The sequence below is a fragment of the Oncorhynchus nerka genome, linkage group LG8, assembly GCF_034236695.1.
Source record: "Oncorhynchus nerka isolate Pitt River linkage group LG8, Oner_Uvic_2.0, whole genome shotgun sequence".
Lineage (NCBI taxonomy): Eukaryota > Metazoa > Chordata > Actinopteri > Salmoniformes > Salmonidae > Oncorhynchus > Oncorhynchus nerka.
The window spans coordinates 45,127,574-45,265,109 of record NC_088403.1 but is presented as its reverse complement, the minus strand read 5'-3'; the positions used below and the strand labels follow the sequence as shown (position 1 = coordinate 45,265,109).

Genomic DNA, 137,536 nt, shown 5'->3' with positions numbered 1-137,536 from the left:
ATCCAACTGAACATGGAGTTTACGAAACAACAACACTTTGTTCCAATGGTTGTGTTAACGTGCATCAAAAGTGCAGCAACATTTTCAAGGAAGTAGACCTGTAGTTTTCTAATGTTTGTTAGCTTTTGAATGGCCTTAAAAGGGCAAAATGTAGTGCAATGTTCGTCAGCGCAACATTATATTAAAAGGCATCTGTCAGGAGTAAATTCAGCCGCAATCACAAATATATTCTGATAAATATATATTTTAAACAACTGCATTTTCACAAACGTAATATATAATCGCCAAGCCCATTCAAAATAATTAGGGGACTGACTCCGGAAGAATGATGAAGTGGCTAGTCACTTTCATGGCGTATAGGCATACATATACACACAAACACACTGGACCAACATTGTCCTTCTCACGAGATAAATATAAATGCTAAGGTTTTTCATGCCAGATTGACGCCATTTCCATTGTCATACCAGCCAGATTAATAAGAATAAATTATATGTTCCTTGGAGAACACAGAACGATCAAGCTATTGAGTAACAGAAGATCAAAGACCATTGACAGCCATTTTACCAGTAGGTATAGTAACTTGTCATCTTTCATGTTCAACAAACACCAATCACATGTGACAACAGGAAACACAGCAGGTCAAAAGCAAGCTTACTGTAAGGCCAGGAAGGTCTTCCATATCACTAGAAACAGAAAGACAGCATCCCTGGGTGGGCTCAAATCACCAACTTTTTAATGAACAGTCTAACGCGCCAACCAATTGCAGCACAGAGACTTGTTGTTATACTGACCCTCAGCAGGCCAAAGTCTCATGGAAGCTCACGCCAAGTCAGGAAGGGTCACTTCACATCTCCACAATCTGAAAAATGGCATCCATGGGTGGTGTCGAAGCACCAACCTTTAGATTAACAGACTAACGCGCTAACCAATTGCGCCACAGAGACACCGGTACAGTGTGTCTGCCTTAGCGTTCTGGGAACCTGGTCTGTGTAGGACAGGGTGAAAACAAAACAGGTAAAGAACATTGCCCACCTTTCCTGGTGAAGGTTCAGTCTCCTCGCCACCCGGATGTACTCCAGATTGTGGTGGTCAGTCCAGATGAGAAAAGGGTGTTTAGCCCCCTCATGTATCCACACCTGCAGAGCCTTGACAACAGCCAACAGCTCCCGATCCCCCCATCATAGTTTCGCTCCGCAGGGCTGAGCTTCCTCGAAAAGAAAGCACAGGGGCGGAGCTTTGGTGGCGTACCCGAGCGCTGAGAGAGCACGGCTCCTATCCCAGTCTCGGACGCATCCACCTCCACTATGAGTGCCAAAGAGGGATCCGGATTAGCCAGGTCGGGATCCGAGGTAAACAGACAGAGCCCTCAGGTGACCAACAGCCCTGTCCGCCTCAGCCGACCACTGCAGTCTTACTGGTCCCCCATTCAGCAATGAGGTAATGCCCCTGCCCCAGGGATTCTGAGACATATGTTTCCATAGCTGCCGTCTCCTCCTGTGACAGGGGATACACGTGACTCCTGGGAAGTCCTGTGTCTACCAGGAGATTTATCGCACAATCCCCCTCTCGACGGGGTGGTAATTGAGTCGCCCTCTTCTTACAGAAGGCGAGAGCCAAATCGACATATTCAGAGGGGATGCGCACGGTGAAGACCTCGTCTGGACTTTCCACCGTAGTAGAATTGACGGAAACCCCTAAACACCTCGTGACAAGGGGTGGTCCACCCCTTGAGAGCCCTCCGTTGCCACGAAATAGTGGGGTCATGACAGGCCAACCAGGGTAGGCCCAGCACTACGGGAAACATAGGAGAATAAATAAGGGAAAAACTAATTCCCTATTTGTGACCCTCATGCACAATCATAACCAGTGGAGCGGTGGCCTCCCAAATTAGCCCTGACCCTAATGGTCGACTATCTAGGGCGGGCATGTCCCGTTATACCGAGCCCACAATAACGGACCGAACATACATAAAACAGAGGGGGAAAACAGAGGGTTAAATAATGAACATGTAATTGGGGGATTGAAACCAGGTGTGTAAAACAAAGACAAAACAAATGGAAAATGAAAAGTGGATCAGCGATGGCTAGAAGGCCGGTGACGTCGACCGCCGAACTCCGAACGCCATCCGAACAAGGAGAGGGACCGACTTCGGCGGAAGTCGTGACAGACAGTTTCATGCTTTACTTTTGTTTTTGGTGTTTTATCCTTTATTGACAAAACAGCGCAAAAGCTTAGAAAATGGCACTAAAAGGAAATTGGAGCACATATGGTCTGCAGATAGAATGTGGCCACACTACATTGATGTTGAATCTCTGTGAGAACCTGGGCTTGTATAGCCGATGCCATGCAGACCTGGTTCGTGTGGTGGTGTGCACTTAACCAGGTCATCACTCAGGAACTAAAGATTGATTCTAACTCAGTGGTTGGATGAGTTGGATGTGTTGTATTATCAAGTTGTGATTATTGTAAATGGTTGAGGGTTCCTTCGCTACAGTTATAGTAAACTGTATTAAGAGATTAATGACGGGTGTTTTAGTGTTTTTGGTCTCTGTACTCTCTCTGTGTGCAGAACATGGGAAGTCAGTGGCCTTTTAAAGCTGCAGTCATCTCTTCAAACAACCACAAAAATGACACCCTTCCACTTGTTGTGGTATAAAAGGCTGAGGGACGGGGCTAAGGATATTCATTCATCTACATTATTTACAATTTAATTTCTATGATTCATTTAAAAGTGAAGAAATCAATGTAGAAATCTCACCTGTAAAATAAAGTACAGGGTGGATTTAGTAATCAGAAACATGAATATGGCATGTTGTTATTTATTTCAAGCTTATTTACATTTACATTACATTTAAGTCATTTAGCAGACGCTCTTATCCAGAGCGACTTACAAATTGGTGCTTTCACCTTATGACATCCAGTGGAACAGCCACTTTACAATAGTGCATCTAGGTCTTTTAAGGGGGGGTGAGAAGGATTACTTTATCCTATCCTAGGTATTCCTTAAAGAGGTGGGGTTTCAGGTGTCTCCGGAAGGTGGTGATTGACTCCGCTGTCCTGGCGTTGTGAGGGAGTTTGTTCCACCATTGGGGGGCCAGAGCAGCGAACAGTTTTGACTGGGCTGAGCGGAACTGTACTTCCTCAGTGGTAGGGAGGCGAGCAGGCCAGAGGTGGATGAACGCAGTGCCCTTGTTTGGGTGTAGGGCCTGATCAGAGCCTGGAGGTACTGAGGTGCCGTTCCCTCACAGCTCCGTAGGCAAGCACCATGGTCTTGTAGCGGATGCGAGCTTCAACTGGAAGCCAGTGGAGAGAGCGGAGGAGCGGGGTGACGTGAGAGAACTTGGGAAGGTTGAACACCAGACGGGCTGCGGCGTTCTGGATGAGTTGTAGGGTTTAATGGCACAGGCAGGGAGCCCAGCCAACAGCGAGTTGCAGTAATCCAGACGGGAGATGACAAGTGCCTGGATTAGGACCTGCGCCGCTTCCTGTGTGAGGCAGGGTCGTACTCTGCGGATGTTGTAGAGCATGAACCTACAGGAACGGGCCACCGCCTTGATGTTATTTGAGAACGACAGGGTGTTGTCCAGGATCACGCCAAGTTTCTTAGCGCTCTGGGACGAGGACACAATGGAGTTGTCAACCGTGATGGCGAGATCATGGAACGGGCAGTCCTTCCCCGGGAGGAAGAGCAGCTCCGTCTTGCCGAGGTTCAGCTTGAGGTGATGATCCGTCATCCACACTGATATGTCTGCCAGACATGCAGAGATGCGATTCGCCACCTGGTCGTCAGAAGGGGGAAAGGAGAAGATTAATTGTGTGTCGTCTGCATAGCAATGATAGGAGAGACCATGTGAGGTTATGACAGAGCCAAGTGACTTGGTGTATAGCGAGAATAGGAGAGGGCCTAGAACAGAGCCCTGGGGACACCAGTGGTGAGAGCACGTGGTGAGGAGACGGATTCTCTCCACGCCACCTGGTAGGAGCGACCTGTCAGGTAGGACGCAATCCAAGCGTGGGCCGCGCCGGGAGATGCCCAACTCGGAGAGGGTGGAGAGGAGGATCTGATGGTTCACAGTATCGAAGGCAGCCGATAGGTCTAGAAGGATGAGAGCAGAGGAGAGAGAGTTAGCTTTAGCAGTGCGGAGCGCCTCCGTGATACAGAGAAGAGCAGTCTCAGTTGAATGACTAGTCTTGAAACCTGACTGATTTGGATCAAGAAGGTCATTCTGAGAGAGATAGCGGGAGAGCTGGCCAAGGACGGCACGTTCAAGAGTTTTGGAGAGAAAAGAAAGAAGGGATACTGGTCTGTAGTTGTTGACATCGGAGGGATCGAGTGTAGGTTTTTTCAGAAGGGGTGCAACTCTCGCTCTCTTGAAGACGGGAGGGACGTAGCCAGCGGTCAGGGATGAGTTGATGAGCGAGGTGAGGTAAGGGAGAAGGTCACCGGAGATGGTCTGGAGAAGAGAGGAGGGGATAGGGTCAAGCGGGCAGGTTGTTGGGCGGCCGGCCTTCACAAGACGCGAGATGTCATCTGGAGAGAGAGGGGAGAAAGAGGTCAGAGCACAGGGTAGGGCAGTGTGAGCAGAACCAGCGGTGTCGTTTGACTTAGCAAACGAGGATCGGATGTCGTCGACCTTCTTTTCAAAATGGTTGACGAAGTCATCTGCAGAGAGGGAGGAGGGGGGGGAGGGGGAGGAGGATTCAAGAGGGAGGAGAAGGTGGCAAAGAGCTTCCTAGGGTTAGAGGCAGATGCTTGGAATTTAGAGTGGTAGAAAGTGGCTTTAGCAGCAGAGACAGAGGAGGAAAATGTAGAGAGGAGGGAGTGAAAGGATGCCAGGTCCGCAGGGAGGCGAGTTTTCCTCCATTTCCGCTCGGCTGCCCGGAGCCCTGTTCTTATATTGGTGCAATGTGACTTTCTGTGTTGTAGTGCTTAGTACACACATCTACTCTGGACACTCTGAAGACGATGGTGGTAGATATTTGTACACTTGATCAAGCCTTGATCTCATAATGCTTCATCAAATGTTTTATTTGTCATTTTTAAATCTGTTTTTGGATAGGCAATTTTTGTGTTTTGATTGTCTCAAAATAACATGTGTTAAGCAATTGTATCATGCTGGTTTTATTTGTTGCAGGACAGGCAATGGCTGTTCTGACCAAACACCCCAAATCCTCCCAGATATTCAGTGAAGAATCTGTCACTCTCAGATGTAACATACAGAGGGGAGAAGTCACTGACTGGAAATACACATGGAGCAAGGATGATGTGGACTCAATCAGTAGGAAGCATGAATATGAGATCAGTGAGATTAAGACTTCAGACAATGGTGAAGCATTCTGAGTGGAGTGATGCAGTCAGACATACAGTGACATCATGTATTATTACTTATTCAAGCGCATTTATTATTGAGTAGGCTTTTCAGGACTTACAGTTGGTCTTTGATGTTATTCAAAGGCAGCTTTTCCAATTGAAACGTGTGCTTTATGAAAGGAAAACAAAGATGAAGGTTTTCTCTTGCCTGAAAGTAAGGACGTGGAGTCACTTGCAGATTTGAACTTCAACAGTCCAGAAAATTGATAGGGTCACCTCCTATAAGTATCTTGGGGTTTGGCTAGATGAAAAGTTGAATTTTAAACAGCACATTGATAACTTGACCAAGGAACTGAAGTTGAAATTGGGTTTCTATTTCAGGAACAAATCTTGCTCTTCAATGTTAGTCAGAAAATATCTTGTTCAAAATACTTTTTTAATCAATGCTGGATTATGGTGATATTGTCTATATGCAGGCCTCTGGCCACAGTGTATCATGGTGCTTTAAGATTCATTACAAATGCTCGACCACTTACCCATCACTGTGATTTGTATGCCATGGTGCAATGGACCTCTCTCTCCACCAGGAGGCTAAAGCATTGGTACACTTTAGTGTACACAGCATTGATGGGACAACTCCCTTTGTTCTTTACTGACTAGATCAGTCACTCAATATTGTCTTCATTCAAAGTCGCTGCTGTCCTTGTCCGTTCCTAAGGCCAGAACTGAAAAAATATTTTTCCCATAATGCCCCTTCTTGGAACATGCTTCAGAAGATTTTAAAGTTAGGGGAGTTAGTGTCCTTGTCTGTTTTAAAGACTCTGATCGACAACACTGTTTGTGACAACTGCAGTTGTTTCTAATCTTCAATTGTATCTTCAACTTGTGACGTTTTGTCTTATGTGTTTATTCTGTTTTTATTTGTAATGTTTTATGGACTCGCTGCTATTTCCCTGTTTTGCCTTCTTGACAGGTCGCCCTCGCAAAATAGGTTTTTAACCTCGACGGATTTTACTGGATTAAATAAAGGTAATTAATTGTTTTATTTTTTTTATCATCTTATCTCCTCCATGCCCATAACAACTTGACATTGGGCCCCATTTTAAGAAGGCTGCCTACCATTGCTGTTCAGATTCCTCCATTCATTAAATCTCATTTCATGTAATAATTGAAGAAATATGGTGCACGGTACTAAGATCATACTTTTAACTGATTGGTGCGCTAACTGCATTTGTCTTCATTGAACTGTTTCCACAGCTCTGCCTACAGCCTCTGTGAAGATAGTCACTACTCAGGAGACACTGAACTCCGGAGACACTGTCAAGCTGCAGTGTGAACTATGGACGTACCGCTGGTTAATAAATAAAGAACGGCTTTCCAGTCAGACCAGTAAAACCGCCACCATCTCTCTCTCTGACCAGGCTGGTCAGTACCAGTGTGAGGGGACAAGGACAGGACGGACCCAAAATTCATAACTCAGCTCATCTCTCCACGTCAACGTCATGGGTGAGCTCACTATTTATCTTCAATCACTTCTGAACTTTCTAAATGTCTAAATATAAATATATATATATATATATATATATATATATATATATATATATATATATATATACAGGATATATACACACTGTACACACTGTAAATTGTAACAGAATGGAGTCAACATACCCCTATATAAAATCAACTTCAATCAAAAAAAGAGTGCAGATGTTTTCATATTCTGCTCTCTGTTTTCTTAGCTCTTACCAAAACTACACTGACCTTAAATCCAAACCCTGCATACACTGGAGAGACAGTAACTCTGACGTGTTCAGTGGGGTCTGACAGTGGCTGGAGCTACACATGGTACAAAGACAACACTAAGAAGGTAGTGACCTTGTCTGGCAGACACACTACAACAGGAGCCACCTTCACCACCAGTAGAGCTGCTGAGTCTGACCAGGGTCTCTACTGGTGTCAGGGATAGATCCAGTTCAGATCAATATCATCAATCATCCTGTCACTATCACTGTGAAAGGTGTGTGTGTGTAGACCTCACTGTATATGTATTGTGATGACTAGATCTTGGTAAGTCAGACAGTTCAGAATGTATACTGTATGTTCAGAAATGACAACTTATGATATGGTCATGACGTGATAAATTCTGATCAACAATATTTTACATTTTAAGGTGGGGGAAAGGGTTGTCCAACTGAATGTATTCAACTGAAATGTGTCTACCACATTTAACCCAACACCCAACAGATATGAATATTGGAATAACTGCCTTGCTCAGAATGACAGATTTATACTTTTTCACCTCTGGGATTCAATCCAGCAACCTCAGAGTTACTGGCCCAATGCTCTAACCACTAGGCTACCTGCTTTGATAATATTTATTTTCTATGGTGTGTCTGTGCAGAGAGACCTGTGGCTGTTCTGACCCTCCAACCCAACTGGCCCCAGATATTCAGTGGAGAGACTGTCACTCTGAAATGTGACATAAAGGGGGAGAAGAGATTGAGTATGCTTTTTATAACACTCCAAAACAGAGCCTGAGTACAGAATCGGTCCTACAAAGAGGTCTTCAGAAAAGAAATGGCTCAAAACCCTCCCAGACAAGTAATGCTCTACAATTGACCTTGTTGGGTAAGTCTGTTTTTATGGGATTGCAAGAGAAAGAGACATAATAGTGAGAGAAAAAAACTAAAGGGATGAGGTCATAGCAGACAGTGAGATCAATGATGGATCAAAACTATAGTTGGATTTTGTGGTAAGGTACAATACCATCATAACAAAATGGGTAAAAATGTTCAACTAAAATGATTTAACTAAAGACTGAACATGTTAATAGAGTCATCTCCTTCATAACAGATTGTCCCCAAGCTGTCCTGGGTGTCTCTCCTCAGTCACTGAACCCTGGAGGCTCAGTTACTCTGAGCTGTGGGGTTAAAGAGTCATCTACAGGCTGGAGGTTCTGCTGGTACCGAACTGTTCCCTACACAGCTGGGTTACTCTCCCAATCGGACAGGTCCTGTTCTGTAGAGCCTCTATCTGACAATGGGACTACTGAAGACTCCTACACGCTGATCCCTTCTGGTCCTAGACACACAAAAGGATGTGTGTGTAGAGCTGGGAGAGGAGACCCAGTCTATGACACAGTGAACCTCAGTTTTTCTGCTCAGGAGGTAACTAACTGCATTGAAACTGCATTCAATCATATTTAAGTCACCCTCGTGTGTATATGTAAGTATACATTTGACATTTGATACTGTTTCAGATCTGCAACCTTCAGTGTCTCTCTAAACAAGACCTAACAGAACTCAACACTTTACAACAAAGTCTCTCTCACTAAGCTGTGGGGAGAAGGGGAACTCTACTGGATGGAGACTGAAGAGATTCAGAGAGAAAGCAGTGGAGTCAGAGTGTGGCTCTAACTGGGGATCAATAGCAGGGTCCACATGTACCATCAGATCCACACGTAAAAAGGACTGTTGCACAACATTCACCAACCTTTTTTACATTTCAATGTATGATAATTTCAATTCTGAAATTGAATGAATGTACAGTATCTTATATAAAACGTAAGCTCATAAGAGGTTAATATATTGTGAGCGATTACTCCAGATTTACAGTTTTATTGATACAGTGGGGCAAAAAAGTATTTAGTCAGCCACTAATTGTGCAAGTTCCCCCACTGAAAAATATGAGAGAGGCCTGTCATTTTCATCATAGGTACACTTCAACTATGACAGACAAAATGAGAAGAAAAAGAATCCAAAAAATCACATTGTAAGATTTTCAATGAATTTATTTGCAAATTATGGTGGAAAATAAGTATTTGGTCACCTACAAACAAGCAAGATTTCTGGCTCTCACAGACCTGTAACTTCTTCTTTAAGAGGCTCCTCTGTCCTCCACTCGTTACCTATATTAATGGCACTTGTTTGAACTTGTTATCAGTATAAAAGACACCTGTACACAACCTCAAACAGTCACACTCCAAACTCCACTATGGCCAAGACCAAAGAGATGTCAAAGAATCAAAATTGTAGACCTGCACCAGGCTGGGAAGACTGAATCTGCAATAGGTAAGCAGCTTGGTTTGAAGAAATCAACTGTGGGAGCAATTATTAGAAAATGGAAGACATACAAGCCCACTGATAATCTCCCTCGATCTGGGGTTCCACGCAGGATCTCACCCCGTGGGGTCAAAATGATCACAAGAACGGTGAGCAAAAATCCCAGAACCACATGGGGGGACCTAGTGAATGACCTGCAGAGAGCTGGGACCAAATTAACAAAGCCTACCATCAGTAACACACTATGCCGCCAGGGACTCAAATCCTGCAGTGCCAGACATGTCCCCCTGCTTAAGCCAGTACATGTCCAGGCCCGTCTAAAGTTTGCTAGAGAGCATTTGGATGATCCAGAAGAAGATTGGGAGAATGTCAAATGGTCAGATGAAACCAAAATATAACTTTTTGGTAAAAACTCAACTCGTCATGCTTGGAGGACAAAGAATGCTGAGTTGCATCCAAAGAACACCATACCTACTGTGAAGCATTGGGGTGAAAACATCATGCTTTGGGGCTGTTTTTCTGCAAAGGGACCAGGACGACTGATCCGTGTTAAGGATAGAATGAATGGGGCCATGTATCGTGAGATTTTGAGTGAAAACCTCCTTCCATCAGCAAATCAAATCAAATCAAATTTATTTATATAGCCCTTCGTACATCAGCTGATATCTCAAAGTGCTGTACAGAAACTCAGCCTAAAACCCCAAACAGCAAGCAATGCAGGTATAGAAGCACGGTGGCTAGGAAAAACTCCCTAGAAAGGCCAAAACCTAGGAAGAAACCTAGAGAGGAACCAGGCTATGTGGGGTGGCCAGTCCTCTTCTGGCTGTGCCGGGTGGAGATTATAACAGAACATGACCAAGATGTTCAAATGTTCATAAATGACCAGCATGGTCGAATAATAATAAGGCAGAACAGTTGAAACTGGAGCAGCAGCACGGCCAGGTGGACTGGGGACAGCAAGGAGTCATCGTGTCAGGTAGTCCTGGGGCATGGTCCTAGGGCTCAGGTCCTCCGAGAGAGAGAAAGAAAGAGAGAATTAGAGAGAGCACATGTAGGGTGGCCAGTCCTCTTCTGGCTGTGCTGGGTGGAGATTATAACAGAACATGGCCAAGAAGTTCAAATGTTCAAATCAGCAAGGGCATTGTAGATGAAACGTGGCTGGGTCTTTCAGCATGACAATGATCCCAAACACACCGCCCGGGCAACGAAGGAGTGGCTTCATAAGAAGCATTTCAAGGTCCCGGAGTGGCCTAGCCAGTCTCCACTCAGTTGCAGCTAGCTAGCTGCGATGATCCAGTGTAATGGTCCAGAGCTTGCGGCCGGAATCTGGTGATGTGGCGGAGAAAAGCGGTCCAATATGTTCTTGGTTGATAGCGCGCTTTGCAGACTGGCAGGTAATTGTCCGAGCTAAAGCTGGCTGGTGTCCGATCTAAAGGTGAAGACCGCTAGCAGTGGCTAAGAAAGACTAGTAGCTAGTTTGCTGGCTAGCTGCTGATGGAGGTTCCAGTGATAAAGGCATAAAAAAGGGCAGATCCGTACCACATTGGGTGAGGCGGGTTGCAGGAATTTCATTCGTAGATGGAAAGTGAGATTAAAATATACATGAAAAAAAAAACAAAAAAAAGACTATTTACAGACTATTCATTTCTTATGGGTCCCTTCGCGCACCAATCCCTTTAGCGGGATAGATTTGACGACACCCAGTGAAATTGCAGCGCGCCAAATTCAGAAACAGAAATACCCATAATAAGAATTCACAAAACATAGAAGTGTTATAAATCAGTTAAAAGATCAATTTCTTGTTAATCCAGCTGCAGTGTTAGATTTCAAAAAGGCTTTACGGCAAAAGCAGACCATGCGATAATCTGAGGACAGCGCCCAGCATACCAACACATGAAAATCAGATTTCAACCAGGCAGGTGCTACACAAAAGTCAGAAATAACGATATAATTCATGCCTTACCTTTGAAGATCTTCTTCTGTTGGCACTCCAAAATGTCCCATAAACATCACAAATGGTCCTTCATTATATCCGCAAAATGTCCATTTATTTGGTGCGTTTGATTCAGAAATACACCGGTTCCAGCTCGCCCAACATGCCTACAAAGTATCTAATAAGTTACCTGTAAACTTAGTCCAAACATTTCAAACAACTTTCCTAATCCAAATTTATGTATCCTAAAACATAAATAATCTATCAAATTTAAGACGGGAAATACTGTGCTCAATACCAGACGAAAACAAAGTGAAGAACATTCCAGGTTGCGCGCACAAAAACATTAGAGTGCACCTGGAGTGACACATGTAAATAACAGGGCTACTTCTTCATTTCTCAAAGGAAAAACATCAACTAATTTCTAAAGACTGTAGGAACTGCAAGCATATTTCTATTAATAAGGGATTGCCATAGAAACCTAATGGAAAACAGATTGAGCTCAAAAATGGTTTTCCCTGGATGGATTGTGCTCGGGGTTTTGCATGCCAAATCAATTCTATTATACTCACAGACATTGTTCAAACAGTCAGTTTTAGAAATTTCAGAGTGTTTTCTATCCAAATCTACAAATAAAATATGCATATCCTAGCTTTTGGGCCTGAGTAGCAGGCAGTTTACTTTTGGGCACGCTTTTCATCTGGACGTGAAAATACTGCCCCCTAGCCCAAAGGGGTTTTAACACGGGACAAGACAAACACACGTCTGACTGCTATACCATCTTGGAATAAGCCATCTCCATGTCTCTCTCCCAGGTGTAGGTAAGGTTGGGGTAGCAGGACACATTGCACACCAGCCGTACCGTGCAGGAGTGGTTGGCCAATAGCTTGATGTCTTTGAGATATCAGCTGATGTAAGAAGGGCATTATAAAAAATAATATTTGATTTGATCAAGCCTACATCCTGCCTGATGTTACTGCTGTTCCTAAAACCATTGACATACGTTAGCCTACTGTAACCACACACATAGAGTGTGTGTGTGTGTTAAGGTTGGGCGATTGTGTACAAGCCTACATAGCCCGATTGCGCCCCATTGCGATCCTCGATAGTCGATCACTATTGGAAGGGGGGGTCTATCTCATGGCTACCCATGTATTTTGTTTATTTGGACGTTTATTTGGAATAAATAAATATATAGATATGTAAATGTAATATACTAACTATTACTGTTGTTAAAAATATGAAATGGTATTACATTTGGTGAAGAGCACATTATGACTTGTTTAGCACTCAAAAATCAAAGTTTAGGACTTGAGACTTGACTTGATACTTCTCGGTCTTGACTTGAGACTTGACTTGGACTTGCCTGTCTTGACTTGGGACTTGAGTGCTAAGACTTGATACTTAGTTGTGACTTCTAAAACAATGACTTGGTCCCACCTCTGCATAACACCACAGCCAGTGTTGTCAATATGAGACCAATGCTCTATAGGTGTCACGCCTGCTCCCGCTTCCCCTCCCTGGAACTCGAATGCGCCAGGCTCCCCAGCATTACGCACTCCCGCCACCATCATTACACAACCTGCCTTTCCCCCAGATACAGGGGAGGTAATGACGGAGGTGATTGAGTCCAGCTGAGTCCAATAATTGCTGATGCGCTTGATGGTCTGGTTCCCCGCTCTATTCCCTGCTGCAGCATTGATTGTCATGTCCTTGTTTTCCCGTGTGCTGGCGCTGTGCCTGTCTTGTTTCTTGTTCTTTGTTAAATGTTGAACTCCCCGTACCTGCTTCTCGACTCCAGCGTCAGTTGTTACAGAATGCTGCAGCCACCACACGAAGCATCGGGGAGTGCTGGCTTTCCGGTTGGTGGCGACGTCGGGTCCAGGGGCTGCCACCAATGGAACCGGGGATGCCTACGCCTTGTGTATATTTTTGTTTTCAAGATGACCACAATGGCGATACATTTTTTAACTTGTCTGTATCATCCTCGTTGATGGTTGTATTACAGTTTTATTGTGTTTAAAATGTTCAAATAAATAAAAATAGTTACACAACTTACCATAGTGGAGGTTGGAGAGTAGGATAAGTAGTATTCCCTGTTTTGAGAAGCAGGAAAAGGGACCACCAGACATCTCCTTAAGGCTTTGGCTGTTTCCTCTGGCTGTATGTCATTATCTATCACTGTCACTGGTAGCTAGCAGTTGACTATCCATAACACACAGAAAATAAAGTGTAGAGAAGCAATAGAGCAGAGACTTCCTTTTGATGAGGGCTGCTGTTCTATAAAATAATTCCTGTATGTTAGTTGAAAATAAGTCACTTTCTATAGTTGCTCTCTGAAAATACCCCTTCACTCAGCTTGAGAGTTAGACGATGAGACGTGGGTGTGTTTGGGGTCTGTCACTGTGTTGATCAGTCTGATGGTGGTGGTTTTGGAGCATGTGTTTCCTAGCTGCTGCTGGTTGTGTGGTTAATGGTCATGGTGTTTCACAGATACCGGTAGCTTTGTTACTTTATGAGCAGACGACTCAAAGTTGCAGAGAAAGATAGAGGGAGATAGAGGGCTCGGGGAAAGAGAGCGAGAGAGTGAGACAGAGACAGAGCGAGAAAGAGAGAAAGTCATAGAGAAATAGAAAGCGAGAGAGAACAAAATAGAACAAAAGAGAGGGGGGGTTAGAGAGAACGAGAGAGAGAGAGCAAAAATATCAGAACAGTGTGTGTGTGTTTTCCTCTAGCCTTCATATACCTGCAGACGTGTTTGCATGACTTCTACTTCATGCTCATAAGTCAGTGGGGCTGAGGGACATGAAAAAACCTGTCAACTTTTTCGGAAGGTAGTAGGTCCCAGGTTACTGACAAAGGCCCCCCTTCTATGTTTCAGGTAACATCTTGTGGTGATGTCACTTCCTGTGACTTGTGGTCTCCCTGGCGACCTGTCTTATTTTATCAGGAGCAGTGACAATGACCTGGCTGCCGGTTGTCTGTCTGACCACATAAACATAAACACATAGACACAGAAACCCTCTAACTGGAACAGTGACCTTCCAGACCATGCAGGAACACTGGAAATAGCAGTAAGAGTCACACACCACTAATGTCATTAATCATCATGATCTGTCTGTAGGATGAGGAGGCAATATGGGAGAACTGGTTGCCATTCATACGTAGGTTACTAGATCCTCAGAACTCCTGCAGAGTATATGACATAATAAAACTGAGAAGAACTGTTATTTTCAGGCACACTCTTCCCCAAAAAGTCCATCTGAAAAATCTCAATGAGTCTTAGGCTGATGGGGTACGGCATTTGAACTTTGCTCATGGGGCATTTATGTTATCAAATTCAAATGAAAGTTTATTTGTCACGTGCGCTGAATACAACAGGTGTAAACCTTACAGTGAAATGCTTACTTACAGGCTCTAACCAATAGTGCAAAAAAGGTATTTGGTGAACAATAGGTAGGTAAAGAAATAAAACAACAGTAAAAAGACAGGCTATATACATTAGCGATGCTATAAAAGTAGCGAGGCTACATACAGACACCGGTTAGTCAGGCTGATTGAGGTAGCATGTACATGTAGATATGGTTAAAGTGACTGTGCATATATGATGAACAGAGAGTAGCAGTAGCAGTAGCATAAAAGAGGGGTTGGTGGGTGGTGGGTTGGACACAATGCAGATAGCCCGGTTAGCGAATGCGCGGGAGCACTGGTTGGTCGGCCCAATTGAGGTAGTATGTACATGAATGTATAGTTAAAGTGACTATGCATATATGATGAACAGAGAGCAGCAGCAGCAGCGTCAAAAGATGGGTTGGGGGGAGGCACACAATGCAAATAGTCCAGGAAGCCATTTGATGACCTGTTCAGGAGTCTTATTGCTTGGAGGTAGCAACTGTTGAGAAGCCTTTTTGTCCTAGACTTGGCACTCCGGTTCACATGCAAATCACATACAGAATCTATTAACATAATAAGGCACTTACTTTAATATAAACACAGCCTGGATTTGAACCAGCGTGTCTGTAGTGACGCCTCTAGCACTGAGATGCTCTACGTTAGACCGCTGCACCACTTGAGAGTCGTAAGGCCAGTGTAGCTTCAAAATACAACACAAGCTAATACTTCCTCTGGCGCAATTAGCATTGTTTCACAGAGCTAATAGAAGAATGTTGCTAGCAACATAAGCACCATTGAATATAACACTATAAAGGATATGAAATAAGTAATGTTACCTCGCATGTCCACGGTTACAAGGAATATTTTTTTATTTTTTTTATTTCACCTTTATTTAACCAGGTAGGCTAGTTGAGAACAGGTCCTCATTTACAACTGTGACCTGGCCAAGATAAAGCATAGCAGTGTGAACAGACAACAACACAGAGTTACACATGGAGTAAACAATAAACAAGTCAATAACACAGTAGAAAAAAAAGAGTCTATATACAATGTGTGCAAAAGGCATGAGGAGGTAGGCGAATAATTACAAATATATACACAAATATATTATGCTACAGTATAAACGACATAACACAACAAACAGAAACTATTATAATGTAATAAGGCACTTACTTTGATAGAAACGCACACTTTTCCAAAGTTATTATTGGTAACGAAAACACCAATGACTGGGATGCAGGCAACAGACGGGACATGTGGAACACCTGTGTGCAGGACGGGAGATGCGCAAATGTCTGCAGACTTGAACTGCGCAAACAATTGGGGAGTTCTTGGGCAATTTTGGTCCGGATCAGTAATGTAAAAAAAAAGAAGGGTCCTCAAAAGTAAAAATGACTTTTATGTGAATGAACAAGGAGGCGGAACACACCTCAATTCAAACTGTTGTTAGAAAATACAAAAAATACAGAAATACAAATCATTTGAAATTGCCAAGTTGAAAACAGCCTATAAATAAGAACAGGCTGCATGCCTTGGTTTGAGGGCAGCGTGGATTAAATGTACTGTTGCAATCAATCAATCCATTCACATTCTGGAATGGAGAGAACGTTCTAACATCATGTGCATTAAAAAAAACTGACACTGGGGAGACCGTTGGAGATGTTTGGAACTCAGGCATGAAAAGGTTAATCAACCAATCAAACTAATCCAATCGGTTAGTAGTTCGACTTATTTCACACATGACTGTTTTGGCTGATCCGGTTTATATGATTTAGGCAGTCTCAGTAATCAATCTTCCCTACACCAACAGTCATTCTGAATGCAGGTTGCGTGTGATAAAAAGTTCCAATTGTTGGATATCCTAACTCTGGCTGGATTCCAATAGGAATTAAACATCACTTTGCAAGCCAACATAATGTGACTTGTAGGCTTGATGTGGCCTGTAAACCAGGAGTTTCAGACCAGTGTGTTAGGGTGTAACTAGACCCTCAGGGGCTTTATGATATATGTAATGCGTTGTCATAATGAGTTTAATTTTTAAGATAACATATTCACTTAGACACTCACTTGGTGAAGGCTACAGTACTGAAAACCATTCAATACAACAATCATGTCTCTTTCGCTAACAAATACAGTCATGAGAGTTAATTACAATTCACTCTAAATGCAAGGCACTCAACGTATTCAAAAAGGTAAAAAACATTTTTTATTCTGTGAACGGCATATTTTGGGAAATTAATTGAATTCCATCTGGTTACCCAATAACAGACATGAATGCCATTTTGGACATGCGGACGAAAAAAATAAAAACAACTACAATCCACATGTAACAAAGGCTCTCCATCATATACTCTCTGATTACAACCTCATCAATGCCTGGCGAGCCCATAATCCTGATGCAACAAAGTACACTTTCTATTCACAGGCATAAATCAACCTCACTAATCAATGTCATGCTATTATCTACATATATTTTCTTTAATCTAGAAAATTGAAATCCGACATATGAGCTTGTGTGATCACAACACCTACTACTGCCTATGACAGATTTCAGAATCTCCTAATTGTAACTAGGCCTTCAAAGAAAGGCATAAGGCCTTATGACATACTGTATATATGAGAATCATCAAAGGGAGAAAGAAGTTAAAGTAAGCAAATAGACAGTAACGTCTAGGCCTATCTACAGAAAGTACACGTGTAAGATGCAGAGCATGCAGAGGGTTCCATATCTATGGGAGGCCCAACCTATGACCACATCCTGTTCAGCTCACAGTACATTCTGGTAGGGAGACTGGGGGCCTTCTGGGCTTCCAAACGCGATCTTATCATACAGAGTCTGCGGCTACATGTGACAGATAATCAAGAAGAAACTGTTTCAGCATCAAGAAAGGTAGTGACTTTTCTCAAAGTAGACTTCATAGTCTTCCATTCAATCACAGACATTTTACCATTATGACCATTTATATCTTACCTTGTTCAATCTTGGGATAACCAGATCATTGACAGTTTCATGGATGGATATTGGGTTTACATGACTGATTGATCTTGTCTGGAATCAAAACACAGCCCATTACAATACAGTGCATACAGCTTTAACACATTCAGATACATAATAACGGCAATGTATACTTACATCTCTACTTCTTGTGTTGATCATAACATCAGCATATATTGTGTTGTCAGGTAGATCTGCTGTGTTTCAGAAGAACAAAATGTTAACCAATCAGACACATTTTATACAGGATATCAACAAACATACCCAGGAATTAATGAGGGGTCTCACTCTTTTTCTAGCAAATCCCCCCAAAAATCTTATCAGCTGAAGAATACTTCTAGAACCACCTGAAATGTCACTTTAAGTATAGCTGTACATACCTGTGTTACTTCGTCCCCTGCAATACCACACCGCCACAGCTACAGTGAGGATCAGCACCACAGTGCCTCCTACTGATTTTCCGATGTAGATGGTATACCATGTCAGTCCTGCCACATATTGTACAACACACATGATAAGACGATACAATTGGATAAAGACTAAATGTCTCTATATCATATACATCCAATGTAATGACATGCATTACATAATGTATTTGACAACATAAGCGTATAAGCACACTGAACGTGTATGGAAGGGATTATTATGATATCTAGGCACCTGGGGTGGTTGTGTCATTTCTACACTTCACTGTTGCAAAGGCAGTTTTCCAACTGACTAGGTTGGAGGCGTTGCAATTTACACTGATGTCTCTCTCTGCTGGTGAGAGAGAGAAGTGAATCTGCTGGGCGTCCCCGTAGATCTCATTGTCTCTCTCCCAGGTGTAGGTAATGTTGGAGTAGCAGGACACGTTGCACACCAGCCGTACCGTACAGGAGTGGTTGGCCAATAGCTTGATGTCTGTCTGGATCACCACCTTGGATATAGGCTCTGACCAACCAGGAGAGAGATATAGACTCATAATGAGTGGACTAAATTAACCCTACCATAGCCATACCACCAGGAGATAGACGACAGGATAACACTTTAAAATATGATGGATTATTAACAAAGCACTGTGAGTAAGGTCAGTATAAAACCACAAAATCTGTGTTATAGTTTAAAGATCATAAATAAGAATTATATCAAAATTGGATGCAATAATAGATTTAACAGCCTACCATGGACCTTCAGAGTGATGGTCTTACTGCCAATCTGACCTTTGTCCTCTTCACCTGTACGTAGAAAATCCCCTGAGTCTTGCAGTGTCAGTTCTCTGACTGTTAAACTGTAGTTGTTGGTGTTCATCTTTAGTCTCCCCTCAAACTGGGATCCAGGTGAATATACAACTTCTGTGTTGAATTCTGCAATATCCTTTCTCATATACTTCCACAACAAGGATTTTATATATTTTGTCTCTAAGCCTGCCTGCAGCTCCACGGAGTCCCCCACTCTCTTGTTGATGATCAGAGGAACACCTACACCTGCAACACACAAATACACACGTTATTCTGACATCAATCACTGGTTGCACACTATATTACAACGATCTTATTACTGTGTAATTATTCATGTAGTACAATGTAGCAAGTGTTCTAATTACTCATTGTTACACTCTAATACTTGTTACAGTGTGCCTACATGAATAATTACACAATAATACACTGCAATGCAACGTCCTACCGAATCAATAATAGATAATAATGGATTAGATTTATATAGGCCATTTCCAGGTTTCATTTATACGTATCTGAGTGCTTGGGTCCTATTTTACTTCATTAAAGTGAACTCCTCCCCCAAATTCAGTAGAACAGGATGAAATTACAGGAAACGAGAAGTGGGGGGTGGATCTGATAACCCCTCCTCAGCACACAAGTACAACTCTCACTCTGTTAAATGTTTAATAATTCACCTGAAATGTGTCATATACAACGCTGGCGGCATTATAAATACATGTCAGTCTGAAGTTATGAAATATAAACCCTTACACGAAAAAACATCTGTCATGAATAGAGGCAAAATAAAGTTCCAACTCAATGAGGTGGGATATTTAGGGCATTACTGCAGTTATCCTAGTCTGGCAATGTCTCATATTATATAATAGAAACAATCATTTGATACAGTCCCATATCGCTTTAATTTGAATGAATGGCAGCCATTAGGCACAGGGTCTTAAGATCTGTTGCGATCTAGAAGCACTTGTTAGGTTCTTAGACACGGGAGAAGCTTAAACAAGTTGAATTCTTCCCAAAGGGTCAACACAGTTGTAGTCAGACAAAGACATGTTCCCACCATCACAAGTACATATACTCCATCACAAGTATATATACTCCATCACAAGTATATATACTCCACAAGTATATATATAGTCCTCCTTCTCTCCAATCCTTACATCTTATGGTTCGACAGGAAGAGGGTAATGGGATAATAAACCATTATTTCTCCCTTCAGGGGATCTGACCTGACCTCCTGACCTCAACCCCTCCTTCGCCTAATGCACAAATGTCCATCCCCTTCCCCTATAGCAATCCTGTGACCTCCTCCTGTCCACCCAACACATTCCAAAGCTATCTGTCCTTCTACAGAGACCCATTACCTTCTGACATAAAACCCAGTCTCTTTCACTCCTCTATACACTATGCGTGTCTTTCGTATCTCAATTTTCAAAGTTTACCCTGAAACCAACACAATGCAACAGCTACTGACCCAACCACACCATTGGCACTCATTCAAAACTGCAGAATCACTTGTCAGGAAAATAACCTCACACTCAATGTCAACAAAACTAAGGAGATGATTGTGGACTTCAGGAAACAGCAGAGGGAGCACCCCCTATCCACATCGATGGGACAGTAGTGGAGAGGGTAGTAAGTTTTAAGTTGCTCGGCGTACACATCACAGACAAACTGAATTGGTCCACCCACACAGACAGCGTTGTGAAGAAGGCACAGCAGTGCCTCTTCAACCTCAGGAGGCTGAAGAAATTCGGCTTGTCACCAAAAGCACTCACAAACTTCTACAGATGCACAATCGAGAGCATCCTGTCGGGCTGTATCACCACCTGGTATGGCAACTGCTCCGCTCACAACCATAAGGCTCTCCAGAGGGTAGTGAGGTCTGCACAACGCATCACCGGGGGCAAACTACCTGCCCTCCAGGACACCTACACCACCCGATGTCACAGGAAGGCCATAAAGATCATCAAGGACAACAACCACCCGAGCCACTGTCTGTTCACCCCGTTATCATCCAGAAGGCGAGGTCAGTACAGGTGCATCAAAGCAGGGACCGAGAGACTGAAAAACTGCTTCTATCTCAAGGCCATCAGACTGTTAAACAGCCACCATTAACATTGAGTGGCTGCTGCCAACACACTGACTCAACTCCAGCCACTTTAATAATGGGAATTGATGGAAACTGATGTAAAATATATCACTAGCCACTTTAAACAATGCTACTTAATATAATGTTTGCATACCCTACATTACTCATCTCATATGTATATGTATATACTGTACTCTATATCATCTACTGCATCTTTATGTAATACATGTATCACTAGCCACTTTAAACTATGCCACTTTGTTTACATACCCTACATTACTCATTTCATACGTATATACTGTACTCGATACCATCTACTGCATCTTGCCTATGCCGTTCTGTACCATCACTCATTCATATATCTTTATGTACATATTCTTTATCCCTTTACACTTGTGTGTATAAGGTACTAGTTTTGGAATTGTTAGGTTAGATTACTTGTTGGTTATTACTGCATTGTCGGAACTAGAAGCACACGCATTTCGCTACACTCACATTAACATCTGCTGACCATGTGTATGTGACAAATACATTTGATTTGATTTGATCCTGATATGTTCCTGAATATAGGTATTATGTAGGTGTTATCAAACAGTAATAAAGCAAAAGATTCTAAATACCCAACCAATCACTGATGGCAAGGCATTCTACAGTCAATACACACTGTTGCAAAGACCAACAAGGTAGTTAGAGAAAGCTAACGGTTTTACTAACTTCATAATTCAAGAAAGCACATGCAATAGATACAAAGCATGAACAGGATCATTTTTTTTTTTACAGAACTTACCATAGTGGAGGTTGAAGAGTAGGAGAAGCAGTATTCCCTGTTTCGAGAAGCAGAAGAAGGGATCACCAGACATCTCTTTAAGGCTTTGACTGTTTCCTCTGGCTGTATGTACTTATCTATCACTGTCACTGGTAGCTAGCGGTTGACTAACCGATACACACAGAGAAGGAATAGTAGTGTAGAGAAAGAGCAGAGACGTCCTTTTGATGAAGGCTGCTGTTCTATAAAATTATGATTGTATGTTAGCTGAAAAGGATGTCACATTCTATAGTTGCTCTCTGAAAATAACCTTTCACTCAGCTTGAGAGTTAGACGATGAGACGTGGGTGTGTTTGGGGTCTGTCACTGTGTTGATCAGTCTGATGGTGGTGGTTTTGAAGCATGTGTTTCCTAGCTGCTGCTGGTTGTGTGGTTAATGGTCGTGGTCGTGGTGTTTCACAGATACCGGTAACTTGTTACTTTATGAGCAAACCACTCAAAGTTGCAGAGAAAGATAGGGGGCTCGGGGGAAGAGAGAGAGAGTGAGACAGAGACAGAGACAGAGACAGAGAGAGAAAGAGAGAAAATTATAGAGAAATAGATACAGAGAAAGAGAGAGAGAGAGAGAGAAAGAGAGAGAGAGAGAGAGAGAGAGAGAGAGAGACAGAGAACAAAAGAGAACGAAAGAGAGAGAATGGGGGGGTTAGAGAGAGTGAGTGAAAGAGAACGAAAGAGAGAGAATGGGGGGGGTTAGAGAGAGTGAGTGAGAGAGAGCAAAAATATCAAAGCAGTTTGTGTGCATTTTCATCTAGGCTTCGTATGCCTGCAGACGTGTTTGCATGACTTCTTCTGCATGCTCATAGGTCAGTGTGACTGGGAGACATGAAACATCCCACAAACTTTTCTGAAGGTACTGGGTCCCAGGTTACTGACAAAGGCCACCCTTCTATGTTTCAGGCAACATCTTGTGGTGATGTCACTTCCTGTGACTTGTGGTCTCCGTGGCGACCTGTTTTATTTTATCAGTAGCAGTGACAATGACCTGGCTGCCGGCTGTCTGTCTGATCACATAGACATAAACACATAGACACAGAAACCCCCTAACTGGAACAGTGACCTTCCAGACCATGCAGGGACACTGGAAATAGCAGTCAGATTCATACACCACCAATGTCATCATTCGTCGGGACCTGTCTGTAGGATGAGGAGGCAATATGGGAGAACAGGTAGTCATTCATACGTAGGTTACTAGCTCCTCAGAACTCCTGCAGAGTAAATTACATCATAAAACTGAGAAGAATTGTTCTCTTCAGACACAATCTTCCCCAAAAAGTAATTCTGAAAATCTCAATGGGTCTTCAGCTGATGGGGTTCGGCATTTGAAGTTTGCTCAAGGGGTATTTATGTTATAGTCTTCAAGATTCATTGGGTAGATGTAATTAAGTCCAAAAATCAATGTAGAAATAACAGATTGTCCCTTCAATTAACTCACACATTGTGGAGCATGAGATCTCTACTAGGCTGAAAGGAGTTTTGACCAAATTAGGTTTTATGGAAAAGTTGGTGACGATGACAATATCCATTTACTGTAAGAAAGCACTCATACCATCTGGTGGATAAAAAAATTGCTTATTAAAAAAGCACAGTTCAAAGATAATGTAAAAGTACAGACCATTAGAAGAAAACGTGAATAATTATTCTAATATTTAGGAAAATCATATACAAATATGTTATTCTATTATCTGAATTACAGATATAATAAATTAAAGACAGTAGGTTTTAATAAAGTTACTCAAAAAAAACATTACAATGCAATACACAATACATGTAAGGGGTGCGTACTGGTGGCAGAGAAGTAAGGCGCAGGAGAGCAAAAACTGTGTTTACAACGGCACAGTTTAAAAATAAAAACCACCGGAAACAGAACAATATATCAATGGGTAAAAAAGCCGTCGCACACCAGAATAACATGCACAAGCACTTACAATAAACAATTCCGGACAAGGACATGGGGGGGAACAGAGGGTTAAATGCACAACATGTACAGTGCCTTGCGAAAGTATTCGGCCCCCTTGAAGTTTGCGACCTTTTGCCACATTTCAGGCTTCAAACATAAAGATATAAAACTGTATTTTTTTGTGAAGAATCAACAACAAGTGGGACACAATCATGAAGTGGAACGACATTTATTGGATATTTCAAACTTTTTTAACAAATCAAAAACTGAAAAATTGGGCGTGCAAAATTATTCAGCCCCCTTAAGTTAATACTTTGTAGCGTCACCTTTTGCTGCGATTACAGCTGTAAGTCGCTTGGGGTATGTCTCTATCAGTTTTGCACATCGAGAGACTGAATTTTTTCCCCATTCCTCCTTGCAAAACAGCTCGAGCTCAGTGAGGTTGGATGGAGAGCATTTGGGAACAGCAGTTTCAGTTCTTATCACAGATTCTCGATTGGATTCAGGTCTGGACTTTGACTTGGCCATTCTAACACCTGGATATGTTTATTTTTGAACCATTCCATTGTAGATTTTGCTTTATGTTTTGGATCATTGTCTTGTTGGAAGACAATTCTCCGTCCCAGTCTCAGGTCTTTTGTAGACTCCATCAGGTTTTCTTCCAGAATGGTCCTGTATTTGGCTCCATCCATCTTCCCATCAATTTTAACCATCTTCCCTGTCCCTGCTGAAGAAAAGCAGGCCCAAACCATGATGCTGCCACCACCATGTTTGACAGTGGGGATGGTGTGTTCAGGGTGATGAGCTGTGTTGCTTTTACGCCAAACATAACGTTTTGCATTGTTGCCAAAAAGTTCAATTTTGGTTTCATCTGACCAGAGCACCTTCTTCCACATGTTTGGTGTGTCTCCCAGGTGGCTTGTGGCAAACTTTAAACGACACTTTTTATGGATATCTTTATGAAATGGCTTTCTTCTTGCCACTCTTCCATAAAGGCCAGATTTGTGCAATATACAACTGATTGTTGTCCTATGGACAGAGTCTCCCACCTCAGCTGTAGATCTCTGCAGTTCATCCAGAGTGATCATGGGCCTCTTGGCTGCATCTCTGATCAGTCTTCTCCTTGTATGAGCTGAAAGTTTAGAGGGACGGCCAGGTCTTGGTAGATTTGCAGTGGTCTGTTACTCCTTCCATTTCAATATTATCGCTTGCACAGTGCTCCTTGGGATGTTTAAAGCTTGGGAAATCTTTTTGTTTCCAAATCAGGCTTTAAACTTCTTCACAACAGTATCTCGGACCTGCCTGGTGTGTTCCTTGTTCTTCATGATGCTCTCTGCGCTTTTAACGGACCTCTGAGACTATCACAGTGCAGGTGCATTTATACGGAGACTTGATTACACACAGGTGGATTGTATTTATCATCATTAGTCATTTAGGTCAACATTGGATCATTCAGAGATCCTCACTGAACTTTTGGAGAGAGTTTGCTGCACTGAAAGTAAAGGGGCTGAATAATTTTGCACGCCCAATTTTTCAGTTTTTGATTTGTTAAAAAAGTTTGAAATATCCAATAAATGTCGTTCCACTTCATGATTGTGTCCCACTTGTTGTTGATTCTTCTCAAAAAAATACAGTTTTATATCTTTATGTTTGAAGCCTGAAATGTGGCAAAAGGTCGCAAAGTTCAAGGGGGGCGAATACTTTCGCAAGGCACTGTAAATGATGGAATTGAAAACAGGTGTGTGGGAAGACAATATAAGACAAATGGAAAATGAAAAGTGGATCGATGATGGCTAGAAGACCAACGACGCCGACCGCCGAACGTCGCCCGAACTAGGAGAGGAACCAACTTCGGTGGAATTCATGACAATACAAAGCCGATACAATTGCTGTAGCTGCAGATAAGATCCATCATCATTACACCTTATAATAAAAAAATATGTTACAGTGAAACACAATTAAACCATGCTTAAGGATAATATACAGTGGGGCAAAAAAGTATTTAGTCAGCCACCAATTGTGCAAGTTCTCCCACTTAAAAAGATGAGAGAGGCCTGTAATTTTCATCATAGGTACACTTCAACTATGACAGACAAAATGAGAAAAAAAATCCAGAAAATCACATTGTAGGATTTTTAATGAATTTATTTGCAAATTATGGTGGAAAATAAGTATTCGGTCACCTACAAACAAGCAAGATTTCTGGCTCTCACAGACCTGTAACTTCTTCTTTAAGAGGCTCCTCTGTCCTCCACTCGTTACCTGTATTAATGGCACCTGTTTGAACTTGTTATCAGTATAAAAGACAACTGTCCACAACCTCAAACAGTCACACTCCAAACTCCACTATGGCCAAGACCAAAGAGCTGTCAAGGCTGTCACATCATTACATGTCGAATACATAAATCAATTTTAAAAAATGATTTACCTCTAAACATATCCAAGTGGTTTGTTGTAGAGTTTGAGACACTGTGTGATGAAACAAAGTAAACATCTGGGGTTTGTTATCGACCCCTTCAGGACAGACCTGTAACAACACCACATTCTTATGGATCACAATATAGAAACTAAGATGGTGATTGGTCCATAGCAACAACATAACCTCTCAGTCTACTGGGTTTGCCCTCTTATTCCTTCCTCTCTCTATGTCATCATATTAGTACAAACATGGACCACTTCTGTATGGGTTCATATCAATAGAAGTCAAATCTGGATGTGGTTTACAGAAGACTGACAGCAATATTTTCCAAGCAATACAATGATGTTGGGAATCAGGACTTTTGTTAGACGTATGAGATTTAATACACCATTTAAAATCCAAAATACAACACACCCTATGTTGTCTTAGGTCAGTTGGCGTCACTGCTATGCGATCACTGTGCGAAATCATTGCGCTATCTGACGTAAGACAATAAACACCCTCTTCGTTCAAGTTCCATAGTGGAATACTAATCTGGCTCCTATAACTACTGTAAAAATACAATTTTACAAATAACATAGAGACATAGAAGTGAAAATTATGGAAAATGTATATAAAAATAAGCCTTAATTTAATTAAAAACAAACAATAAATGTGCCAATTTAGCTGTTAAAGTGGTATTAGCAGGTCGGCCAACCAAGTATAAACCCAGTAAACCACACAGCAGCCTGGGCAGCACAGAGATGGAGACAATGGAACCTGGAGGGACTATTGTAACAAATGTTTTACCATCAAGACACACACACACACACACACACACACACACACACACACACACACACACACACACACACACACACACACACACACACACACACACACACACACACAGCTCTTCTCACCTCTCACTGTCACCCAGCTCTCTGGTGATTCTCCTTCACTATATTTACACTTGTAGGAGCCTTCATCTGACTTGGATACTACAGGGATGGTCATCTCTCCATTGGTCTCATTCCCGATGAGTACTCCATCTTTGTAGAAATCAGCCGTGCGGTTCGGGTTTGTTTCCTGATATCTATTTGTACAGCGCAGAGTCACAGAGTCTCCCTTAGTCATGGGATAGGCAGGGCTCTCCAGGATCACAACACCAGCTGTGTAACATAATACATCATTCTGTAAATCTGAAGTAATCCTACACAATATATGAACATTTTATTAGCTTGTATTTTCTGAGATGCAAACATTCAGTTACATAATTAAACATCATTGTCATACATTGAAATATAAAAATGTTAGTGAGTGTTCTAAAATAGACTTATACCCTGACTACACCGCTCGTGTGCGCGAGCGTTGCAAAAGAAATGTAGAAATCTATATTATTCAATTAATTGCACCCACACTGCTCGCGCGCGTCAATTAGCATCTGCGTTGCCAAGGGCTAAAATAGAAGTCAGTTTTATGTGTGACGCAGATCACGCTGCAAGTCCTGCCTCTCCCATCTCCTCATTGGTTTATAGAAGCAGATATCCACGTGCCATCTCCTCATTGGTTATACCCACGTGTATGATTGAAAGATGAACTGTGTTGTCGGTCGTCGTGGTAATACTATGAAAGTGTAGATGCCAATCACCATATAAGTTTAAAGAAGAAAAAGCCTGGAAGGAGGAGAGATGACTAGAAATGATTCGGTTGACCATTTTGTGTGTGGATTCATTATTGGAGTAGAGCACCTTGTGCATTTCAGGTCAAATAATAACGCAATGTTTATATCCCAGGACAAGTTATCTAGCAACAGCAAGCTAGCTAAATAGGACAAATTAGCTAGCAAGTGCAAGCTATATAGCTAAATAGCCATAAATGTCTAATGCTTTTCAACCTGTCCCAAAATTCATGTAATTGCTTTGGTGTGGGGGGACAAAATAAATGTATGCACGATGGGGCACGTGCGCACGTTCTGGTGTGAACAGCCGGTGTCTTCCACCATGGCCTGGTCATCGCTCAGTTCTGCAGAACATCCACAAATATGATATGATTGGTTACAGTAAGCTAAAATAATCTATTTTCTTTCCATATGAAATGACATTACTGTAACATTGACCAACAATCACTGAGTAACATAGGCCAACTGATGTCAGACTGCAGTATACTACAGTATACTTACATAAAGAGCATAGTGTAGATGGTATGTAATTTACCGGTTCTCATTGCTGAATGTAAGATGATAAAGTATTGATGAACTGTCTTTTCTCTTTGCTTATTTGAGTTGTTGTTCTTGCCATAATATGGACTTGGTCTTTTACCAAATAGGGCTATCTTCTGTATACCACCCCTACCTTGTCACAACACAACAGATTGGCTCAAACACATTAAGAAGGAAAGTAATTCTACAAGATAACTTTTAACAATGCTCGCCTGTTACTTGAAATGCATTCCAAGTGACTACTTAATGAAGCTGGTTGAGAGAATGCCAAGAGTGTGCAATGCTTTCATCTCAAATATAAAATATATTTAGATTTGTTTAACACATTTTGGGTTACTACATGATTCCATATGTGTTATTTCATAGATTTGAAGGCTTAACTGGTATTCTACATTGTAGAATATAGCAAAAGTAAAGAAAAACCCTTGAATGAGTAAGTGTGTCCTAACTTTTGACTGGTGCTGTGTATAAAACATAGCAAAATCAGGTTTTTACCGTACAAGAGTGGTTGGCCAATAGTTTGATGTCTGTCTGGATCACTACCGTGGATTTAGGCTCTGACCAACCAGGGGAGAGATAGAGACTCATAATCAGTCTTCTAAATGAACCCTACCATAGCCATACCACCAGGAGATAGACAACTTGAAAATGGGATGGATATTTAACAACGCTTGGTGAGTAAGGTCAGTATGAAACCACAAAATCTGTGTTATAGTTTAACTTCTTGCGTCGAGCCATCCCGGATCCGGTATCGTGACTACAGCCTCAAGCTCATTACCATAACGCAACGTTAACTATTCATGAAAATCGCAAATGAAATGAAATTAATCTATTTGCTCTCAAGCTTAGCCTTTTGTTAACAACACTGTCATCTCAGATTTTCAAAATATGCTTCTCAACCATTGCAAAACAAGCATTTGTGTAACAGTATTGATAGCTAACGTAGCATTTAGCGTTAGCATTCAGCAGGCAACATTTTCACAGAAAACAGAAAAAGCATTCAAATAAAATCATTTACCTTTGAAGAACTTCGGATGTTTTCAATGAGGAGACTCTCAGATAGCAAATGTTCAGTTTTTCCTGAAAGATTATTTGTTTAGGACAAATCTCTCCGTTTTCTGCGTCAGGTTTAGCTACGAAAAAAAACCTGTATCCAAGATTGTATAAATCTATCCGCAAGCTCATTAGCATAACACAACGTTAACTATTCATGAAAATCGCAAATGAAATGAAATGAATCTATTTGCTCTCAAGCTTAGCCTTTTGTTAACAACACTGTCATCTCAGATTTTCAAAATATGCTTTAGAACCATAGCTAAACAAGCATTTGTGTAACAGTATTAGTATTAGCCTAGCATAGGGTTATGCCTCTATTTCAGCATGCAACATTTTCCACAAAAAACAGAAAATAATTCAAATAAAATCATTTACCTTTGAAGAACTTCAGATGTTTTCAATGAGGAGACTGTTAGATCGCAAATGTTCCGTTTTTACAAAAAATATTATTTGTGTCGACTAATCGCTCTGTTTTGTTCATCACGTTTGGGTAAGAAAAAAAAAAGAAAAAGTCATTAAAACGCTAACTTTTTTCCAAATTAACTCCATAATATCGACAGAAACATGGCAAACCGATGTTTAGAATCAATCCTCAAGGTGTTTTTCACATATCTATCGACGATAAAATCCATCGTGGCAGTTTACTTTCTCTTCTGAAGAAATGGAACGCGCATGGACCTACAGATTACGCACACAGGACACCGGGCGCTACACTAGGTAAATGTAGTCTCTTATGGTCAATCTTCCAATGATATGCCTACAAACACATCACAATGCTGCAGACACCTCGGGGAATAGACAGAAAGCGCAGGCTCATTCCTGGCGCATTCACAGCCATATAAGGAGACATTGGAACACAGCGCCTTCAGAATCTGGGGCATTTCCTGTATGAAACTTCATCTTGGTTTCGCCTGTTGCATTAGTTCTGGGGCACTCACAGATAATATCTTTGCAGTTTTGGAGACGTCAGAGTTTTGTCTTTCCAAGGCTGTCAATTCCATGCATAGTCGAGCATCTTTTCGTGACAAAATATTGCGCTTAAAACGGGCACGTCTTTTTTTCCAATAATGACACAGCGCCCCCATAGGTTGAAGAGGTTAAAGATCATCAGCCATGGTTATGGATATACATAACAATGACATGAAAATAGGATACAAAAATGGTGATAACAGCCTGCCGTGGACCTTCAGAGTGATGGTCTTACTGCCAATCTGACCGTTGTCCCCTTCACCTGGCATAGTTTAGATCCCCTGAATCTTGTCAGTTCTCTGACTGTTAAACTGAAGTTTTGGTGTTCATCTTTAGTCTCCCCTAAAACTGGGATCCAGGTGAATATACAACTTCTGTGTTGAATTCTGCAATATCATTTCACACATTATAAAGGGTAAATATACATATTTTAAATAATTCTGACATCAATCGATGGTTGCACACTATATTACAATGATCTTATTACTGTGTAATTATTCATGTAGTACAATGTAGCAAGTGTTGTAATTACTTATTGTTACACTCCAATAATTGTTACAGTGTGCCTGTAATACTTGTTACAGTGTGCCTGTAATACTTGTTACAGTGTGCCTGTAATACTTGTTACAGTGTGCCTGTAATACTAGTTACAGTGTGCCTGTAATACTTGTTACAGTGTGCCTGTAATACTTGTTACAGTGTGCCTGTAATACTTGTTACAGTGTGCCTGTAATACTTGTTACAAATACTTGTTACAAAATAATACTTGTTACAGTGTGCCTACATGAAAATTACACAATAATAAACTGTAATGCAAAGTTATCTATTCAATAATAGATTATAATAGATTGGATTTATATAGCGCATTTCCAGGTTTCATTTATGCTGTTCGTGGCACTTTGCATATTTTCACTTTATATCTTTACGTATCTGAGTGTGTGGGTCCTTTTTAAGTTCATTAAAGTCCACTCCTCCCCCACATTCAGTAGAACAGGATGAGATGACAGGAAAAGAGAAGTGGGGGTGGATCTGATAACCCCTCCTCAGCTCACAAGTACAAATACCACTGTGTTTATTGTGTAATTATTCACCAGAAATGCATCATATACTGCATGGGCAACATTATAATTGCATATCAGTCTGAAGTAATGTGTTATAAACCCTTACAACAAAAAATGTCAATGTATTAAGAAAGAAATACTGTTACAGTTCATCGAAGTATTAAAGACATAACTGCGGTTATCCTAGTCTGGCAATGTATCATATTATGTAATAGAAACAATAATTTTAATGAATGACAGCCATTAGGCACAGGGTTTTAAGATCTGTTGTGTTCTAGAAGCACTGCAACAGCTGCTGACACAACCACACCATTGGCACTCATTCATAACTGCAGAATAGATACATTTTGATATGTTCCTGAATATAGGTATTATGTAGTTGTTCAAACAGTAGTAAAGCAAATGTTTTGAGATATCCAACCAATCACTGATGACTAGGCATTCTACATTCAACACACACCATGCAAATACCAACAATGAAGTTAGAGAAAGTTGACGGTTTTCCTTACTTCATCATGCAAGCAAGCTCATGCAATAGATCCTGTTTGGGGATGATTCTAACCTCTTGGTTTCACATTAGAATAAAGAGACCGTTGAAAAGACCCTAAGCAGCCAACTGACTAAAGTCAGTAAGTGGTTATCCATTTAGGCAAGACAGAATGTATCCTGTTTGGTTCCAAACACTAAGTGAGAAACTCTTCCAACTTCTCGGTCAAGTTTAATGGTGTAGTGGTGAATTAAAAATGCTCTGTTACATACATTGGGATGTGAACTGGACCAAGACATGACATGCAAACTTGAGGCTCTGAAGGCCATTGGGAATGTTCACTCCAGGACAAAGATCCTGGCAAGGGTAGCCAAGTTCCTGGATAGAGACTATGAGGACCCAGGCAACATCTCTGATACAGGTCCACCATGACTATGCTTGTATCTCATGGTTCAGTGGCATAACAACAAATCTGAAGGACAAACTTCAAACGGCCCGAAACAAACTAATGTGAATTATGCTAAAACTAAGCCATATTTTCAACTACCTGATGGTGATTTGTTGTTCTCTCTCCAGGCGTAAGTCCTGGACCCTCTACATCAGTCCTAGTAGGAGTGGTTGTGGGCCTGGTTGTTGCTGGTGTTCTACTGGCCATTCTCCTGGTACTGCTGTGTCCATATAAAAAAGCCAAAGGTGAGACTTTTATAAATACTCATTTCACTTTTTGGTTCATGTTTGGGAGAAAAATGTCTAATTACAAAAGTTTAAAACAGTAATGACTTGATACAGTATAATAGTATGCTATTCTCATTACAGATTCCTGTTGCAACATAATGTTCTCGTGAGTACACCTTTCAACTACGTTCCTTTTCATACAGTAAAATATAATCTGTGTGTTTCATGAGTATCTCTCTCCCTGTAGGCCCCCAGCCCCAGAGCACCAACCTGGACCCCCAACAGGACCAAGGATCTACCCAGGGCCAGGCTCCTGATGCTGGGTATAATAATCTGCAGCATGGTCAGTCTCTCATCCCAGACCACTGTCACTCTCCTCTCTGTTACTTCACATACTGACTTTACACCATTCACTTTATATACATGTTACCGTAGTCTATGTCCCTAGGCAAGCTGATGGAAAACCAACCTATTAATCTCTCTCTATTCTTTGACCAACAGGTGGCGCTAACATCTATGATACAATCACACCCTCAGACAGTAATGACAATGGTACTGGGAAAGATAAAGGGGGATACCTAGTCAGTTGTACATAACTGAATGCCTTCAAATGAAATATGTCTTCCGCATTTAACTCTGAATCAGAGAGGTGCAGGGGAGAGGTGCAGGGGGCTGCCTTAATCGACATCCACGTCTTCGGCGCCTGGTTAAGAGTGGGTTGTTCAGGGGCAGAACCTTGTCTACTCAGGGATTCGATCCAGCAACCTTTCGGTTATTAACCACTAGGCTACCTGTATGTTAAATTTAGCATGAATACAGTATAGAGTTGTTGTTGCTGTTCTTCATACGTTTAATATTTCTAGCATACTAACAGTAAGTAGAGATATTAGTGTATTACCTGTATATTTCAGATGCTGGTGCTGCTACTGCTGGACCAAGTGATGTGATGTACGCCCAGATACAACTCAAAAAGTTGGACAAGAAAAAGAAAAGTAATTCTCAACTGTCACATAAATTCATACAAAATGTAGTAGTGTTTTCTACTCATCAAATTTGATAAAAACATACAAATTCTCACCTCCTTCTCCTCCTCAGAAATGCCAGCTGATCCAAAAGAAAATCCAGTCTATTCTGAGATCAAGGTATGGAAGACCACAGGTGAGACCCATTCTATAGGTGGGCAGTCAGTCAAATCAAAATGTGTGATTTTGGAGATTTGAAAAAGATGCAGAGTTTTCAATAAGCAAATTCCTTCATTTGTTGACTGGAAATTTCCATTTTCAGCAGCAACTGGACCTGTTGATGTGACCTATGCTGAGGTTGACCTTAAACAGAAGGCCAAAGCCAAGAAGAAGAAAGGTAAGACTGGACATCCCTCCTTCCATATTCCCTCTATTATAACCTCACACCTCTGACCCCATATTGACTAGCTGCATAATATTCTGTATATAACTGTTATGTTATTCTGATGTTTTATCCTCACTCCTTACAGAAACAGCAACCCCACCTGAGGCAGATTCAGTCTATTCTCAATTGAAGCCAGGTACAGCCCCAGGTAAGACTAATAGCCATAAGCTATTGATACTTTATATGATACTAATATGGAACTAATGCTCAGATATCAAAGTATAATGTAGCTATTTAAAGTATGTATTTTGTTTGATTATTAAGATTTTGTTTGACTGCATGTCCTAAACAACTTTGTGCGGTGATATGCTGCAGGTACTTGAGGGGGTCAGGGATGGAGGGATGGAGAGATGAAAGGATGGCGGGTTGGAGGGATGGATGGATGGATGGATGGATGGAAGGACACACCATCAGAGGAGGAGCAGAAGCAGAAGGAAACCGGAACATGGATTTCAATGCACACAAGCAAACAAACACATGCACAATAACACCTTGTACATTAAGGAGTTCTTACTTATTTTATTTACCAACAGATATATTATTTAACCTCTCTGGGATATGTGGGGCGGTAGCGTCCCACTTGGCCAAAAGCCAGAGAAAATTCAGATCAATTCCTATAAAAATCAAGCTTTCATGACATCACACATGTAAGATACCAAATTAAAGCTACACGTGTTGTGAATTCAGCCAACATGTCAGATTTCAAAAAGGCTTTTCAGGAAAAGCAAACGATGCTATTATCTGTGCACTGATAGTAAACAAAAGAGAGAGAACATTTCAACCCTGCAGGCGCGACACAAAACACAGAAATAAAAATATAAATCATGCCTTACCTTTGACGAGCTTCTTCTGTTGGCACTCCAATATGTGCCATAAAAATCACAAAAACCTCAAAAAATAATTTGTATTTGGTTTGTCCTCGGGGTTTCGCCTGCTACATAAGTTCTATTATACTCACAGACATGATTCAAACCGTTTTAGAAACGTCAGAGTGTTTTCTATCCAAATCTACTAATATATTGCATATCTTATCTTCTGGGGATGAGTAGCAGGCAGTTGAAATTGGGCATGCTTTTCATCCAAAATTCCAAATGCTGCCCCCTATCCTAGAGAAGTTTAAGCATGGTTTAATTGTGTTTCACTGTAACAGCTTCTTTAAAAAAATATATATACATGGAGTAATGATGATGGATCTTATCTGCAGCTACAGCAATTGAATCTGCTTTTTATTGTGTATTGAATTGTATTGTTTTGTTTTAAATTTATTCAAATGTATTATCTTGGATTTGTTATGTCTGTCATTCAGATGATAGAATAACATATTTGTATATGAATTTCCAAAAACTGTTATTCACGTTTTCTTCCAATTTGCCTGTTGTCAGGTTTTGTGCTACTGGTAAGAAGTCAGGTGCAGGAGAGCAGAGAGTTGTGATCAGGCTGTAATGGCTGTCTTGGGTGGAAGAAGGAGAGGACCAAAGTGCAGCGTGGTTAGTGTACATCTTTTTAATAAACAACTGAACACTTCAAAAATACAAAACAACATAGTGACAACCGAAACAGTTCTATCTGGTGCAGACACACAAGGACTGGAAATAACCACCCACAAAACACTAAGGAAAACAGGCTACCTAAATATGGTTCTCAATCAGGGACAATGATAGACAGCTGCCTCTGATTGAGAACCATATCAGGCCAAACACAGGAATAGAAAATATAGAAAAACTAACAGACTGCCCACTCCAACAAGACAAAACAAAGGAATAAAAGTCAGAACGTGACACAGGCGTACATTTGAATAGGCAGAAGTAACAACAGACGGACGCAACTGCATCAAACAACCTCAGGCCAAATGGCAAATAGTGCAAAGCGCGACAGTCACAATAATGCAATAGTTAAACAATCAACACGGAACCCGGGGAAAAACCAGCCTGGCGCGTAACAGGGTAGCCTAGTGGTTAAAGTGTTGGACTAGTAACCGAAAGGTTGCAAGTTCAAACCCCCAAGCTGACAAGGTACAAATCTGTCGTTCTGCCCCTGAACAGGCAGTTAACCCACTGTTCCTAGGCCGTCATTGAAAATAAGAATTTGTTCTTAACTGACTTGCCTAGTAAAATAAAGGTAAAAAAACATGAAACATGTAACGAAACAATTCCACACAAAGACATGGGAGAAACAGAGGGAATATATATGTAGTGTGATTAGGGAATGTAAACCAGGTGTGTGGGGAAACAAGACAAAACAAATGGAAGAATGACAAGTGGAGCGACGATGGCTAGAAGGCCGGTGACGTCGACCGCCAAATGTCGCCCGAACAAGGAGAGGAGCCGACTTTGGAAGAAGTCATGACACCTGTACTTTTACAATATCTTTGCATTGTGCTTTTTTAATAAACTATATTTTATCCACCAGATGGTATGAGTGCTTTCTTACAGTAAATGGATATTGTCATCTTCAACTTTTTCATAAAACATAATTTGGTCAAACCTCCTTTCAGCCTAGTATAGATCTCAGGCTCCACAATGTGTGAGTTAAAGGGCAATCTGCTATTTCTGCATCAATTTTTGGACTTAATTATATCTACCCATTGAATCTTGAAGAATATAACATAAATGCCCCAAGAGCAAAGTTCAAAAGCTGCACCCCATCAGCTGAAGACACATTGAGATTTTTCAGAATGACTTTTTGGGGAAGAGTGTGCCTGAAAATAACAGTTCTTCTCGGTTTTATTATGTCATATACTCTGCAGGAGTTCTGAGAATCTAGTAACCTACGTATAAATGACTACCTGTTCTCCCATATTGCCTCTTCATCCTACAGACTGGTCATGACCATTAATGACATTAGTGGTGTGTGACTCTTACTGCTATTTCCAGTGTCCCTGCTTGGTCTGGAAGGTCACTGTTCCAGTTAGGGGGTTTCTGTGTGTTTATGTCTATGTGGTGAGATAGGTCTATGCCGGCAGCCAGGTCATTGTCACTGTTCTTCAGAAACAGTCACAGAAAGTGGCATCACCGCAAGATGTTACCTGAAACGTAGAACGGGGGCTTCTATCAGTAACCTGGGACCCACTACCTTCCAAAAAAGTTGGCAGGTGTTTCATGTCCCTCACTGACCTATGAGCATGCAGAAGAAGTCATGCAAACACTTCTGCAGGAATATCTTTATTTTATTTAACCTTTATTTAACCAGGAAGGGCTCATTGAGATTGAAAATCTCTTTTTCAAGAGCGTCCTGGCCAAGATAGGCACCACCAAGTCATTACAAAAATTCCAGACAAACAACATGAAAAACTACAAGTAATATCCCCATAGTCTAGTAAAGGCATAAATGTAGCTGATACTAGCCTCCTTCTGGCTTCAAAAGAAAAACAGACCTTATTCCTAAAATGAAATCCCAATTTCAATGTGTAAATTGTTGAATATGCAATTTAAAAGAGAGGCCGTCATTAATAAAAATTCCCAAGATGTTTATATGAGGTGAAAGACCTACACTCGATAATCTCTGCCTTAGCATGACCCACTTCCGGCGCCGACAGAGATGGCCACCTCGCTTCATGTTCCCAGGAAACTATGCAGTATTTTGTTTTTTACGTGTTATTTCTTACATTTGTACCCCAGGTAATCTTAGGTTTCATTACATACAGTCGGGAGGAACTACTGAATATAAGAGCAACGTCAACTCACCATCATTACGACCAGGAATATGACTCTCCCGAAGCGCATCCTGTGTTTTGCCTTCCACCCAGGACAATGGATCGGATCCCAGCCGGCAACCCTAAACAAGGATGCCATAAATGGGGCAAACGAGGCGGTCTTCTGGTCAGGCTCCGGAGACGGGCACATCGCGCACCACTCCCTAGCATACTACTCTCCAATGTCCAGTCTCTTGACAACAAGGTTGATGAAATAAGAGCAAGGGTAGCATTCCAGAGAGACATCAGAGACTGTAATGTTCTTTGCTTCACGGAAACATGGCTGACTCGAGAGACGCTAACGGAGTCGGTGCAGCCAGCTGGTTTCTTCACGCATCGCGCTGACAGAAACAAGCATCTTTCTGGTAAAAAGAGGGGCGGGGGGGTATGCCTTATGATTAACAAGACGTGGTGTGATCATAACAACATACAGGAACTCAAGTCCTTCTGTTCACCTGACTTAGAATTCCTCACAATCAAATGTCGACCGCATTATCTACCAAGGGAAATCTCTTCGATTATAATCACAGCCGTATATATTCCCCCCCAAGCAGACACATCGATGGCCCTGAACAAACTTTATTTGACTCTATGCAAACTGGAAACCACATATCCCGAGGCTGCATTCATTGTAACAAGGCTAATCTGAAAACAAGACTCCCTAAATTCTATCAGCATATCGTTTGCGCAACCAGGGCTGGTAAAACCCTGGAGCATTGTTATTCTAACTTCTGCGAAGCATATAAGGCCCTCCCCCGCCCTCCTTTCGGAAAAGCTGACCACGACTCCATTTTGTTGCATCCAGCCTACAGACAGAGACTAAAACAAGAAGCTCCCGCGCTCAGGTCTGTTCAACGCTGGTCCGACCAATCTGATTCCACGCTTCAAGACTGCTTCGATCACGTGGATTGGGATATGTTCCGCATTGCGTCCAACAACAACATTGACGAATACGCTGAATCGGTGAGCGAATTCATTAGAAAGTGCATTGACGATGTTATACCCACAGCAACGATTAAAACATTCCCAAACCAGAAACCGTGGATTGATGGCAGCATTCGCGCGAAACTGAAAGCGCAAACCACTGCTTTTAACCAGAGCAAGGTGACCGGAAACATAACCGAATGCAAACAGTGTAGCTATTCCCTCCGCAAGGCAATCAAACAAGCTAAGCTGTCAGTATAGAGACAAAGTAGAGTCGCAATTCAACGGCTCAGACACAAGAGGTGTTTGGCAGGGTCTACAGTCAATCACGGATTACAAAAAGAAAACCAGCCCCGTCGCGGACCAGGATGTCTTGCTCCCAGACAGACTAAATAATGTTTTTGCCCGCTTTGAGGACAACACAGTGCCACTGGCATGGCCCGCTACCAAAATCTGCAGAATCTCCTTCACTGCAGCCGACGTGAGTAAAACATTTAAAAGTGTTAACCCTCACAAGGCTGCAGGCCCAGACAGCATCCCCAGCCGCGTCCTCAGAGCATGCACAGACCAACTGGCTGGTGTGTTTACGGACATATTCAATCAATCCTTATCCCAGTCTGCTGTTCCCACATGCTTCAAGAGGGCCACCATTGTTCCTGTTCCCAAGAAAGCAAAGGTAACTGAGCTAAATGACTACAGTCATCATGAAGTGCTTTGAGAGACTAGTCATGGACCATATCACCTCCACCCTACCTGACACCCTAGACCCACTCCAATTTGCTTACCGCCCCAATAGGTCCACAGACGATGCAACCACACTGCTCACTGCCCTAACCCATCTGGACAAGAGGAAAACCTATGTGAGAATGCTGTTCATCGACTACAGCTCCGCATTTAACACCATAGTACCCTCCAAACTCGTCATCAAGCTCGAGACCCTGGGTCTCAACCCCGCCTTGTGCAACTGGGTACTGGACTTCCTGACGGGCCGCCCCCAGGTGGTGAGGGTAGGTAACAACATCTCCACCCCGCTTATCCCCACAAGGGTGCGTTCTGAGCCCTCTCCTGTACTCCCTGTTCACCCACGACTGCGTGGACATGCACGCCTCCAACTCAATCATCAAGTTTGCGGACGACATCACAGTGGTAGGCTTGATTACCAACAACGACGAGACGGCCTACAGGGAGCAGGTCAGGGCCCTCGGAGTGTGGTGTCAGGAAAATAACCTCACACTCAACGTCAACAAAACAAAGGAGATGATTGTGGACTTCAGGAAACAGCAGAGGGAGCACCACCCTATCCACATCGACGGGACAGTGGTGGAGAGGGTAGTAAGTTTTAAGTGCCTCGGCTTACACATCACGGACAAACTGAATTGGTCCACCCACACAAACAGCGTTGTGAAGAAGGCGCAGCAGCCTTAGGAGGTTGAAGAAATTCGTCTTGTCACCAAAAGCACTCACAAACTTCTACAGATGCACGATCGAGATCATCCTGTCGGGCTGTATCACCGCCTGGTATGGCAACTGCTCCACCCACAACCGTAAGGCTCTCCAGAGGGTAGTGAGGTCTGCACAACGCATCACTGGGGGCAAACTACCTGCCCTCCAGGACACCTACACCATCTGATATCACAGGAATGTCATAAAGATCAAGGACAACAACCACCCAAGCCACTGCCTGTTCACCCCGCTATCATCCAGAAGGCGAGGTCAGTACAGGTGCATCAAAGCAGGGACAGAGAGACTGAAAAACAGCTTCTATCTCAAGGTCATCAGACTGTTAAAACTTCTTTGGGATAGGTGAGACAGTAGCGTCCCACCTAGCTGCTGTTGGTTGTGTGGTTAATGGTCATGGTGTTTCACAGATACCGGTAGCTTTGATACTTTATGAACAGACCACTCACTGTTGCAGAGAAAGAGAAATGAGCTAGACAGAGGGCTCAGGAGAAGAGCGAGTGAAACAAAGAGCAAGATTGAAAGAGCGGCGGAGTGAAAGAAAGACAAAGAGCGAGGGGGGAGAGAGAGTGTGAGGGGGGTGTTAGAAAGAGCGAGAGGGAGCAAAAATGTCATAACAGTGTCTGTGCAGTTTCTTCTTTGCTTCATATCTGGAAATCGAAAATCTTCCAAATCTGGAAATCGCTATTTGTCCTATCACTTTTAAAAGGGGGAGATCCAACTCTTTTAAATAATTATAGGCCAATCTCAAAGCTGTCACCCCTGGTGAAAATACTTGAAACCCTTGTGAGTGAACAGCTAAAAGTGTTTTTATTTACAAACTCTATTTTATCAATGTCCCCAATTGGGCTTCAGGAAGAAGCATAGCACAGTTACAGCAGCCATGAAGGTTTTAAATGATATCACTGAAGCCCTTGACAAAAAAAGCACTGTGTCTCACTTTTTATGAATATCTGTAAGGCTTTTGATACAGTTGATCAAATCAAATTGTATTTGTGACATACACATGGTTAGCAGATGTTAATGCGAGTGTAGCGAAATGCTTGTGCTTCTAGTTCCGACAATGCAGTAATAACCAACGAGTAATCTAACCTAACAATTCCACAACTACTACCTTATACTGTGGTCCCACCTCCATGCTTCACGGTTGGGATGGTGCTCTTGGGGTTGTACTCATCCTTCTTCTTCCTCCAAACACGGCGAGTGGAGTTTAGACCAAAAAGCTCTATTTTTGTCTCATCAGACCACATGACCTTCTTCCATTCCTCCTCTGGATCATCCAGATGGTCATTGGCAAACTTCAGACGGGCCTGGACATGCTCTGGCTTGAGCAGGGGGACCTTGCGTGCGCTTTTAAATTAACAGTCTAACGCGCCAAACAATTGCACCACAGAGACTTGTGGTTATACTGACCCTCAGCAGGCCAAAGTCTCATGGAAGCTCACGCCAAGTCAGGAAGGGTCAGTTCACATCTCCACAATCTGAAAAATGTCATCCCTGGGTGGTGTAGAAGCAGCAACCTTTAGATTGACAGTCAAACACACTAACTGATTGCACTAGAGAGGCTTGTGTTGGCATTGACCATCAGCAGGGCAAAATAACAGGAATCTCATTACAGGTCCAGGATGTCACATCCACATCATGGAGCACAACACACTAAGAACTTTCATCCCTGGGTGGGCTCGAACCACCAACCTTCAGATTAACAGTCTAACGCGCTAACCAATTGCACCACAGAGACTTGTGTTCTATTTGACCCTGACGCTTGATTGCTGTCCATTTGTGCTCTCATCCAACTGAACATGGAGTTTACGAAACAACAACACTTTGTTCCAATGGTTGTGTTAACGTGCATCAAAAGTGCAGCAACATTTTCAAGGAAGTAGACCTGTAGTTTTCTAGTGTTTGTTAGCTTTTTGAATGGCCTTAAAAGGGCAAAAATGTGGCGCAATGTTCGTCAGCGCAACATTATATTAAAAGGCATCTGGCAGGAGTAAATTCAGCCACAATCACAAATATATTCTGATAAATATCTATTTTAAACAACTGCATTTTCACAAATGTAATATATAATCGCCAAGCCCATTCAAAATAATAAGGGGACTGACTCTGGAAGAATGATGAAGTGGCTAGTCACTTTCATGGCGTATAGGCGAACATATACACACAAACACACTGGACCAACATTGTCCTTCTCGCGAGATAAATATAAATGCTAAGGTTATTCATGCCAGATTGACATCATTTACGTTGTCATACTAGCCAGATTAATAAGAATAAATGATATGTTCCTTGGAGAACACAGAATGATCAAGCTATAATTATCAGCACTATTATGGCTTCTGGGTAGAAGCTGTTAAGGAGCCCTTTGGTCCTAGACTTTGCGCTCCGGTACCGCTCTCCATGCGGGAGCAGAGAAGACAGTCTATGACTTGGATGACTGGAGTCTCTGACAATTTTATGGGCTTTCCTCTGACACCGCCTATTATATAGGTCCTGGGTGCCAGGAAGCTTGGTCCCAGTGATGTACGCACTACCCTCTGTAACACCTTACTTTCAGATGCCGAGCAGTTGCCATACTAGGCGGTTATGTAACCGGTCAGGATGCTCTCGATGGTGCAGCTGTAGAACCTTTTGAGGTTCTGGGGACCCATGCCAAATCTTTTCAGTCTCCTGAGGAGGAAATGGTTTTGTCGTGCCTTCTTCACAACTGTCTTAGTGTGTTTGGACCATGATAGTTCGTTGGTGATGTGGACACCAAGGAACTTGAAACTCTCAACCCACTCCACTACAGCCCTGTCAATGTGAATGGGGTCCTGTTCAGCCCGCCTTTGTCTGTAGTCCATGATCAGCTCCTTTGTCTTGCTCCCATCAAGGGAGAGGTTGTTGTTCTGGCACCACACTGCCAGTTCTCTGATCTCCTCCCTATAGGCTGTCTCATCGTTGTTGGTGATCAGGTCTACCACAGTTGTGTCGTCAGCAAACATAATGATGGAGTGGGAGTCGTGTTTGGGCACGCAGTCGTGGCCAAACAAGAAGTGCTTAAGTTGATTAACAAAAACTACACAAGTGAACTTAACTACATGACCAATTGCTAAAAAACAGCAAGCAATAAATAATGACAACAGCAATTACTTACAGTACTAACAAGATACCCACCCTACATGATGACAAGACTACTGAGCTCCATAAGTATTGGGACAGTGGCCCATTTTTGTACATTTTTTGGTTCTACGCTCCAGCACTTTGGATTTGAAATGATGCAATGCTACCATGATCACGGATAGCCTTGAATGAATCGTGAATAACAATGAATGAGAGTTACAGACGCACTAATACCATTCCCCCAAGACATGCTAACCTTACAATAACAGGGGAGGGTAGCTTTTTTGTGGGGTATGATATTGATGCCTATAACTTTCTCACTCATCATAATTCATTCAGGATGATCCGTAATCATGGTAGCATCCATATTAATGCAGTGTTTAGAAACATATTCTATACTCATTTACAATAAAAGTGACAAATGCATCCAGCAAGTTTGTAGACTCACAAGCTTGATGTAATCATTGCGTGCTAGGACTACGGGAGCAAATACTAAACTTTTGACTACTTTAAATACATACGTGAATTTGTCCCAGTACATTGGGCCCCTAAAATGGGGAGACAATGTACAAAAAGTACTGTACTTTCTAAACAGTTCACCCGATATGGATGAAAATACCCTCAAATTAAAGTTAAGTCTGCACGTCAGTCCATTGTAATCATTTCAAATCACAAATGCTGGAGTAGAGCCAAAGCAACAACACAAATGGTCACTGTCCGAATACTTTTGGAGCTCACTGAAGTTTGTCATTTAGCATAAACACTCAAGGAATAAAATGATATAAAACAGAGTTTATTTATAGAAGAAATACAGTTACATTGCACATTAGCATAGCACTTCAACCAGATACTCTGGCTCTCCGACAGGCGGATCAGGTCACAGATATGTTGGTTCAAACATTTATTTTCAAAATGCCTGTGCTGTTGCAACATTCCATTGCTACTGTGACAAACTCTTCTGCAGGGTGATGCCAAGCATCAAGTTTGTTTGCAATCAATCATCTAACAATAACCCATATAATGAAATTCATCTGTAACATTTGTGAAATATGCCCCTGGTGGTGCAGTTCTAGCCACATTGTATCATTTTTTTGGTTTGTACCTGTTTTGTATCAGCCCAACTGAAGCCCATGTGATACAATAAAGACAAAGAATGGTCTTTTCATTTGCTTTTTAAAATTTTATTTCACCTTTATTTAACCAGTAAAGCTAGCTGAGAACAAGTTCTCATTTACAACTGCGACCTGGCCAAGATAAAGCAAAGCGACACAAACACAGAGTTACACATGGGATAAACAAGCGTATAGTCAATTACACAATAGAAAATGAAAAGTCTATATACAGTGTGTGCAAATGGCGTGAGGTGGTAAAGCAAAGGCCATAGTAGCGTAATAAATACAATTTAGCAAATAAACACTGGAGTGATAGATGAGCAGATGATGATGTGCATGTAGAAATACTGGTGTGCAAAAGAGCAGAAAGGTAAATAAAACCAATAAGGGGATGAGGTAGGTAGTTGGTTGGGCTATTTACAGATGGGCTATGTACAGGTACAGCGATCGGTTAGCTGCTCAGATAGCTGATGTTTAAAGTTAGTGAGGGAAACATAAGTCTCCAGCTTCAGCGATTTTTGCAATTCGTTCCAGTCATTGGTAGCAGAGAACTGGAAGGAAAGGAGGCCAAAGTAGGTGTTGGCTTTGGGGATGACCATTGAGATATACCTGCTGGAGCGCGTGCTACGGGTGGGTGTTGTTATCGTGACCAGTGAGCTGAGATAAGCTGGAGCTTTACCTAGCATAGGCGTATAGATGACCTGGAGCCAGTGGGTCTGGCAACAAATATGTAGCGAGGGCCAGCCACCTAGAGCATACAGGTCGCAGTGGTGGGTGGTATAAGGGGCTTTGGTGACAAAACGGATGGCACTATGATAGCAAACTGGATGCAGTCTGAGTAGAGTGTTGGAAGCTATTTTGTAAAGGACATCGCCGAAGTCGAGGCAGCATGAGTGAACGAGGCTTTGTTGCGAATAGGAAGCCGATTCTATATTCAATATTGGATTGGAGATGTTTAATATGAGTCTGGAAAGAGAGTTTACAGTCTAGCCAGACTGTAGTTTGTAGTTGTCCAAATATTCTAAGTCAGAACCGTCCAGAGTAGTGATGCTAGTCGGGTGGGCGGGTGCGGCAGCGAACGGTTGAAAAGCATGCATTTGATTTTACTAGCGTTTAAGAGCAGTTGGAGGCTACGGAAGGCGTGTTGTATGGCATTGAAGCTCGTTTGGAGGTTAGTTAACACAGTGTCCAAAGAAGGGGCAGATGTATACAGAATGGTGTCGTCTGCGTAGAGGTGGATCAGGGAATCACCCGCAGCAAGAGCGACATCGTTGATGTATACAGAGAAAATAGTCAGCCCGAGAATTGAACCCTGTGGTACCCCCATAGAGACTGCCAGAGGTCCGGACAACAGGCTCTCCGATTTGACACACTGAACTTGGTCTGAGAAGTAGTTGGTGAACCAGGCGAGGCAGTCATTTGAGAAACCAAGGATGTTGAGTCTGCCGATAAGAATGTGGTGATTGTGATTGACAGAGTCAAAATCCTTGGCCAGATCGATGAAGACGGCTGCACAGTACTGTCTTTTATCAATGGCGGTTATGATATCGCTTAGTACCTTGAGCGTGGCTGAGGTGCACCTGTGACCAGCTCGGAAACCAGATTGCACAGCGGAGAAGGTATGGTGGGATTCGAAATGGTCAGTGATCTGTTTATTAACTTGGCTTTCGAAGACTTTAGAAAGGCAGGGCAGGATGGATATAGGTCTATAACAGTTTGGGTCTAGAGTGTCACCCCCTTTGAAGAGATGCTTGTTGAAGATAAAGGCAACGCATAAATACTTTCACAACTGAATGAATTATACACAGTAGTTTTTGTCCCACCTCCCTCTCCTTCCCTTCCAATCTCTCCCCCTCCTCCCTCACACACTGACAAAAACCAGGCGTGCAGAGTAAGCCAGATCTGCCAGGTAGAGCAGGAAGTTGAGAGCGGTGAGAACTGCAACCATCAACAGTGTTGGCTGCTGCCGGGTTTGGATGTGGCTGTAACTCTTGTCAAACTGGAACACGGGCCAGATGATGGTGGCGGTCAGGTACATGACAACAGCCAGCAGGCCATAGGCTGACAGGAAGCGTGCGAAGGGGAACGGGAGAAAGCCGGTACACTCCCCGACACACAGCACCACCACGGCTGCCGACAGGATGAAACAGACACAGTAGACCGCCATGCACCACTTGAGCGCTGCGTGATGATCGTACGACACCGGGTCGCTGACCAGCATGAAGATGATGCAGGCCACGAAGGTCTGGCACACCTTGAGCAGGCCTGGAGACGTGGCCATGTAGCCCACCACCTCGCCCGGCTGCGCCCGCGTCAGGGTCACCTCCCACAGGTAGGCCACGGTGGCCAGGCAGGAGAAGACGGTGGAGGCGATGCGTCTGTCCCGGGCCTCCCCGTGGTTCTGCTGGCCCTTGAGGAAGTAGACAGGGAAGATGACAGAGGCGGATAAGCAGAGCAGGGTGGCGTAGCAGGCCATGGTGATGGGAAAGTTTTTCCAGGAGACAGGGGCTCGGGCCTGGAGGCCAAAGTGCTCCACCAGCAGTACCAGCAGGGTCATGGAGAAGCTGAAGGCCCAACAGAACACACACCAGTCTGCTAACCCATGGGAGAGAGAGGCCTCACGGGCCACCACACTGAAGGCCACGCAGGTGAACAACAGTGCAGCCACACGCACCCACAGCAGCTGGGAGGTGGGCAGCACAATCAATGGCATGGTGGGAGGTGTTATACTGTCAAGTTATACAGGGGAGTGGGGAATATGTACTGTAATATAGCTGAACACCGTAATAGTTCTTGTTCTGGCCCTTCCTCAGATACAATTAACAGACTCTGAACTTGTCCTGTTCTCATCCAGGGTTCTGCAAGGAGATAAAGAAACAAAGCAAGATTTAGGGGCCAGGCAAATCACAGAACATCCCAATTTAGAAATACAGTATAACACAAAAGTGAGTACACCCTTCACATTTTTGTAAATATTTGAGTATATCTTTTCATGTGACAACACTGAAGAAATGACACTTTGCTACAATGTAAAGTAGTGAGTGTACAGCTTGTATAAACAGTTTAAATTTGCTGTCCCCTCAAAATAACAACACGCAGCCATTAATGCCTAAACCGCTGGCAACAAAAGTGAGTACACCCCTAAGTGAAAATGTCCAAATTGGGCCCAAAAAGCCATTTTCCCTCCCCGGGGTCATGTGACTCGTTAGTGTTACAAGGTCTCAGGTGTGAATGGGGAGCAGGTGTGTTAAATTTGGTGTCATCGCTCTCACACTCCCTCATACTGACTGGTCACTCGAAGTTCAACATGGCACCTCATGGCAAAGAACTCTCTGAGGATCTGAAAAAAAGAATTGTTGTTCTACATAAAGATGGCCTGGGCAATAAGAAGATTGCCAAGACCCTGAAACTGAGCTGCAGCACGGTGGCCAAGACCATACAGCGGTTTAACTAGACAGGTTCCACTCAGAACAGGCCTCGCCATGGTCGAACAAAGAAGTTGAGTGCACGTGCTCAGCGTCATATCCAGAGGTTATCTTTGGGAAATAGATGTAAGAGTGCTGCCAGCATTGCTGCAGAGGTTGAAGGGGTGGGAGGTCAGCCTGTCCGTGCTCAGATCATACGCCGTACACTGCATCAAATTGGTCTGCGTGGCTGTCGTCCCAGAAGGAAGCGTCTTCTAAAGATGATGCACAAGAAAGCCCGCAAACAGTTTGCTGAAGACAAGCAGACTAAGGACATGGATTACTGGAACAGAGCATGATTACCTCCCTTCGGAGACTGGGCCGCAGGGCAGTAAATTCCAACATAATAACGACCCCAAACACACCTCGAAGACGACCACTGCCTTGCTAAAGAAGCTGAGGGTAAAGGTGATGGACTGGCCAAGCATGTCTCCAGACCTAAACCCTATTGAGCATCTGTGGGGCATCCTCAAACGGAAGGTGGAGGGGTGCAAGGTCTCTAACATCCACCAGCTCCGTGATGTCGTCATGGAGGAGTGGAAGAGGACTCCAGTGGCAACCTGTGAAGCTCTGGTGAACTCCATGCCCAAGACGGTTAAGGCAGTGCTGGAAAATGATGGTGGCCACACAAAATATTGACACTTTGGGCCCAATTCTGACATTTTCACTTAGGGGTGTACTCACTTTTGTTGCCAGCAGTTTAGACATTAATGGTTGTGTGTTGAGTTATTTTGAGGGGACGGCCAATGTACACTGTTATACTTTACATTGTAGCAAAGTGTCATTTCTTCAGTGTTGTCACATGAAAAGACATACTCAAATATTTACAAAAATGTGAGGGGTGTACTCACTTTTGTGATATGCTGTAAATAAAAATGAAACCATTGTGAGATTGTGAAACTGAAACCGTTAACATGACTCTCAGTTCTACATACATGAGAGCAGTTCTTGAAAATGGTTCCCAGTCACTTCTTCCCTGCATGTCCCTCCCTCCCCAGAGAGATGCCTGATTACATGCTCTCCTAGTTTAAGTACACACATTACATCAACATGGCTTGACTCGCAGTTCTAAGTTTAAATGCATGAGAGAATTGTATTTACATGTGACAATACGTGCTAACAAATTGAAAGAAATACGTTTTTTTGTACGTATGGGAAATTTCAGGGACTTTTTATTTCAGGTCATGAAACATGGGAACCAACACTTTACATGTAGTGATTATATTTTTATTCAGTATAATTTAAAGATCCATATTAAGTATTGGATCTTTAAAATACAGCTTTTTCATGACCCTGCAGTTTACCTATACAATGTCTGATGGTGAAGTAAACAAAATATATAAATCAGCTCTCCACAATGAATTTCAATATTAAACTAATACATATAGTCAAGCTCCTGCAACCATGGAAAAGTAAATATAAGATATGTCTATTTACAGAAAAAAATGACACTGATTAACTCCTTAGTCATATCTTAGTTTACTTTACTTACTTCTGGCCTTGCCTACCCCTGATGATTTGTATTTCAAATCATATGAGCAAAAAATATTTTGCTTTATCTGGGATGCTAAACCAGACAAGATAAAGCGTGCCCATCTATATAATGAATATAAACTGGGTGGGCTGAGAATAAATATAAAAGCTCTAAACCTCTAAAAGCTTTACTTATACAAATGTTTTACTTGAACCCAAAATGGTTCTCAAGTAGATTACTAAGAAAAACTCATCCCTTGTTTAAAAATTGCCTTTGTGCAGATTGCCACGTCTCATTTTCGATTATTTGAAAATTAAACCTTGTTCAAAGTATCTCTTGTTGAAACAAGCATTGCAGAGCCTGGCATGCTGGGAGCTTTGGGCCAATAGGTTGCTGGTTCGGGTTCCCGATTTAACTTGGTGGGAGATCTGTCGACGTGCCCTTTGGCGGGGTGCTTCGACCCTGATTACTCCTGCGGGTTGCTCTGGATGGGAGTGTCTGCTAGATGACTGAATGTAACGTAAATGTTGAGCGGCTTCACTGCAGGTAGATTGTATGTTTTAATATCCAATACATTTTAACAAAAACTAGAGTTTCTATTAGACAAATTCAGGTAAGTCCCTCCCTGTTTAGTTTGCTTCCGTTTAAGAAACATTTCGCATCAGAATCGGCGGAATGAATACACCCCTAACCAGTGCAAAACCTTTCGCTATGGTGTCAAATGTTTTCGCTACGGTGTGCACAAATTCATTTTGTTCAACCCAGCTCTTTAGGGTTGTTAGGCCTACTAATTGATTACCCCCCCCTCCTCCTCCTCCTGGTCACATGTTATACTCCTCCAGTAGGTTACACTTATCGGTAACACTTTATTTGGATAGTCCATCTGTAGATCCTCTACAGACTATATATAGTCTATCAGAAAGATTTCAACTAACTATCTACTAACCCTAACCTCAACACCAACCCTTATCAACAGATATTGATGATGGTCATACTGTACTATCTGTAAAACATCTACAGATGGATTACCCGGACTGTCCAAATAAAATGTGACCCACTTCTCCTCACACTAAGAAAGATATAGCAGTCAGAGAGAAAAAATATATTCTAGCTGTGACTTGTACTAGGCTAGGGAGTATGCACACAGTAATGAGGAAATAAAAAAAACAGACTGAATTGAGAAGGCATTTCCTCCTTGACGTCGTCGCTCTCTATTGGCATTGGCATCATCCCTTTTCATTGGGCCAAAGCTAAGATCCTAAGACTTCGAGACACGTCTGCATCCCAAATGGTACCCTATTCCCTACACAGTGCACTACTTTTGACCAGAGCCCTATGGACGTGGCCTTTGACTCATATGTAATATACTCGTGAACTGAATGCAAGGTACACTGATACTTCAGTCATCCTCATCATATGCTTGTCAGTAACACATTGACTTCCTCTTCAGTGTGTCAAGCTCTAAACCTGGCTTCTTTAAGGCTGTGTTGCTTTAAGTACTTCTTTACTGAGTCTATTAGTCAGAGGAGAGCTTTAAAAGAGCCTCCCTTCCTCTCTGGCCGCAGAAGAAAAACAGGAAGCTGAACTAATGTCTCCATCTCACGTCTACAGGGGCCCAGATACTACTAGCCTACTGTACCGTAGACCTAGTCCACATGGAAATGACAAGTTTGTGATTTAAAACTGGGTTACACAAACCTTGGGCTTGTTTACTGGACCCAGAATAGACCAAAGCTACTCCTAGACGAGTCCAGAACTAGGATGAATCTGTGTCTGGGAAGCTGGCCCACGTTGTCAATACCATATTCCATTTCTCTTTTAGATGGGGTCCGAGTTACTCACATCTGGAGGCTGGGGAACAAAACTAAACTGAGGTGAAATGGGGGTTAGGAGGATGTGATGGGTGCAGTTATGGTATGTGCCCAAGCCTCCCTCTCTCTCTCTCTCTCTCTCTCTCTTGAAAAGGAAGTATTGCAATATTCTTAGCAGGAGAGTGCTGGTTTTATTGTTTATTTTCATGCCAGTGAGAAATTCCCTATGAATGTTTTATTTAGAATTTAAATTATTCTAATATTGGCAGGATGTTCAAACTGAAACACATGGGGAGAAAAGTTCATCAAAGCATGACCAGACTTGTTCAGACTTGTTGATGGTATTTCCAACACATACGGATCATCAATGATGAGTGAGTGAGTGAGTGCACAAGCGTAAGGGCTGTGGCCGACGCGACGCACTGCACCTAAGTAGATTAATGCTATGGTATCTGAGGCATTCTCATTGGACTAAAAATAGAAAGTAACGGTATTTTCTGTACCTTCTTTCTCGTCTAGACTTCACTGGAATAGAAATAGCATTTTAAAGAAGAACGGTTATTCTTACCTCTGATCTCGCATGGTCTTCTTCCTTCCTGTTACCGTTTTGGAGCCGGGGCGCGCACTTTTACGCTCGCGACCACACCGTCTACAGGTAACTGCCAAAATAATGGAAACACTTGAGTAAATTAGGGATACAACCAGTGGTGGAAAAAGTACCCAATTGTCATACTTGAGTAAAAGTAAAGATACCTTAATAGAAAATAGCTCAAGTAAAGTCACCCAGTAAACTCCTACTGGAGTAAAAGTAAAAAAGCATTTGGTTTTAAATATACTTAAGTACCAAAAGTAAATGTAATTGCTAAAATATAATTAAGTATCAAAAGTAAAAGTATAAATAATTTCTAATTCCTTATATTAAGCAAACCAGACGGCACAATTTTCTTGTTTAAAAAAAATGTACGGATAGCCAGGGGCATAATTTACAAACAACACATGTGTTTAATGAGTCCGCCAGATCAGATGCAGTAGGTATGACCAGGGACGTGTGAATTATAAAATTTTCCTGTCCTGCCAAGCATTCAAAATGTAATGAGTACTTTTGGGTGTCAGGGAAAATGTATGGAGTAAAAAGTACATTCTTTTTTTCAGGAATGTAGTGAGGTAAAAGTAAAAGTCATCAAATATATAAATAGTAAAGTCGGGTACAGATACCCCAAAAACAACTTTAAAGTATTTTTACTGAAGTACTTTACACCACTGGATACAATGCATATTGAACGCAAGTGCTTCCACACAAGTGTGTGGTTCCTCATTTAAATAAGAATTTTATATCCCATTATGCTTAGGGTCATGTATAGAATGCTGGGAAGGACATTATTTGGACTACCATGGCTATGCCCCCATTGGGAAGATAATGCCTCCATCCACAGGACACGAGTTGTCACTGAATGGTTTGATATGCAGGAAAATGATGTAAACCATATGACATGGCTGTGTCCGTCACCAGATCTCAACCCAATTGAACACTTATGGGAGATTCTGGAGTGGTGATTGAGACAGCATTTTCTACCACCATCAACAAAACACCAAATTATAGAATTTCACGTGGAAGAATGGTGTCGCATCCTTGCAATAGAGTTCCAGACACTTGTAGAATATATGCTCAGGTGCATTGAAGCTGTTCTGGCTTGTGGTGGCCCAATGCCTCATTGTGACACTTTATGTGGATGTTTCCTTTATTTTGGCAGTTACCAGTAGCTCAGAGAAGAACTGGGCAAATTCGATTATGCTGAACCGCGGGGCAACGGTCTATGGCTGGCGCCCTTCTCAAATCGAACAGTCAGCATGGTGCATCGTCCACGAAGATACATCTCTTTCCCATAATATATATATATATACAGTATATACACACACACGTATATATTTGAATTTTCAAAATAGTTTTTATTGGGAAGGCAAATCATGCGTTTTTATCAAACACAATCACTTTTGCATGTGAAAACACAGAAAATCATACTCATTCTCCACGTGCTTAATTATGTCACTTTTGTTTTGAGCTGATTTCATCATGGGCTTTAAACGGGGCACCTGGCTCACGCCCGGGTGGCAGCCCGGTTCCTAAACGAAGGCAATCAACATTCACTGTGTGCAAAACACGCCCATCCAGGCGCCCGGGACAGATTAATCGAATCCCCTCACTTTCTCACAAACTTCACGCCAAATTTGGTCATATGTCTCAGTTCCAGGTCATGCCTGGAACTGGAATTGGGGGCTTAACCAGGGGCACGTTCAGTAGGACAATGTTTTGGAACTGTTATAAGTAATGTTAGGCTATCTATAACAAATGTGCTTCTTGGACATGGAGAACAAGGAATCATGTTGGCTCTACTGATGGCATTTCCTATCTGCAACGTTCGACAACGTTTGGCTAATGATCTTGGCCCAGATGTGTGTGGATAAGTGGTGGAAGCTGTTTGAAGGTATGGGGAGGCATCGTCTGCTGAAACAGTTTCCATCAGGTCCAGAGTTTCAGCAATAGTTGCTCAAATTAGTCTACACTAAAGCCAAAACTATCACCATCTACTGGCAGTGGTTAATCCCTACCACAGACATGTGAACTCCTTTTCTTTCCTAGATTCCTTTTCTCATTTCCTAGCTGCCTTTCCTTCCCTCTCTACTGGCCATGGTTAATCCCTACCACAGACATGTGAACTCCTTTTCTTTCCTAGATTCCTTTTCTCATTTCCTAGCTGCCTTTCCTTCCCTCTCTACTGGCCATGGTTAATCCCTACCATATTCATGTGAATGCCTCCTTTTCTTTCCTATATTCCTTTCCTTGCCTAGCTCCATTTATTTCCCTCCTTTCCTCACCCCCACCCTGATTTCTTCATTATTATTGTTTATTAAGATAACCTATATTAAATACAACACCAGCATGATTTTGTTTAATTTGAAAGATTTAGGAAAATGTTGTTTTGAAGCTAATTTCATGCAATTCTATGTAGTTTACAAGTCTCATGACATCTTAGGTAGGCTATTTAATGATGATGATAATAAGGAAAATAAAGTCTTGACCCAATATCCCCCGCCAAAAATGTTGATGCATGCCAGCAAAGCCACAACACTAAACAATACATTAATTGCACTATAACGGTGACAAGCAGTGCCCACAAACTGTTGGCACAACTTTATGTAGGCCCTAACAGCAGAGCTTTCTTTTCAGCACCATGGAGTGAATCCTTACCACCACTACACCTGGCTATCAGCGGAGCCTTGTCTGGCAGCGAAACAGATTATTCAGCCTCATTTCCTGCCTTTTTAAAAATGGTTGACTTCCTTAAACAAATCTGGTTTCTACTGACAATTGAGATGAACAAACTGTGGCAGAAGGGGACGATGAGCGAATAAGAGGCGATCCGTAATTTCGAATAAGACAATGAGCGAGCAAAGACGGACGTAGTCACTATAACTATTTACTCAGCACTTTTGAAATGTACAGCGTCAAAATTCAGAACATGGGCCATTCTTACAGTATTCTACCCGTACACCAAGTCAGAACCGTAGGATAAATAAAGGGATCAGATAAGCAGACAATGAAATTTCTCTAAAACAGGCTATAGGCTTCATGTACACCACCAAGTCGGAACAATAGGCTAAGTTATGAAGGGGGAAGGGACCAAATTATTAGGGTGAGGCACATGGGCTACGAACAGCTTACTACACAACATACACTTAGTATTACTTTCTTAGCTACAGTATACATATCTCCCTGGTGTATTAAATAATGTATGCAGCAGCATACAATACATTTTTGGACTCACCTTGTTGTGCTGAGCTCACTTGAACAGGAAGGTGGCGCAGTGGTCCTTCTTGTGGGCACATTTTGTCAAACTTTGTCATCTTTTACTGAATTTATGGTGCTGTCAAAACAAGTGGGAACTCTGAAAAAAAACAAAGTCAAATCATGACGTCAGTGATGTTCAGGTCGATGCTCTAGAAAGAGGCCGAGGTCCCAACTTGGAATTCCGAGTTGGATGACCGTTCAAAACGTATTTTCCCGGTCGGTGCTAATATTTTTCAGTTTCCAGTTGTCTTGAACTCACTGAAGTCTGAGATTTCCCAGTTCTGAGTTTCCAGTTTTGAATGCGGCAGAAATCATGCTGGATTGACAGCATGGCCAATGTATTCAACCTTTTCTGGCCCTTGGTGTTGCATGTGAATGTTTATCCTTTTAAGCTTGGAAAAGAGACCCTTAAACCCAGACTTAGATCACACACTCTCTCCACTGAATAGCAGGCTAGTGATTGCTTTGCAACGCTTGCAGTTAGCCACTGATTCCTTCCAAATCCTTCATTGTTGAATTGGCATTTTACAATTTGTTGTCTAATAGCTTGCTACCTAAGATTGTGAAAGTATGACGTTGACATGATCAGTCCACTCAAAGTTACGGTAGATTCAGTGCCTTCGAAAAGTATTCAGACCCCTTGACTTTTTCCAAATATTCTTAGGTCACAGCCTTATTCTAAAATAGTTCCCCCCCCTCATCAATCTACACACAACACCATATAATGACAAAGCAAAAACAGGTTAAGAATTTTTGCTAATTTATATATTTTTAAAAATGGCAATATCACATGTAGACAAGTAATCAGACTCTTTACTCAGTACTTTGTTGAAGCACCTTTGGCAGCGATTACAGACTTGAGTCGTCTTGTGTATGATGCACTACTGTTCCACTGTATGTCATAAGGTGAATGCACCAATTTGTAAGTCGCTCTGGATAAGAGCGTCTGCTAAATGACTTAAATGTAATGTAAATGACGCTACAAGCTTGGCACACATGTATTTGGGGAGTTTCTCCCATTCTTCTCTGCAGATCCTCTCAAGCTCTGTCAGGTTGGATGGGGGATGGGCTTGGGAGAGATGGGAGATGAAGGTTGAAAGTCATGCGATACACAACCCAACCAAGCCGCACTGCTTCTTAACACAGCGCGCATCCAACCCAGAAGCCAGCCGCACCAATGTGTTCGGAGGAAACACTATGCACCTGGCGCCCGGCCCGCCACAGGAGTCGCTGGTGCGAAATGAGACAAGGATGTCCCTACCGGCCAAACCCTCCCTAACCCAGACGACGCTAGGCCAATTGTGCGTCGCCCCACGGACCTCCCAATCGCGGCCGGTTGCGACAGAGCCTGGGCGCGAACCCAGAGTCTCTGGTGGCACATTAAGATATTTTTACTTTTGCTGAAGTATGAATTGAGTATTGGGTACTTTTTCCACCACAGCCGATAGCAGCACTTGATTTTTTGAGCTCTCCCTGTAAATTTGGCAGTGATGTATAGTGTCCCAATGACTGACAGAACACTGAGCCAGTCACGGTACAACTAGATAATATTACCAACCCCTACGCTCTGTTTTTCCGCTGGCTGCCCCAGCACCCCAGAAAGCACTGAGCTAGGCTGAAACACCTGCCTTACTCAAGAAAGCAAAAAAGTGACCATATTTGTATCCGGCTTAATTTACTCAACTTCTTTTAAAAACTAATATGTGACACGTATTAATGCCAAAGTAATATACACAAAAACACGAAGGTTCGCCACTGAACTAATTAGACATATTCTATTCATGCAGATGCTGGAATACCTACATGCAGGAACGCCCCTAATTGCTAGCCACAATCACACACAATTGGTAATTCAGGGGATTTGTGTATGGACTGCTGCAATACTGGAATCCGACCAGTTGGTGGCGTCTCTTTTGTTTGTCTTGCTCTTTGGAAATGGTGTGATTTCCATACACAACCACCACTTTATGGGAGAGGAGGACTTGCTACTGGATTTAGGTGGGTGGAAAACAACATAATATGGATCATCGGCCTGAAGGCTACAGCTAAATACATGAACATATTCATGCACTCAGAAATGTGGATTAATCGAGGAATGCGAGGGAGTATGGGACAATGGAATCTCACCCTATGGAATTCAGCAGTTTGATCACATGAAGCGAGTTGTTTGGGAAGGAGAGACGTCGCCTGCATCTACCTATTAAACTAAGCCGAATCGAATGGACTGTATTTTGAGAGCAAGACATCCAAGTTGATTGTACAAGTAATAGGATACTGGATATATCTTTACATTCCAGAGGGGTAACTGGCCATTTGATGCTAGCTAGCCAATGCATTTGAGTGGCAGACTAGTTTAGCTAGTTCTCCATTGCTGCTCGCCATTGCTCCCTGTCGCGTCGGCGTCATAGCCGATGAGAACGCTCTTGTGTCCAATCACAGTTTTCACGTGATGTCGCGGATGGCTTTTGGCCTCTATCAGAATTAGCTTGTTAGTAGCCTGCCAGCCATTATTTGCTTATCACAACAAAATATTCTCTACAACAGTGAGTGTTGCAGAAAGAGACTCCACTTGTTGGCAAAAGCAAGTGTTTAATTTGCATCAAAACAATATTTAGTTAGCTATATAGCAATAATATCCATCGTTATGGCTAACGTTAACTAGTTAGCAAGCTAGCCAACTTGATGTAAAGGGCAAGCTAGCGCGCTGTTAGCTGGGTAGGTTCTTAACGTTATGTAATGCTGGATATAAATAACATTAGCCAACTAGTCGCTTGTGGTGGATATATTTGTTCTTTCACTATTGGGAAAGTTTATCGGGAGCATTTACCTGCAACGTTCACTGACCAGTCAACGTTAGCTAGCTTGTTAGGGAGCTAGCCCTTACATCGTAGTTCACTTTGCATTACTAGATATTGTAGCATTAAACAGGCTCCAGTGTACAGCTACAGTTAGTGTTGCAGTGGAAAGTCCAGTCAGGTCAGAAGGTATCCTGTTTACAGCGGATATCCACATCTTAGTCAATTTAGGAACACTTAGGTAATCATGCTGCACCAATGCATGCCATTCGAATATACTTTTTTGTGCATTTTAAATGTTGCACGAACTCGCATTTTAGAACAGTTCACAGCACCACATCGAACATTGGCCAAGTTTTAACACAAGATAAAGGGACGTCTAGTCGAACATCATCACGTGCACGGAGATCATGTACTGTTCTTCCAAGAGCCACACCAGTAAACTAGCCTCAATGACTCTGTAACTAAATTTAGTTCGCAAGGGATGGAAACCAATTTACTGAGCATAATGCGAGTACAGTTGTCTACCTGACTTTACTTGGATTGGAAGTATCAACATAATAATCTGGAGGGAATCTTTATCTATATAAATATTACTTAGATTTGAATGAGTTTAAGCTAATGTTGGGATACTAGTGGAAATGCATATGCATTGTAATTAATTCGAATGTTTATTAGCTATTATCTCAGAAAACAAATACAATAGGACAGGAGCTGTTGACAAACAGGCATTACTCTTGTCACTAAGACATTTGATGACAACGTTATTGTGCAAGCTATCACTTCCTGGTAGGACTGGAAACACAGTCAAACAAGATACTCTTTACTTTTGTATTGATTTGCTTGTTGTTGGTATCGCTATGTAGTTACACTTTGTCTTAAGACTAAATGAAAATAACACTGTAGATATTGCACAGTCAGTGGTGCCTGAATTTAATGTATTTTGCTTTGAGATATCACACAATTTAAAGTCCCCCACCAGCTATTTCTTTTTTACTTTTGCTGTCACGCTAGCTTGTTCTAACACTGTTTCAATTCGCCGGGAGCGCTGTTTCAAAGGTCTACTGTAAGATACTTGAAGATTGCCTATGACAAAATGAGGAATATGCACCGAGTGCTCTCTGAAAGGAATAAGCTCCCCACTAGCTGACGTGAGGAGTTGTAACTTTTGGACATAACTGGCAGGCAGCAGCAGCACTGTGGAACTCTGTACAAAGAAACTTGAAGAGAAAAGGAGATGGTCACCCTGCTGTGACATCATTGGACTGGAGGAGAGGACACGGACACGCTCGAGCCGTCTGCAGCCATGAGTCTCCGCCCCCCCACCTCAACACTGGACAGGTAGGACTGACTGCTGATGATGGTGCTACTGACAGATGGGTCAATCTGTTTTATTTCCTTGTTTTCTCTGGTCCTCTCTCCTTGTCTCTTTCTCAAAACGCAATTGGATGAGAAGATCAGAGGGGAGGGAGCTCCAATGCGCTTTGAGAAGGAGACAAGTGGGGAGGATGTAAGTAATCATGGAAGTACTGTGTCAAGAAAAGTATGTGAACCCTTGCATAAATTGGTCATCAAATTTGATCTGATCTTCATTGAAGTCACAACAATAGACAAACAGTGTGCTTACAATAATTTGTGTGTTATTAGTTTATTTTTCTTGTCTATATTGAAGACATAATTTAAACATTCACAGTGTAGGTTGGAAAAAGTATGTGAACCCCTAGGCTAATGACTTCTCCAAAAGTTAATTGGAGTCAGGAGTCCGCTAACCTGGAGTCCAATCAATGAGACGAGATTGGAGATGTTGGTTAGAGCTGTCTTGCCCTGTAAACACTCACAAAATGAGAGTTGGCTATTCACAAGAAGCATTGCCTGATGTGAACCATGCCTCGAATAAACGTGATCTCAGTAGACCTAATATGAAGAATTGTTGACTTGCATGAAGCTGGAAAGGGTTACAAAAGCATCTCTAAAAGCCTTGATGTTCATCAGTCCACGGTAAGACAAATTGCCATCAAATGGAGAAAGTTCAGCAGTGTTGCTACTCTCCCTAGGAGTGGCCGTTCCTGCAAAGATGACTGCAAGAGCACAGCGCAGAATGCTCAATGAGGTTAAGAAGAATCCTGGAGTGTCAGCTGACACTAAAGACTTACAGAAATCTCTGGAACATGCTACCATCTCTGACAAGTCTACGATACGTAAAACACTAAACAACAATGGTGTTCGTGGGAGGACACCACAGTTCACTGCTCTCCAGTCACTGCTGCACGTCTGAAGTTTGCAAAAGAGCGCCTGGATGTTCCACAGCGCTACTGGCAAATTATTCTGTGGACAGATGGAACTACAGATGAGTTGTTTTGGAAGGAACACACAAAACTATGCACAGAGAAAAAAAAAGGCACAGCACACCAATATCAAAACCTCATCCCAACTGTAAAGTATGGTGAAGGGAGCGTCATGGAGGGCCTGGACAGCCTGCTATCATCGATGGAAAAATGAACTCCGAAGTTTATCAAGACATTTGCAGGAGAATGTTAGCCTATCTGTCTGCCAATTGAAGCTCAACAGAAGCTGGGTGACGCAACAGACAACGACTCAAAACACAGAAGTAAATCAACAACAGAATGGCTTCAACCCGATTTGAGATGCTATGGTATGACCTCAAGACAGCAGTTCACATCAGACTTCCCAAGAATATTGCATAACTGAAACAGTTTTGTAAAGAGGAATGGTCCAAAAATCCTCCTGACCGTTGGGCGGGTCTGATCTGCAACTATTGCTGCCAAAGGAGGGCCAACCAGTTTTTAAATCCAAGGGTGCACATACTTTTCCCACCTTCCACTGTGAATGTTTACACGGTGTGTTCAATCAAGACATGAAAATGTATTATTAGTTTAAGCAGACTGTTTGTCTATTGTTGTGACCTAGATGAAGATCCGATCAAAGTTTATGACCAATTGGTTCACATACTTATTCTTGCCACTGTACAATTGATTCTCCTGATGTCTTCTTGCTAGACATGCAGTCAGTGACTTATGTTCAAAGATCTACTAGCTTTAGCCTATTGCTTCTACCAGGCCGCATTACCGCATGTTGGATGTTGTACTAAGTTGTGATCCCCTGAGCGTACCTTTCCGTACAGGGCTATTCTCAACTATGGAGGAGCTGTAATCACATTTGATTCACTGGTTACATTTGATGTGGTATCCTTTGACTCACTGTCCTATTGTATTTGTATACTGTATGTGTTTGCATGCATGCATGCATGTCTGTCTGTCTGTTCATGTGTACCTCTCTTTTTTTCCCCTTTTCCTCCTTTCACTTTTGCTATCTCTGTGTCCACTTCCTGTGTCATGTGACAGTGGCGCAGCCATTAAGAAACACTCTCATCTGCCCAGGTAGGCTGGCTGTCTAATAAGAGCCCATGTTGGTGGTTAATGTAGATCTGCAGTTGGAACGCTGCTAATCTCGTCCACCTGCCGGCTCTCTCGCTGTCTAACCGTCTGGTTTCACAGCGCCTCAGAATGGAACTTGAATGAAAGCCTATGGCTGAGCTCTCAGTCCAACATCTAGCATAACCCTTAGATCAGGGTTCCCCCAACAAGCAACCTGTGTGCCGAATTTGGCCCGCGGGTGATTTTTATTTGGCCCATAAGTTTTCTGGGCAAAAGAAACTTAACTATTTTACAATTGTTGGACCTAATAGACTGTGTTAATAAAAAGAGAAAAAAAAACAGCAAATCATCTCCAAGTGATTTTAATTTTGGAAGTCTGTTCCAAAGTATTCCAACGCATAATAGAAATATATGTGATCGTATACAAATATTATCAAGGTTTGAAATGATTGTTTTAGTCAAATATTATATCTGTTTTGGCTTCTTGCGGTCAATTTGCAGCCTACAAATTATTTGTCATCATGTTCTGCCCCCCCGACCACCCACTCAAGTACAAAATTGGCCCTTCGCTGAATCTAGTTGATGATCCCTGCCTTAGATGAAACTTCCCTCTACATTGTGGACATCAGAGCACGAGCAGCGCAAGTGATTTAAACAAAGAATTGAGTTCGTAAAAGTCCCGTCTAATACAACTTTAGCAAGCTCGCTTCCGATTTTTCTTTTTTTACCCACACCACTTTCAAGTTCCACTTTGAAGCACAGTTTTACCAGCCTGGGGAGGAGGTTCAGAACGCTGCTACAGCAGGCTTCCTTTCTTGGTGTCATCAAACTTTACGTACTCTTTAACTCTCCTTGTTTTTCTGTCAGTGCTCGTCTACTTTTTACTCTCCTACTTTTATTCTTAACAACCTTTCCTTTTCTCTCTTGGTCCCTTCTTCTCTGGCTTCTCGCTTTCAGCCCTTTTGCTGCTTGGTGAGTTTTCTGCTCAGTTTATGCTTGAGCTGTAAGAAATGCTGAAAGGCAAACTAAGCACAGATTCCAGCTCGCCCACGTTCCACCCCCCCTTCCACAGGATCTCTCCTCCTACCTCTGGCACTCTCTCCATCTAACTACACCTGGTCTCCTCTGCCTGTATCTCTGGCTCTTTTACAGTACATTTTTCCTCAATACCTCACATCCTCTCTCTTCGCCTCCTTTTCAAAATGCGTTGGAGAAGAAGGTCTGAGCGACACAGCATTTTGGACATTCTCCAAAACGCTTGAGAAGGAGTCAAGGAGATGGGATCCAGGGAAAGGCGACTTGAGATGCAGCCGCTGTGTCCCATACACTCCTCTTTACTCTCTCCTCGTTCCTTCTTCACCACCTGCCAGAATTCCTCCCTCCCTCTCCTTCTCCCCAGCCATCCCAGTGTGATCCTGATTGATTAATCCTTCCATCGTGTAGCACCCTATTTGTGTCTCACGTTTCTCTTGTCCTGCCTTTCCCTCCAGGCTCAGCAGCCTGACGATAGGAGACTCGGAGCGCAAGACCTCCAGCGGCCAGCAGAGGGAGCCTCTGGCCGACTTCCCCACTGAGAGCACAGGTACATGGGTTTTATAGCACAGATAGATCTTCCCCTCCCTCCTTCACTCCATCTCACCTCCCCCCTCCCTCCTCTCTCTCCTTCTCTCAGGTCAAGGTCTGGTTCAGAGATGTGTGGTTGTACAGAAGGACCAGCTAGGGTTCGGCTTCACTGTGTGTGGCGAGAGGATCAAGCTGGTGCAGAATGTTCGACCAGGTCAGAACCGTCTAGAACCAACACGTACATTTCTACACGTCTTTTCTAATGCTTCCTGGACAGTCTGTCATATGTCACTCATATCTCTCCATGCAGGTGGCGCAGCGGTCAAGGCAGGGGTCCACGAGGGAGACAGAATCATAAAGGTTACTCCTCGTTTCAAACTTTTACCGCGGAGTGAGTGCTCCTCTCTCTTTCTTATCCTCTCTCCATCCCTCCATCTCAGGTCAATGGCTCGCTGGTGTCGTCCATGTCTCATCAGGAAGTGGTGAAGCTCATCAAGTGTGAGTGTCACTGGTCACTATAACGTTGGTGGCGACGCCTCTGCTTAGGATGACTTCATTTGTGAAATGTGTTCAGGAGTAGTAATATGTCTTGTCACTTCCTGTCTTCTCTCTGTTGCGCTTTCACGCTCTATCGCTCTCGTGTACTCTTTCCTTCCAGCTGGGACATATGTTGCTCTAACTCTTCAAGGACCGCCCCTTCAGCAGCTGCCCTCCCCCTACATCCCCTCCCCACTGACCTCTTACCCAATCAGCGGACGTCACTGGGAGGAGAAGCCCCGCCTCCACCACCTCCACCCCTCTCCCCCGGACTGACCAGCAACCCCTCCCAAAGGGTCACCAAACCACTGCAGGTGAGTTCCCTCACCATACCTTAACCGTCACCATAATACTTAAACACTGGCTGGTAGGCTAAACCTGACGATTTCTGTGACCGTATGATCAAGCGATGTTGCGTAACATGGGTCAAATGACAATGAGTTGAATAACACTGCATTTTCTCTCTTCCTCCTCTGTCATTTTGTGTGTGTGTGTTAGAACCTAGACGTACAGAAACACGCCACTCAGATCCTCAGGAACATGCTGGAACAGGGAGAGGCTGAGCTTCAGGTAACGGCTACGTACAGGGTTGCAAAATTCCGGTAACTTTCCCCAAACTTCCGGGTTTTCCAGAAATCTTGGGTTGGAAGATTCCCGGAATCAGTAGGTAATAAGCAGGATCCGGAATCCTTTGGGGAAATGTTGCTACTCCAAACAGTCAAACACACTTAGAATGGATACTTTTCGGTCATCTGGAATATAGAAATGCAATATATAGAACGGATATGTCTATCTCAAAATGTTGTGCCCCACTGAATATGCAATGGAAAGGACACACTGCTTATGAAAGTAGCCCTTTTATTCAGACCAATAATCATTGGGGGGGGGTTCTCATCACTGACCAATCAGTGCCTCTGATAATGTCACTTTGACCAATTCCGCAGGACTTGATGGAGGAACTGTTACTGAACCCCTCCCCATCCCTGGAGGAGCGAATCGAAAGTGCCAAGCGGCGGGCCCAACAAGTCAGGGTTAAAATCCAGCAAGATCTGGTGAGATACCTGTGTGCATGACAACAGACTCTTAACACCAGTCCTCTAAACCTGTCAGTACCTAATAATACCTATCTATTACGTTGTCATTACCGCAGTTTAACATCTTTGTTGTTTCTCTGTCTCTCAAGGATGGAACTCGATTGGAATCTGTGACCAGCTATGTGGTAGCAGGAGAAGGTTTCTATGGGATTTTGTTTGTCCATAATTCTTGTGGGTTTTTTTTGTGTGAGAAAAATTGATGTACTGTCTTGATGTTTCTGCAGGTCGGTTGTCGGGGGATTCAAGTGAAGGAGACTTTGAGGTAAGTAATGTAGGCGCTCATCCTTTTCTTTATGACTGATTTAGCGAGAGAGAATCCCAGAGAGAGAGAAAGTGAATGAGGAAGAGAGATATGGTCCTTTTCACTCCTCCTCCCTCAGGCCTGTGAGAGCCCCCACTCCTCCCCCTCCACCTCCTCCTTCAGGACCCCCCTCTACCGGAGACAGGGCTCCGACACACACACCTTCTCCGACTCGGTGAGACCAAGCAACACGCGTTGCGCGCACACACCGATTCCGTGAGAACACACACACTTGCAGATACCTGTAGTCTACCCTTTGTTGAGGTGAACAATGTCTCCTACACACAAAAACACATGCCAGTACTATTTGCCTCGTATCATCATGTGTCTCTTGTCAGGCTGGGAAGGCTCAGATCATTGGCCCAGAGGAAGAGGAGGAAGAGGACGACAGCTATCCGCTCAATGAGGTGAGATGGTCCTCATCAGAAAACATCACTCACCTCATCTAACTACCCTGCGTCTCACGTAGCTATGTTTAACTGTGTTCATCTCCTTCTCCCCCCAGATGGACGGCCCATTTCAAGACATAGAACTTCTCAAGTCGCGACCAGCCCACATGACCGTGTTCATGAGATACCTCTTCAGCCAGCTACTGGATCCCAACCCGCTGGTCAGTGCTTTGACCTTGAATACTGTTATTTACTGTAGTTTGATATATTTTACATGGGAATTAATCTAGTGTGTGTGTCTTTACAACAGCTGTTCTACCTGTCGGTGGAGGTCTACCTGGGCTCCAGCCCTAAAGACGCCCGTGCCCTCGCCCCACAGATCTGCTCCCACTTCCTGGACCCTGATGCTGTATGTTTCTCATTGGTTCAATTAATGAATCTCATTCAGTTCGACCAGGGCCTGTAGGTATCAAGCATCTCAAAGTGGGAGTGCTAATTTAGGATCAGTTTGGACTTTTGGATCATAATTAATTAAATGCCATGGATCGGGGGGGGATTGTAAAGAAAGCTTGAACTCGTCTATGTAATGGCTCCTTAAATGTTTGTTTTTTTCTTTTGCAGCCGTTGAAAATCAGAGTACGAGAAGAATACCTGTCCGATATAGGTAAGTTACTCTCAACATAGGTCAACAGTTGTTACACTGTTTGGGCAATCTGTGCTATGAATGCACTGTGTTGTGTTATTCGGTTAGTCTTACTGTCTAGTGTTGTTGCCCTGTCCCAGAGAGTCGACTCCATGCCCAGGAGGACATCAGGGGACCTCTTTCTGAGCTCCAACAGCAGGTGCTGCCTGACATTCAGGACCAAATACAGGATTACAGGTACTGCCTAGTTGAGTAGTGTGTGTGTGTATATGAAACCGTAGGTGAGGCTTGTGGTAAAATGCAGAAAATGGCTGTGTGTGTTAATTGCGTGTGTGTTGTGTTTGTGTAACCTATGTTGTGTGTGCAGGAGTAAGCAGATGATGGGTCTGGGTTCTCTGTTTGGAGAGGGAGACCTGCAGCAGCTGGATGGAGACCCAGCCAAGGAGAGGCTAGTGGTGGACAGACAGGTCACTGCTCTCTGGGAAATACTGTGAGTTGGAACGTCTACCGATTTTTTTTATATGATACGTAAAGTATATCTTATAAGGGCCAGGTACTGTGAGTTGGAGTTTGAAGTACTGGATATTCAGTATATACATACAGTGTGGTCTGACATTATTGCCACCATTGATGAAGATGAGCAAAAATGACTGTGTAAAAGAAGTCGGCTACTATTGTCTGCTCAAAAGGAGGTTATTTTCTGCTTGCGCGTTCTCATTTCGACGCCAAACCCACCGCTGATGTGAGTGGCCAAACAGCTCTATTTTCATGTCATCCAACACTTGTAAGTGGACGTGGATTGGAACCAGTGCTTTGGTCAGATGACATGAAAATGAAGCTCTTTGGCCACACACACCAGCAATGGGTTCGGTGAGAACGCGCGAGCAGAAAATAACCTCGCGTCTACTGTAAAAAAAAAATGGTGGTGGATCTTGTTTTGACCTGTGGTTTGAATTGAAGAGGGCTGTCCATGAGCGCAGACGAAGGATATCAAAGATCTGGAAGGTTTCTCTATGAAGGAATGGTGTAAGATCCCTCTCATTGTGTTCTCCAGCGCATAAAACATTTTCTAAAAAGTCTGTGTCCTTGCACGGGGAGGTATGAAAGGTATTGAAAACAGGGATGTCAATCATTTTAGACCCCACTGTATATTAAGTGTATGTCAGGGCCACAAGCTTTTCAGGGCCACTTTTTAAATAGCAATATGACTACTGTCACGGTAGGGGATTTTGCTATTGGACCGTTGAGAGTGATGCAAGTCGTCTCACTCAAGTTCTCGTGCCACCCGGCTAACAGGTGACTCACAGGTCCGCCGTACTGACCTGGTTATGTATCCTGCCCTTTTATTCTGAGATTAGCCCTGTGTGATGCCGTTAGGCTTGTTTCAGGATCTTAGATCATATCAATCAGACTTAGAGTACCTCTTGTTTTACTTTCACTTTCCTTTTGTATGCTCTTATATCTAGACTCACACAAGCTATACCTTGGTTACGATTTACAGTCTATGTCCGTCGACTAATACTACTTGAATATTAATATAGAGGATACCTGTTACAATAAAATGATTATTCTGCCCAAACCGTTATATTGTCTTTAGTGTAGAAACTAGTCTTTGTTTCCCTAGATTGGGAGTGTCAGAGGTGTTCTCTCCCCTAGGGTTTTGGGGCTAGTTTATACTTTTTATTCAATGTTTTGCAATTCACACAGTTGTACACGTTATTCCAGTTTCTTTTTGGTCCTTAATCTATAACATGAACAATCATCAAAACACTTGAACTCTTAATGCCTCGTACATATATTACAACAAGCGGTTAATTACCTTAGCGTAGGCTGACCTGGTTGGTTCCCAAAGAGTATGTTCTTCAACTCACAATATCTCTGTAGGTTTTATCCAATCACTCAGTATCTGTTCCTCCTACTAGAAGTTTGTACTATGATTGGCTGAATCTTGTTAAAAGGCTGTGTCGAGATCAAGACCCTTGGTAACACCACTGATGCTGTGTATCTACTCCAGTTACGGGGTGGATTTATTAAGGAGTGTACGGGGTGGTTGTCTCTATTCGTCTCTTTACAAAATCCAGGAGTCAAAAGTTACAATTGTTCTAGAGTATGAAAGTCAGATATTATCTTTTGGGATGATGATGAGGATAGGTTGAACTATCACACGCTGCCTGTCAGTGATAAGTTGAGTAGATCTATCATGCCTTTCCATTGTGAGGTGGCAGTGCTACTAGTTTCAGTGCTTCGGGTGGCTGTGTCGTGAGGTGGCAGTGCTACTAGTTTCAGTGCTTCGGGTGGCTGTGTCGTGAGGTGGCAGTGCTACTTGTTTCAGTGCTTCGGGTGGCTGTGTCGTGAGGTGGCAGTGCTACTAGTTTCAGTGCTTCTGGTGGCTGTGTCATGAGGTGGCAGTGATACTAGTTTCAGTACTTCTGGTGGCTGTGTCTATGCATCATCTAAACCCAAATCTTCCATCAAGTTCACCCAGGGTGAGGTGTCCTCAAAGCTCTTTTTTTTTTGTGCTCTTGCGTCACTACTATGATAACTTCAAACAATACGAAGGATGATACGGTGTTGCGCTTACCTTTTTTTCTTGATTATTCAATGTCAGCAAAGCACAACAGCAACTACAGTGGGACACACTGTTTGTAACCATCAGAGCACTGAACCCGGCGGTTGCCAAGCAACGGGTCAGCAGTTGTAGCCGCCCGGTGGCCAATAAAACGGTATTGGAGCGCATGACTGTGAGTCCGCCAGCTCAACCTCTCACTGCACCGTACCAAAGGGCAGTGTGTGATCACTGGGCGCTTCAGCAGGCTAGCCATGGCCGCCTAGCCACATGATGCTTTAAAACACACCCGCCCACTCCCATCACATGACTCACTGCTAGCAGGTAGACACTCAACGGGACGCCTTGATTTTTCTCAGGGAGGATTTATTTTTGATCACCTTGTTTTACTGGGCCGAGACTCTTTGGAAATAATCCCCAGATCTAATAAAAATCCATTTTTTCTATTTTTATTTTGTGTGGAAGGCCAAAAGGGCGTGCGATTTAGAATAAGCTAATGGTTCTTTTTCTGTGTGTTGCAGCTCGAAGCACGAAGAGGAGAGCAGGTAATTAAAGCCGGCGCGCGTGTGTTTGCTGGAGCATGACCGACTCTCAATACTACTCTTTTCGGCATGGAGATGCCTCTACTCAATTCTGTCGTTCTCGCTTTTTTCGCTCTCCCTTCTTCTCTTCCCATCCCTCTTTCTCACTCTCTCTTGCTCTCTCTCTACTCCCCTTTCTTTGTATCTTTCTTCTCCCCCTTTCTCCCCCTCCCCTTCTACCTTTTTTCTTTCCTTTTTCCTTTTCTCTCTACCCCTTCTACCTTTGCCCCTCTTTTTCCTTCCCTCTCCCTCCCCTCTTCAGTTCTCGTCTAGCCTCTGCGGTGCTGCTGTACCTCCGTCACTCAGGCATAAAGCTGAGGGACTCCAGGGTGTTCCCAGGCCTCAGCACTGAGAAGGAGAAGTGGCTCTCCTTCTTTCCCAAGACCAAGAAGGTAAGGAGGGGAGGAGGCAGGACTCTTGTCCTACCACCGACGCATGGATTTGTAATTCTCTTATCAGTCGTATTTATTGAAACATCAAAGCTATTTGGGCTATTTTGAATTGGCAGAGCATGTAGTCCATAAGCTACAAACTTGAGGTAATGATCAACCGAGAGGTCTCACGTGTTCGGTCTAATTCCTCTGTCTTACCGTTCATCGTTATAGGGTATGAAACGTTGTGTTGGAGTTTTGCTTCGACGCCAGTTTATCCAATTTTCCAGTGGTGTTCTTTTGTTCATGTTTACTACAGCTGAGCAGTTCAAAGAAAGAGAAGGATGGAGAGGACAGGAAGAGAAACCCCATCCTGAAGTATATCGGCAAGCCCAGGAGCACCTCTCAGTCCAGTAAATATATATACACACACACACTTCTTGTTCTCATCTAACAGTATAATTGAATTCCATTGACTTCATCCTTTGTTTTCAGTCTTATTGATTTGTTGTAGAGGATTTAAAATGATTGTTCTGATTTCATTGTTTTTTTTTTTTGGTTTCACTTTGATTTTTCAGCCTTCCATGTCCCCTTGTCTCCCACTGAAGGTATATAATTTATGTATTTTTATTTATAATTTTAGGTCTTTCCTTTTTAATGCATTTTTTTCTTCAGTGTTTTCTAAGCTCTTTTTTAAAGCGTTAATATAAAGTGCCTCCAGAAAGTATTCACGCTCCTTGACTTTTTCCAAATGTTGTGGGATTCAAATGGTTCAATTGCCATTTTTTTGGGAGGGGGGGGGGTCAACATTCTACAAAAAAAATACTCTGTCAAAGTGGAAGAAAAAATTCTAGCATTTGTAAAAAAAAATAGCATTATCTTGATTACATAAGTGTTCAACCCCCCGAGTCAATACGTGTCAGACTCACATTTGGCAGCGATTACAGCTGTGAGTCTTTCTGGGTAAGTCAACATTTGCCCTTTGTTTTAATTCATTTCAAATTTCTTCAAGTTCTGTCAAATTGCTTGTTGATCATTGCTAGACAACCATTTTCAGGTCTTGACAGATTTTCAAGCGGATTCAATAATATACTTCATATTTTCTGAAGGCACTGCATAATAACAAATGCCATTTAGCAGACGCTTTTATCCAAAGCGACTTAGTCATGCGTTCATACATCATTTACTGTTATCGCTTTGCTCTCTGTAGTCTAAGCTGGGTATCTGTAAAGCACAACTGCCGAGTTACACTGAGTGTACAAAACATTAACACCTGCTCTTTCCCTAACATAGACCTCCCAGATAAAAGCAATGATCCCTTATTGGTGTCGCTTGTTAAATCCACCTTGATCAGTGTCGATGAAGGAGAGGAGACGGGTTAAAGAAGAATTTTTAAGCCTCGAGACAATTGAGACATGGATTGTGTGTGTGTGTGTGTGTCCTATTCACAGGGTGACTGGGCCAAACAAAATATTGAAGTGCCACTTTGAACGGGTTATGGTAATAGGTGCACCGGTTTGTGTGAATAACCATATAACATTGCTGGGTTTCCCGTGTGTATCAAGAAAGGTCCACCACCCAAAGGACATCCAGCCAACTTCACACAACTGTGGGAGGCAATGGAGTCATCGTGGGCCAGCATCCCTTTGGAATGCTTTCGACAGCTTGTAGAGTCCATGCACTGACCAATTAAGGCTGTTAGGAAGGTGTTCTTAATGTTTTGTACACTCGGTGTATGTCGTTTTTATACATTTACGTTTGATTGATTGATGTTCTATTTGCCTGTTCTCTGTGCGTCTCCTCTCCTCAGTGCGCCCGGGCAGTGTGAGGAACATCATCCAGCAGTTTGAGAACCACACAGAGATCCCCGGGGAAGAGGGGGCCGAGGGAGACCCTCCGAGGCTGTCCTCCAGCAGCCTGGGAGAGGACAGCATGGACAGGTAACAGAGGGAGGGAGAGAGAGAGTGTGTGTGTGTGTGTCTCGACCCTTGTGCAAAATTCTTAGTGTGTTCAAACCCGTGCATGTGTTTGATTCGTGTCTCTCCCTCTCTCAGCCCCACGGTGTCGATGCGTCTGGCTCGTAGTGAGTCTCTGAAGGCGCAGGGGGAGGGGCGTCGGCGGGGCGGGTCCTCGGGGGCGGAGACAGTCCCTCGGTCCCGTAGCGACGTGGACATGGAGGACTGTGGAGAGGAGAGTGAAGGGCCGGGCCTGAGACCCTTACACCACAGCACCTCCTCTGCCTCCAGTAGCTCAGCACGGTGAGACTACAACACACACCCAATCCAAGATCTGGAGCATGCACACTGCTCAAACACACACACCCTTAGAACTATGAATCCCACACTCCTTTGGAACTATGAATCCCACACTCCTTTGGAACTATGAATCCCACACTCCTTTGGAACTATGAATCCCACACTCCTTTGGAACTATGAATCCCACACTCCTTTGGAACTATGAATCCCACACTCCTTTGGAACTATGAATCCCACACTCCTTTGGAACTATGAATCCCACACTCCTTTGGAACTATGAATCCCACACTCCTTTGGAACTATGAATCCCACACTCCTTTGGAACTATGAATCCCACACTCCTTTGGAACTATGAATCCCACACTCCTAGAGACTGGTTGAGCAGCAGCATTGAATATATAGAAAATCTGTGTGTTGTTCTCCTCAGATCCTGCGAGAACCCCACCCCTCCGTACACCCCTCGGTCTTCCAGAAGAAAGTAAGTTAACCTTACTACTCTAATGTGTTAAGCTTTGCTGAGGGACTTGCAAGTGTATTCAATATCTGTGCGCGTGCGTATTTGTGTGTAGGAGTGTGGAGTTCCCGGTGGCCTTGCTCCCTGACGCCCCAGCCCTAGAGGAGGACGTGGTGGACAGTCACAACTGGCAGGAGACTGTGGCCCCGCAGGTCCTGGCTACTCTCTGTCCCCGAGAGGTGGACAGCAGGCTGTCATCTATGGTAAAATATATATATTTTTTAAACACTGATTGACCAGGCTTTGTCTAGAAACAGAGGAATGTGCAAGGCTGAGAGTAACACGTGACATTGCTATACATCTATAACTGGGCCTGTAACCTCTAAAGACCACTGTCTATCAGATTAGTTAACACGTGAAATCACCCCATATCTATATATATATATATATATATATATATATATATATATATACACACACAACACGTAAGCCTTGTCCTCTCTAAAGATGGCTGCGAAAAGCCCAAAGGGATTCTATCAGACACCCGCCTCTATGGGACTGTTATTTCAGAAGGAAATTAGAGGAGAGGGTTATATTTACACCCCTTTTTAGTCTGGTCTTTCTACCCCCCTTCCTTTATCAGAGTTGCTGACGACGGAGGCGTCTCACCTGCGTACACTCAGGGTGTTGGATCAGGTGTTCTTCCAGAAGATGAGGTGTGTTCTGAGCTCTGACGAGCTGGCCTGCATCTTCCCCAACCTGCCTCAGGTCTACGAGCTCCACGGTCAGTCACTGTGTATGTCTGTGCGTGTTTCTCAATCCTGCCGATATGTATCCAAGCAATGTGGATTTGAAGTTCTGATAAGGCCACGTCGCATGAAAGGGGTCCTCCCTTTGAGTGGCTTTGCTGTGTAAATGTCACGTTTAAATGGTTTTAGTTGGTGCAATGTTGCAGCATTGCCTTTGAGTGTCATTCTGTCTCATTGATACTTATGCTCAATGTTGATTCAATGTAGTTATTGTTTTTTGGTCAATGTTGCTCCAATGTTGTTTTTGTTGTGTTACAGCGAGTCTGTGCGAAGCCATGAAGAAGAGACGAGAATCTCCCATCGTTCAGGGCATCGGCGACATCATGCTGGCCAGGGTGAGTTTAACTAACCATGTCATCCCATCTCGCTCTCTTAAATATATATATATATCCCCCCCAATCTTCGTCAGTGAGATGGATTGTGTTCATCGAATATCCAGTTCTTACACAAAGTGATTTTTCTCATAGGTTATAGGTAGGATTGCTGGAAGCATTCAACTTTTACCAGTCAACTACAAAGCATTTTGGTATCTTCGTTTTTTAAATGTCATTTATCACAAGACCCCTAGTGGCCCCTTTGGGAACCTCATATTATCACCGGTGTCTAACTCTGGCCCTCTGTGTGGTCTTATTACATGTAAAATAGAATAAAATGAATGACAACGCTGTAGATCATTATCCTAAATATAAACCAACTTAGTGAATACCGTTGGTGTTTAATATGAGGGTTTCGGCATGAAATATCCTTTTTTATTTTACTATGTGAATATGTATTTGTTGTCAGTGTTTTTTTGCGACAAACTGGTGGCAGTTGTGGAGAAAGTCAGTAGTTGGAGGAGTTTGAAAATAATGCCATTGTTGATGAGATGCTTTTTTTCATGAGTCTTTTTTCCCCCTCTGGAACCATTTGGTCCATCTACTAGAAACTCATGGACAATATGGACACAGATATAAGAAATGAATACTATATATGAATGTGTTTTAATTTATTCCATTATAAATGACCATAGATTGACATAACGTTTCTATTCATTAGCAAAATCACAGAAGATGCCGGCAACTTACCGGTAGCTTTGCAACCCTAATTATGGGGTCGGGTTTTAAATGCAAAGGCGTTTTTACTATCATATCGCATTTAGCCCTCCCGTCAGCCCTGACAATGGTATGCTATTTCCCCCCACTTCCAACAGCGATTAGCCTACAGGTGCGCACCAATGGAAGGTCCACAAAACCTGGCATAGATCAATGCAAAACTCACTGGAATTTTATTTATTTATATATATATATATATTTATTTTTTTTACCTAATCAGTTCTATGATGACGAACATCAGACTTCTCTTTCACTGTTGCTTTTAGCCTAGGCTACTGTTAAGCCAAATACTGTCGGAATAGCACCCTGAAATGGCGCGCTGTCTGCGGTTGTGGCACCTAGCATCATTCTGATTGGTATATAAAGTAGAGCTTTTTTGTTTTTCCTAAATGTATTTACTGTATGAATATCTGAGGGAGAAAAAATGGCTGATAACTTCAAATGCCCATTCCTAGATTTGAAGACTTTGCTATTGCTAATACCTGCCAGATAGATTTAAATCAGAGAAAGAAAAAAAAAATGTCTAGGGATGATTGTGGTGTATTTTGAATGGGGCGTCGGTGTGTACCTTTCTGGTAGTTTGAGGGCGTGGCGGGGGAGGAGTTTCAGGAGCAGGCGTCCCACCTGTGCAGTCAGCAGTCTCAGGCCCTGGAGCTCATCAAGAACAAACAGCGCAAAGACCCCCGTTTCGCACACATCATCCAGGTAACACGCGCGCACACAGTTGCAATGGCTTCTCGGCTCATGGATTGATTTGATTGATGTATTGGGTGATGGATGTGTTAACAGGAGTGTGAGGCCAGTCCTCACTGTAGGAGGCTGCAGCTGAAGGACCTGCTGGTGTCTGAGACGCAGAGACTCACCAAGTACCCTCTGCTACTGGACAACATCCTCAAACACACAGAGGGTAAGTAGGATAGGTTTCTACCACACAGACAGACGTCCCAGTGGAGAGTGTATGGTGATTTGGAAACCTTGTTTGTTTTGATGAAAGGCTTTCAGTAACTGCTCACTCACGTAATAGCTAACTAGAAGTAGACCGGTAGCTACTAGCTATTGACTCAAACTTTGGCTATGGTGTTTTAGCTTATTTGATGTCACTTGGAATAACGTCCTTCTCTTCCCCTAGCCGGTTCCACAGACCTCCCTCCTCTCCAACAGGCTCAAGCCTGTTGCCGGGGGATATTGCAGGCCGTCAACGAGGTTGTCAGGGAGACGGAACACCGGCAGCGGCTCAACCAATACCAGCGCAGGTTGGACCCCACGCCACAGTTCAAGGTACTGCCCAATTTGATCTTGTTAATTTTTCCTTATCCTACATTCCTCTCAAAGTTGAGATTTTTCCTCCAACACATAAGGTGTACCCAAACGTGCTTCAGTCCAGCTTAAACAAAAAAGGGAATCAGGTGCTCGACTGAGGGACTTGAAAATCCCCAAAACATCCCTTACCCCAGGACAATTCAACGGGCGACCCTCCAGGAGGATAAAGATAAATAGAATAAAGACTTCCGCGAAGATCTGAAATATTTAGTCGAGTAATTTAACCTGGGTTAAGGAATGTTTTTTTTTTTTTTGACATACCCAACGATATTGTTATGGTGATGCTGATGTCTACCATTTTGTCTTCTGTCTCTCCTCTCAGAGTCTGGACCTGACCAGTAAGAGAATGATCCATGAGGGTCCTCTCACCTGGAAAGTCAGTAAAGACAAAACCTTGGGTAAGAAAAGCCCACCACACCCCACAATGAGTCACATTTACATTACATTTACATTTAAGTCATTTAGCAGACGCTCTTATCCAGAGCGACTTACAAATTGGTGCATTCACCTTATGACCTCCAGTGGAACAAACCTCATACAGTCTCTAGTCAAAGCCCCTTGTTATTGTAGTCGACACTTTAAAAATGTTTTTGTTTTTTTATCACTCTAATAAGCCCCACTGGTCTCTTTTGGGTTGCAAACGTTCTACAAACCTTGCATCCAATTCCCACCAGGTTTTTGTTAGCATTGTTCCCGGAAGGTTCTAACCACGTGGTTCTGTTTCTCCCTGCCGCTCCCAGAGATCCAGGCGCTGCTGTTGTCAGACCTTCTGGTGTTGCTCCAGAGAGGTCCAGACGACCGGCTGCTGCTGCGCTGCCCGTCCCGCTTTCTGGGGGGGGGAGGTGGGGGTAGCGGGGATACCAAGGCCTCCTTCAGCCCCGTGGTCCAGCTAGACTCACTGCTGGTGCGCTCTGTGGCCACAGGTAAGAGGTCAGGGGTTATGGGAGGCCGTGTGGAGTAGTCAGTGGTTGGGCTTAGATGTAACCACCAGTTTTCCGTTAATGGTGTAACAACACTGTAATAGACATCTGTAATAGCAGAACGTACGATCTCAATGCTTTTGTTTAATGATGAAATAATGATCATTACATAGTATTCATGGTTGAGTGATGCCTCTTTGATAATGCAGACCTTTAATGAGATGCCAAAAAAAACTGTGATTGCTTTTTGAATGATTTGACAGCTGTCACTCATCATGTGCCATTCCTTCCTCAGATAACAAGGCCCTGTACGTCATTAGCACAACAGAGCAACAGATATACGAGCTGGTAGCAGGGACGTCCTCAGAGAAAAACATGTGAGCACATCTAGACCAGCTATATCTATACTAGGACTATTATAGTCCACCAGTTTTATAGACAAGAGTTGTCATCATTAGCATTTTAACTAATGCATTTTGCTTATCACATGGAAAAGCTTTGTTTCTTAAGTCTTATTTATTTTCACAGCTGGAAGGACCAACTTGAAAAGACCATCTCATTGGCTGCTGGCTCCTCACCTTCGACCAATAACAGATCCACACCTATTTTGTGAGTATCCCTAAGCTGATCTGTTTCTATCAATTACCATTGAAAAGATGGCATTGTAGTCTATTCACTATGTTGGTCCTAAACAAAACTGCCCAGACTAAATTCACTCTCTCACTCAGCTCCCCAAGTCTTGGTAATGCTTCCCCTGTCTCAACTGGCAGCCATGTCTACCAATCAGGTAAGAGAGATTGTGTCTGACAGGGAACATACATATGTTTTGGAGTAGATCATATTTATATTGAGTACATTCCTATACAGTAATATTCTATCATTCTCTGTCATTCACCATATTGATTATCTTTAATATCCCTAGACGACTCGATGACGGAGCAGGCAGTTTCAATGGGGACAAACTCTCCTAACGATGAGGACAATGAGCTCACGCCCACCACACCAACAGCGCAATCAGGGGCTTTCCTCCACATTGAGGGACGGGACTATGTCAAGAAGCAGATTGGAGTGGCTGAGGCAGCTCTTGAAGACGGTGAGACTGAAAGAGAGACCTTTTGACTTGAACATATACTTTTGCGTCACTAGAATATGTTTGTTTGATAATCAACTGTCGACTTATTAATTTCCTCTTTCTGTCTCAGTGGAGATACTAAAGCGGCTGATTTTCCACAACTTTGAGGAAGTTGGGTGGAGTCACGACTCGGACGGAACGCCCACAAACGAGACAGACAATGAGAGGAGCCCGCTCAATGACAGACAGAGACTGGCGTCCTCTGATACTCTTCTCAGTGCCAGTCCCAGCCAATTGGAGGCTGAGCATTCCGAAGCCCCGCCCTCGGAGGTGGGGTCCCCCAGTGTACATGTTGTGAGGAAAGGTAATGGGGACAGAAGGTGTAGACAACAACCTAATAACTTTGGCTGTTTTGGTTAAATGACTGCTTGTTTGTTGGTGCCTACTGTGGTCAAATCAAGTCTGACTCCACTACGGCTGTCCCCGACCCCAAAAAAATCTTGGTCAACCTAGTTGTCTGTTCTTTCGACCAATTAATTGGTTGAAATTTTAAAACGTGTATTTTTACATATAGACACAACCTGTGTTTTTTAATCAAATCAACTATATGTACTGAGCTTGTCGGATGCTTTAAGGACACTTTGATTTAAATAATTAAGACACACAAATGACTGGAGGGAGCCAGAGATAAATTTAGCCTAACCAGAAGAAGACAAAAAAACAGTCCGACTTTGTTTACTTGCTGTTTTGAGGTAAAGAAAAAAATACTTTGAGAAGTTCTACAGTGGTGGTCAGTTAAGACAATCAGAAATACTATCAGATCCCCAATAGGGCACAATTATAGACCTACATTTGTGCGCAGGCCAGGTAGCCTATGCCTTTTTCTGTGTATAATCAGGTGCGTGTCCAAAATGGAACGAAATAAACCAAAACTCACAAGTATAGACTAGGTAGTGCGGTCCGCAAACAACGTGCCCAGCAACGTGTCCACTCCGACAATGAAAACGGTAAAAGACTGTAGTAATAATGTATTGAATTTATGAACAGAAATTACCATAACCAAACAAACATTGATGGTAATTAACAGTAAATGTACTACTGGTGATACTGGTTCTCTATCCCCGCGGCCTCCAATGGATTAGTCCACTGAGACAGGCGTGAATCAGACGGGTGTCTCATGCCAGAAAACATAAATATTTTTTTAAATATTCGAACTAAATGGGGTCAGCCCTAGACTCCACTGAATGACCACTGAATGCCTCTAATTGTTTGATAATACACACTCCTTTCTCTTGGCATGTTCCCGAAGCTCTGTGTGATTCAACTGGTCGGGTGCACTTCTGATCTTTCTTTCTGCCTCTTTCCACAACTCTGTTTTGCTTTTCGCCTCCTTCTTCTCACGCCCTCGTACAATATCACATCTCCCTCACTTGCACTCAAACTCTCACCCCCATAACACTACCATGCTCCCCTACACATAAATGTATACTGTCTGACACACACACACACACACACTCTTTCACGCCATCTGTCCTCTTATGCACAGCTGTGGTTGCGGGCTCTCCTTCTATCCCTGATGACATCACTGATGTCAACCTCCACTCCGACCAATCACCTGAGCCGAGAGGCGGGGCCAGTGTACGGGGTAATGCTCCAGTAGACAGTCCAGTTGTCCTTTTCAAACCTATCTTCCATTTAGGTCCCTGGCTCTCTGAGAATGTTTGTGATTACTACACCAGGCTCGTGTCCAGAGAACAGTTTAGAAACACAGATTGTTTGGTTCTACCTAAATTTAGTTTTTCTATTTTGAAGCGTTTTCCAATTCATACCAACTGACCAAGCACACCGGCCAGATACTATAACATTTCACAGCTCTACTGTCAATTCACCATGAAGATTGACGATCGCCTTTAATTCCACTGTGCTGTAGGAAACGTGTTCTACCTGGTGATGCCTACAGAGCAGGGAGACGGACTGCTGGATGAGAGTCACACAGATGAGGTCATTGATCCCCCCACCCTGACCTCCACCGAACTTCCTGATCTGGACCAGGAAGTGATGTCATCAAACATTAAGCATCATGAGGAAGAAGGGCAGGTCTCTTCCACCCTGTCTGCTGGCAAACAATTGGAGCCAGGAAATCTGAGGCGGGAGGGAGGGCTTGGCCAATCACAAAAGGTCCTCCAGAGCTATGTGATCAAACACGTGGATGAGATTTTCCACACAATCGAGGAGCTGATGAGCAAGCTGCACCAGCTGAGGGTAAGGTGTTTAAACACACACAGATGTGACATGCTATTACGTGAGAAACAGGAGAATCCACTCACTCACCCACTCACAATTTAGAACCCAGAGTTGAATATACATTTTGACATTATTTCCATGCTAACTATTACTTGTTATTTTCTCCCCCCATAACCCCAACAGGACATCGAGACAGCTCATCACCAGCTGCTGAAAACACTAAGAGAGCCGCCTGTCAATCAGGAGTCAGATGATCTCCCTCGCAACCAGGTAACCGTCGTCAGGACGCCGTCTCTGGACCGGAACCCAGGGGATGGTGAGTTCAGCGGTCAAGGATCATTCCCACCATGTGTTGAAAGATATGGTCTGGATACAACCTTTTCACAAAGGCATTTCTCAAACCTTGAAATTCAATGGGGGCAGTTCTTGTTGTTTTTGTTTGGGTTTAAATCAATTCTCTGAGTTCTGTTATTGATAATCCTCTCACTCTCTCTGTTTCTATTTGTCCGTCCAGCAGAGCCAGCTAAGCCTGAGATCCTCTCCACTGGATTCTAAAGATGTTATCTCAATGAGGAATTCTTAAGACTCATTCACCCCTGCTCTGCCGTAGACATACGCACATACACACTGATGGACTGGGACCCCAGCCTTTACCCCCTACCCCACGTCTCACACCCCTAACCCTCAGCCCAATCCTAGCATACACTGCTCGTAGGAGCAGGATCCAGGAAGTACTGTGATGTCTTTGGTGTTGCCCTGGGCGACCAGGAAGTGATGCAGGACTGATGGCCCCGGCCCCCTGACATCGAAGGATCTGCCCCCAACACGGGTTCAAGGTGAACTCTGACCTCTGTGGAGCCAGAGGGAGTCCAGGGATGAGAGGATGGACAGATGAAGGACAATAAAAGGAAGAGACTGAAAAGTAGAGAACAAGTGATGGAAATGTGTGAAGAAGCAAATAGATCATAATGAAAGTGGAGAGTGGGCAGAATCTAAATTGCCAAGGAATAATGCCATGGATGAGATGTTGGGTGGAAGTAAGGTTGGTTACATTTGAAGGAGAAGTTAGTATACTTTGAACAAAGTAGTGATGGTTCAAGGGAGAGAGTTGAGAAGTGACAGATGAACAGGACAACGTAAGGACCCTAGCACTTTACCCACAATACATCATCTGTCGCGTATCCATACTCCACAACGGATTGGATTAGTGAGGGACTGGAAACTGGACAGATCACCGGCTCCATTGTGAGTCAAAGCTGCACCTTGTTTGAGCCAAGATGGTAGTTCATTACTACTGGTTGCTTTACAGTATGCCTGCCATGGAGGCCAATCGAAGAACGGTGTGTGTGTATGCGTGCACACACACACTGAACCAAAATATAAACGCAACATGCAACAATTTCAAAGATTTTAGTGAGTTACAGTTAGAATATCAGTCAATTGAAATAAATTCATTAGGCACTAATCTATGGATTTCACATGACTGGGAATAGAGATATGCATCTGTTGGTCAAAAAAAACAATCAGTATCTGGTGTGACCACCATTTGCCTCATGCAGCTCAACACATCTCCTTCGCATTGAGTTGATCAGGCTGTTGGTTGTGGCCTGTGGAATGTTATCCAACTCCTCTTCGATGGCTGTGCGAAGTTGCTGGGTATTGGCGGGAACTGGAACAAGCTGTCATACACGCTGATCCAGACCATCCCAAACATGCTCATTGGGTGATATGTCTGGTGAGTATGCAGGACATGGAAGAACAGAGACATTTTCAGCTTCCAGGAATTGTATACAGATCCTTGCGTCATGGGGCCATGCATTATAATGCTGAAACATGAGGTGATGGCAGATGATGAATGGGCACGACAATGGGCCTCAGGATCTCGTCACGGTATCTCTGTGCATTCAAATTGCCATCGATTAAAATGCAATTGTGTTCGTTGTCCGTAGCGTATGCCTGCCCATACCAAAAAACCCACCGCCACCATGGGGCACTCTGTTCACAATGTTGGCATCAGCAAACCGCTCGCCCACATGTCTGCCATCTGCCCGGTACAGTTGAAACTGGGATTCATCCGGGGAGAGCATACTTCTTCAGCTTGCCAGTGGCCATCGAAGGTGAGCATTTGCCCGCTGAAGTCGGTTACGACGCCGAACTGCAGTCAGGTCAAGACCCTGTTGAGGACCACGAGCATGCAGATGAGCTTCCCTGAGACGGTGATTACACATGATGATCTGCGGTTGGATGTACTGCCAAATTCTCTAAAATGACATTTGAGGCGGCTTATGGTAGAACAATTAACATTAAATTATCTGGCAGCATTTCTGGCGGACATTCCTACAGTGAGCATGCCAATTGCGCGCTCCTTCAACTTGAGACATTTGTGGCATTTGTGTTGTCAAAACTGAACATTTTAGAGTGGCCTTTTATTGTCTCCAGCACAAGGTGCACCTGTGTAATGATCATGCTGTTTAATCAGCTTCTTGATCTGTGACACCTGTCAGGTGAATGGATTATCTTGGCAAAGGAGAAATGCTCACTAACATGGATGTAAACCCATTTTGTGCCCCAAATTTGAGAGAAATAAGATTTTTGTGCATTTGGAACATTTCTGGGATTTTTTATTTCAGCTCATGAAACATGGGACCAACACTTCACATGTTGCGTTTTATATTTTTGTTTATATATGTTCAGGTTTATTGCCCTGGGCCCAGAGGAAGGAATGGGTCATAAAGAGTAAAGATATCAACATACACAAGCATCATTCATCCACAATATTCTTAATGTTATGAGAAATGTACGTTTTGTAATCACACATGAAGAAAGAGGTGTGTTTTGTTTTGGGAAAACCAAGATGGTGGCCGGTCGGGTCAGTCAGTCCTGTGTCTCTACAGCTGCTATGCTACAGGATGGGTTGTCTGTAGCGGCGACATATTAAGGGTTACAACACTAGTACTGCACTGTTCTCTACTGAATGGCTGTCGTCTTTTGCACCACTACTCCTAGACATACAGGGATCACTACTACGAAAAAGGAAACTTGTTCAATGAATACCCAGATGTCTAACATGTCGTCATTTTTTTTCCCTAAAGAATGCTCTACTGTATTGGGTGTGTACAATACTGTAAATTCCCCTCTTCCCTACTATACCGTGAGTAGTATTTACCGTATTGTCACACCAAAACATGAAGGGATGGTTGTTTATACCAAGTAGCATACGTTTGAACTGAGAGACCCTCGGCACAGACATGTATTTATTGGGAGAGGAAGTCTGTTAACCCTATGTAATCCCTTGTTCAAGTGTGTAATCAGCAGCATACAATGTGTGTGTGTGTGTGTGACACCACAGTGTGTAATGGGATTTCTGAGGGGATGCAGTGTTTTCAGTTTAACTTGGCATGGTGGACAATTCCAGACTATTTTCTCATACATTTTCTTACTTTCTAACTTTTCTATTCGTCCATCTCTCCATTCACTTACCCTCTTGAGAAGCATTTTTTTCAGTCTACATCTTTGTACTTTCTACCTCTTCTTTTTAGTGTCTTTTAAGGTTTTTCATACTGGGGTTCGTCTGTCAGAAGTCTGAGTTTGTGTACGCACCTCGCTCATACAGAGGTTAGAACTGATGTTTCTTCCCTTTGTCAAACGTTGCACAGCAAACTTGCTGCACAGTGCAAACTACTGTATGCATACAGAGGTCTTTAACGATCCTTTCTCTTGTTTAAATCTTGTTCACTCATGTAATATAGAAATCACAACCTTGTTTTATATGGGAATCTTTTTTTTCTGTAAAGCCTTAGTCCTTTCTTTTGATTTGATTTTTGTAGATTCGATCAAAACAAGATGTAAGTTATTTTCTCTCCCCTGTTTTTTAGAAAAAGGTGAGATTGTTAGCTGCACAGAAGGAAAATGAACATGTGTTTTGTGACATTAAAAAGAACTTGTTTTGAAAGTCCTAGACCGGAACTTGAGTCCTAACTCTCCCTGGCTGATGTGAAAAATAAACTTATTCTGCCTTGAACATATATATATAGATCCTGACCAAATGCAGCTACCCCAAAGCATATTTATTCATACATTTTATATCCAATATTGAGTCTACAGATATATCGGGCCTATTTCGCTCGAGCTCAATGCCCGTATTGAAGTCGACCACTTTGAGGAGAAACGTCCAGGTAGAGATAGATCACAGTGAGCGGCAGCCCTAGTAACTAACTGGTGTGACCTGGAAAAACCTGCCCCCGAACCGAGTGAGGCAGAGGACATTCGTTTAGTGGCCTACACTCATTTTTATAGGAATCAGTAAGCCAAGTATTAAACTTTGGGGCTAGGAAAGATTATATTCAATATGAGAAATCCTAACTGATCTGTCTCCAAGGGCCATGACATGATTGGTGCATCTCAATTGTATTTCCTTGACTCTTGTGTCCTTTCTCCTCGCTTCTTTCTAAAAATTGGAGGAAATGACCCAAGGGAAGGAACCTCTGACTTTGACCTCCAATGTGCTTTGAGAAGGAGGTGAGAAGAGTACACAAGGAAACAATTGAGATTCACCTGTAAATTCCACACACTGCTACGCATGCTCTGGGCCACGTTCACTGGGGCAGTTAACAAGCCCGTCACCGTCTGGCCAAATATCCCAAATCCGTTACATTGAAGAGCCTGGAAGTTGAATTAATTCAGAGTTGTAGCTAGTATTTGGGTCTTAGACCTGATTTTGGGGCACAGCCTACATGGAATAGGCTTGTATCTGTTAGGTTTGTTAAATTCGGGGAGCATCTACCGGTCAGAGTTAGCTTTGTATGAAACAGACGGTTTAGGGAGGATTATGCATTTGTAGTAGATCTGTTCTGGGACAAACTGCTGTTCTGTGATCGTCCTTCGTAAAGACGAGAACGGGGCAGGATTACACCATGGTCCTGCCCTCGTCGACGAGAGAAAGTAGAGGTGAGTGTCTGGGAACAGGGGGAGGGGAGCGGGTGGAGTGGAGGCGGAGCACCGTTGGGGACTTTGGCGAGTGGAGGGAGGCCATTGATTTTTAGGGTTGGAAAGCAAAGAGTACTTTTGAATGGAGGAAAGACGAATCTGGATCTTAGTTATCCAGAAAGACTGACTGTGTAACCGTTTCCATACGCGGAAACAGAAACCAATCGGGAAACTGGCTGAATATTCCAAACCACGAGGGACCGTGTAACGCAGTTTAGCCCTTTTGGCGAACAATTGTCCCAAACCCGGCGACGTGTTCTGTCGTTACAAGGGACCACAGAACAGGAGTGCAAGAAATTTGATCTCCTAAGAACTGAACATTTTGAATTTATATCAGTTGCCCGATAAAGCCTACACTTTGATTATCTTTATGGATTGTATTCTGTGATTTAACGGGATACAAAAGCATTGCGTCTCTGTGGAGAGCTGCCTCGCGCACCCCTCTCGGTGATGAATGACTGTATTCACACGCGCAGCGGGGCTTCCACCAAAGAACAGATGCAGAAACCGAGAATGGATGCGGCTCATGGCTTTTGTATAGCCTGGATGATTTTCAGTTGAATACATTATATTGTATATGAAGAGGAATCAAGTTACAAACCTTTCCTACCTGAATGATGTATTTGGAAAAGAAACTGAATTAGGATACATCGCCGCCGCCTGATTTGAGTCACTGTTTAGGGTTTTCTTTGTGTCGAGATTTTTAGGCTACGATTCACGTTCACCCATTTGGGTATCACATTTTGAAAAGAAAGGTAAGCTTTCTGAACAGCTTGGAGTCTTTTTATTTATTTATTCTAAAATAGTTTTCCTTTCTCCGTGGCAGGTTTGTCATTCACAGCCTCTCTATTCAAAGCACTCTGGGACCGTTCATTTCCCCATTCATTTCCTTCGATTGCTGGCCGATTGTTTATCATTAATGAATAGGTGGCATTGATGGTTAGGATATTTGGTCAATTTATTAGAAAATGTCATTAGAACATTATCCGTTGACATTGCCGCAGTATCTGTTAACCATTATGGCTTGATGATAGCCACTTGCAGTTTAGTCCGATAAATTAAACTCCGATTTGAATCCATTGAGTTTGAGTTTGCATGTCTCTAGGCAACAACATGATGAAGTATCTTACTTGTCACCCAAATTGCACTTTTACTCATGTGTGCCACATATAGCACAGGTATAAAACTGGCTAATAACAGTTTATGTTGATGAATGTGAGCATGCTGACGGTTTTTCGTCCAGACTATTAACAAATCCCCTAAAAATCTGTATTGGCAACCCACATATCCGTGCTGCTGCATGGGCGTGAGACGTTTTACATTGTTTCAAGTCTGCTCGCACAAACACACCTTCACCGACAAACGTAGCAAATATTTTGCGGGAAAAAGGCTATTCTGACCCATTTTTAAACATATCTGCGCGTTTGAGTTGCATGCGTCTCATTGTTGGAATGAGACCGGTTCGTAATGGATAGGCCCCATGAAGCCTGTGGCTCGATTAGTTGAGTTACACTGGGCTAAGGCGCCGCCACGCTCTAGCGCTTTGCTGCGCCTCCGAGGCTTTCATCGAGGCCTGTGGAAGGGAGGAGAGCCCCCGGCATTTCGACAGCAGTGCCACTAGGGGCTATAACTTTTACAGCCTATTATGAAGTCGCAGGTGCCTTTTGAGTTTCCAGATGGAATACCCAGAACATTTGTGTGTTGCCTAAATTGGAGTCCTACAGTTAAATGGTTGCAGTGGACTGCAATGGAATTAAAGGAACACACATTTATTCTACCACACACACTAGTCACACAAACTAGGGGTTTACAGTGCCTTCCACAGTATTCACTCCCCTTGACTTACTCTACATTTTGTTGTGATGCAGCCTGAATTCAACAATTTACTACATCTTTTTTTCTCACCCATCTAAACACAATGACTAAGTGAAAACATATTTTTAGAATTTTTTGCAAATGTATCGCAAAATAAATATGTAATTTACATAAGCATTCAAAGCATTCATAAGCATTCAAACCCCTGAGTCAATAATGTTAGAATCACATTTGCCAGCTTTTGCAGTGGTGAGAATTTTTGGGTAAGTCTCCAAGAGCTTTCCACACCTGGATTTTGCAACATTTGTACAGTCTGAAAAAATGATTCAAGCTCTGTCAAATTGGTTGTTGATCATTGCCAAACAGCCATTTTAAAGTCTTGCCATACTTTTTCAAGCCAATTTAAGTCAAAACTATAAACAGGCCACTCGAACATTCAATGTCGGCTAGGTAAGCAACTCCAATGGATATTTGGCCATGTGTTTTAGGTTATTGTCCTGCTGAAAGGGGGATTTGTCTCCGAAAGTCTGTTGGAAAGTAGACTGATCCAGGTTTTCCTCTAGGATTTTGCTACGGTCTATTCCGTTTCTTTTTATCCTGAAAACACTCCCAGGTTCTTGCAGATGACAAACACGCCCATAACATGATGCAGCCATCACCATGCTTGAAAATATGAAGAGTGGTACTCATTGATGTGTTGTGTTGGATTTGCACAAACATAACACTTTGTTGTGAGGACAAAAAATGTATGGAGTAAAAAGTACATTTTCTTTAGGAATGTAGTAAAAGTTGTCAAAAATATAAATGGTAAAGTACAGATATCCCAAAAAACTAAAGTACTACTTAAGTAAAGTATTTTTACTTAAGTACTTTACACCACTGCCTGGTTCAGTTTATCAACCAGCTAATTATTAGAATCAGGTGTGCTAGATTAGGGTTGGAGAGAGAATCTACAGGACTGTTGCTCTCCAGTAACAGGGTTGAGCCCTGCTCTACAGGCTTCCTTCTTTTCACTCTGTCATTTAGGTTAGTATTGTGGAGTATCTACAATATTGTTGATCCACCCTCAGTTTTCTCCTATTACGGCCATTAAATTCTCTGTTTTTAAAGTCATCATTGACCTCATGGTGAAATCCCTGAGCGGTTTCCTTCCTCTGCGACAACTGAGTTAGGAAGGACGCCTGTATTTCTGTACTGACTGGGTGTATTGCTAAATCATCCAAAGGGTAATTAATAACTTCACCATGCGTAATGGGATATTGATCTACCAATATCCCTTTTTTTGTGTGGTATTGGAAAACATCCCTGGTCTTTGTGGTTGAATCTGTGTTTGAAATGTACTCATTTACATTTTACATTTAAGTCATTTAGCAGACGCTCTTATCCAGAGCGACTTACAAATTGGTGCATTCACCTTATGACCTCCAGTGGAACAGTAGTGCATCTAAATCTTTTCAGGGGGAGGGGGGGGTGAGAGGGATTACTTTATCCTATCCTAGGTATTCCTTAAAGAGGTGGGGTTTCAGGTGTCTCCGGAAGGTGGTGATTGACTCCGCTGTCCTGGCGTCGTGAGGGAGTTTGTTCCACCATTGGGGGGCCAGAGCAGCGAACAGTTTTGACTGGGCTGAGCGGGAACTGTACTTCCTCAGTGGTAGGGAGGCGAGCAGGCCAGAGGTGGATGAACGACTCCGGGACCTTACTTGTGAGTGTGGGGTACAAAGATGAGGGAGTAATTTAAAAAGAACGTTAAACACAATTATTACACACAGTGAGTCCATTCAACTTATTGTGTGACTTGTTAAGCAAATTTGTGTGCATTTTCTTAGTACTAACAGTGGAATGTAAATAGAAATGAAATATATCAGTGTCTGAAACATTAAGTTCTAAGTGTGTGTGCGTGGGGGGGGGGTTGTCTCGGGTTAACTGATGGAGAATAATAGGTCATGTAATATCCCCACTAATCTATACAACACACACTCATGACCACACCTCCACACATCAACCACAATTAGTGCCCTGCTGCTTGTGAAACAATGCCAGCTACTGTAATTACTGTGTGTGTGAAAGAGAGGACAGATTTGGAAAAGGCTTATTTGCCTTTTGCAAATCTGAGTTGGATGAGTCATTGAATAAACCAAGCTGAAGGGAGTCAAACTACTTTTAGCAGTGATTCACATAGAAAATAAAGTCAAGAAAGAAGACAGGATGGTGATAGTCCGAGCTGACAGTGGACGACATCTTAACATGACTTCTTACCATATCTATGGTCCAGTACAGAGGGTGAACTCCGATTGAACCCACACTGTAAACCCCAATGTGATACCATTACTCAAAACTTTTGAGGAAACCCGTTGCACTTCATATATCTGAGTACAGCTACTTAATTTTTTTTTTAGTAATCATTACTCAAACTGATTTGTTAGTGATAGAGACATGGTTGTTGAATGTATTTATTTCCAGTTCTGTGCCCTTCACAAAGTGAGGTCCTAGGGGAATGTTATCTTTATAATTAAACTCTTTATGACAATACATTACATATCTTGTACGGCCTTATTTTGAAGCCTAGCTTTACCCTAATACAGTGGCCTGAAACTCGTGGTTTACAGGCCACATCAGCCCTGCAAGTAGGGTTGCAAAAGTCCTGTAATTTAACCAAAATTCCCAGATGTGTGGAAAACCTTTGAAAATGTACCCACATTTTGCAACCTTATCTGCAAGTTGCATTATGTGGACTTGCCAAGTGATGTGTAATTCCTATTGGAATCCAGCCAGAGTTAAGATTTCCAACAATTTACATTTTTATTCACCCGCAACCTGCATTCATAATGTCTGCCAGCGTTAGGAACAGTGTGAGGAGAATACCTAAGCCATTTAAACTGGAATGACCATTCCAGTAAGTGGTGCTAAAAATCGAACTAAATGATTGGATTCGTTTATAAACATTTACTTATCTTTGTGTAGCATACAATTAATCAGTTAATCACCCAATGTACATGCAAAAACACGTATTATAAACAGTTCCAAAAAATCTACCTGCAGTAGAGCATCCTGGGGGTTAATATGATTTGTTATAGTAACTTTTAAAAAATAGAGTTGTGACTTCTCATTTAGTTTTGAGTCAGTACCACAACCATTTTAAGTAATAATGACTTTTCATTATTAGAAGTATTTGAGTTAAAAATGCCTTAGGTTTTCATCAGCAATGATGATCTTTGCCAATAGTTTTAACTTGGTCAGTGCTATACAGGATACTTTGGACATCCTTAACCCTAACCATAATCCTTACCTTAACCAATTTAAATGGTGTAGGGGCGTCCCAAGGATTGCGGCTAGCACAGACTGTTTTAAATTGAGTTTAAAGGAGGATAGCCGACATTGCTATTAGCTTACTCTCTCTAACACAGTTAATAACCAAAAAGTAGTTAACTTCTTGACATCGTTACCTCTCCTGTTTTCTATATAGCTGTCCTGGTGAATTTGGTGAGACCTTTACTTCCGTGAGCTACTCAGGCTCTCTCAAAAGAGGCCTAATTCCCCAGTAAATGTTAAATGGCCATATATATTTTTTTCTGTCGGTTTCATTCTTATTCAGCTATTTCATTCATTGTTACGGCACCTGGGCAAACAGTTGGTGTTTCTGCAAACGTCCTCATTTTGTTGTCATCGTTCTTTAAATGATTTAGCCTTCTCGGCCTCTAGAAGCCATGTATAGAATTCTAGCTAATGTCATTGGCATTTGTATGAATAGAGTGTGTGTGTGTGTCTTAACCAAGAAGCTCCTGTCTTATTCTCACATGAAACCTATTGTGAGGGCCCAAAAAGGGTTGAGGAGTGAATTGGAGCGAGAGACGAGGGAGAGCGACAGAAATAGTTTTTCATTCACTACACATTATCACATTAAGAATCAATGCCTCTCTCATTGGAGGTAGCAGTGCTAGTCCAGCTGAAATTGCATTGGGTTCTTTGCAACATATTACCTGATGTAAACACATACTGGCAAAATCAGGATGGAGTAGTTCAGAACCCGAATGTCTTTCTAGACACAAGTGGGAGAGAAGGTGGGGAGTTGGTCAGGCCACCATGGTAACACCCCCCAATCCCCTCTCACCCATCGCCTCTTATTCATCCCCATAGTAATAGCCAAGCTCTGTTGCCCTGGAGACCACAGGGGATGGCAGGGAATGCTGTGTGTGTGTGTGTGTGTGTGTGTGTGTGTGTGTGTGTGTGTGTGTGTGTGTGTGTGTGTGTGTGTGTGTGTGTGTGTGTGTGTGTGTGTGTGTGTGTGTGTGTGTGTGTGTGTGCGCGCGCGCACACACAATCGGGAATATGAAAAGGCATTGGCAAGCTCCTGTCAACTTGGTGAAATGCATTTTTTGTTGCTGGAAAATACACACCATTTAACATCTGAACTTACGTATGAGGAGTGAAATTGGGCTTCTACCCCAGGAGAGTATAAACGAGGTTAATAACCTCCTGAAGTTATACCACAACTTCATTGTGAGGCTTCTTCAGCTGCTATAACCCATCTCCCAAATATGGAAAATCCTTCAGTTTAATGTGTTTGTGTCTTGTGAGAGCAACCTAAAATGGGCTGTGAAATAATCCTCATTTTATCAAATGAAAGCAAACTGCCAACTCACTGAGTTCCTTCATATCCCAGACAGAGTGATGAGGCAATGCAAGCAAATTAAAATAGAGTTTTTTTCCCACATTGCTGTTTAGTCGTATATAAAAGCTATCCCTTTGAGCTCTTCTTTTTTCCACAACGTGCCCTTTAGTCCTGTTGTGACCGCTTGTCTGTCTGATAGGACTAATTACATGGTAATAGTGTGACGGACATGTTAATAACACATTAATAAACAGTTTTCTATCTCCTCATTCGCCCACCACCCCTCTCCCCCCTCCGTCAGGTCTGTCCCCCCCCTCCTCCGGCCTCCAAGATAGATTCCTTCAGGAGTAAGGTTGAGCTCCTCCGCCTGCCTCTGGCCCTGTCATCCAAGTCCATCAGCCACCGCAAGAGTCAGCTGGGCGGAGCCGGGCAGCACGGCACGGGGGGAGGAGGTGCCCACAGGGGCAAACCCCGCCCACCGGCCTCTGACATGGACAACGAGTCGCAGTACTCGGGCTACTCCTACAAGTCCTCACACTCCCGCAACTCTAGGAAGCACAGGTGGGTAAACACGTGTACGACATAGGTACTTATACTGTACATGTACTCACACTCACTCTCTTGTTTCTATACTCTCACTTGCGTGAACATGCATGTCAGGGAAGCTGTGTATAACTTTGTTGACCTGGTTTGGTTAAACCTCCCCCAAAAATAGAAAACCATGACAGTTACGGTTAACCCTTTTTGTTTCTGTCTCTGTGTGTGATGTTCAGGGATAGGCGGGACAGGCACCGCTCCAAGAGCAGAGACGGCAGTAGTCGTGGAGACAAGTCGGTCACCATCCATGCCCCTGGAGAGCCTCTACTGGACACAGAGTCCACCCGCGGAGACGATCGGGTCAGAGTTCACTTCTTTCCTACAGTACATCTCCCCTCACTTCCACACCCTGATCTTTGATTGGGGGTCAATACCTGGCTTTAGTTTCTCTCTGTCTACTCTGTCTCTTATCACTCATCCTCTTGTCTTCTCCCATTTGTTCAGGTAATATTGCCTCTTCCCTATCACACCTCCCAACATATGCTCAAAGAAATCTCTCCCCCCCTCTCCCTACTCCAGGATGATAACTGGGGTGAGACGACCACCGTGCAGACTGGCACGTCAGAACACAGCGTCTCCAACGAGGACCTGACGCGCGTCTCCAAGGAGCTCGAGGAGTCCTCCCCGCTGGAATGCCGGCGTTTCTTGGGCCCAGGATTGGGCGCCGTCCTTGGCCTCTTCGCCCTGGTCACCCCCCTGGCTTTCCTGGCTCTGCCGCAGCTGCTGTGGCGCGAGGCCCTGGAGCCCTGCGGCACGCCCTGCGAGGGTCTCTACGTCTCCCTGGCCTTTAAGCTCCTGGTCCTCCTCATCTCCACCTGGGCTCTGTTCCTGCGCCCGCCGCGCGCTACCTTGCCTCGCTTCTACGTCTTCCGCTGCCTGCTGCTGGCGCTCGTCTTCCTGTTCGTGGCGTCCTACTGGCTGTTCTACGGCGTGCGCGTGCTGGAGCCCCGGGAGAGGGACTACAGGGGCATCGTGGGGTACGCGGCGTCGCTGGTGGACGCGCTGCTCTTCATCCAGTACCTGGCCCTGGTGCTGCTGGAGGTCAGACACCTGCAGCCTGCCTTCTGCCTCAAGGTGGTGCGCACAACTGACGGGGAAAGTCGCTTCTACAACGTGGGACATCTCAGGTGGGTCTTGGAGACGTGTGGTTGTGTTATGTGTTTGTAGTTTACATGCTGTTTTGTATAGAGATTGGGGAGTGGGTTTCTATTGTGTGGGGTTCTGTGTAAAGGTTGTTTATTTTGTTTGCATTTTTAGTAACCTAGTACTCTGATTTCAGAGACTTATGATATCATTGTGGTTGGCCTGCAAATCTGTCAGTCGGAGATTAACCGAAACCCGCATTACCTCATCAGTCAGTTTGTTTGGGCTATTTGCATACAAATCTCTTAATTTCTTTGTTTGAATCCCCATTAGCTTTTGCAGAGGCAGCTGCTACTCTTCCTGGGATCCACACAAGACACAAAACATGACAAGTAACACAACACTGGTACACTGATAGACAAGGACACTCACCCAAATGTAAAATACAAACATAATAATAATAATACGAAGAAAAAAAATTGTGTCTGTATGTTTATTCCCCCTCAAAATGTTTTGGTTGCACCAGGCTATTTGGTTAGCAGTCATGCGTATGATCAAATGGGAGCGGTTGTGTCTGCTCCGCTAGTCATCTGGTTCCCACCTTAGTGTGTTTGAAGCAGCAAGGCCTGGGGTGCAACTATACCCCACCCAGCTGATCATCTAAAATAGCTGCAGGACCACCTCTGGTTAAGTGCCTTGCTCAAGGGCACATCGCCAGAGTTAAGATGCTGCCAAAGGGATAATGATGATGCTGCTACTGATGATGATTAGGACATATTCCATAGTAATGACATAGATTAATAAGGGTTCGTACCTCCCTTGTTGTTCTCCAGTATTCAGAGGGCAGCAGTGTGGGTGCTGGACCGGTACTACAGTGATTTCCCAGTCTACAACCCTGCCCTCCTCAACCTGCCCAAGTCCATCCTCTCTAAGAAGAGTTCTGGCTTCAAAGTCTACACTCTGGGTGAAGGTAAGTCTCGAATGCTATCCTTTCTGTCTCTCATCGTCTCGCCCCTCTTTTCTCTCAGTCATTTTCTCACCTCTTCGCCTCTGTCTTCTATGTGTTCTTTTTTTTTTTGCAAAGAAATTGTAACATTAGATGTTTGTTGATCCTTTTTCTTTATTGTGATTTTTCTTCCAGAGAACAACACTAACAACTCTACGGGTCAGTCCAGAGCGATGATCGCTGCGGCCGCCCGCAGGAGAGACAACTCCCACAACGAGTATTACTACGAGGAGGCAGAGATGGACCGCAGGGTCCGCAAGCGCAAGGCCAGGTGAGGAGGGGAGACACGCTGGGCTGGGTAGATCGTCAAAGAAAGAACATTTCAATCCATTTGTTTTAGAAAAACTGCTTTTGTGAAAAGTGCCTTTTTTTTGTGTCATTTGGTGAGTTAAACAGTTCAAGACTAATCAAGGGAACATCACAGATTTTTCAAACCCCAGGTATAGAAAGGCTGCCGTTATTAAAAAAAAAATAGTAGATTTAAATATATATATTTTTGAATTTTTCATATTCTTTATTTTTTTTTACATTTACAATACAAAAACAAACGTACACATACGAACACCAACTTACAGACGCATCCAAACAATGGCTACGTCTCATCCGCCTAGACCTGCCTGCTCATATCCCCATCCCCATTTCCTGCATTATTGTTTGCTACTTGGCCTTAAATGGTACCAATTTGTTTTTCTCCGTCGCCCGTGCTATTTCAATAAGGTGGACGTTATTTTAGCTCCTCTCGGTTTAGCGCTTGCAATACAAATGCTAGCCTGAAATGACACCTGCGCACTCATTACGTGTGCCCTTTTCTCCTCCCAGGCTGGTGGTGGCGGTAGAGGAAGCCTTCACCCACATCAAGCGCCTCCAGGACGACGAGCCAGCCGCGTCGTCCCCCAAACACCCCCGTGAGGTGATGGACCCCCGCGAGGCAGCTCAGGCCATCTTCGCCCCTATGGCCCGGGCCATGCAGAAGTACCTGAGGACCACGCGCCAGCAGCCCTATCACAGCATGGAGAGCATTATCAACCACCTGCAGTTCTGTATCACGCACAACATGACCCCCAAGGTGAGCCACCATTCCCTTAACATGATCACTACGCCCTCACAACATGACCCCTACACCCTCACAACATGACTGACCCCTACACCCTCACAACATGACCCCTACACCCTCACAACATGACCCCTACGCCCTCACAACATGACCCCTACACCCTCACAACATGACCCCTACACCCTCACAACATGACCCCTACACCCTCACAACATGACCCCATACACACTCACAACATGACTCCTACGCCCTCACAACATGACCCCTAAGATGCCCATCAGACAGTAAGATGTACACTCTTGATGTGACACCTATACCCTTTACATATGACCACTACGCTCTTAAATAGGACCCGTATACCTCAAATAACAGCCCATATAAGACACTATTCTTGACCGTAAAGGGATTGATATAAGCATGTTTCCCCTGAGGAATAATATCTAGCCTACTTTACATTCCACGGAGAGAAATTGCACACTACAAACACTTAACTCCTAGCGGTTGCCCCACTATCGATATGACGTCCCACCCTGGCTGGCTGGCTATCTGCTTCTTCTCTGTGTGTTTCTCTCAGGCCTTCCTGGAGCGCTACCTTTCTCCAGGCCCCACGCTGCAGTACCAGCGGGAGAACAGTATGGGTCGCCAGTGGACCCTAGTGAGCGAGGAGCCGGTGACATCAGCCCTGAGTCGGGGTCTCGTCTTCTCCCTGCGACGTCTCGACTTCTCCCTGGTTGTCACGGTGACACCCCTCCCCTTCCTCCACCTGGGGGAGGAGTTTATCGACCCCAAGAGCCACAAGTTTGTCATGAGGCTGCAGTCGGAAACCTCTGTGTAGAGAGGGAGAGAAAGTAGTGGATAGGGGGGGATGCGAGAGAGGAAGAGGGAACCTATGCTTCAACTTTCCTCAAAGCCCATCTCTCTCAGTATTGACCTCCGTGTGAAAAAGGGAGAGAAGACGGCTATCTGTCTCTTTTTTTGCACAAAGCAGTGGAAATGTGGCGTCTGCTACCAAGGGCTGGAGGAGAGACCTCTGTGGCTATCCCGTTTTATTAACTGTGTGTGAATGTCTTTGTGTGTGTTACTGTGTTAGTCATTGGGACTTGTATGTTTCCTCATTCCTTGACAGTAACTGGACCGCATTATTTGAAGTTGACATTACTACATTACTAACCAATGAACTGATAAAATATTAAAGATAAATGTGAATAGGAAGACTTGATAATTTTTTTTTTTAAAGAACTAGAAAAGTTATGTGCTTGCAAAAGTTGCAAATTAGCTACGACGTCAACCAATCAGGTGATTGGAATCACTGAATCGACAAATAAACTGACTGCTTCCTGACAGTGGAACCATTTTCATTGGACAAAATCTGACCCTGGTCCAAAGGAAGTGGGTTGTTCTAGGGACAGCTGATGAATGTTTAGTTGAAACACTGACCAGCTGATTTTCATAAGAAATTAAACGTTTAGGATATTTTTTGTGACGTTAATTAATGGATGTTATGTTGGGGACTTTTGATGTGTATTCCAGTGTTGGTTTTATAATGAAGAAGACGGAACAGATACAAAAAACAGACTGAACCTATTGCCGTCATGATATGAGAGGTTATTTTTGTTTTTCGTGCCAGAAAGAAGTCCATATCAGATATAGGGCTGAGTCCCAATAATATCTCATTTCTCCTGAATTGTGGACTCATTTACTACTTCCCATCAAAAGCATTGCCTTGGTGGAGGCCAGGGCTAGTGGGAGTTTCCACCATATTACTTATACCAGTCATCAAGTCAGTGAAGAAGTCATTTTTTTGGAAGAAAGAGAGACACATCCATAGTCATGTGTACAACATGACCACTGTACTGTTCTGAACATTTGACCATGCCTAAACACACAAACCAACACATTTGTTTTTATTAACCTGTACTTGCGTGCAGTTTAAGATATGATTTGTTCGATTCAAGGCTCTGAGGTGAACATCAGCAACAGTCCTTATGGGTCCAGCACAAACAACGGTTCTTGGGCTCTTTGGCAGCTTAGAGCTGCTGTAGTCTGTCTCCTATTGTTGTATATAAATGGTTTTATCTTTTTATATGTGTACCATATGTTCGAGACAATGGTAGCTTTTTTTTTTCTACATAAGGAACTGCATTTTATTTGATAATTTTTAGTATCACTTGATGTGAATGTTTTTCATATTTCATAATTTTAGGACTAAATTGTTACGGCCTTTTAAATAAATTATCTCTCGTGATATGATGCTATGTGCCCCTCCCACCCCTGTCTCTCTGTCTCATATTTAAATTTATAAAAGTATTGGAACGACAATTTATACTAATAGATTTGTCAGAGAATTCATGCTGAATGTACAATTCAAAGGAATCGTGTGGAATAACCTTTTATACTTGTGACTTTGACAAATTGTTTTTTGACAAGTATGTTAATGAAGCGGAAGCCTAACCACAAGCAATAGAGGATGTAGCCTCTGCATCAAACTTGTCACTAGAAGGCGGAACAGTATCCATTTTGAAGGTTTCAATATGGCATGTGTTGTTCTCGCTCTTCTTACAATCTTACCAGGTAGGCTGCTTACTTTTAAATGTTTCTTGATTTCATTGAGGGTCTCTCTAAAACTCTGTCATTGTTAATACTTTGAAGTAATGAGAGGGGCAGGGTTGAGGTCAATTCTGTTTCAATCAAGTAAGTCAATTGAAATTACATTACAAGACTTTAAAGGAAATCCTCATTGAAAATGCACACAGTTGAAGTCGGAAGTTAGAAAAAACCTTGTTTTTCAACTTCTCCAAAAATGTCTTGTTATCAAACTAGAGTGTTGGCAAGTCGGTTAGCACATCTACTTTGTGCATGACACAAGTCATTTTTCCAACAATTGTTTACAGACAGATTATTTCACTTATAATTCACTGTATCACAATTTCAGTGGGTCAGAAGTTTACTTACACTAAGTTGATTGTGCCTTTTAAACAGCTTAGAAAATTCCAGAAAACAATGCCATGGCTTTAGAAGCTTCTGATAGGCTAATTGACATCATTTCAGTCAGTGCTTCTTTGCTTGACATCATGGGAAAATCAGAAGAAATCCGCCAAGACCTCAGAAAAAAATTGTAGACCTCCACAAATATGGTTCATCCTTGGGAGCAATTTCCAAATGCCTGATGGTACCACGTTCATCTATACAAACAATAGTACGCATGTATAAACACCATGTGACCACGCAGCTGTCTTACCATTCAGGAAGGAGATGCGTTCTCTCTCCTAGAGATGAACGTACTTTGGTGCAAAAAGTGCAAATCAATCCCAGAACAACAGCAAAGGACCTTGTGAAGATGCTGCAGGAAACCGGTACAAAAGTGTCTGTATCCACAGTAAAACGAGTCCTATATTGACATAACCTGAAAGGGCGCTCAGCAAGGAAGAAGCCACTGCTCCAAAACCGCCGTCAAAAAGCCAGACGATGGTTTGCAACTGCACATGGGGACAAAGATCATACTTTTGGAGAAATGTCCTCTGGTCTGATGAAACAAAAATAGAACTGTTTGGCCATCATGACCATTGTTATGTTTGGAAGAAAAAGGGGGAGGCCTGCAAGCCGAAGAACACCATCCCAACTGAAGCACGGGGGTGGCAGCATCATGTGGTGGGGGTGCTTTGCTGCAGGAGGGACTGGTGCACTTCACAAAATAGATGGCATCATGAGGGAGTAAAATTATGTGGATATATTGAAGCAACATCTCAAGACATCAGTCAGGAAGTTAAAGCTTGGTCGCAAATGGGTCTTCCAAATGGACAATGACCCCAACCATATTTCCAAAGATATGGCCTAAGGACAACAAAGTCAAGGTATTGGAGTGGCCATCACAAAGCCCTGACCTCAATCCTATTGAACGTTTCTAGGCAGAACTGAAAAAGTGTGTGCGAGGAAAGAGGCCTACAAACCTGACTCAGTTACACCAGCTTTGTCAGGAGGAATGGGCCAAAATTCACCCCACTTATTGTGGGAATCTTGTGGAAGGCTACCTGAAACGTTTGACCCAAGTTAAACAATTTAAAGGCAATGCTACCAAAAACTAATTGAGTGTATGTAAACTTCTGACCCACTGGGAATGTGATGAAAGAAATAAAAGCTGAAATAAATTAGTCTAATATTATTCTGACATTTCACATTCTTAAAATAAAGTGGTGATCCTAACTGACCTAAGACGGAATTTTTACTAGGATTAAATGTCAGAAATTGTGAAAAACTGAGTTTAGATATATTTGGCTAAGGTGTATGTAAACATCTGACTTCAACTGTATGTAAATTGTTCATTCTTGAATTAAATAATCTGAATAAAATGGGACTGACCCCAAACCCTGATAAAGGCACTTGCTATGATGTCACCTTTATCGATTAGCTTTTTGAACTTTAATGGTGTACCGAAGATCAAGGTATATGTAACCTTTGATCAATCCATATCACATCTCGTATGAAGTAGTTTAGGCTAATTTGACCACTTTTGATACAATTTGTTTAAGGTTAAGATTTCAAACCTCCATTGATACGTATTGCCTACGTCTTGACCCATGACCGAAATAGAAAACAGAAACAGAAAGCAAATTCTAAATTGTCCTAAATTATATACTATCTCATTAAAATGACAGTTATCACAAAACCAGTTATTTATTTAAACGGAATAATAATTGATGTTTATACTCTCAGAATATTGAAGCAATTGATGATGACAATGATCTCTGTTATTACCATAAGGATACATATTTGAATTATGTTATATCTAATTCTGTGTATATTACTATACATGATACCATCACCATCAGGACAATCATTCCATTCCATTATGTTTCAGTGGTGATGGGAGATACCACTGGTTACCTGGGAGATTCGGTCACCTTGTCTTCTGGAGCCAACTCATCCTGGATCTTGAGCAAGATAGAGTGGTCTATATTCAGCAACAACACCTGGATTGCAACGTACAGGAAAGAAACACACGTTGTCAAAACAGACCGTTTCTGGCAGTTTCAGGGTCGTCTAAGACTCAACATCTCGTCCGGGGACTTAGAGATAAGAGATGTGAGGATAGGGGATGCCCTGGTTTACTCTGTTCTCCTTCAAGACTATAAGGGAGAGCAGCATAACGTACATGTCCAGCTCACTGTGACAGGTAAGGCTCTCAATCACAACAATGTACCTGTATTAAAGGTGCACTCTAGGATTTCCATCAGATTTGCCGGCGCAAGTGAGCCCAGAACCCAAGGGTCCCAAAATGGCAATTGAATGCAAGATTCACCCCCAAAAAATGTATTGTTAAACATTTCTAGTCTATCTATGGGTAACAGGGTATACGTGTTATGCTCGACTCACTCAGTTTTCCACCACAAAACACCAGAAAAAGGCCAAAAAAGAGTAGAACCAGCTCGCCTGCTTTTACATTATGATTTCAATATTAGATGTTCAATGTTTCTTTTGAAAAAATATGAATAATTTCACAATATTAAAACGAGAGTTCAGTTCACGTAACAGGGTTGACCTTAACATGAGGGACAGGCGTTTCGTGTGATAAGATGAATCGCTAATCATATGAAATAAATAATCATCTTCAGAAATTAACTTGTTAAAGCAACAAAATAACTAGGGCTTTACAATGATGGTGAACACTTTTGAGGTTGGGGTTAATTATGTTGAGATCTTTCTAGAAATCACAGAAGGTGCGGACAGGAGGGACATGTCAAAATGAAGAATTTTGGCACTTTCTCACAGATTTATTGTATTTTCTATGAGATCTTCTTATTCTTATAACAGGCTTTTACAATGGAATATTTGAGCACAATTTCGAATTAAAATATCAAAGGGATGCAAAAGGTACTCATTTGGTTGAATAACTCTACTGTATTCATGTTGTATTCCCAGTTTTGTTTCTGGAAAATGTGTTTTCTATTCACGAGAGCTTCCTGTATTTCTGTTCAAATGTCCAGAGCGTCTCAGCAAGCCCAGCGTCCGTAAGGTCTTCAGCATGTTGAAGGACAGCCATTGTGTGATGGCTCTTCAGTGCTCCTCTTCAGTGAAGGACATCCACCTCTCCTGGGAACCAGAGGCTGCGTTTGAGGATGCCTTCTGGAAGGGGAATCCCAACACCAACGTCTCTGTCGTCTGGACGTCTTACAGCCCCAACAGAAATGCCACCTTCACCTGTACTGCCAGCAATGGGCTCTCTAAAGCCTCCAGGGTTGTGACGGAGAGATGCCAAGGTACGGTTACTTCTAGGGCCAGGATTCTTTCCCGGGAACACATGATCTGACCAGAAAAACAGTGGTGATTTCATCATTCTATGGGCAGGGAGTTCTTACGCTGGTCAAGCTTGCTGTTGTGTTTGAGAACAGTGTTTGTCTTACAGTGAGGTATTTGGACAGTGACACATTTTGGTTGTTTCAGATTATTTTGTGCCCAATAGAAATGAATGGTAAATAATGTATTGTATCATTTTGGAGTCACTTTTATTGTAAAAAAAAAAGTAGTGGGTGTGGTCAATGGCCGCATATACAAAGGTTTTCCATTTTATAGCTAATTTCTTGCAATTATACACATTTTGCCATGGCTTACGCCGTGTCCTAATGCTATCTGAGTGACTTAAACATTATAACAAAATCAATGGGTGCACCATGCCATGACATTTTTGGAATTTCAGATTTTCAGATTTTTTTTATTTTGGTGATAGTTCTCAAAGATGATGTTATTTAAAAACATTTTGCCCCATTATCTTTTCTACAGACTTCATATCCAGTTTGAGTCGTTTAAGTTTACACTGAAAAAGCTTGATGTAGTCATTGCATGCTAGGAATATGGGTCCAAATACTAATCTTTTGACTACTTTGCAACAACAAAATTGTCACTTTCCAAATATTTTTGAACCTGACTGAATTTCTATTCTCTCCCTGTCTCCTCAGAGCCCGACGTGGTGGGAGAGACCCGCTTCCCTGGAATAGTTTTTCTAATGTTGCTCTTAGGAATTGTGTTTGGATGTGTCTTAACATATATTTATTTTAGAGTTGAGTTAAAAATGTTCCCCGTACCAACTTTGTAAACTTTGTTTTCATGATGCCTTGCTTAAAAATGATGTAAAAAATCAAATCCGCTGCAGCTGATTTGCTTGATCCTTTCTTGCTGCAGCTTTCTGCGGAGTAATTGACACAGGTTTTTTAACTGACAATTATCTTGGGTGTTATCCCCAGGGTTTGGAAGGTGGCTTGTGTTTTCCCTCTCCACAAAGGTGGTGAGATACCAAACCCGGTCTCGGGGATGGCTAACTCTGGAGATCCCTTCGATCTCCAATGAGTTAGGTAAATCTGATTTTAGTTACCTTGAACTTTACTTGTGGAAAGATCTCCAAGGCTTTCTAAAGTTGGATGAATTGGGGCCTCTAGGGCAATTCAAAAGGCTAATTGAGGACCTTTATACTGAAGAATGTATTTGTTTTCTATGACTGTGTTTAGCTTTTTGTATATTGATGTGTGCACTATGTATATTGATGTGCTTATGAACTGTATATTGATGTGTATACAGGGTTCATCTTTAAAATAGACCTTGGTCTTAGCATGACTCACTGTTCAAATAAAGCTTCATTATTATTTAAATGTTTTGGTAATCAACAATTAAAGGTATTAGGATTGCTGCCATTTCAATATAGTCTTGCTTACACCAGACTCTACTAAATATATTTATAACTAACACAATATAGTTCATCTGTGCCATTTACAGTGGGAGCAAATTAAGCATAGTGGGCAGAAAAAGCAAGAAGGCGAGTAAAGCACGAGCTAGCGAGATCCTATTGGCTCGTTGTCGCATGTACAGTGCATTCAGGAAGTATTCAGACCCCTTAACTTTTTCCACATTTTGTTACGTTACAGCCTTATTCTAAAATCCTCATCAATCGAAACACAATACCCCATAATGACAAAGAAAAACAGATGGAAAAAAAATGTCTTCAAAACAAAAACTGAAATATCACATTTGTATAAGTATTCAGACCCTTTACTCAATACTCAACACGATTACAGCCTTGAATCCTCTTGCGTATGACACTACAAGCTTGGCCCACCTGTATTTGTGGAGTTTGGCCCACCTGTATTTGTGGAGTTTGGCACACCTGTATTTGGGGAGTTTCTCCCATTTTTCTCTATAGATCCTCTCAAGCTCTGTCAGGTTGGATGGGGAGCATCGCTGTACAGCTATTTTCATGTCTCTCCAGAGATGTTTGATCGGGTTCAAGTACGGGCTCTGGCTGGGCCACTCAAGGACATTCAGAGACTTGTCCCAAAGCCACTCCTGCGTTGTCTTGTCTGTGTGCTTTGGGTCATTGTCCTGTTGGAAGGTGAACCTTCGCCCCAGTCTGAGGTCCTGAGCGCTCTGGGGCATGTTTTCATAAAGGATCTCTCGGTACTTTGGTCCGTTCATCTTTCCCTTGATCCTGACTAGTCTCCCAGTCCTGCCGCTGAAAAACATCCCCACAGCATGATGCTGCTACCACCATGCTTCACCATAGGGAGGTGCAAGGTTTCCTCCAGATGAGACACTTGGCATTCAGGCCAAAGAGTTCAATCTTGGTTTCATCAGACCAGAGAATATTGCCATAATTGGTAACAATATAAAGATATTGAAGCACATTTGATTACTACGCTAGTTGTTCTTGAATAAGAACATTTTGTGTAGGGTTCCCATAGTTAATCCAGTAAAAGTACTTTCTGTAGTGCCTCTTTCATACCTTATGCTGCCTGTCACCCAGTCATTTGTGATGCAGACTTATCACTTTATCTAAGATACTAAATGTCTTATGTGCCTATCATGTACTTCATCAAACAATACAACTTCATCAAACAAGTTATGTCAGCCTAAATCTCTTCAAAATAAAAGGTTATATCTATCTATCTACTCTACGATCAACAAAAGGAAAATATTGAATAATGAAAAAGTAGGCAACAAAAAAATTCTGCAATGTGCAGGTCATGATGAAATTCAACAGTAACATCTTAATAATCATTAGGTGGGTGCTTACATTTGTCCTATTTCAATCATTTAAAAGTGTGTATTATACAAATGTGAAATGTGTTTTTTTGTTGCATATCCCACTCCCCCTGGCCAAGGATCAGCCATTATTGACAGTGACCCTGGAGCAATTAGGGTTAAGTGCCTTGCTGAAGGGCACATCGACAAATCCTTCACTTAGTCATTTGGGGATTCAAACCAACAACCACTAGTTTACTGGCCCAACACTTTTAACCGCTAGACTTCTCTTCTACGCCAATATACAAAATGTACATTAAGGAACTCCCCTCACCTGGTTGTTTAGGTCTTAATTGAAAGGGAAAACCAAAAACCTGCAGATGGTTCTACAGTATATCTATGGAAGCCCAGCCTATGACCACATCTTGTTCAGCCTAGAGAACGTCCTGTTCAACTTACAGTACTTCCTGGTAGGGAGAAGAGTGTCCAAATGTGATCTTATCATACACAGTCTGCAGCAAAAATGTGACAGACAACCAAAAATAAACCATTTCAGCATCATGAAAGGTGGCCCATTTCCAAACTAGAATACAGTAGTGGTATTTTAGAAACGCTATTTTCTAGTTATAGTCTTGCAAAGTCAGTTTCCTCATTTTTAAACTGAAGCATTCATTGGCATTCATCTCTTGTCTCCCCTCAAACTGGGATACAGGTGAATATACAACTTGAAATATCCTTTCCTCGATACTTCCACTGCTTTATGGTGACATTTTGCCCCTCTAAGCCTGCAGGGATCTCCACGGAGTCCCCTACTGTCTTGTGGAACGACCGGTATGAAGAAACAACCACAACGGAAACATAAAAATGTACATTGGCATTCTGACATCAATCAATGTTGACACTTTATATTACAGTGCACTTACAACTGTGTTATTATTCATGTAAGTACGGTGTAGCAAGTGTTGTAATTACTCATTGTTACACTGTAATACTTGTTACAGTGTGTTAACATAAATCATTTCACAATTATACACTGCAATGCAAAGTCCTACCTAATCAATAATAGATAATAATTGATTGGATTTATATAGCACATTTCCGGGTTTGATTTATACTGTACGTGGCACTTTACATATTTGCACTTTTTACGTATCTAAGCATGTGGGTCCGATTTTACTTCTTTACATGTCAGTCAGAAGTAATGTATTATAAACCCTTCAACCAAAACAACTGTCATAAATTAAAACAAAATACAGTTACAGTTCAGTGAAGTGTGGTATTTAAAGTGTGGTATTTAAAGTGTGCTATTTAAAGTGTGGTATTTAAATTGTGGTATTTAAAGTGTGGGCTGACCTTAGAGATCCTTTTTATGCCTCTATTTTGGTTTGGTCAGGGCGTGAGTTGGGGTGGGCATTCTATGTTCTGTGTTCTATGTTTTCTATTTCTGTGTGTTTGGCCGGGTGTGGTTCTCAATCAGAGGCAGCTGTCTATCGTTGTCTCTGATTGAGAACCATACTTAGGTAGCCTTTTCCCACCTGTGTTTTGTGGGTAGTTTTCTGTTTTTGTGTCTGCACCAGACAGAACTGTTTCGTTCGTTCTCTTTGTTGTTTTTGTTATTCAGTGTTCAGTTCTATTAATAAATCATGAACACTTACCACACTTTGGTCCACATCTTCATGCACCGATGACCGTAACAAGGGCTTAACTGCAGTTATCCTACAGTGTACTGTATCTTATTATGTAATAGAAACAATAATTTTATACATTCCCATATCACCTTAAATTGAATGAATGACATGCATCAGCAAAAAAAGTATCGTCCCCTTTTCAGGAGCCTGTCTTCCAAAGATCATTCGTAAAAATCCAAATAACTTCACAGATCTTCATTGTAAAGGGTTTAAACACTGTTTCCCATGCTTGTTCAATAAACAATTAATGCACCTGTGGAACGGTCGTTAAGACCCCAGCAGCTTACAGACGGTAGGCAATTAAGGTCAGTTTTGAAAACCTAGGCCACTAAAGATGCCTTTCTACTGATTCTGAAAAACACCAAAAGAAAGATGCCCATGGTCCTTGCTCATCTGCGTGAACGTGCCTTAGGCATGCTGCAAGGAGGCATGAGGACTGCAGTTGTGGCCAGGGCAATAAATTGCAATGTTCGTACTGTGAGACGCCTAAGACAGCGCTACAGGGAGAGAGGACGGACAGCTGATCGTCCTCGCAGTGGCAGACCATGTGTAACAACACCTGAACAGGATCTGTACATCCGAACATCACACCTCCGGGACAGGTACAGGATGGCAACAACTGCTCGAGTTACACCAGGAATGCACAATCCCAACATCAGTGCTCAGACTGTCCGCAATAGTCTGAGAGAGGCTGGACTGAGGGCTTGTAGGCCTGTTGTAAGGCAGGTCCTCACCAGACATCACTGGCAACAACGTCGCCTATGGGCACAAACCCACCGTCGCCGGTTTTCCTAACTTTATCATGCCAGCAAGCATATGCAATAGATACAAAGCATGAACAGGATAAAGTAAAATATAATTTCAAAACTTACCATAGTGGAGGTTAGAGAGTAGGAGAAGTAGTATTCCCTGTTTGGAGAAGCAGGAGAAGGGACCACCAGACATCTCTTTAAGGCTTTGACTGTTTCCTCTGGCTGTATGTCCTTCTTATCCAGGGGTGTCATGCAACCCAAAAATCTTAGGGGGAACAAAGTACACGAGGATGGCTGGATTGTCCGGAGGGGGGATATGCTCGAAACAACCGCCCGAAACAGCTTTTTCCTGTAAATATTATACTTCATTTTTCTCCATATCTAAGCATACCGTTTGAACTGTCTGCATCAACCTCTCTGGTGATGCAAATAAAAACAACTTAATATGCTTCACTGCAGCTCTGATAAAATCTGGGTAAAAGATTGAAAGTAATGTGATGCTTACTCAGTGCATGTAGTTATTGCTTGCTTTTCTAAAGTCTACCAAACTTGCCAGCTAAGATAGTTAGACAAGTTAACTTGTGACTGACAGCCTGGAATGGCTTCTTGGTAGCTAGTTATGAGGTTGGAAAATTGGGAACCTATCTGGGCAAGCCAACTTCATAAAATTGCTAGGTGGCTAATAGAAACAACATCACATTTTTTGGTTTTAATTCAAGAAAGTTGTTTTTAATGTATTTTTTACAGGACAAATCTGAGGGGGTACATGCCCCTGTACCCCTATGGGCATGACACCTATGTTCTTATCAATGTCATTGGTATCTAACAGTTGACTAACCAAAACACACCAAGAAGAAAGAGTAGAGAAGAGAAAGAGCAGAGACTTCCTTTTGATGACTGTCTGTTAGTTGAAAAGGAAGTCACATTTTATAGTTCCTATCTGAATATACCCATTTCGCTTAGCTTGAGAGCTAGACGATGAGGCGTGGCTGTGTTTGGGGTCTGTCACTGTGTTGATCAGTCTGATGGTGGTGGTTTTGGAGCCTGTGTTTCCTAGCTGCTGCTGGTTGTGTGGATAGAAGAAGATGGCGCCGACAGAGATGGAAGCTTCATACAGTATGCCTGCAGAAGGGTTTGCATGACTTCTGGATGACCTCGTAATTCTCAAACTTTGTTTTGACTTATGCCATGTTAATATGATATCTGATTGAGAATGTATTAGAAATACATATTTGAATGACTTCTGAGTATTTTGCATTTAAGTGGGCAGATCTAAACTCCAATGTATTTTGTAACAAGATACAGTCTGTGTGCATTTTCATCTAGGCTTCATATGCCTGCAGAAGGGTTTGCATGACTTCTGGATAATCTTGTAATTCTCAAACTCTGTAATGACTTAGGCCATGTTAATATGATATCTGAATGAGAACGACTAACACAATCAATGAGGGCCCCCTAGAAGAAAATATATATTTGGGGATCTGAAACAATCTTTTAATGTTTGTAATTTTAGTTCAAACCCTAACCAGAGCTCAATGGGAATGTTAGCTAATGTTATGGGAATGTTAGCTAATGTTATGGGAATGTTCCCGGTTTACTGGGAATGCTCTCAATCAACAATTTTCTCAGTAACGTCTTACTTGCTATGACAGTGAGACTGTATGTTGTTGTTTATCTCCTTTAGTTGAATGCACTGTCACTCTGGATAACCAAAATGTAAATGTGTGTATATGGGAAAATGAAGAACTGCAAAGCAGACTGGGTATTGTTATTGGCCTTGGTTTTTATGGCAGAGCTCATTAGAATTTTAATTTTAATTTGACCTTTATTTAACCAGGCAAGTCAGTTAAGAACACATTCTTATTTTCAATGGCGGCCTGGGTTAACTGCCTGTTCAGGGGCAGAACGACAGATTTGTACCTTGTCAGCTCGGGGGTTTGAACTCGCAACCTTCCGGTTACTAGTCCAACGCTCTAACCACTAGGCTACTCTGCCGCCCCTGTTGCTGGTGACACCGTCAGTGATTTATTTAGAATAATACTCAGCATGCTTTGCAATTGTTCATTTTTACATATACATTTATATTTAGTTAATTTAGCAGATGCTTATATCACACAATAGTGCTTTCAAACTTTTGATACATATTTAAGGTGAAAGGGGGCCACAAAACTGTGAACCGCTATGAAGTAATGGAAAATAAAAATATTTTGAAAATACAAATTACAGCTTCTGAAAGTATCTTGTTACAAAATACAGTTTGGTTCCGCCCACTTCAACACAAAATACTCAGAAGTAATTCAAGTATGTATTTAAAATACAGACATACCACCCATCTGTTCATAGCTCAATAACCCAACTAAATGACCAAAACGCTGGGCCAAAAGTTACTCGACGTGTGTTCTGTCCACTATTTACCCAGGAAAACAGTTGTGAATTCAGGAATCTATCGGCAGGGACTTCTTACACTGGTCCAACTTGCTGTTGGGTTTGTGAGCAGCGTTTATTGTATTTCTGTTCTTACTCTCTTTATGTCTCCCCTTGTGATTAGTGGAACAGCCCAAGCTTGCCGTGGTGGTGAAAGAGAACTGCAATGCTGGAATTGTTTTTGGAATATTCGTTTTGTGTTCTGAGGTTTTTCTACATATATTCTCAGAAGTTAAATAAAGGGTTTACATTTTTATTTATATCATTTCACAATGTCTCTAGATGTTTCCATATGTGTTTATAGCTGCTAAATCAAATGGGACTGTTATAGATGTATGTATTATGTCAGTCAGAGTCATTCATAATGTGCTTATCAAGTGCTACTACATTTCTAAGTTAATTCAACACCTTGTCTCTCATTTTCTCCATATTTATAGACAGAATTATTGTAATATGATATATTTATTGTCTGATTGCAAAGATCCACATTTTGTGAGCAGATAGCATGTTGAATTTATGTGAATGTGACTGAAGATGAGGTATTAAAACAATTGTTATTATAAGGAAATGTACAGCTATTTACTCTACAATACAAACTTAAACTACAATACACAAAAACACAAAGAAATAAATGTCCACTATTGTAGAATCACCGCTTTCAGAATATATATATATATTTTACTGCTATTATTAGTCGTTATTGCACAACTATAAACAGTTAATGCAACAATAGAAATACAATAGGCTATAACTTAAAGGCCCAGTGCAGTCAAAAGCGTGATTATCTTGTGTTTTATATATATTTCCACACTATGAGGTTGGAATAATACTGTGAAATTGTGAACATTATGATAATGCCCTTTTAGTGTAAAAGCTGTTTGAAAACACTGCCTAAAAATAACAGCCTCTTTTTGGTGGTGACATCACCATGTGATAAATTAGTTAATAGATCAATAAGAAAAAGAGTTCCAAACCTTTTCACACATTTTCAGTTTTCCAGACCACTACCAGACAGTGCTACCAAAATTCTTGCTTGAGAAAATATTTGCTAAGGTCTTTAGATTCTTTTTGACTATTTGAATTGAAAACAATCACAGTAAGGTACTTAATTGTTACCCAGAAATGATGTTATATTGAGATAAAAATGGATGCACTGAACCTTTAATAAAAAAAGTTGTTAGCCTGAATCTCTAGAAAATAAAAGGTTCTAATGCAAGCATGCATCCGCACACATCCTCACACACACACACACACACACACACACACACACACACACACACACACACACACACACACACACACACACACACACACACACACACACACACACACACACACACACACACACACACACACACACACACACACACACACTACATTGTAGAATACTAGTGAAGACATCAAAACTATGAAATAACATATATGGAATCAAGTATTAACCAAAAAGGTGTTATTTTGAGCCAATCAGTTGTGTTGTGACAAGGTAGGGGTGGTATACAGAAGATAGCCCTATTTGTTAAAAGACCAAGTCTATATTATGGCAAGAACAGCTCAAATAAGTAAAGAGAAACGACAGTCCATCATTACTTTAAGACATGAAGGTCAGCCAATCTGGAAAAAGTCAACTACTTTGAAAGTTTCTTCAAGTGCAGTCACAAAAGCGGTCAAGCGCTATGATGAAAATGGCTCCCATGAGGACTGCCACAGGAAAGGAAGACCCAGAGTTACCTCTGTAGCAGAGGATAAGTTCATTAGAGGTAACAGCACCTCAGATTGCAGCCCAAATAAATGCTTCACAGAGTTCAAGTAACAGACACATCTCAACATAAACTGTTCAGAGGAGACTACGTGAATCAGGCCTTCATGGTCAAATTTCTGCAAAGAAACCACTACTAAAAGGACACCAATAAGAAGAAGAGACTTGCTTGGGCCAAGAAACACGAGCAATGGACATTAGACCGGTGGAAATCTGTCCTTTGGTCTGATGAGTCCAAATTTGAGATTTTTGGTTCCAAACGCTGTGTCTTTGTGAGACGCAGAATAGATGAACGGATGATCCCTGTATGTGTGGTTCCCACCGTGAAACATGGAGGAGTTGTGGGGGTGTGTTGCTGGTGACACCGTCAGTGATTTATTTAGAATTGAAGGCACACTTAACCAGCATGGCTACCACAGCATTCTGGAGCGATACGCCATCCCATCTGGTTTGCGCTTAGTGGGACTATGATTTGGTTTTCAACAGGACAATTACCCAAAACACACATCCAGGCTGAGTACCGGCTATTTGACCAAGAAGGAGAGTGATGGAGTGCTGCATCAGATGACCTGGCCTCCACAATCATCCTACCTCAACCCAATTGAGATGGTTTGGGATGAGTTGGACCACAGAGTGAAGGAAAAGCAGCCAACAAGCGCTTAGCATATGTGGGAACTCCTTCATATGTGGGAACTGTTGGAAAAGCATTCTTCATTAAGCTGATTGAGAGAATGCCAAGAGTGCGCAAACCTGTCATCAAGGCAAAGGGTGGCTACTTTGAACAATCTAAAGTCTAAAATATTTTTTTAATTTGTTTAACACCTTTTTGGTTAATACTTGATTCCATATATCTTGGCCATGTTCTGTTATAATCTCCACCCGGCACAGCCAGAAGAGGACTGCTCTCTCTAATTCTCTCTTTCATTCTCTCTCTCGGAAGACCTGAGCCCTTGGACCGTGCCCCAGGACTACCTGACATGATGACTCCTTGCTGTCCCCAGTCCACCTGACTGTGCTGCTGCTCCAGTTTCAACTGTTCTGCCTTATTATTATTCGACCATGCTGGTCATTTATGAACATTTGAACATCTTGGCCATGTTCTGTTATAATCTCCACCCGGCACAGCCAGAAGAGGACTGGCCACCCCACATAGCCTGGTTCCTCTCTAGGTTTCATCCTAGGTTTTGGCCTTTCTAGGGAGTTTTTCCTAGCCACCGTGCTTCTACACCTGCATTGCTTGCTGTTTGGGGTTTTAGGCTGGGTTTCTGTACAGCACTTTGAGATATCAGCTGATGTACAAAGGGCTATATAAATCAATTTGATTTGATTTGATTTGATATATGTTATTTCATAGTTTTGATGTCTTCACTAGTATTCTACAATGTAGAAAATGGTAAAAATAGAGAAAAACCCTGGAATGAGTAGATGTGTCCAAACTATGACTGGTACTGTATACATATGACATGGACAAAGGTATGTGGACACCTGCTGCGGACTTGCTTCCATTCAGCCACGAGCATTAATGAGGTTGGGCACTGATGTTGGGCAATTAGGCCTGGCTCGCAGTCAGCGTTCCAATTCATCCAAACGGTGTTCACTGGGGTTGAGGTCAGGGCTCTGTGCAGACCAGGCAAGTTCTTCCACACTGATCTCAACAAGCCATTTCTGTATGCACCTCCCTTTGTGCACGACGGCATGGTCATGCTGAAACAGAAAAGGGCTCTCCCCAAACTGTTGCCACAAAGTTGGAAGTATAGAATCGTCTAGCATGTCATTGTATTCTGTAGTGTTAAGATTTCCCTTCACTGAAACTTAGGGGCCTAGCGTGAACCATGAAAAACAGCCACAAAACATGACGGTGCCATGATTAGTCACTGAGCTCTTCAGTGCTGCCATTCTACTGCCAATGTTTGTCTGTGGAGATTGGCTGAAATAGCTGAATCCACAAATTTGAATAGGTGTCCACATACTTGTAAATATATACAATGTATATATGAGATCAACAAAGGGGGAAGATTACAATCATGAAAAAGTAAATAAATAGTGTAGGGCGTGAAATTAAACAGTAACATCCAGGCCTATCTTCAGAATGTACACGTGTAAGATGCAGAGGATGCAGAGGGTTCTATATCTATGGAAGGCACAGCCTGTGACCACATCCTGTTCAGCTCACAATACTTCCTGGAAAGAGGAAGGGTGGGCTTCCCGGCGTCCAAACGTGATCTTATCATACAGAGTCTGCGGCTACATGTGACAGATAATCAAGAAGAAACTGTTTCAGCATCAAGAAAGGTAGTGACTATTCTCAAAGTAGACTTCATAGTCTTCTATTCGATCACATACATTTTATAATTATGACCATTTATATCTTACCTTGTTCAGTCTTGGGATAACCAGATCATTGACAGTTTCATAGATGGATATTGGGTTTACATGACTGATTGATCTTGTCTGGAATCAAAACACAGCCCATTACAATACAGTACATACAGCTTTAACACATTCAGATACATAATAAGGCAATGTATACTTACATCTCTACTTCTTGTGTTGTCCATAATATCAGCATATATTGTGTTGTCAGTTAGATCTGCTGTGTTTAATAAGAACAAAATATCAACCAATCAGAAACATTTCAAACAGGATATCAACAAACATACCCAGGAATAAATAAACAACACTCATAACGGGTTTCACTCTTTTACCAATTTTTAGTAAATCCCCAAATTGAAAACAAAATCATATCAGCTGAAGAATTCTTCTAGAACCACCTGAAATGTCACTTTAAGTACAGCTGAGGGCCCTAAGCTGTACATACCTTTGTTACGGTGTTTCCTGCAGTAGCACACTGCCACAGCTACAGTGAGGATCAGCACCACAGCGCCTCCTACTGATACTCCGATGTAGATGGAATACCATGCCTGTCCTGTCACATATTGTACACCACACATGATTAGACTATACAGTATGATAACGACTACAGGGCTCTATGTCTTATACAGGTAACTGCCAAAATAAAGGAAACCCTTGAGTAAATGACAGATACAGAGTAAAATGAAACCAGGTGCTTCCACACAGGTGTGGTTCCTGAGTTAATTAAGCAATTAACATCCCGTCATGCATGGGGTCCTGAATAAAAATTCCCAGTTGCGGTCCTCCCGAGTGGCACAGTGGTCTAAGGCACTGCAGTGCTAGCTGTGCCACCAGAGATCCTGATTCGGGTCCAGGCTTTGTCGAAGCCGGCCACGACCGGGAGACCCATTGGACGGCGCACAATTGGCCCAGCATCGTCCTGGTTAGGGGAGGGTTTGGCCGGCAGGGATGTTCTTGTCCCATTGCATTCTAGCGACTCCTGTGGTGGGCCGGGCGCAATGCACACTGACACCGTCGCCAGTTGTACGGTGTTTCCTCCGACACATTAGTGTGGCTGGCTTCCGTGTTAAGCGGGCATTGTGTCAAGAAGCAGTGCAGCTTGCCTGGGTTGTGTTTCGGAGGACGCACGGCTCTCGACCTTTGCCTCTCCTGAGTCTGTACGGGAGTTGCAGCGATGGGACAAGACTGAAACTACCAATTGGATACCACGAAATTGGGGAGAAAAAAGGGTTTAAAAAAAAGCCCAGTGGTCCATTATTTTGGCTACCATGACTAGAAGAAGAGATGTCAATCACTTTGAAAGAGGGGTCTCAATGGATTTATAGGGGGTTTAAAGGGTGTGTGTGTGTCTCAGTCACCAGGTCTCATCCCAATTGAACACTTATGGGGGATTCTGGAGTGGGATCTGAGACAGCGTTTTTCACACACCATTTGAACCCCCGAGCCGGATAAAAGTGTCTGCTAAATGATGTAAATGTAATCAAAAGTATTACATATTCTACTTGACAACATAAGCGTATAAGCACACTGAAAAGTGTATAGAAGGGATTATTATGATATCTAGGTACCTGGGGTGGTTGTGTCATTACTACACTTTACTGTCGTAGAGGCAGTTTTCCAACTGACTAGGTTGGAGGCGTTGCACTTTACATTGATGTCTCCCTCTGCTGGTGAGAGAGAGAATTGAATCTGCTGGGCGTCACCGTAGATCTCATTGTCTCTCTCCCACGTGTAGGTAAGGTTGGGGTAGCAGGACACGTTGCACACCAGCCGTACCGTACAGGAGTGGTTGGCCAATAGCTTGATGTCTGTCTGGATCACCATCTTCGATATAGGCTCTGAGAAAGAGCCGTCAACGAGATGATACCAGTGTAAGACAATGGATGGAAGATGTCATTAACACTATAGTCATAGAAAAGGAAACAAACCATGTAAAAAAGCTGATAGCTGCCTACCGTGAACCTGAAGAGTGACAGCCTTAGTGGGAATCTGATTGTCTGTTTCAGCAGTAACTAGAAATTTCCCTGAGTCTTGCAGAGTCAATTTCCTAATTGTTAAACTGAAGTTAATGACATTCATTTCTAGTCTCCCCTCGAACTGGGATCCTCGTGAATATACAACTTCTGAGTTGAATTCTGCAATATCCTTTCCTCTGTACTTCCACTGCATTATGGTGACATTTTGCCCCTCTAAGCCTGCAGGGATCTCCACGGAGTCCCCTACTGTCTTGTGGAATGACAGGTATGAAGAAACAACCACACCTGAAACACAAACATGTACATTAGCATTCTGACACCAATCAATTGTTACTCTTTACATTGCAGTGCACTTACTACTGTGTAATTATTCATGTACGTACTGTATAGCAAGTGTTGTAATTACTCATTGTTACACTGTAATACTTGTTACAGTGTGTCTTACATGAATAATTACACAATAATACACTGCAATGCAAAGTCCTACATAATCAATAATAGATTATAATGAATTGGATTTATATAGAGCATTTCCAGGTTTAATTTATGCTGTTCGTGGCACTTTGCATATTTTCACTTTATATATTTACGTATCTGAGTGTGTGAGTCCTTTTTTACTTCATTAAAATCCACTCCTCCCCCACATTCAGTAGAACAGGATGAGATGACAGGAAAAGAGAAGTGGGGGTGGATCTGATAACCCCTCCTCAGCACACAAGTACAAACCACACTGTGTTTAATGTTTAATTATTCACCAGAAATGTGTCATATACTGCATGGGCAACATTATAAATACATGTCAGTCTGAAGTAACAAATTATAAACCCTTACACAAAAAATAATCTGTCATGAATTAAGACAAAATAAAGTTACAACTCAATGAGGGGGGATATTTAGGGCATAACTGCAGTTATCCTAGTCCTGCAGTGTATCTTATTATGTAATAAAAACAATCATTTGATACAGTCCCGTATTGCCTTACATTTAATGAATGACATGCGTTTCACATCGTAAGATTTGTTGCGTTCTAGAAGCACTGCAACAGCTGCCGACCCAGCCACACCATCGGTACTCATTCTAAACTGCTGAATCACTTCATCATGATGTGTTGCTAAATATAGGTATTATGTAGGTGTTATCACACAGTAATAAAGCAAAAGATCCTAAATACCCAACCAATCACTGATTACTAGGCAATCTACAGTCAACACACACCGTTGCAAAGACCAACAAGGAAGTTAGCTTTCTCCAACGGTTTTACTAACTTTATAATACAAGAAAGCCCATGCAAAAGATACAAAGCATGAACAGGAGGAAATTATTATTTTATTTTATTTTTTTACAAAACTTACCATAGTGGAGGTTAGAGAGTAGGATAAGTAGTATTCCCTGTTTTGAGAAGGAGGAGAAGGGACAACCAAACATCTCTTTAAGGCGTTGTATGACTGCTTCCTCTGGCTCTATGTACTTATCTATCACTGTCACTGGTAGCTAGCAGTTGACTAACCAAAACACACAGAGAAGAGTAGAGACCTCCTTTTGACGAGGGCTGCTGTTTTTAAAAAATAATTCCCGTATGAGGCGTGGGCTTTGGCACTATTTGGGGTTTGACACTGTGTTAATCAGTCTGATGGTGGTGGTTTGCAGCATGTGTTGCCAAGCTGCTGCTGGTTGTGTGGTTAATGGTCATGGTATTACTCCGATACATACCGGTAGCTGTGTTATTTTAGGAGCTGACCACTCAAAGTTGCAGAAAGTCAAAAGGAGGGATACAGAAAGAGGACGAGAGGGGGGTTTAGAGAGAGCGAGTGAGAGAGAGCAAAAATATCATAACAGTATGTGTGTGTTTTCATCTTGGCTTCACATGCCTGCAGAAGTGTTTGCATGACTTCTTCTGCATGCTCATAGGTCAGTGTGGCTGAGGGAAATGAAACACCTGCTAACTTTCTCGGAAAGTAGTGGTTCCCTGGTTACTGACAAAGGCCCCTCTTCTACTTGGAATTCAACACAGTAATGGAAATATTCAATATTGTTTCTGTGTAAATACCACACCTTGGCTCATGAGTCTAACCTTTGCTTACTTGGAAGACCGCTTTGCCATCGTAGACGTGCATGTCCACATTTCAATATTAAAAAGGAACTCCTGCAGAGTATATGACATCATAAAATTAAGAACTTTTATTTTCAGGCACACCCTTCCCCAAAAAAATCATTATGAAAATCGCAATGGTTCTTCAGCTGATGGGGTATGGCATTTTAACTTTGCTAATGGGGCATTTATGTTATATTCTTCAAGATTCAATGGGTAGATATAATTAAGTCCAACATTTGATGTAGAAATAGCATATTGCCCCTTTAAATCACACATTGTGGAGCATAAGATCTATACTAGGCTGAAAGGTTTGACCAAATTAGGTTTTCTGGAAAAGTTGATGACAATATCCATGTACTGTATGAAAGCACTCAGGTGGATAAAATAGCTTTTTTTTAAAGCACAATGCAAAGATAATGTAAAAGTATAGGCCATTAGAAGAAAACGTGAATAATACTTGTAATATTTTGGAACTTCATGTACACATATGTAATTCTATCATCTGAATGACAGACATCATAAATCAAAGATAATACATTTGAATGAATTTACAACAAAACAATAAAACTCAATACACAATACAAAGCAGACACAATTACTGTAGCTGCAGATAAGATCCATCATCATTACACCTTATAATAAAAAAATCGGTTACAGTGAAACACAATTAAACCATGCTAAAGTATAATATATCTGTTGGTGAATAAAATAAGAACAAAAAATCCTTAATGTACAAGGTGCTATTGTGTGAGTGTGTTGGTGTGTTTGTGCGTGCATAATCCATGTTCCCGGGTTCCTTCTGCTCCTCCTCTGAAGATGTGTCCCTCCATCCCTAAATCCCTCCATTCCTCCACCTCTCCATCCTAGTTACAGTTTGGTCCCATCACTCCCGTACGGACTCGGGAGAGGTGAAGGTTGAGAGTCGTGCCTCTGAAACACTGTATGGTATTGTACCTTACCCCAAAATCAAACTATAGTTTTGATTCATCATTGATCTCACTGTCTGCAATTTGGGAGGAGGTGAGGGCACTCAGAGGAGGTGAAGGCACTCGGAGTGTGGTGTCAGGAAAACAACCTCAACGTCAACAAAACAAAAGGAGATGATCGTGGACTTCAGGAAACAGCAGAGGGAGCACCTCCCTATCTACATTGACGGGACAGCAGTGGAGAAGGTGGAAAGTTTTAAGTTCCTCGGCGTACACATCACTGACAAACTGAAATGGTCCACCCACACAGACAATGTGGTGAAGAAGGCCCAACAGCGCCTCTTCAACCTCAAGAGGTGGAAGAAATTTAGCTTGAAACCCTAACAAACTTTTACAGATGCACAATTAAGAACATCCTGTCGGGCTGTATCACCGCCTGGTACGGTAACTGCTCTGCCCACAACCGCAGTGCTCTCGAGACGGTGGTGCGGTCTGCACAACACATCACCGGGGGCAAAGTTCCTGCCCTCCAGGACACCTACAGCACCCGATGTCACAGGAAGGCCAAAAATATTATCAAGGACAACAACTGCCTGAGCCACTGCCTGTTCACCCAGATGGCGAGGTTAGTACAGGTGCATCAAAGCTGGGACCGAGAGACTGAAAAAAGGCCATCAGACCTCTTGTAACTACCCATCCCGGATCTGGGAGCGTTGTCATCAACTGACACTAATTAGCATAACGCAACGGACAAAAATATAACTAGAAAATATTCATATTCATGAAATCACAAGTGAAATATATTGAAACACAGCTTAGCCTTTTGTTAATCACCCTGTCATGTCAGATTTTGAAAATATGCTTTACAGCCAAAGCAAGACAAGCATTTGTGTAAGTTTATCGATAGCCTAGCATAGCATTATGCCTAGCTAGCAGCAGGCAACCTGGTCACGAAAATCAGAAAAGCAATCAAATTAAATCGTTTACCTTTGATGAGCTTCGCATGTTTTCACTCACAAGACTCCCAGTTAAATAGCAAATGTTCCTTTTTTCCCCAAAATATTATTTTTGTAGCCGAAATAACTCTTCACGTTTGGCTGAGAACTCGACCGGAAATTGCAGTCACGACAACACCGAAAAATATTCCAAATTAGCTCCATAATATCGACAGAAACATGGCAAACATGTTTATAATCAATCCTCAAGGTGTTTTTCAAATATCTATTCGATAATATCAACCGGGATAGGTGGCTTCTTAGTAGGAAAGAGAGAAACAATGCCCGCATTTGTCTCTTACGCACAAAACACTTGAGACTCCAGCTGACCACTGACGCAATGCTGACGTTCAGGCTAATTTTTCTAAATAAAAAGCCTGAAACTATGTATTGTGACACTAGACACATTAGGGAAGCCATAGAAAAAGGTATCTGGTTGATCTCATATTCACTGCTCAATAGGAACGCAGAGCTTTCTAAATGAGAGTCCCTTCCTGATTGGATTTTCCTCAGGCTTTCGCCTGCAATATCAGTTCTGTTATACTCACAGACAATATTTTTACAGTTTTGGAAACTTTAGAGTGTTCTCTATCCTAAGCTGTCAATTATATGCATATTCTAGCATCTTGTCCAGACAAAATTACCTGTTTACTTTGGGAACGTTATTTTTCCAAAAATGAAAATAGTGCCCCCTAGATTCAACAGGTTAGCCTTCACTAACACAGAAGCTGCTGCCTACATATAGACTTGAAATCATTGGCCACTCTAACAAATGGATCACCTGTCAATTTATTAATGGTACTTTAAAATCAAGGATGCCAATAATTTTGGACCTGTCTGTATATAGTATAAAACTACACTATATAGACTCATGAGTGGTGCAGTGGTATAAGGCACTGCATCTCAGTGTTAGAGGCATCCCTACAGACCCTGGTTCAATTCCAGGCTGTATCACAACAGGCCGTTATTGGGAGTCCCATACGGTGGCGCACAATTGGCCCAGCGTCGTCCGGGTTATGGTTTGGTCCGGGTAGGCCGTCATTCTAAATGAGAATTTGTTGGCAACCAACTTGCCTAGTTAAATAAAAAATGGATTCGTGTCTCTCGGGCTCATACTATAGAAGAAGTAAAAGCTGCATTGACCAACATCTCCATTCATCTGTAGTCGGTGTTACGAATCCCTTTTGGCCCGACAGTCTAGGGGGATGGTAATGAGACCCGTAACATAACTCATGCAAATTCTAGTAGTGACAAAGTAAAAGTGAGAACGAAATAACTACGACAACTGAAATCTACCGTCAAACTCAACGTTTATTTGTAAACACACGGTAATGGAGGGGGGGGGGGGGGGGGAGCAGGAAAAGGGGCTGAGCTGGACCCAATGAAAGAAACAATAAGTATTCAAAAACACCCCTAAGCTAGACTAGCCTACTTTAACAGCTAACTAACTAACCAAAAATACAGTGGGTGGTCCGCCCAGTTCTAACTAGTGTATTTAACAAAGTCTACCTACAGGTAATGTATGCCCATGGGCGACTTGTCTTGGTTTCCCCTTTTCCCACCAGCAAACAAACACCATAACCAAAACAATACTCACAGGTAATGACAAAGTGCTACGGAGGTGCTCAAACAAAAGAGAGGTTAATACACAACGAGAGCGTGAAACACAGAGACCTACAGACATGGCATTTACAGAGAGATTGAGCTCTAGAGCAAACAACTGATGGGGTTTTTAAACCAAGGGAAAGGAACTGTGATTGGGTAGGAAACAGGAGGAGGTGTGTCTTCTGATTGATGATTGTTGACTGATTGGGGAGTGATGATTTTCACCTGTGAGGGGAGAAGGAGAGAAAAGAACCACACACACACAGGATACACACAGGATACTTGTATCCGTAACAGTCGGTAACCAAACAAAGTTGTCATCTGTTGCCGCATATGTGACATACTTCGTATTCTATGGTTGAAACATTTTCTCTTCCAATAAAGGAAATAGTTAGCTAGCAATATTTAAAATACAGATAAATACATTAATCATTCTCACAGAGTATCACATAAAGTGAAGTGTGCTCCATTCTGAGCCGCTGGTAAGTGACTGTCGATACCAGCGTGTCCTCTGGACCCTTACAGTTCCTGCGGTCTGTGACACGAATGGGGCTTTGACAAAATTAGAAAGGTACAGATGCTAAAAGAAAAACAGAAAAAATAGCATCTATTGTCATGTTCATTTCTACACAACTTCCTCTTACTGTGAAAGGAATGAACACATCAACACTGTCTTTCTATGGGAGGAAGAGAAAACTATAGTATGTGAATAATAACATATTTGTGTAAAAAGTGAAGTCAATATTGCATTTACCATACCTGGTCATGTTTACATTTCCAGTACAATCTTTAATGTCACTAAGAGAGGTGTCAAAGGTTTGAGGTGATGGCATGTTTATCATTTGGTTTATGTTGTAGCTATTTGGAGGTCAACTGCATGTAGATGTTCTTGAGTTACAGTCTGTCAACTGTTCAAAGTAATAACCCAGGAAAGTAGTGATCACAGTGATAGATTGAATGTAAAATATCAATTAATAAGTGAACTACAGATAATGTATGATGCCAGAACATTGTCATTCTTGTCATCCCTGCACAACTTTTCATGTGTGCTCATCAGCCCAACAACTAGGTTTTTGCAGGTTTTTGCATATGACTACAACCATTTCTCTATTTGACTCTCTCTGATCAGCATCACACAGCGTCTTCCTTCACAAACCCACACTGCTAAAGAGGAAGAGAGCAAACCATGACCCCTCAACTATGACAAACAGCTAACCAAATGTGAAGTTCCTCAGACTTTTAATTTCATACACAAAAAGTCAAACTTAACCAATTACTTATTTAGTGTTATTATGCAAGTTGAGTGGACTTAAAAAGGACAAGAATTTGAGCCAATGTGTTCGTGTCTTTAGTCAAGAAACTCTGCTTGAAGTCAGTTGTATTTGAACAAACTTGTTGAGTAAAATTACAAATTCATGTTTGCTCAAAATAACTCAAAACCACACCAATCATTATCATTATCATTATTTCAGCATGATCTCTTGCAAGTTGATTTTCAGAATGGTTTGTTTCAATACCTGTGTATTTGCATGCACTTTAGAAAACATGTATGTTATCTATGTTTGTGTAGCATAAGATTAATCAACCAATCAAACTAATCCAATAGTAGTTAGTAGTTCGACTTATTTCACCCTTTATTGTTATGGCTGTTCCAGTTTATATGATTTAGGCAGTCTCAGTAATCAATTTTCCCTTTTTTTTATTTTTTATTTGATTTATTTCACCTTTATTTAACCAGGTAGGCAAGTTGAGAACAAGTTCTCATTTACAATTGCAACCTGGCCAAGATAAAGCAAAGCAGTTTGACACATACAACGACACAGAGTTACACATGGAGTAAAACAAACATACAGTCAATAATACAGTATAAACAAGTCTATATACGATGTGAGCAAATGAGGTGAGATAAGGGAGGTAAAGGCAAAAAAAGGCCATGGTGGCGAAGTAAATACAATATAGCAAGTAAAACACTGGAATGGTAGATTTGCAGTGGAAGAATGTGGAAAGTAGAAATAAAAATAATGGGGTGCAAAGGAGCAAAATAAATAAATACATTAAATACGGTAGGGAAAGGGGTAGTTGTTTGGGCTAAATTATAGGTGGGCTATGTACAGGTGCAGTAATCTGTGAGCTGCTCTGACAGTTGGTGCTTAAAGCTAGTGAGGGAGATAGGTGTTTCCAGTTTCAGAGATTTTTGTAGTTCGTTCCAGTCATTGGCAGCAGAGAACTGGAAGGAGAGGCGGCCAAAGAAAGAATTGGTTTTGGGGGTGAGTAGAGAGATATACCTGCTGGAGCGTGTGCTACAGGTGGGAGATGCTATGGTGACCAGCGAGCTGAGATAAGGGGGGACTTTACCTAGCAGGGTCTTGTAGATGACATGGAGCCAGTGGGTTTGGCGACGAGTATGAAGCGAGGGCCAGCCAACGAGAGCGTACAGGTCGCAATGGTGGGTAGTATATGGGGCTTTGGTGACAAAACGGATTGCACTGTGATAGACTGCATCCAATTTGTTGAGTAGGGTATTGGAGGCTATTTTGTAAATGACATCGCCAAAGTCGAGGATTGGTAGGATGGTCAGTTTTACAAGGGTATGTTTGGCAGCATGAGTGAAGGATGCTTTGTTGCGAAATAGGAAGCCAATTCTAGATGTAACCTTGGATTGGAGATATTTGATATGGGTCTGGAAGGAGAGTTTACAGTCTAACCAGACACCTAAGTATTTGTAGTTTTGCCACGTACTCTAAGTCAGAGCTGTCCAGAGTAGTGATGTTGGACAGGCGGGTAGGTGCAGGTAGCGATCGGTTGAAGAGCATGCATTTAGTTTTACTTGTATTTAAGAGCAATTGGAGGCCACGGAAGGAGAGTTGTATGGCATTGAAGCTTGCCTGGAGGTTTGTTAACACAGTGTCCAAAGAAGGGCCAGAAGTATACAGAATGGTGTCGTCTGCATAGAGGTGGATCAGAGACTCACCAGCAGCAAGAGCGACCTCATTGATGTATACAGAGAAGAGAGTCGGTCCAAGAATTGAACCCTCTGGCACCCCCATAGAGACTGCCAAAGGTCCGGACAGCAGACCCTCCGATTTGACACACTGAACTCTATCAGAGAAGTAGTTGGTGAACCAGGCGAGGCAATCATTTGAGAAACCAAGGCTGTCGAGTCTGCCGATGAGGATGTGGTGATTAACAGAGTCGAAAGCCTTGGCCAGATCAATGAATACGGCTGCACAGTAATGTTTCTTATCGATGGCGGTTAAGATATCGTTTAGGACCTTGAGCGTGGCTGAGGTGCACCCATGACCAGCTCTGAAACCAGATTGCATAGCAGAGAAGGTATGGTGAGATTCGAAATGGTCGGTAATCTATTTGTTGACATGGCTTTCGAAGACCTTAGAAAGGCATGGTAGGATAGATATAGGTCTGTAGCAGTTTGGGTCAAGAGTGTCCCCCCCTTTGAAGAGGGGGATGACCGCAGCTGCTTTCCAATCTTTGGGAATCTCAGACGACACAAAAGAGAGGTTGAACAGGCTAGTAATAGGGGTGGCAACAATTTCGGCAGATAATTTTAGAAAGAAAGGGTCCAAATTGTCTAGCCCGGCTGATTTGTAGGGGTCCAGATTTTGCAGCTCTTTCAGAACATCAGCTGAACGGATTTGGGAGAAGGAGAAATGGGGAAGGCTTGGGCGAGTTGCTGTGGGGGGTGCAGTGCTGTTGACCGGGGTAGGAGTAGCCAGGTGGAAAGCATGGCCAGCCGTAGAAAAATGCTTATTGAAATTCTCAATTATGGTGGATTTATCAGTGGTGACAGTGTTTCCTATCTTCAGTGCAGTGGGCAGCTGGGAGGAGGTGTTCTTATTCTCCATGGACTTTACAGTGTCCCAGAACATTTTTGAGTTAGTGTTGCAGGAAGCAAATTTCTGCTTGAAAAAGCTAGCCTTGCCTTTTTTAACTGCCTGTGTATAATGGTTTCTAGCTTCCCTGAACAGCTGCATATCACGGGGGCTATCCGATGCTAATGCAGAACGCCATAGGATGTTTTTGTGTTGGTTAAGGGCAGTCAGGTCTGGGGAGAACCAAGGGCTATATCTGTTCCTGGTTCTAAATTTCTTGAATGGGGCATGTTTATTTAAGATGGTTAGGAAGGCATTTAAAAAAAATATCCAGGCATCCTCTACTGACGGGATGAGATCAATATCCTTCCAGGATACCCCGGCCAGGTCGATTAGAAAGGCCTGGCATAAATCAACCTCACTAATCAATGTCACGCTATTATCTACAACTCTTTTCTTTCATCAAGAAAGATACATAGGAGCTTGTCTGATCACCACGCCTACTAAATCAAATCAAATCAAATTTTATTGGTCACATACACATGGTTAGAAGATGTTAATGCGAGTGTAGCGAAATGCTTGTGCTTCTAGTTCCGACAATGCAGTAATAACCAACGAGTATTCTAACCTAACAATTCCAAAACAAGTGTAAAGGAATAAAGAATATGTACATAAAGATATATGAATGAGTGATGGTACAGAACGGCATAGGCAAGATGCAGTAGATGGTATCGAGTACAGTATATACATATGAGATGAGTAATGTAGGGTATGTAAACAAAGTGGCATAGTTTAAAGTGTCTAGTGATACATGTATTACATAAAGATGCAGTAAATGATATAGAGTACAGTATATACTTATACATATGAGATGAGTAATGTAGGGTATGTAAACATTATATTAAGTAGAATTGTTTAAAGTGGCTAGTGATATATTTTTACATCAATTTCCATCAAATTTCCATTATTAAAATGGCTGGAGTTGAGTCAGTGTGTTGACAGCAGCCACTCAATGTTAGTGGTGGCTGTTTAACAGTCTGATGGCCTTGAAATAGAAGCAGTTTTTCATTCTCTCGGTCCCTGCTTTGATGCACCTGTACTGACCTCGCCTTCTGGATGATAGCGGGATGAACAGGCAGTGGCTCGGGTGGTTGTTGTCCTTGATGATCTTTATGGCCTTCCTGTGACATCGGGTGGTGTAGGTGTCCTGGAGGGCAGGTAGTTTGCCCCCGGTGATGCGTTGTGCAGACCTCACTACCCTCTGGAGAGCCTTACGGTTGTGGGCGGAGCAGTTGCCATACCAGGCAGTGATACAGCCCGACAGGATGCTCTCGATTGTGCATCTGTAAAAGTTTGTGAGTGCTTTTGGTGACAAGACAAATTTCTTCAGCCTCCTGAGGTTGAAGACACGCTGCTGCGCCTTCTTCACGATGCTGTCTGTGTGGGTGGACCAATTCAATTTGTCCGTGATGTGTACACCGAGGAACTTAAAACTTACTACCCTCTCCACTACTGTTCCGTCAATGTGGATACGGGGGTGCTCCCTCTGCTGTTTCCTGAAGTCCACAATCATCTCCTTAGTTTTGTTGACGTTGAGTGTGAGGTTCTTTTCCTGACACCACACTCCAGGGCTCTCACATCCTCCCTGTAGTCCGTCTCGTCATTGTTGGTAATCAAGCCTACCACTGTAGTGTCGTCCGCAAACTTGATGATTGAGTTGGAGGCGTGCATGGCCACGCAGTCGTGGGTGAACAGGGAGTACAGGAGAGGGCTCAGAACGCACCCTTGTGGGGCCTCAGTGTTGAGGATCAGCGGGGTGGAGATGTTTACCTACCCTCACCACCTGGGGGCGGCCCGTCAGGAAGTCCAGTACCCAGTTGCACAGGGCGGGGTCGAGACCCACGGTCTCGAGCTTGATGACGAGTTTGGAGGGTACTATGGTGTTAAATGCTGAGCTGTAGTCGATGAACAGCATTCTCACATAGGTATTCCTCTTGTCCAGATGGGTTAGGGCAGTGTGCAGTGTGGTTGCGATCGCGTCGTCTGTGGATCTATTTGGGCGGTAAGAAAATTGGAGTGGGTCTAGGGTGTCAGGTAGGGTGGAGGTGATATGGTCCTTGACTAGTCTCTCAAAGCACTTCATGATGACGGAAGTGAGTACTACGGGGCGGTAGTCCTTTAGCTCAGTTACCTTAGCTTTCTTGGGAACAGGGACAATGGTGGCCCTCTTGAAGGATGTGGGAACAACAGACTGGGATAAGGATTGATTGAATATGTCCGTAAACACACCAGCCAGCTGGTCTGTGCATGCTCTGAGGATGCGGCTGGGGATGCCATCTGGGCCTGCAGGCTTGCGAGGGTTAACACGCTTAAATGTTTTACTCACGTCGGCTGCAGTGAAGGAGAGTCCGCAGGTTTTGGTAGCGGGCCGTGTCAGTGGCACTGTATTGTCCTCAAAGCGGGCAAAAAAAGTTATTTAGTCTGTCTGGGAGCAAGACATCCTGGTCCGGGACGGGGCTGGTTTTCTTTTTGTAATCCGTGATTGACTGTAGACCCTGCCCCATACCTCTTGTGTCTGAGCCGTTGAATTGCAACTCTACTTTGTCTCTATACTGACGCTTAGCTTGTTTGATTGCCTTGCGGAGGGAATAGCTACACTGTTTGTATTCGGTCATGTTTCCTGTCACCTTGCCCTGGTTAAAAGCAGTGGTTCGCGCTTTCAGTTTCACGAGAATGCTGCCATCAATCCAAGGTTTCTGGTTTGGGAATGTTTTAATCGTTGCTATGGGTACGACATCATCAATGCACTTTCTAATGAACTCGCTCACTGAATCAGCGTATTCATCAATATTGTTGTTTGCGCAATGCGGAATATATCCCAATCCACGTGATCGAAGCAGTCTTGAAGCGTGGAATCAGATTGGTCGGACCAGCGTTGAACAGACCTGAGCACGGGAGTTTCTTGTTTTAGTTTCTGTTTGTAGGCTGGAAGCAACAAAATTGAGTCGTGGTCAGCTTTTCCAAAAGGAGGGCGGGGGGGCCTTGTATGCGTCGCAGAAGTTAGAATAGCAATGATCCAGGGTTTTACCAGCCCTGGTAGCACAATCGATATGCTGATACAGTTTAGGGAGTCTTGTTTTCAGATTAGCCTTGTTAAAATCCCCAGCTACAATGAATGCAACTATGGTTTCCAGTTTGCATAGAGTCAAATAAAGTTAGTTCAGGGCCATCGATGTGTCTGCTTGGGGGGGAATATATACGGCTGTGATTATAATTGAAGAGAATTCCCTTGGTAGATAATGGGGTCGACATTTGATTGTGAGGAATTCTAAGTCAGGTGAACAGAAGGACTTGAGTTCCTGTATGTTGTTATGATCACACCACGTCTCGTTAATCATAAGGCATACCCCCCCGCCCCTCTTCTTACCAGAAAGATGCTTTCTGTCGGCGCGATGCGTGAAGAAACCAGCTGGCTGCACCGACTCCATTAGCGTCTCTCTCGAGTGAGCCATGTTCCCGTGAAGCAAAGAACGTTACAGTCTCTGATGTCTCTCTGGAATGCTACCCGTGCTCGGATTTCATCAACCTTATTGTCAAGAGATGGACATTGGCGAGTAGTATGCTAGGGAGTGGTGCGCGATGTGCCCGTTTCCGGAGCCTGACCAGAAGATCTCTTCTTTTGCCTCTTTTACGACGTCGTTGTTTGGGTCGTCGGATGTGATCCAATCCATTGTCCTGGGGGGAAGGCAGAACACAGGATCCCCTTCGGGAAAATCATATTCCAGGTCGTCATGATGGTGAGTTGACGTTGCTCTTATATTCAGTAGTTCCTCCCGACTGTATGTAATGAAACATAAGATTACCTGGGGTACCAATGTAAAAAAACAAAATACTGCATAGTTTCCTAGGAACGCGAAGCGAGGCGGCCATCTCTGTCGGCGCCGGTCAGTGGAAGTCCTCATGCTCAGAGATGTAGTGACATTTCAGAATCTCCTAATTGTAACTAGACCTTCAAAGAAAGGCATAAGGCCTTATGATATTCTGTAGATATGAGAAATAATAACGGGAGAAGATTACAATAGTGAAAAAGAAAGCAAATAGTGTAGTTTGTGATGAAATTAAACAGTAACATCTAGGCCTATCTACAGAATATACACTTGTAAGATGGGGAGGGTTCCATATCTATGGAAGGCCCAGCTTATGACCACATCCTGTTCAGCTCACAGTACTTCCTGGTAGGGAGAAGGGGGGCCTTCTGGGTGTCCAAATGTGATCTTGTCATACAGAGTCTGCAGCTACATGTGACAGATATTCAAGAAGAAACTGTTTCAGCATCAAGAAAGGTAGTGACTTTTCTCAAAGTAGACTACATAGTCTTCCATTCAATCACATACATTTTACCATTATGACCATTTATATCTTACCTTGTTCAGTCTTGGGATAACCAGATCATTGACAGTTTCATGGATGGATATTGGGTTTACATGACTGTTTGATCTTGTCTGGAATCAAAACACAGCCCATTACAATACAGTACATACAGCTTTAACACATTCAGATACATAATAAGGCAATGTATACTTACATCTCTACTTCTTGTGTTGTCCATAATATCAGCATATATTGTGTTGTCAGTTAGATCTGCTGTGTTTAATAAGAACAAAATATCAACCAATCAGAAACATTTTATACGGGATATCAACAAACATACCCAGGAATTAATTAGGGGTTTTTCTCATTTCTAGCAAATCCCCCCCAAAATCATAGCAGCTGAAGAATACTTCTAGAACCAACAGAAATGTCACCTTAAGTATAGCTGAGGCCCCTAAGCTGTACATACCTGTGTTACTTTGGCCCCTGCAGTAGCACACTGCCACAGCTACAGTGAGGATCAGCACCACAGCGCCTCCTACTGATATTCCAATGTAGATGGTTTACCACACCAGTCCTGTCACATATTGTACAACACACATGATTAGACGATACAATATGATAAAGACTGAATGGCTCTATATCATGTACAGTACATCCAATGTAATCACATTGCGTTCAACATTATCGTGTAAGCACACTGAAAAGTGTATGGAAGGGATTATTATGATATCTAGGTACCTGGGGTGGATGTGTCATTACTACACTTTGCCATCTCAAAGGCAGTTTTCCAACTGACTAGGTTGGAGGCGTTGCACTTTACACTGATGTTTCTCTCTGCTGATGAGAGAGAGAAGTAAATCTGCTGGGCGTCCCCGTAGATCTCATTGTCTCTCTCCCAGGTGTAGGTAATGTTGGGGTAGCAGGACACGTTGCACACCAGCCGTACCGTACAGGAGCAGTTGGCCAATAGCTTGATGTCTGTCTGGATCGCCACCTTGGATATAGGCTCTGACCAACCAGGAGAGAGATACAGACTCGTAATCAGTCTTCTAAATTAACCCTACCATAGCCATACCACCAGGAGAAAGACGACTTGAAAATGTGATGGAAATTGAATAACGCTTGGTGAGTCAGGTCAGTATAAAACCAAAAAATCTGTGTTATAGTTTAAAAATCGTCAGCCATGTTTATGGATATAAATAAGAATTATATTCAAATAGGATTTAAAAAATGATGATAACAGCCTACCGTGGACCTTCAGAGTGATGGTCTTACTGCCAATCTGACCTTTGTCCCCTTCGCCTGTAAGTAGAAAATCCCCTGAGTCTTGCAGTGTCAGTTCTCTGACTGTTAAACTGTAGTTGTTGGTGTTCATCTTTAGTCTCCCCTCAAACTGGGATCCAGGGGAATATACAACTTCTGTGTTGAATTCTGTAATATAATTTCCCATATATTTCCACAACAAGGATTTGAAATGTCCCGCCTCTAAGCCTGCCTGCAGCTCCATGGAGTCCCCCACTCTCTTGTTGATCAGAGGAACACCCACATCTGAAACACACAAATACATACGTTATAAAGGTGATTTTCTTTCTTTTTCTGACATCAGTCAATGGTTGCGCACTGTATTACAATGATCTTATTACTGTATAATTATTCATATAAGTACGATGTAGCATGTGATGTAATTACTCATTGTTACACTGCAATACTTGTTACAGTGTGACTGTAATACTATAATACAATAATACACTACAATGCAAAGTCCTACATAATCAATAATAGATTAGATTATGGATTGGATTTATATACAGCGCATTTCCAGGTTTCATTTATGCTGTACGTGGAACTTTGTATATTTTCACTTTATATATCTGTGTGTGTGTCCTTTTTAACTTCATTAAAGTCCACTCCTCCCCCACATTCAGTAGAACAGGATGAGATGACAGGAAAAGAGAAGTGGGGGTGGATCTGATAACCCCTCCTCAGCTCACAAGTACAAATACCTCTGTGTTTACTGTGTAATTATTCACCAGAAATGCATCATATACTGCATGAGCAACGTTATAATTACATATCAGTCTGAAGTAAAGAATTATAAACCCTTACACGAAAAATCCTGTCTTGAATTAAGAAAAAAACAGTTACAGTTCATTTAAGAATTTAAGACTTACTGCAGTTATCCCAGTCAGACAATGTATCATATTATTTAATAGAAACAATAATTTGATACAGTCCCATATCGCCTTAAAATGTAGTGAATGACAGCCATTAGGCACAGGGTCATAAGATCTGTTGCATTCTAGAAGCACTGCAACAGCTGCTGACCCAACCACACTCATTCAAAACTGCAGAAAACACACATATGTTCCTGAATAAAGGTATTATGTAGGTGTTAACAGTAATACAGCAATTGTTTTGAGTTATCCAACCAATCACTGATGATTAGGCATGCTTACAGGCAACACACCATGTAAAAACCAACAAGGAAGTTAGAGAAAGCTGACGGTTTTCCTTACTTCCGCATGCAAGCAAGCTCATGCAATAGATCCTGTTTGGGGATGATTCTACCCTCTTGGTTTCACATTAGAATAAGGAGACCGTTGAAAAGACCCTAAGCAGCCAATTGACTAAAGTCAGAAAGTGGTTATCTGTAAGGGTTTTCCTGTGGTGAAGCGGACCAAAATGCAGCGTGGTGGTTATTCATGTTGTTTAATAAAGGAACTAGACATGAACTAACAAAACAAGAAATGTGCGAAAACCTAAACAGTCCTATCTGGTGCAAACACAGACAGGAACAATCACCCACAAACAGTGAAACCCAGGCTACCTAAGTATGATTCTCAATCAGAGACAACTAATGACACCTGCCTCTGATTGAGAACCATACTAGGCCGAAACATAGAAATACCCAAAACCTAGAACAAACATAGACTGCCCACCCAACTCACACCCTGACCATACTAAATAAATACAAAACAAAGGAAATAAGGTCAGAACGTGACAGTACCACCCCCCCCGCCCCCCAAAGGTGTGGAATCCGGCGACTCCGGCTGCGCTGGACAGGCGGGAGCACCTGTAGGGGTGAGACGAGACAGCCTGGTGCGGGGGGCTGCCACCGGAGGGCTGGTGCGTGGAGGTGGTACCGGATAGACCAGACCGTGCAGGCGCACTGGAGCTCTTGAGCACCGAGCCTGCCCAACCTTACCTGGTTGAATGCTCCAGTGCGGCGAGGTGGAATAGCCCGCACTGGGTTATGCAGGCGAACCGGGGACACCGTGCGCAAGGCTGGTGCCATGTAAGCCGGCCCAAGGAGACGCACTGGGGACCAGATGCGTAGAGCCGGCTTCATGGCACTTGGCTCAATGCTCACTCTAGCCCGGCCGATACGCGGAGCTGGTATGTACCGCACCGGGCTATGCACCCGCACTGGGGACACCATGCGCTCCACAGAATAACACGGTGCCTGCCCGGTCTCTCTCGCCCCCCGGTAAGCACTGGAAGTTGGCACAGGTCTCCAACCTGGCTTCGCCACAATTCCTGTGTGCCCCCCAGTGGGGCTGACTCTCGGGCTTCCATCCGCTCTGCCGTGCTAGCTCCTCATAATGCCGCCTCTCTGCTTTTGCTGCCTCCAGCTCGGCTTTGGGGGCGGCAATATTCCCCTGGCTCTGCCTTGGGTCCTTTCCCGTCTAGAATCTCCTCCCAAGTCCATCTCTCCAAATAGTGTAGCCTCTCCCACTGCTGCTGCTGCTGCCTCTGTTGCTGCTGCTTTTGCCGTTGCCCGTTACCACGCCGCTTGGTCCTGTTGTGGTGGGTGATTCTGTAAGGGTTTTCCTGTGGTGAAGGAGAAGCAGACCAAAATGCAGCGTGGTGGTTATTCATGTTCATTAATAAAGGAACTAGACATGAAATAACTACCAAAACAAGAAATGTGCGAAAACCTAAACAGTCCTATCCGGTGCAAACACAGAGACAGGAACAATCACTCACAAACACACAGTGAAACCCAGGCTACCTAAGTATGATTCTCAATCAGAGACAACTAATGACACCTGCCTCTGATTGAGAACCATACTAGGCCGAAACATAGAAATACCCAAAACCTAGAAAAACAAACATAGACTGCCCACCCAACTCACACCTTGACCATACTAAATAAATACAAAACAAAGGAAATAAAGGTCAGAATGTGACATTATCCATTTAGGCAAGACAGAATGTATCCTGTTTGGTTCCAAACACAAAGTGAACAACTCTTCCAACTTCTTGGTCAAGTTTAATAGTGTAGCGGTGAAGGAAAAATGCTCTGTTACATTCATTGGGATGTGAACTGGACCAACACATAACATGCGAACTTGTGGCTCTGAAGGCCATTGGGAATGTTCACTCCAGGACAAAGATCCTGGCAAGAGGACCCTGGCAACATGTCTGATACAGTGCCACTATGCTTGTATCTCATGGCATAACAACAAATCTGAAAGACAAACTTCCAACGGCCCAAAACAAACTAAAGTGCCAGTTTCCACACAATCTGGTGGTGGTGCAGATTAAACTGTTGATGGTTTTTAAAGTGATACATGACCTTTCCCCCAGTTACTGGTCTGGTTATTTTAATTTCATCACAGACTCTCATAGCCATCACACCAGAGCCAGTGTTGCCAATATGAGATCGCTGCTCTATAGGAGCATGGCTGGAAAAAGCTCTTTCCTTAACACTGGTGCAGAGGAATGGAATGGTGTACCAAACCATATAAAATCTATCAATACACTAGGGAGTTTTAAGATAAACCTTAAGAAAGGGTTTATGTGGAAAATGCTTTAAAACTGTGCAAGTATAATTGTTTCAATGAACGTTACTTGGTAATCTATTTTATTCCTTTTACGGGTTCCTCTCTAATGATGAGATATATTTTGTTTTCATGTTATCTTGTGTTTACTGTATTTTTGTTTTATTGTATTTTCAAGAGGACCACAAAATGGGGATACGTTTTTAAACTTGTTTGTGTCATCCTCGTTGATGGTTCTACTGAGTTTAAAATGTTGAAATAAATAAAAACAGTGACATGACTTACCATAGTGGAGGTTAGAGAGTAGGACAAGCAGTATTCCCTGTTTGGAGAAGCAGGAGAAGGGACCCCCAGACATCTCTTTAAGGTGTTAACTGTTTCCTCTGGCTGTATGTACTTATCTATCACTGTCACTGGTAGCTAGCGGTTGACTAACCAATACACACAGAGAATAAAGAGCAGAAACTTCCTTTTGATGAGGCCTGCTGTTCTATGAAATCATTCCTTTATCTTAGCTGAAAAAGAGGTCACATCCTACCCCTTCACTCAGCTTCCCATTCTACCCTTTCACTCAGCTTCAGAGGCGTGGGGTCTGTCACTGTGTTGATCAGTCTGATGGTGGTGGTTTTGGAGCATGTGTTTCCTAGCTGCTGCTGGTTGTGTGGTTAATGGTCATGGTGTTTCACAGATACCGGTAGCTTTGTTACTTTATGAGCAGACCACTCAATGTTGCAGAGAAAGAGAAAGGAGGGAGATAGAGGACTCGGGGGAAGAGAGAGAGTGAGACAGAGAGCGAGACAGAGAAAGAGAAGACAGACAGAGAGAGAGGGGGGGGGGGGAGAGAGCAAAAATGTCAAAACACTGTCTCTGCAGTTTCATCTAGGCTTCATATGCCTGCAGAAGTGTTTGCTTGACTTCTACTGCATGCTCATAGGTCAGGGTGACTGAGGGACATGAAACACCTGTCAACTTTTTCGGAAGGTAGTAGGTCCCATGTTACTGATAGAGGCCCCGTTTCTACGTTTCATATAGCATCTTGTCGTGATGCCACTTCTAGTGACAATGACCTGGCTGCCGGCTGTCTGTCTCACCACATAGACATTAACACATAGACACAGAAACCCTCTAACTGGAACAGTGACCTTCCAGACCATGCAGGGACACTGGAAATAGCAGTAAGAGTCACACACCACTAATGTCATTAATCGTCATGACCTGTCTGTAGGATGAGGAGGCAATATGGGAGAACTGGTTGCCGTTCATACGTGGTTACTAGATTCTCAGAACTCCAGCAGAGTATATGACATCATAAAACGGATAAGAACTGTTATTTTCAGGCACACTCTTCCCCAAAAAGTCATTCTGAAAATCTCAATGGGTCTTCAGCTGATGGGGTACGGCATTTGAACTTTGCTCATGGGGCATTTATGTTATATTCTTCAAGATTCAATGGGTAGATATAATTAAGTCCAAAAATGGATGCAGAAATAGCTCACACATTGTGGAGCGTAAAATCTATACTAGGCTGAAAGGAGTTTTTACCATATTAGGTTGTATGGAAAAGTTGATGATGATGATACAATCAATATACTGTAAGAAAGCCCTCATGCCATCTGGTGGATAAAAAATAGTTTATTAAAAAAGCACAACGCAAAGACATTGGAAAAGTACAGGCCATTAGAAGAAAACGTGAATAATACTTGTAATATTTTGGAAATTCATATACAAATACGTTATTATATGATCGGAATTACAGATATAACAAATCAAAGATAATATGTTTTAATAAATTTACAACAAAACATTTCAGTACACAATGCAAAGCAGATACAATTGCAGTAGCTGCAGATAAGATGCATCATTTCACCATATAATAAAAAAAACTGTTCCAGTGAAACACAATTAACCCATGTGTTATGCACTTGAGTGAGGACCCAAAAGCGGTTTAACAAAAACAGAGTCCTTTAATGTAAAAACACAGGGAAGACATAGATCCTCTTCAGATGTAGATAATGGCAAAATAGACAACCCGCAGAGAGGGCGACAAATGAAACAAAAAGTCCTTCTGATATTTACAAAAGAGTCCCCTTCTTAGCAGCAGAGGAGAATAGCTGGGTTAGAGTCCCCTTCTTAGCAGCAGAGGAGAATAGCTGGGTTAGCGGCGACAGACTGCTGGTCTCTCTGGGTAGGCGCGGGTCGTAGAGGACAGAGGTACCTGATCACACGTAGCATCAGATGAACAGGCAGATTCCGACAGGACGGGACAAGGGTGAAGCAAACGAGACGATAGTTTGGATCTGGCATGAGAAACTCAAACGAGAATCTGACAAAGAAAGAAGCAGGAACAGAGAGAGAAATAGAGACCTAATCAGAGGGAAAAAGGGAACAGGTGGGAAAAGGGTGAACGAGGTAGTTAGAGAAGATGAGGAACAGCTGGGGGGAGGAGAGAAAGAGAAGGTAACCTAATACGACCAGCAGAGGGAGACGGAGTGAAGAGAAAGAACAGGAACAAGACATAATATGACAATACATGACACCATGCTTAAATACAATATATATGTTTGTTAATAAAATAAGAAAAAAATCCTTAATGTACAAGATGTTATTGTGTGTGTGTGTGTATGTGTGTGTTTGCTTGTGTTTGTTGAATGTGCATAATCCATGTTCCTGTGTTCCTTCTGCTCCTCTTCTGATGGTGTGTCCCTCCATCCCTCCATTGTTCCATCCATTCATCCCTCAATCTTTCCATCAGTCCGCCCATCCCTCCATCTTTCCATCCCTCCATACTTCCATCCCTCCATCCCTCCATCCTTTTATCCCTTCATCCCTCCATCATTCCATTACTCAATCCCTCCATCCCTACCCTCTCAAGGACCTGCAACATATCACCACACAAAGTTGTTTAGGACATGCAGTCAAATAAACTCTTAAGAATCAACCAAAAGACATACATACATATCAGAGCATTCATTCCATATTAGTATCATATTAAGTATCAATAGCATTTGGCTATTAGTCTTACCTGGGATGTGCCTGGCTTCAGACTGAATCTGCCTCAGGTGGGGTTGCTGTTTCTATAAGGTGGAAGATAAAATATCAGAATAATATTACCAGTTATTTACAGAATTATCACGTTTCAGGTAAGACCCAGATGCAGACAACGTCGAAGTAACAACAGTTTATTAATCCAACAGGAGCAGGCAAATGACAGGTCAAGAGCAGGCAGGGATCAGTAATCCAGATAGGTGGTGCAAAGGGACAGGACGGCAGACAGGCTCAGGGTCAGGGTAGGCAGAGGTCAGTAAACCAGATAGGTGGGGCAAAGGGACAGGACGGCAGACAGGCTCAGGGTCAGGGTAGGCAGAGGTCAGTAAACCAGATAGGTGGGGCAAAGGGACAGGACGGCAGACAGGCTCAGGATCAGGGCAGGCAAAATGGTCAACACTGGGAAAACAAGGAAACAGGAACAATCGAGAGACAGGAGCAGAGGGAAAACCGCTGGTAGTCTTGTAGAAACAAAACGAACTGGCAACAGACAAACAGAGAACACAGGTATAAATACACAAGTGATAATGGGAAAGATGGGTGACATCTGGAGGGGGGTGGATTCAATCACAAAGACAGGTGAAACAGATCAGGGTGTGCATATTATCAGGGTGAATCAGGGTGAATATTATACAGCTAGTCAATATGATCGTTTTTAAAATTTTCCGGATCAAGATTTGGCTTTTTCGAGAGAGGCTTTATCACTGCCACTTTTCGTGAGTTTGGTACACATCCAATGGATATGGCGCCACTTATTATCGTCAACATAGTAGGGCCAAGCACGGGAAGTAGCTCTTCCAGTCGTTTAGTTGGAATAGGGTCCAGTATGCAGCTTCAGGATTTAGGGACCATGGCTGATCTTCCTGTCTGGGTTGGCGCCCCCCCCTTGGGTTGTGCCGTGGCGGAGATCTTTGTGGGCTATACTCAGCCTTGTCTTAGGATGGTAAGTTGGTGGTTGAAGATATCCCTCTAGTGGTGTGGGGGCTGTGCTTTGGCAAAGTGGGTGGGGTTATATCCTTCCTGTTTGGCCCTGTCTGGGGGTGTCCTCGGATGGGGCCACAGTGTCTCCTGACCCCTCCTGTCTCAGCCTCCAGTATTTATGCTGCAGTAGTTTATGTGTCGGGGGGCTAGGGTCAGTTTGTTATATCTGGAGTACTTCTCCTGTCCTATTCGGTGTCCTGTGTGAATTTAAGTGTGCTCTCTCTAATTCTCTCTCTCTCTCTTTTTTTCTCTCTCTTGGAGGACCTGAGCCCTAGGACCATGCCTCAGGACTACCTGACATGATGACACCTTGCTGTCCCCAGTCCACCTGGCAGCGCTGCTGCTCCAGTTTCAACTGTTCTGCCTTATTATTATTGGACCATGCTGGTCATTTATGAACATTTGAACATCTTGGCCATGTTCTGTTATAATCTCCACCCGGCACAGCCAGAAGAGGACTGGCCACCCCACATAGCCTGGTTCCTCTCTAGGTTTCT

At 42.7% G+C, this 137,536-nt stretch overlaps 6 protein-coding genes and 1 pseudogene across 8 annotated transcripts; 3 read left to right on the top strand and 4 right to left on the bottom strand.

Annotated features, from left to right (window-relative positions):
- Nucleotides 1-16,887: 16,887 nt before the first annotated feature.
- LOC115133388 (SLAM family member 8-like) lies at nt 16,888-22,284 on the bottom strand. Its single transcript, XM_065021832.1, has 7 exons — nt 21,790-22,284; nt 18,860-19,162; nt 18,360-18,629; nt 18,080-18,187; nt 17,838-17,896; nt 17,676-17,753; nt 16,888-17,546 (listed from the first exon to the last, which is right to left on the bottom strand). The coding sequence occupies exons 1-7, from the start codon at nt 21,860-21,862 to the stop codon at nt 17,472-17,474; spliced, it is 966 nt and encodes a 321-aa protein (XP_064877904.1). The 5' UTR covers nt 21,863-22,284; the 3' UTR covers nt 16,888-17,471.
- A 21,670-nt stretch (nt 22,285-43,954) lies between these two features.
- Nucleotides 43,955-54,954, bottom strand: LOC115133391 (myeloid-associated differentiation marker homolog). The gene is made up of 3 exons (XM_029666581.2): nt 54,863-54,954; nt 51,607-51,697; nt 43,955-47,147 (listed from the first exon to the last, which is right to left on the bottom strand). The coding sequence occupies exon 3, from the start codon at nt 47,000-47,002 to the stop codon at nt 46,151-46,153; it is 852 nt and encodes a 283-aa protein (XP_029522441.1). The 5' UTR covers nt 47,003-47,147; nt 51,607-51,697; nt 54,863-54,954; the 3' UTR covers nt 43,955-46,150.
- Nucleotides 54,955-56,770: 1,816 nt separating this feature from the next.
- LOC115133372 (rho guanine nucleotide exchange factor 11-like) lies at nt 56,771-83,243 on the top strand. The gene is given in 43 exon segments (XM_029666538.2): nt 56,771-59,021; nt 62,566-62,657; nt 62,748-62,852; nt 62,949-62,998; nt 63,079-63,136; nt 63,297-63,353; nt 63,356-63,489; nt 63,674-63,745; nt 64,120-64,227; nt 64,359-64,407; nt 64,494-64,531; nt 64,650-64,745; nt 64,909-64,977; nt 65,076-65,180; nt 65,270-65,368; nt 65,581-65,623; nt 65,743-65,839; nt 65,970-66,092; nt 68,690-68,713; nt 69,012-69,141; nt 69,440-69,533; nt 69,699-69,728; nt 70,931-71,060; nt 71,175-71,378; nt 71,803-71,853; nt 71,945-72,072; nt 72,075-72,092; nt 72,473-72,613; nt 72,897-72,973; nt 74,309-74,434; nt 74,519-74,636; nt 74,859-75,007; nt 75,372-75,447; nt 75,790-75,972; nt 76,265-76,346; nt 76,498-76,578; nt 76,698-76,756; nt 76,892-77,062; nt 77,172-77,405; nt 78,588-78,686; nt 78,972-79,303; nt 79,469-79,601; nt 79,800-83,243. Coding segments are annotated over 43 exon segments (4,341 nt in total). The 5' UTR covers nt 56,771-58,986; the 3' UTR covers nt 79,841-83,243.
- A 7,765-nt stretch (nt 83,244-91,008) lies between these two features.
- LOC115133379 (vang-like protein 2) lies at nt 91,009-96,703 on the top strand. The gene is made up of 7 exons (XM_029666564.2): nt 91,009-91,256; nt 91,469-91,592; nt 91,812-92,419; nt 93,209-93,345; nt 93,517-93,652; nt 94,201-94,447; nt 95,010-96,703. Exons 1-7 carry the CDS (start codon nt 91,186-91,188, stop codon nt 95,268-95,270), a joined length of 1,584 nt encoding a protein of 527 aa, XP_029522424.1. The 5' UTR covers nt 91,009-91,185; the 3' UTR covers nt 95,271-96,703.
- A 195-nt stretch (nt 96,704-96,898) lies between these two features.
- Nucleotides 96,899-102,072, top strand: LOC115133392 (uncharacterized). The gene is made up of 4 exons (XM_029666582.2): nt 96,899-97,006; nt 99,291-99,605; nt 100,417-100,689; nt 101,386-102,072. Exons 1-4 carry the CDS (start codon nt 96,967-96,969, stop codon nt 101,520-101,522), a joined length of 765 nt encoding a protein of 254 aa, XP_029522442.1. The 5' UTR covers nt 96,899-96,966; the 3' UTR covers nt 101,523-102,072.
- Nucleotides 102,073-105,973: 3,901 nt separating this feature from the next.
- Nucleotides 105,974-116,071, bottom strand: LOC115133387 (T-cell surface antigen CD2-like). 3 transcript variants are annotated; one of them, XM_029666576.2, is made up of 7 exons: nt 115,760-116,071; nt 114,387-114,692; nt 114,000-114,269; nt 112,877-112,984; nt 112,593-112,651; nt 112,432-112,509; nt 105,974-106,143 (listed from the first exon to the last, which is right to left on the bottom strand). In XM_029666576.2, exons 1-7 carry the CDS (start codon nt 115,830-115,832, stop codon nt 106,114-106,116), a joined length of 924 nt encoding a protein of 307 aa, XP_029522436.1. In that variant the 5' UTR covers nt 115,833-116,071; the 3' UTR covers nt 105,974-106,113. The 3 variants fall into 3 exon arrangements, with proteins under 3 accessions (XP_029522436.1, XP_064877903.1, XP_029522435.1); XM_065021831.1 differs by lacking the exon at nt 105,974-106,143 and adding an exon at nt 108,535-112,302 and having other exon boundaries at nt 112,593-112,648; nt 115,760-116,070; XM_029666575.2 differs by lacking the exon at nt 105,974-106,143 and adding an exon at nt 108,535-112,302 and having other exon boundaries at nt 115,760-116,068.
- An 8,292-nt stretch (nt 116,072-124,363) lies between these two features.
- On the bottom strand, nt 124,364-133,713 carry LOC135572929 (natural killer cell receptor 2B4-like; annotated as a pseudogene).
- Between the last annotated feature and the right edge of the window lie 3,823 nt (nt 133,714-137,536).

Coding starts and splice junctions, on each gene's coding strand:
- LOC115133392 (XM_029666582.2), top strand. CDS start 96,967: ATGGCATGTGTTGTTCTCGCTCTTCTTACAATCTTACCAG. Junction 99,606..100,416: donor TGTCCAGCTCACTGTGACAG/GTAAGGCTCTCA, acceptor TCAAATGTCCAG/AGCGTCTCAGCAAGCCCAGC. Junction 100,690..101,385: donor TGTGACGGAGAGATGCCAAG/GTACGGTTACTT, acceptor CTGTCTCCTCAG/AGCCCGACGTGGTGGGAGAG.
- LOC115133388 (XM_065021832.1), bottom strand. CDS start 21,862: ATGTCTGGTGATCCCTTCTTCTGCTTCTCGAAACAGGGAATACTGCTT. Junction 18,630..18,859: donor CATCACTCTGAAGGTCCATG/GTAGGCTGTTAA, acceptor CTGGTTGGTCAG/AGCCTATATCCAAGGTGGTG. Junction 17,754..17,837: donor TCAACACAAGAAGTAGAGAT/GTAAGTATACAT, acceptor TTTTGATTCCAG/ACAAGATCAATCAGTCATGT.
- LOC115133387 (XM_029666575.2), bottom strand. CDS start 115,832: ATGTTTGGTTGTCCCTTCTCCTCCTTCTCAAAACAGGGAATACTACTT. Junction 114,693..115,759: donor ACTCTCTAACCTCCACTATG/GTAAGTTTTGTA, acceptor TTTGTGTTTCAG/GTGTGGTTGTTTCTTCATAC. Junction 112,652..112,876: donor CAGGAAACACCGTAACAAAG/GTATGTACAGCT, acceptor TATTAAACACAG/CAGATCTAACTGACAACACA.
- LOC115133379 (XM_029666564.2), top strand. CDS start 91,186: ATGGACAACGAGTCGCAGTACTCGGGCTACTCCTACAAGTCCTCACAC. Junction 92,420..93,208: donor TACAACGTGGGACATCTCAG/GTGGGTCTTGGA, acceptor GTTGTTCTCCAG/TATTCAGAGGGCAGCAGTGT. Junction 93,346..93,516: donor AGTCTACACTCTGGGTGAAG/GTAAGTCTCGAA, acceptor TTTTTCTTCCAG/AGAACAACACTAACAACTCT.
- LOC115133391 (XM_029666581.2), bottom strand. CDS start 47,002: ATGCCATTGATTGTGCTGCCCACCTCCCAGCTGCTGTGGGTGCGTGTG.